Raw genomic sequence first — 107,105 nt, 5'->3', positions numbered from 1 at the left:
AGAAACTGAATAAAACCAGGCATGAATGAATAAAAATGAATCTACCAAGATGATTGATCATCTTGGTAAATTCATTTTCATTGATTCATTGCCTGGTTTTTATTCAGTGTATGTTCTGTCTTTGTAAGGTAAACTTCGAAAGGTTAGATTTTCGTTTTTTTTTTTTTTTTGTTTAGCACTGAGGACGACTTGGCGGAGGTCCTTGTCGAAATATTTGCTTATATTTTCATATTCATGGTTTCGCCACTGGCTGACAAAATCCTCGTTTTTTCACCCTTTTTTTATTTTATTTTTCATTTTGTTACTTTCTCTCCTCTCTGAGGTTCATTTTGGTGTTATGAAAATGAAAAACAGAATTTTCGAAACCTGTCCCATCTCAGTAAAACAAAAATGACACTCTAGTCCTTAGGAGCTTGGTCACACTACCGGCACAAGACAATCAAGCTAATAAATCTTTCTTTTGCAAGAAACCGACAATAATAAAAAAAAACCTACTATAATTGGAACATGTCTATTTTACTTGTACTTGTATCAGCGCCAGGCGTTTCCGCCTCACCCGGAAGCTGAACAAAGCTTCGGAATACTGGTCTTCCATGATGGTCAGTCTTGTTCCAACTCTTCGGCAAGCCTCAACCAGCATTTATCCCATCTTTGGTGGAATTTGCACAAGACTCGAGCTGACTCCAGATTTTGTTTAACTACAGTTCACAAGTTCTTTAACTGTCCTCCTTGTCTTCTGCACCTTATTGGTATTGGTTCAGCAAGGAGCATTTGTTTAGTAAAGCGATCGTCAGGGTAGCGCAATTCGGAACCAAGCCAGCGGATCCGGTACAGCTTGATGCTGCCAAAGATTTTGTCGACGTTGTAACAGCGTCGGCGGACACCATCGTTGAAAAGCTGATCTGAAAGTCGGAACCTGAACGTCACCAACGGTGGAAGAAGACCTCCAAAGTGTACCTTTGAGCTCCTTTGGTGGGCCAAAATTCAACAGTAGGCCTATAGAGAAGAAATGATAGTAAATATTTAGTGGTTCAACATTATGAAATTCTGGAGACTACTTTAGAAAATTCTGAAATATTTATCTCAAAATATATACATTCTTTGTATTTCAATAGCGTGACTCTTTTCTTCTCGCCGCTTGTTCACCGCTTGAGTTTAGATTAACAAAAGGGAAAGTCACTCTATTAGAAACACATAGCTTGGGCTATATATTTATCCATTAGGGGGGGGGGATAAAATAAACAGATACGATGTCTATTCCAGACCTGAATTAAAATCCAGAATTTTAAAGTATTTTCATAGGAAATGTTTTCATAAGAAGCGTTTTCAAGAGTTGAACCACTAAATATTTACCAGAATGCTCTTACTGTCAAATTATAAATGCTCATCTTTATTCTTAAGCTAATCTTACTACAAATTCCAGGATGCTTGCGGAGTTGAGTAAAGAGTGCGTGAGCTCTAGAAATTTTTCCGTTGACATTTTCATCACTTCCTCCATTTGAATCCACCACGGATCCCAGATAGACAAAGCTATTAATCTTTTCCATTGGAGTTGATAGTCTGTTTACTAATACCAATTTGTTTTGAGTAGGCTTACATACTAGCAGACCTAAAGAATTAGTGAGAAGCTCTTTTTTGGTGAAGATCACATAAGCGGATGACCCTTTCTTTAACGTCTATAAGAGCAACAATGCTTTCAATCTACATGAGCTGTACTGCGTTGTATTATGTAATTTCCCGCTCTTCGCTTTTTCCCATACGATGAAGAAAATTGTGCTGCACAATAATTGAGTCCTCACTGATATGAATTTTATTGTAATTTCAACACAAAAATCAGGTATTTCGTTTTTTACTCTTTTAATTTTAGATCCTTAATTTCAAACCATGCATACGAACACGAAATTATCAAGAAAAAGAATATATCGAAAGCTATTCCAACTCTTAAACTACTCAATACAACTATTTACATCTCCTAATATTTTCTGTTAGTCAGAAAAAATGAAGTAAATAGTTCCCCCAATGGTCTCTACAAATACAGTAAAAACAACATATTTTGTTTTGTTTTTTAAAGAATATTCGGAAATCATAAGCACGATTTTGCAAAATATTACACGTCTGAATTTTCATTCATGTTTGGCTACCATATATACCGGGTGCAAGCCTGAAGACTCTTTTATTTTCCAAATAATTTACATTTCACCTGAAGAACCTCCCCCCTTGATGGAATAAAGGGGGCTTGATGAATATAAAACTTCAGTTTCAATTCATTCTCTGTTTTGGGCCATAGTTCACACTAGCAATTTTTGATATTGTAGCTTGGCCCATCCAAGAAAACAAAACCCACATGCCTCTGGCATCCAAAGAAATGAGCTCTATTTAGTGACAGAAGGGGACGACAAGCAACACTTGGTTCTATTTAGCTATCTGTCGATATATTATAATAACTATGAATTTACCCAGTATATTAGCAAAAAAGATGAATCAAGCTTTTTGTTTTTTGTCGGGTTACTACTATTAACTGTAAATACAATTTTTTTTTCTCGTCTCATCCTAAATATAATTATATTAAAGAAGTCATAAAATTAAAAGCACATACCTATGCTATATAACAGACTAGTCTCTGAACAATATAAAATTACACTACCAAATAAATGGTGAATTAATAAATACCCGTAGAAACAGAAACGAACGGCAGCAAATATGGCAGTCCTTCAAAATACAGTTACAATGAGTTACAAAGAACTTAGAAGCTATTGAGATTCTAAAGCTGAACATTCCGTTAAACCGAACCCCACCATTTTTTGAAAAATATATACACTTAATTCATATAGATCTTAGGACTCACAGAGATTCAATAGTTGCATGACCAACGTTATTACACAAAGTCTTCAATTGAGAGTGTTAGTTTTTTTCGAAGTACAAGAAATCCTAGAAAAGAAGAAAAAAATAAGAACTGGGAATGAAACATTTTATGAAGGAAAAAAGATCAATTCACAATGAAAATATATTAAAGATGGGTAACATTTTTTAATTATACAGTGAAAGAAAAAAAAACTTTTTAACACAAAAACAATAATAAAAAGTTCGAACATTTCAGCTTCATGCTCGGAAGCCTTTATTGAAGGAACAAAAAGCAAAAAAGCCAGCCTAAACAAAATGTATAAAGGAAAACACAACAAAACACTACAAAAAAAACGAAAGGAAAGCTCAAATTTAGACTTTATAGTTTTTCTTTTTGAGATTTCATTTTTTTTTGTACGGCGTTTTGTTGTGTTTTTCTTCGTGCTCTGTTTAGGTCAAAATAAACTTGTGGGACTTAAAACGAACAAAATATTGTTTTAACATAAGAACGTGGTATTATGTCCAATCCAAAAAAAGCCTAGCGTGACATTCAAAATTTCTAAACTTTCAGCGCAATGAACACTTTCAAAGAAATTGAAAAAATGGTGAAAAAGTCCCAGACAAACGAAAAATGAACAATCAATGCAAAGAAACATACAATAGATATTAATGTAAATGAATAAATATATATTAAAACAAGTGACACATAAATTGAGTATGCAAATCAAGCTTGAAACAAACTAAAATCACTACAAACAAGAGTTTGGGTATCGCCTCCTTCTCTCACTGTAAAAGTCTAAAACCTACTGCGCCATTGGCACTTTACTGAAAAATAATTTTATGACAAATATTTTCTTTTGTGCTTAATATTGAAAATAAACATTAAAATTACAGTAACATTTTGAACTGATGAGCTTTCAGCAATTAATATCATTATACATCAAATATTCAGTTTAATTTATAAGTTCTTTCTTAAGTTGTTCAAAACGAATATAGTTTCACTACAAACAAGAGTTTGGATACTGGCCATGGGCGTAGGCAAGATATTGTCTAGTGGGGGGGGGGCAGTCGATAGTGTGATGGAGAGCCTTTTATCAACTGCTTTTCCAACCATCTGCTTTTTCCACCATCTCTAAGGTGTATTTGTAGGTCTTGGGGGGGCCGCTGCCCCCCAGCCCCCTCCCTATGCCCAAGATACTGCCCCCCTCCTTAACTGTAAATAAAAACCAAAAGCCTACTGCGTTCTTGGCGCTTAACTGAAAACGAAACATATTACAAATATTTCCTTTTCCAGTTCTTACAACATTGAAAATAAAAGTAAATTTACAGTAAAATAAATTCTTGAACTGGGGGATCTTTCAACAATTAATATCATTATATATCAATTATTCAATTTGATGTTGTTTATGCTTTCCAAGACTGTTCAAGACGCATATAGTTTTCAGTAAAGCGTCAATGACGCAGTAGGTTTTAGACTTTTACAGTGAGAGAAGGAGGCAACACCCAAACTCTTGTTTGTAATGATTTTTGTTTGTTTTAAGATTTATTCATTCATTTACATTAATATCTATTGTATGTTTGTTTGCATTGATTGTTTATTTAATTTCTGTTCATTTTAAGTTTCATTTATACTTCCATAACAAAATATTTTTTTTTTCATTTTAAGCTTGATCTTCATATTTAATCTAGGCATTACTCGCTTTAAGATCTATTTGTTCATATATATCATTACTTGTTGTATATTGTTTCCAACGATTATTTATTTAATTTCTGTTCGTTTTGGGTTTCATTTATTCTTTAATAGTAATTTCTGGTCGTTTTGAGTTTGTTAGTTTTTGATTTTAAAAAGTTTCAGGTTCTTATGGTATGAGGGGGGGGGGATGCTTACTGTCGGATTATTCTTGACTTCTAAAAACGGAGCTAGAACTTTCCATTTAAATCGAATGAGCCTTTTCCAAAGTCTATACAATTACCTCTTTGATAAAAACCTTATATATGAACAATATACATTTTGTATAACTTACAGATGAAACCCAAAACGAAGAGAAATTAAATAAACAATCATAGCACAAACATACAGCAAGTAATAATATAAATGAATAAACAGATCTTAACGCGAGTAATGCTTAGATTGAATATGAATATCAAGCTTAAAAAGAAAAAGAATATTTTCCTATTGAAGTATAAATAAAACTTAAAACGAACAGAAATTAAATAAACAATAAATGCAAACAAACCTACAATAGATATTAATGTAAATTAATAAATAAATCTTAAAACGAGTGAAACTTAAATTGAATATGCAAATCAAGATTGAAATGAACAAAAATCACCACAAACAAGAGTTTGGGTATGACCTCCTTCTCTCATTGTAAAAGTCTAAAACCTACTGCGTCATTGACGCTTTGCTGAAAAACAATTTTATGACAAATATTTTCTTTTGTACTTAATATTGAAAATAAACATTAAAATTATAGTAACATTTTGAACTGATGAACTTTCAGCAATTATTATCATTATACATCAAATATTCAGTTTAATTTATTAGCTCTTTTTAAAGTTATTAAAGAAGAAGGTAGTTTCCCTACACACAAGTGTTTGGATACGGTCTCCTTTCCTGACTGTAAATAGAAGCCAAAAGCCTACTCCTTCATTGGCGCCTAACTGAACATGGATTATGTTAAAACTAGTTTATTTTATAGTTATTACAGAATTTAAAATAAAAATACAATTACAGTGAAATAAATTCTGGAAATGATGGATCTTCCAACAATTAATATCATTATACATAAAATATTCAATTTAATGTTGTTTATACTTTCCAAGATTGTTCAAGACGCATATAGTTTTCAGTAAAGCGCCAATGACGCAGTAGGTTTTGGACTTTTACAGTGAGAGAAGGAGGTCATACCCAAACTCTTGTTTGTGGTGATTTTTGTTTGTGTCAAGCTTGATTTGCATATTCAATTTAAGTTTCACTCGTTTTAAGATTTATTTATTAATTTACATTAATATCTATTGTAGGTTTGTTTGCATTGATTGTTTATTTAATTTCTGTTCGCTTTAAGTTTCATTTATACTTCAATAGGAAAATATTCATTTTCGTTTTAAGCTTGATATTCATATTCAATCTAAGCATTACTCGCTTTAAGATCTATTTATTCATTTATATTATTACTTGTTGTATGTTTTTGCTCTGATTTTTTATTTAATTTCTGTTCATTTTGGGTTTCATTATTCTTTAATAGTAATTTCTGGTCGTTTTGAGTTTTAATTTTTAAATGAATTTGTATATTGTGATCTTAAGTTTAAAATGGTCTTTAATTTTATTTTAAAAACTTATTTTTTCGAAAAGTTTTTTTTTTAAATTAACTTTTGTTCGTTTTTGTTTGTAAAAAATTTGAAGCTTTTAAGAATTCTTTCTTTGAAAATCAAACTTTAAAAAAAAAAATTAAATTTCCATCAAAGTGTCAAAAATTACATCAAAGTAACAATATCAAAGTGAAAAAATGGGCTTGTGTCAGCCTCGGAGTTCCTATTATCTGATGTTTGAACTATTTTTAACAAAATTTCTATCTCAAAATTTTTATCGGATGGGTTTGGGGAAAAAGGGCGTAGGGGGACTAGACTAAGCTTCGGTCTCTTTTGACACTTTAAAAGTTAACCAGAACTTTCTATTTTCAATCAAATGAGCCCTCTCTGAATTTTATAAGAGTCTGCCTTCTATAAAAACCATATAAATCCCCAGAGTATAACTTACAACGCCTGTCCCTCGGCCCTGGGAGGTTGTGTCGACCCTGGAGTTTCAATATCTGATGTTTGAACTTTTTTTAACAAAATAGTCAACTAAAATTTTTATCGGATCGGTTTATCCATCCGATACACCCAAAGGCATGGAAGGCGGGAGAGGTTAGTTGCCCTCCGATCTTTTTCCCTCTGAGAAAATGATCTACAAGTTTTAGTTTCCATTCAAATGAACCCTCTCTGAAGTGTATACTAGTATACCTTCCATAAGAATCATTTATGCCCCCAGAGCAATACTTACAACGCCTGCCCCGGCCCTGGGGGGGGGATTGTGTCAACACGGGAGTTTTTCTTATCTGACCTTTGAACTATTTTTAACGAAATGATCATACGTAAAGCAGTTTTGTTATATGATCTTTGAACTATTTCGAACAAAATGGCTACCACAAAATTTTTATCAGATGTATTTGGGGGAAAAGGGCTTGGGGGGCCAGTTACCCTCTGATCACTTTTGACTCTTAAAAGGGGATAGATTTCAATATCCAATCGAATGAGCCCTCTCTGAAGGGCTCTATATATATATATATATATATATATATATATATATATATATATATATATATATATATATATATATATATATATATATATATATATATATATATATATATATATATATATATATATATATATATATATATATATATATATATATATATATATATATATATATGCAGAGTAAAATACGCAAAACGGCAAAATTTACCAACACAGTGATAATTTGTACATTTTATTTTTAGAAAACCAGTTGAAGTACTGACTATACCTATCACGCATGGCTACTCCGAAAACGTTCTTTGAATTGTGTCTTTTTCTGCACCGTTAGCAGTCGCATATTTTATATATTTGAATTTTTGCGAAAACCTGCCGTGATGTTTAAAAGCATTCGGTGATATTTTCCTAGTATGAACGGCAGAGGAACGACAAACTTTTGACTACCAGTGAAAAGCTAATTGCATTAGAAAATTTGCATAATTATATAAAAAGGACACGTGTTGAAAAACATACCAGGAAATTCAGCATGTTAATCACCAAACCCATCAATGAAGGTTTCAAGCTCCTAAATGTAAAGAGAATGGAATTTTACAAATTTTTTTTTCAGCGAAAGTCGGTCACAGTCTTCATTGGTTTCTTTTTTTTTTCTTCTTCTGAGGTGATTGACTGAACAAGTGATCACAGAGTATCGGAATAGGACTAATATGAAAGAAAATTTTAATCTACTACCCTTTAAGTTCTACGCAATACTAAGCCCTAGAAATAAAAAAAAGATGGATATGGTAGCTTGATAACACCTTCCCTGGGTATATTTTAGGCCCCAAATTTGTTACTGAAAGTTTCATTTGCCTAACTTAGCTTCTTTCCAAGATAGCAGGAAGCCCCTCAAGTAACAAAGAGGATGATACCAGAAAAGTGTCAATTTCTAACATTTTGTGGGGTGAAACTGAAATTTTGGCCCGACTACGGCCAGAATACTATCAGGCAATAATACTGAAATACTCTTTAGGTCTTAAAACATCAGAAAGATTATGTATATAGCCTGCCCTTTAAGATCATACAACACATAAATCCGAATTTTCGCCATTGTGTGAAAAAAAAACGAAAAAGAATCGGCCCAACTTGGGCCAAAATACTATCAAGCGGATATTATGATATAACCAGTCGATTAAGAAATGAAAACTTGTATACAGTCTACAATTTTCAGGGACCGTACTGCCACACAGTTACAAATCCGTCTCTGGATATAATAAAGAAAGAAAGGGTCTAAAGAAAGAGGCTTTGAATAGATTGGGATGGAGGAGAAGCGTGCATAAATGTGTTGGCCTCAGGTGGCTCGGTGGTGCGATGAGTTGTTGTCAGTAGTGGGAGTAGCATAATAGATACAACTATTGAGATTGTGATTAGGGAGACCTGCATTTGTAGTTTCCTTCCCATTCATTTCTGTCGATGTCTCAAATAGGTCTCCGTCCTGTAATTAGACACCTCCGAGTCTGCTCCTAGTTCTAGTTATTAGTATCCTAGTTATTATACCTCCAGTGGTTTTATAACAAATAAGGAAACACATTAGTTGTCCTCAATGTTAAATTCAGAATTTAACAGTTAGGAACTTGAGAATTTTCAGAGCCTACCGTTTCAAGTAACGCTGCTATGTCATGGAACCAAAACATCAGTATTTATAAACACCTGCCAACGGCAAGGACTTTAAAAATGTTGATTTTTTTATATACCAAGGTGTCTTGAAATAGAGAGGTCCTTAAATCTCAAGCTCCTACCTGGAATTTAATCTGGTGTCTCTTGAAAAGACAACTGTCTATTCAATGGATGTGCTGCAAGAACTAGTACCGAATAAAAACTTACCCTTTGAACACAAGGAATTCATGCAAATTATTTGTGTTCGAACTTGTTTGTTGAATTTTGAAAACCACACATAATTTCTAAGCAGGAAAATCGAAATCCTTATCCACATGAGAAAAGAAAAGCTCCAACATAACGGTTGACGCAATGAAGAATTGGCGCAAATTAATTCATAGTCAGCCGAACGCCACCGCCTCGTCTGGTGGCGGCGCGGCGACGGAGTTACGACACTTCGACGGCGGTCGACCGGGCGTCTCGTCAGTGGCGTTTGATGAATATGCTGGTGCGGCGCAGTGGTCTATCTGAAACCCTGTTTTATTAAGAAAGCGTCATTCCAATTCATTTCTCACCTTCCACCTTTTTAATTTTGTTCATTTTAGTTAATTAATAAAAAGGAATAGACCAGAAGTATACAAAGAAAATACTAGAGCTATTAAAAGAAAATTTCAAGATCCGGGAGTTGAGTCAATTCTATTTCAGAGATTCCATCGTCATCTTGCATTACTAAGAAAGATAAGGTGACTTTTATACACTCAACCCCTATTAAAAATTTTGCCTCTAATGGTGTTTGTCTTCCTTATATTTACCTAATGATTGCAATTTGGAGTTGAAGAAGGAGGGGCATTATCACTACCCCCAATTTTGTCCTCCCCCCCTTAGATTTTAAAAACACCTTTTTTTCAGTATGTTCATTGATTTTTTTTTCTGGTTATTCACTGAAATATTAAAAGGACAATAAAGTTGCCCTTGATTTTGAAAAGTACATTTTGTTCCCTCCTCCAAATTTTTTTGAATTGACGCCACTGCTAAGGCCCAGAATAGGCACCGAAGAACTGACTTGAGTTTTACCGAAAAGCTTGCTCCCTTGAAGTATCTTACATATGACCTTCTAACTATTAAGAATCTTGCTCTTTGTACTAATTATTGTTTATATAATTTAAAACATTTGGGATCTTTGTATATTTATTTAACACCTTTCAACACAAAAAAACAAAACATTTAATTTCAACTAATTCAGTTCACAGAAATTCACTCTTGAGATATGCTCCTGTCACTTCACTACGATGTAAAAAAAATTGATCTAATAGTTAGGATTAACATAGTCGAAACCCTCAAATTCATCACCGCTAAGCTGCTCTACCATACGATTTTCAGACTCACTAAAAGCCGTTAACTCTGGCTTCTCTTTTTTAAAGCTTTTTTCGAAGTTCTCTGCCTTTTTCTCATCACCAACTTTTGGCTTGAAAGGGGGTTTGGATTGTCTAGTTTCAATTTTTGACCAATATATATCTTGGAACAAAAGATTAGTTCTAATGTCATCTTTCCCTTTTGGCCCACAGCCAAGTCTTTTATTTAGATCTTTCGTGAGGAACCCTTCGCAAGCATCTTTGGCTTCTTTTGACACGAATATGGGAAAGGAGACACTTTGCCCAACGATTGCAGAAAAAAGTTCTAACCAAGTTTCACCCCCGAAAGGTAGTATCCCTGTAAGCATTTGGAATAGAATAACTCCATATGCCCACCAGTCGACCGACTTATCATACGGCTTTCGTAATATTATCTCTTGTGCAAGGAAATAAGGTGTACCGCAAAGTGTGTAGTTTTTTTTATCCCCTAGAATGCCAAGCTTACACATCACAAAATCTGCCACTTTTATGTGTCCGTCTTGATCGACCAGCACATTATCTAACTTCAGGTCTCGGTAGATGATTCCTATAGAATGAAGAAAGAACAGAGCTATAGCAATTTCAGCTGCATAAAAAGTCGCAACTTGCTCCTTGAATTTACCGCTCTGTGAAATCTGAAACGCAACATCTCCACCACTAACATATTCCATAATGAAATATAATCGATCATTAGTTTGAAAGCAGGAATATAGCTCGACTAGGAAATGGGATCTAGAAGAAAATGATAGGACATTTTTCTCTGCCATAGCGAATACAACTACATCATCTAAATCTACATCGTCCTTAATCTTCTTGTAGGTTTTCACTGCATAAAGCTCTTCAGTTCCTTTCCTTTCAGTTAAAAGAATTTTACCGAAGCCTCCTTTGCCAATGATCCGCAAAAAATTAAAATCATTAGAAAAATTACAAGAAGAAAAATCACAAAACAAGGTTTAAACTTTCCGATTTTCCTTTTCGATGGACCATTCCTTCCTGCCAGATCCACTTCATTCGTCAAGTTGTCGATGGTTGAACTCAATTTTTTCATTTGAAAATAAAAGCTAGATAAGATGCCATCTAAATCACGTTTTCCAATTTGACTTTGGTATCTTTTCAATATTTCCGAAAGTGAGTTTGTCTATCGCATAGAATCCATTATTTCCTTCCGTAATCTGAATTTTTTCTTCACTCCTGGGGATCTATAAAATATCGATAGCATTCTGGCAATTGTGGCAATCTCATTGTCTAGTTTTTTGAACGGATCAATCTGTTTATTACCAGTCTTGTTTTCAATTTTGGAAACAATGGCAACCATTTTTGTCCATCTGGCCTGAATTGTCATTTCTCAAGTGCACTTTTTTAGCATCAGGTCCCACCTTAGAAATTCCAATAGGTATAACGATATTCACCTTCTTCACCACTGCTCTCTTCTCTCCTACAGGACACCATACACCTTTTTCCTTCCCAAAACTCTCAATTTTGTTAAGAACTGCAGTTGGCATGATATATTGTTTGCTTTAAACTAACTTGTTATTTGCTTTGAATTCATTGTTAACTAATAAGAAATTCACTGGAAAAAATCATTTATATGCAAGAAGTAACGTCATATAAAGCCAGAATAGACAAGCTTGTGGTGACGTCATTCAACACCATTCTCAATTTTATCAGTCAAATTAGAAAATTCACTTGTGATGACGTCATGTAAAATCAATGGCTTCTCTATTCGGTATTAACAGTAAAAGAGAAAAATGCTAGCCGGTGTCATAGATGACGTCATCTAAGGGGGTTTGGGGTTAACGGTTTAAACCACTTCCCACCTCAAATATTTATTTGACTATTAATCTTGCGTTAAAAATGTAGGTGAAAAAAAAAATTCTGCTAAAAAACTAAAAAGTATTTCTCCAACTAGTAAATTGGTTGGACAAATGCCGGTAAAAAAAAAAATCGCCCCCCCCCCCACAGAAAATCCTCTAGACAATTCCAACCCCGCTGAAAATATCAAGGAAAATCCCCCCCCCCCAAAAAAAAATATCGGTATACTTCCCAATAAAAAATACTACACGTAAACAATGGGCAAATTACGTGCCTTATAGCTCTTTCCCCAGTGGCTTGGGGGGGTCATTTTATCCCAAAAGACATAGTTATTGGACCTCTCGACTATGCTCAACAAAATGGCAACTGCAAAATTTTGATTTGACAAATTTGGGGGGAAAGTGACGTGGGAGGGGGGCCACCTGTCCTCCAACCTTTTTGGTCACTCAAAAAGGGCACTAAAACTTCTGATTTTCATTCAAATTAGCCCTCTCCTGGTCTTCTAGAATCACTTTAGGGTATGGTTTTCTGATATGCTGAACGTGTCGTTGTGTTTTTCATTAGACTACGATACCTTTAGGGGACGTTTCCCCTCTTTTTCGAAAACTAGGCACATTTTCTCAGGTTCATAATTTTGATAGGTAACATTAAACTTAATGAACTTCATATATTTGGAATCAGCATAAAAATTTGATTCTTTTTATGTATCCGTTATTATCAACCCCCTACTCAGCCCCTCGCTCTTTACGCTAAAGTTTTTTATTGTTATAAAAACAAAGTTCTGAGACAGTCACACTTTAACGTAAAGAGCAAGGGGTTGAGGAGGGGACAGCCCCTTTCATATACAGGATATTTTCTGCTCGTTTTAAGTTTTAATATCGCTCCTTGCTTTCAGTTGAAAAAAAATTGTTTTTTCTTATTTAATTTCTGAACGTTTTTGAGTTAATGCAGCTTTTATTTTGGCTCACCGTACGTGAATAACTAAAACGAAATTTGCATATTAATTTTACTTTTTTTTCTAAATGGCCTTCTTGAAATTTTGTTCAGACGTAACTTACGAATTAACTTACGTAACGACGTTCTATATTCGTATATTTTTATTACGTATATTAGGGCTTTCGCCCCCTAGTCAATACCTCGCACTTTACTTTCAAGTTCAAATTTTGTTCGAATTGTTCGAATTTGTTCTTAATCACAAAAGGCCGTTAATTGGAATAAATAGCTCTGATGAAAGCACAGAAGAAAACTTTAGCGTATAGAGCGAGGTAATGAGTAGGGGGTGAACCCAATCATATACGTATTAGTTTCAGTTCGTTTTAAATTTTGATGTTGCTCCTTACTTTCAGTCGAAAAAATCGTTTTTTTTATTATTTAATTTCTGATCGTTATTTTAAATATTTCTGGGAAATTCGGCACCCCTTCAAAGCAATGTCCCTTCCCCCATGAAAACTCCATGGATGATCCTCCCACGTAACGCCCAACCTAACCCCACCCCCCAAATACCAAAAAAATCCCCCCTGAAAACCTCTGTATACTTCCCAATAACCAATACTATATGTAAACATTGGGCTAAGTTCATAACATGCAGACCTTCTCCCGGGGACTGTGGGGAATTAAGTCATCCTCAAAGACATATTTATTGTATTTTTCGATCATGCTGAACAAAATGGCTATCTCAAAATTTTGATTGGATGACTTTGGAAAAAAAATGAGCGTGGGAGGGGGCCTAGTTGCCCTCCATTTGTTTGGTCACTTTAAAAGGGCACTAGAACTTTTAACGTTCATTCTAATGAACCCTCCCGCGATATTCTAGGACCACTGGGTCGATACAATTACCCCTGAAAAAAATTAAATTAAACAAACAAATAAATGGGCATCCGTGATCTTTGTTCTGGCGAAAAATACAAAATTCCACATTTTTGCATATAGGAGTTTGAAACTTCTATCGTAGGGATCTCTGATACACTGAATCTGAGGGTACTGTTTTCAGTAAAGTTCTATGACTTTTAGAGGATGTTTCCCCCTTTTTTTCCAAAATAAGGCAAATTTTCTCAGGCGCGTAGCTTTTGATCGGTAAGACAAAACTTGATGAAGCTTATACATCTGAAATCAGCATAAAAATATGATTCTTTTGATGTATCAATTGGTATCAAAATTCCGTTTTTTACAGTTTCGTTTAATATTGAGCCGGGTCGCTCCTTACTTACAGTTTGAAAAGTCCCAGGAAAAAAGGGAGATACATCAGTGATACGTAGCATAAAATATGGTTTTCTCCGGTTTCCAAAGGCAAGAGGGGGTTGGAAACCAGTTATTGATCGATATCCATCGATGCAATTTTCATTTCAATTCTCCATCATTTTTGAGGGGTAATGCCGAAATGACACCAAAAAAGCAATTTTTGTGAAAAAAAATTACATTTTAGTTTAGAGCTATAAGTCGAGTTTATAGAAAGCACTGATATCTAAGCATTAGCTTTCAAATGAACCCGCAAACAGCTCACTTAGATCACTCAAGGCCCCGCAAGCACTGAGGGGGGCAGAGGCTACAATATGTTTTAACGGATTTTTCAAAGAGAGGGGCTGAAAACCTCCCATCGAGGGTTTTCAGACATGGGAACTTCAATGATATAATTTTAATCTTAATGTACCATTTTCAAGGGCTTCGGAGATCTTTCTGAAAAATCACACAAATTTGCTCTCGTCATTAGTTTTCACTTTTAAGTTTAACGTGGACGATAATTACCATTCCTAAATCCATGTGAAATAGGATTCTTTTAAAATTGAACATATGCTTAAAAATATATTTTTAAATTTCGCTTGCTATGGACTGTGGTTAGCTCCTTACCAGTTTGCAGTTAGTTACAGCCCTTGCCCTGAGGGCAGTGGGAGGTTTTGTCAACCCCCAAGGCATAATTATTTTAATTACTTCACCTTTTGACAATTTTTGACATAACGGCCGTCTCAAAGTTTTGATTGGCTGCAATTAGGGAAAAGAGGAGGTGAAGAGGGGGGGGGGGCTTGGTGCCCTCCAATTACATTTGACTCTTAAAAAAGGCACTAGAAATTATTATTTTCAATTTAATGAGTCCCTCCGAAGTTTAAAACATTACCCCATGCATATAAAGCACCCCTGGGGGGAAAACAATAAAAAAATATTGAAGGTATATAACATTGAAGGTAAAAAAATATTAAAGGTATTTTAATTTCTGATCGTTTGGGGTTTCATTTATTCTTTAACAGTAATTTCTGGGCTTTTTGAGTTTTAACTATTATAGGAATTAATTTCTGTGGGACCCGAGTTCAATATGGCTCTTTACTTTTCTTAGAAGACTTATTTTTATGCAAGTTTTTTTAATTTATAATAATAATAAAACACTGAAGCCTTTTGGCCTTTACTATAGACAATGTAATTGCATGCCTCTAATAAATCATACATGATTTATTCACACAACAATGAATGGATCGAAAAAATAGCTTCGAAATTGTTAGATAACAATTATATAACAAAAATTGCTATCTAATTTTTGAACAATTTTTAAAAAACTGGCTATTTCAAAATTTGTAGCGGAGGGGTTTTGGGAAAAAGGGCGTGGGGGGGCTAGTTGCCCTTAAATCCCTTGACTCTTAAAAAGTGAACTAGAACTTCCAATTTCCAATCATGTGGGCCCTCGCTGAAGTTAGTACAAACATCTCTTTCATAAGAACCGTACATGAATTTTGAGCTTAATTAAGAACGGCGTCTCGGGCCCTAGAAGTTTATACTGACACCGGAGATTTTTTTGCCGGACCTTAGAACTCTTTTTTTTAAACAAAATGTCTATTTCAAAATGTCCATCAAATCGGTTTGGAAAAACAAGGCATGGGGGGGGGGCTAGTTGCTCTCGAATCTCTTTTGACTATTAAAAAGTGAACTCGAAATATCAATTTCCAATCAAATGAGCCCTCTCTGAAGTTTATACGAGCATCCCTTTCATAAGAACCATATATACCCCAGGGCCCGAGACTTTTGAACAATTTTTAACTTAATTGCTGTCTCCAAATTTTTATCGGATGCATTCGGAAAAAGGGCCGTGAGGGGGGGGGGGCTAGTTGCCCTCTAATCTCTTTTGACTCTCAAAACTGAACTAGAACTTCCAGTCAAATGAGCACTCTCTCAAGTTTTTACAAGCATCCCTTCCATAAGAACTACATATTCCCCCAGGGCAAAACTTACAACGCCTGCCCTCGGGCCTTGAGGGGGGCGGGGGTGTCGACCCCAGAGTTTTCGTTATATGGTCTTTGAACTATTTAAAAAAAAAATGGCAATCTCAAAGTACTTATCCGATGGGTTTGAAAAAATGGGCATGGAGGGGGGGGCTAGGTGTCCCCCAATCTCTTTTAAATCTTAAAAAGTGAACTAGAACTTTCAATTTCCAATCAAATGAGCCCTCTTTGAAGTTTATACGAGCATCCCTTCCATAAGAACCTTATATGCCCCCAGGGCATATTTTACAACGCCTGACCCCGGGGGGTTGTGTCGACACCGGAGTTTTTGTTATATGATCTTTGAACTATTTTTAACAAAATAGCTATCTCAAAGTTTTTATAGGATGTAGTTGGGAAAAAAGGGCCGGGAGGGGGGGGGGGCTGGTTACCCTCCAGTATGTTCTGACGCTCAAAACGTGAACTACAACTTTCAATTTCCAATCAAATTAGCCCTCTCTAAAGTTTATACGAACATTCCTTCCACAGGAACCATATATGCCCCCAGGGTATAACTTATAACCCTTGCCCTGAAGACTGTGGGGGAAGTATCCTGCTCAAAGACATAATTTCCAGAACTTTCAACTACGTTGAACAAAATGGCTATCTAAAAAATTTGATTGGATGTGTTTGGGGAAATTGTGGGCGTGGAAGGGGTGTAAGTTGTTTTCCAATCACTCTCGACTATTAAAAAGGACACTAGCCATTTAAATTTCCAATCGAATGATCCCTTTTTGAAGTTTCTACGACAACGCTTTCTATAAAAACCTTATATGCCCCCAGGGCATAACGTACAGCCCTTGCCCTGCGGGCGGTGGGGGGGGGGGGGGTCATCCTCAAAGACCTTATCTCCGGAATTTTAAACTACTTTGAACAGAATGGCTATCTCAAAATTTTGATTGGATGTGTTTGGGGAAAAGGTGGGCGTTAGAGGGGGGTTAGCTGCCCTCCAATCACTTTCGACTATTAAAAAGGGTACTAGCCCTTTGAATTTCCAATCGAATGAGCTCTTTTTGAAGTTTCTACACCAAAGCTTTCTATAAAAAGCTATATGCCCCAAGGGCATAAACTGTACCTCTTGCGCCCACCTCTGTGGTGGGAGTTGCCTCCTCAAAACATAAATTCCATTTAGAAATCGATTATGTTGAGCCAAATAGCTTTACTAAGACTTCTATTATCAGGGATTGAAAACATGGGTGCCGTGAAAGGGGCTTTAGTTGCTTCCCATTCACTTTTGCCCCTTAAAAAGGCAATAGAACTCTCGATTTCAAATCGAATGAGCCCCCTTGGAAGTTTCTACGACGATCCTTTCCATATGAAGTGCCTCTGGGGAAAAATAATAATAAAACATTGGAGCCGTATGGCCTTTACTATAGGCAACGCTATAGCGTTGCCTATGATTGAAACTTTCCAGTAATTTTATTTTCCTTTCATTTTAATTAGGTTGTTGCCAATATTTGTTTTCTCCTACGCTATCTTTATTTGGCGTAATGTTTAGCATTGTAGGGAAACGTTTCCTTAAATCCTTAGAATCCAAGAGAAAGTCGTTTCCAGTAAAAAATGTGTTATAAAATTTTTTACATTCCTTGAAATAACAGTTTTAATCAGAATTCTAACCTTTTCAAATCTCAACAGTACTCCAACTATATTTTTATGCAATTTATCAAAACTGATTGATCGATAAAATACCAACAATATTCCTAAATGCAGCCTCTATGATATAAAATCACACTTATTAGATTTGATTTTTAAATACTTTGTTTTGAAAAAAAAACATCAGAAGCTGGCACTTGTTCGGAGGTAGATTATGATCCTTTTAGAAAATTCGTACATATTGTTATTTACAAAGACTGTAGAAAACAGAAAAAACAAGAGAAAAAAGGCATTGCCTTACAATTAGAAATGCCAGTCCAAGTAACGCTGCTTTCATTCTTACATCCAGATCCACTGGGAAAGTAACATTAAATTTATCAGCATCTGTGACTAATTCAGTGAGTAGCCCGCCCCATTTTTTCGAAATACATCCAACTTCTGTATCAGCACCAGCAATAATCTGTAGAAAGATATACTATTAATTGATAACAATCTTCATAACTTACAAATAACCGAGATAGGGAGAAGAAGAAAGAGCGAGAAGCGAAGAGAGATACAGGCAAGGCCATTCCTAGGGTTGGCGGTGCCTGGGGCAAAATTAATTATGGCACCTTCTCCTAACTAAAACATAAAAAAAGCCCTAGCCACTGCAACCAGGGCAACTTGCCCCCCTTCCGTTTGAACAGCCCTGGATACAGGGGAGAGAGTGGGGGGGGGGAAGGGTGGAGAGAGAGACATTCGAAATTGTTTCTCTTCCTTGTCTTTTTCACTGGCCTTAGACCTATATTATGCTCCATTTTTTTCTTGTCTTGGCTAATCAGTTCAGCTTTAGATCTATTCGTCCAGTGTACAGCAAAAATATAACCACTTCTGCTAACTTTTATTGATCTTTGGTTAAAAAACACAAGAATTGGTAAACCAAAAAACTGAGATTTTTTTACAAGAAAAATTAGTAAAAGACGAAAGATTAACTCACTAGGAGGAGAGGCCAGAGCTATGAAAATTGCTAGAGTTGATTTGAGTAGTTAAAATAAATCCTAGTAAAACCTTATCGTTTTTTTTAACAAGGTTTGAAAATAATAGGGATTTCAATGTTCAATGAAGTAAATATGGGCAAAATGATCAAATGAGGAAAAAACATTTTCAGTGAAACAAATCCATGTGCAACTTCAATGATATGACACTAAAACTACATCCGTAGAAAATAACATAAAGATTCAGTGGTAAGGCTTAAAAATAATGTAATTTAACTGAGTGGTCGATCAACTGCTTTAACAAAAGCCCCCCTCCCCCTCATTTAAATCTTCCAAGAAGCTTAATGACGAGACTCTCTGACTTAATCTAAATTTCAGCAATTTGATTTGACTCCTAGTTCAATATAAAAATCAGTATTTAATAATTACACAGTATTTTCAAAACCAAAATGCAACAGGAATTCAATAAGCAAAGGCAGTTTAGTTTAAATATGGCGACTGGTCATTGAGACCACCAGCTTTAACACAAGACTAAGAAAACAAAACATGTTTATTTAAGAGATTTTTTTGGAGAAAATTCCAGAATCCTTTTCTATAGAGTATACGCAGAACCCTCTGAAATGCTTGAGATTTTAGGCACAGTTCTTCCGGTGTTTTTAAAACATGTAAATTTATTAAGAAATTGATCTTTTTAAAGAGGCCCAATTTTACATGTCACATTATTGTCTTAACAACAACAAATTGTATAGTTTTTCGTTTTAACTACATATTGTATGACATATGAAAAAGCCTAAAGGAAGAAACTTTCAAATGTATGGACAGAGGTCCGCGCGAACGCAGTCCCCCAGTACCAAAAATTAAGCTGTTGAGTTACCCTTATTTGGGTAATCAAAACATCATTACTCCCCACAGTAATCAGAAACTAGCCCCCCCCCCGAGCCCAGAGGCAAGGGCTGTAAGTTATGTCCCGGTACATTATGGTTTTTATGGAACTGGTGGTCGTATAAATTTCGGATGGGGCTCATTTGATTGTAAAGCGAAGTGGCCGGCGTTTGCCCCCCCCGGAAAATATCCCCCCCCGCCGAAAATAACCCACCGGAAAAAAATATACCCCTCCCCCTGGAAAATAAGGCCTTCCAAATTTGAGAGTTTTATTTGAGTTTTATTTTTTTTTTATTTCTGTAGGGGGATGGACTTTTGGTACTTCTGTATTATTCGCCCCTCACTCAAGTATACGCTGTGTAAAATTCAAGAACACACCGGTTTTTAGTTTCTTCGTTACTTTAGAAATAAATTTGCGCTATAGATTTGCACAAGGGGGGGGGGGGGGAGATAAGCAGAGCGGGTCTGCATGCAAAACGTGCTTGGTACATTTATTCTGCATATTAGATAGATAGACAGATAAGTGTATTTTTAAGCCAAAACAGAAATTACAACAGATAGCCTAGTCAAACACAAAACGAGCAAAAAGTAAAAGGAGTCTTCTTCAGACCAGAAAATAATTTGTACTTTACTAAAAAAAAACGAGTATTGTCAGTTTGATAGTATAGTATTTTGAGAGTATTGTCTTTATTTGTTGAAGTCAAAAAAGTGAAAACATTTAAAATGTATTTTGTTTTCAGCGAAGTGCAGTTTACTTTCTGGTCTTGAGGAGGTGTAGCGACTGTTAGTCCTACACATGGTAGTTGTAGTTATTTTGAGTTTGAATAGGTTATTTATTGTTATTTCTATTCGTTTTCGGTTCAATTCATTTATTTATGGTGATTTATGGTAGTTTTACGCTTAGAAAATTATTTGAATTTATTAGTACTCATTTTTGGCTTGACGAGGCCATGGGCACCAGCAAGGGGGTCAGGGGGGCCATGGCCCCACCTGGAAATTTGGGACTATATAGTAATTAAAAAAGCAGAATAGGAAAAAACATGGAAAAAATGTTTGATGCCCATTGTTGGTTGGCTACCAAAAGGTTTTGACCGGTAATAAGGAATAATATAATTTCCAGTATATGACTGAGTGACCTCTAAGAAGTTTTCCACAATTTTTTTATATAGGATTTGTTTGGACCAAAAAAAAAAAAACAAAAAAAAAAAAAAAAAAAACAAATAAGTCAAAAATGAGTAGAAATAAATTCAAATAATTTTCCAAGCGTAAAACTACCACAAATCACCATAAATAAATGAATTGAACCCCAAACGAACAGAAATAACAATAAATAACCTATTCAAACTCAAAATAGCAACATTTAATATGAGTACGGCTGACAAGCCCCACACCTCCTCAAGACCAAAAAGTAATTTGCACTTTAAATGTTTTTACATTTTAAATGTTTTCACTTTTTTGACTTCAACAAATGAAGAAGTATTAAGATTATGGAGAATAGATATCAGAATATGTATATAAAACTGACAATATACGTTTTTTTTTTTTTTTTTTTTTTTTTTTTTTTTTTTTTTTTTTTTTAAGTAAAGTGCAAATTATTTTATGTTCTGAAGAAGACATGGGTGTTGTCAGCCATACTCCTTTTACTTTTGCTCGTTTTGAGTTTGACTGGGCTATCTATTATAATTTCTGTTTTGGCTTTACAATACACTTATATGTCTATCTATCTAATATTCAGAATAATTGTACCCAATACATTTTGAATGCAGACCCGCTATGCTTACCCCCCCCCCCCTCACCCAATGTGCAAATCTATAGCGCAAATTTATTTCTGAAGTAACGAATAAATTAAAAAAAACGGTGTGTTCTCGAATTTTACACAGCGTAAACTTGAGTGAGTGGCGCATAATACACAAGTGCGAAAATTCCATCCCACTAAGGAAATTAGAAAAATTAAACTCAAATAAAATTCTCAAATTTGGAAAGCCTTATTTTCCACGGAGGGTATTTTTTTTTTTTGGGGGGGGTATTTGCTGACCAAGGTGGAATCAATGTGGCCACCTGGAATGTTTTGACACTGAACCAACCCGGTTCAAAGCTTCTATTAGCCAGAGAACTAAAGAACTATAAAGTTACAATTGCTGGAATCACTGAAACACATCTATCTGGTGATGGTGAGGAATACATTGGTGTAGGGCGCACACTACTTTGGTCTGGTGGTCACCAGAAACGAACAGGCGTTGGCCTAGTATTGAACAGTACAGCATGCAAGGCTCTCCTGTCATTCACACCAGTTACACCCAGGATCCTCAGAGCAAGGGTCTATGATAAATATGGAAAAATAACCATAATCACCTGTTATGCCCCCACAAATGAAGCCCAGGAAGAAGATAAAGATGACTTCTATACCCTTTTAAACTCTGAGCTTTCGTCAGGACCTCCCCATGATTACCTTGTTTATCTAGCAGATATGAATGCTAGCATTGCAAATTAGTCTGGCCTGTGGGACTTCGTTCTTGGATCCATAACAGTAGATAGCCTAAACAACAGTGGAGAGCGAATGCGGAACTGCTATCTCGCCCAAAATCTAACCAATGCAAACACGTGGTTTCAGAGACCCAATATAGCTAGGTACACCTGGTATAGAAATGATGGATCAACGAAGAAGATGCTCGACTACATCATCATACCCCGGCGATGGCTGTCTTCTGTGCCGAATTGTCTCTCCTACCGAGGTGACGAATTTGGGAACACTGACCATCGTCTTGTTGGAGCGAAAATCAGGCTTCGCCCAAAGGCTACAAAAGCCAGCCAGACACCTCGGAAAATTGATACGTACTGTAACCAACAAGACATTGCTTTGGCTAAGCAGTATCAGATCGAAATATCCAACAGATTTGAGGTTCTTACGCAATGTGATGATAGTGAAGGTCTGTGGATGGTCTTCAAATAGAATGCTCTTGCAGCTGCAACTAGGGTTGCTGGAATGAAACAGCGTAAGAAAAAAGACTTGATCAGTAACGAGTCCCTCGCCATTATTGATTGCAGACGGGAAGCCCGCCTCCGCGGGGATATGACAGCGTATAAGCAATTAAATAAGGAGTGCAACATCATGCTGCACAAAGACCGTAAGACCTTTATTGACAAAAAAGCACGCGAGCTCCAAGAGGCCGCAAAAAAAAATGACATCGGAGCCACATATAAGATCCTCCGTGAGCTCTAATCAATACACTCAAACTACATCGTATCTCCGTAATGCCAGTGGCGAAAATATTTACGACAAATCACAGTGCCTTCGCCAGTGGGAGCAACACTTCAAGAAGCTACTGAACTCAGACCCACCTGACCAAATTGGCGACAAGATTACTGCTGCGGCTGAGAATGCTACACCTGCCCCCGATGGCACTGAATTTACAGCAGAAGAAATTAAAGCAGCAGCACAAAAGCTGAAGAACAACAGAGTGCCGGGAGTATGTGACCTGACATCAGAACTTCTTAAAAATGGTGAACCATCCAAGACCATCTGGCTCCCAATACTGTTTAATACTGTTTGGCGCTCTGAAATAATACCATCAGACTGGAAAACTGGCTTACTTGTGCCAGTCGACAAAACGAAAGGAAGTAAAGCAGAATGTAATAACTATCGTGGAATAACTCTGCTCTCGGTACCCGGCAAACTCTTTGCCATGCTGCTCCTCCAGCGCGCAAAAAAGTATCACCATCCGCTTAGTCACCACCAGCAAGCTGGATTAATGCTGGGTAGGCACACTACTGAGCAAATCCATACAATTAGACAGCTGATAGAGAAAACTCTAGAATATAAAAGGAAAGCATACATTGCCTTCGTCGATTTTCGATCTGCTTTCGACACTGTCGACAGACAGTCACTATGGTTGATCCTTCAATCTGCTGGTGTAGCTAAAAAATTGTCAATCTGTTCAAAGAACTATACAATAAGACCGAAACTGCTGATCTTGTAGATGGCCAGCTATCATCACATTTTCAAATTGGCAACTGTGTTTAGTACGGCTGCTCTGCTGCTCCGGAATTCTTAAATTGTTTCATGGACTATGTTTTTAACACAACACGGTTGGTGTATTTTTTTGGTATTAATATTGTTGAATAAGTGCTGTCACATGCCGACGTTGCTGGCAATGTTGTGTTGGTATGTAAAGATCTCGCTAATATCAAAACTGCCCTGGAAATACTAGCATCTATTGCAGGAAAACTTGGTTTAAATGTAAACTGGACCAAGACCAAAATATTGTCGGTGGACAAGATACCATGCAGCCCCCTGACAACTATAGAAGTATATGGCCAAGATGTTGAGAAAGTCAAGGAGTTCACTTACCTTGCTTCAATTGTTGGCTAAAACGGAAATCTAGATGCAGAGATATCAGCAAGGATTGCAAAGATGAACACCGTTTTCGACCACCTACTGGGAACAATGTTTCACAGACCCCAAATCAGCTATTTCACGAAAGCTTGTATCTACTCTGCCTTGGTAACAAGTGTTTTGTTGTACTTGTCAGAGATTTGGCTTTAGACGCAGTCACAGATGATGAGGGTAGATTCTGTCCAGAAAAAACACCTCTACAAAACTTAACACTCTAGGTGACTTAACAGGGTATAGAATATGAATATCCTCTTGTCATTTAAATTACCACCCCTGTCCGAACAGCTTGAGTCCTGCTCGCTGCGTTGGTACGGTCATCTACTTCGCCTACCCACTGAAACACCTGCCAGAGTTATATTTGACTTCGATCGAGCTGGAAACGCCCCAGAGGTAGACCACGTATGAGATAAGCGGATATCATACAAAATCGACTCACGGCGTGGGGCATTGACCCCAGTGAAGCTCTTACCCTGGCACAAAACAGGCCACTCCAGAGACGACTAACGGCGCTGACGTCTGGTTCCCTCTACGCTGGCGACGCTGCCGAGCAAGAGCTTTAAGTCAAGTAAGTCAAGTAATTCAAGTATTTCCCGGGGGGGGGGGGGTATTCGCCTAGAACCTTAAAGCGAAAGTTCTAGTGCCCTTTTTAAGAATGCAAAGTGAATGGAGGGCAACCAGCCCCCCCCCCACCCCCAAGATCATCATTCCCCAAACACGTGATCGAAATTTTAAGAGAGATATTTTGTTCTGAATTGTTGAAAAGTCCAGTAATTATGTCTTTAGGGATGCCAACCTCCCCATAATCCTCAGGGCAATGGCTGTAAGGTAGGCAATTCGTTCATTATTTACACGTAGTATATGCTATTGAGGAAGGGATGCATGTTAGAACTTCACTTTCCAAAAAGACGAAGAATTCAGGTGAGCCTTTCAGAGAATGTTGAGGGGAGTATTGCTGAACTAAATCAAAACATGTTATGTGTATACAGGTTTTCAAAAGGGCGGAACTCAGGAATTTTACGCTTGGAAATGATAAGGAAATGCAACTTTTAGGAAATGATAAGGGAGATGATCAAAAAGGTAATATTTGTATGCTACACTTACAACTACATCTACCACCACTACTGCTAATACCACATTACTACATTTAAAATATTGAGGGGAAATTGAACTAAATCATAAGACACTATGTGCATGCACATTGTCAAAATAGCTTATCTCAAGAATTAATTTGGGTTTTAAGTTGGAACTCTCAGAGAAGGCTTAAAGGGGAAGATCGTCTGACCAAAAGACAATTCGTGCACGCTACTACTAATACTACTATCACAGCTTCATTTACTATTACTACTACTTCTTTTGCAACTACTTGTAAGGCTAAGACCATTAAGATGAAAATTTCCAGAAGTATATGAATTTACAGGTTTTCAAAAGGACAGATCAGCAATGTCATAGCAATGGCAAATTATAATAAGTTGAAACTTTGCCATGGTTAATAAATGTGGCTTTAGATCTTCCATTCGTAAGATTTTAGACCATTTCAGAAAATTTTATTGAAGATAAAACTAATATTCTTTCACTTTTTTTTATTTTTTTTCGAAGTGCCAAAGGAGGGAAAAGTTCCATGTACGGTTTCATATTTTAGCGAACAGTTTTCTTTTTCTTACAGAAAATTTAAGTATTCCAAAATGATCTTGCTAGATATTTAATAATAATAATAAAAAAAATTTCTGGGTTCTTTTTCAAACTACCACAGAAGGGCTTGTAAATTTCAGTTTCATGTTTGTAAACTTTAGACTATATAAAAAGAAAGAATTTTCAACAAGCCGAGGCATGGGATTTTCAACGAACAAACAATCGACGATTTTCAACGAACAACAAAACCGGGAGTGCGGATTTGCCTATCATAGGCAGCGCAATAGCGCTGCCTAAGTAAAGAACGATGTTGGCACAATGTATTATTATTTTTTTGTTTTTCTTTTTCCATACCAGGGCCCTTCGAAGGGCTCATTCGATTGGAAATTGGAGTTTCTTGTGCCCTTTTTAATAGTCGAAAGTGATGGGAAGGCTGCTAAGACCCCTTCCACGCCCACCATTTCCCCAAACACATCCAATCAAAATTTTGAGATAGCCATTTTGTTCAGCGTAGCTGATTTCCAGATAGAAAATATGTTTTTGAGGTCACTCCCCCACAACCCTCAGGGCAAGAGTTTTAAGTTATGCCTTGGGGGCATAAAAGAACGATGTTAGCACAATGTATTATTTACTATTTTTTTCCTTTCAACCAGGGCACTTCGTATCAAACAAGTTGTCGTAGGAACTTCGATAATGGCTCATTCAATTAGAAATCGGAGTGGCTTGTGCCCTTTACAATAGTCGAAAGTGAGTGGACGGCAACTCACACCCCTTCCATGCCCACTATTTGCCCAAATATATCGAATTAAACTTTTGAGATGGCCATTTTGTTCAGCGCAGTTCATTTCCAGATAGAAATTATGTTTTTGAGGAGGACACTCCCCCACAACCCCCAGGGCAAGGGTTTTAAGTTATGCCTTGGGGGCATATAAGAACAATGTTAGCACAATGTATTATTTACTATTTTTTTCCTTTCAACCAGGGCACTTCGTATCGAAGAATTTGTAGAAACTTCGAAAAGGGCTCATTCAATTGGAAATTGGAGTGGCTTGTGCCCTTTTTAATAGTCGAAAGTGATTGGAAGTCAACTAAGAACATTTCCACGCCCACCATTTCCCGACACACATCCAATTAAAATTTCGAGATAGTCATTTTGTTCAGCGTAGTTGATCTCCTGTTAGAAATAGTGTTTTTGGGGAGGACACTCCCCCACAGCCTTCAGGGCAAGGGTTGTAAGTAATTTAAGGTTTTATAGAACGCGTTGTCGTAGAAACTTCAAAAATGACTCATTTGATTGGAAATTGAAATGGCTAGTGCCCATTTTAATAGTCGAAAGTGATTAGAAGGCAACTAACACCCCTTCCACGCCCACCATTTCCCCAAACACATCCAATCTAAATTCTGAGATAGCCATCTTGTTCTACGCAGTTTAAAGTTCAGGAAATTATACCTTTGAGCAGGACACTTCCCCCGAAGTCTTCAGGGCAAGGGTTATAAGTTATGCCCTGGGGGCATGTAAGTTTTTATTGAATTCTTTGTCGTAGAAACTTGAAAAAGGGCTTATTCCATTGGAAATTCAAAGGTCTAGTGCCCTTTTTAATAGTCGAAAGTGATTTGAGGGCAACTAACCCCCCTCTCACGCTCACCTTTTCCCCATCACATCCAATCAAAATATTTAGATAGCCACTTTGTTCAGCGTAGTTGATTTCCAGATAGAAATTATGTTTTTGAGGAGGACACTCCCCCACAGCCCTCAGGGCAAGGGTTGTAAGTTATGCCCTGGGGGCATATAAGGTTTTTATAGAACGCGTTGTCGTTCAAACTTCAAAAAGGGTTCATTCGATTGGAAATTAAAATATCTAGTGCCCTTTTTAATAGTCAAAACTTATTGGAAGGCAACTACCACCCCTTCCACGCCCATCATTTCCCCAAACAAATCCAATAAAAATTTTGAGATAGCCATTTTGTTCCACGCAGTTTAAATTTCAGGAAATTATACCTTTGATTAGTACACTCCCCCCACAGTCTTCAGGGCAAGGTTTATAAGTTATGCCCAGGGGGCATATAAGTTTTTATTGAAAGCTTTATATTCGATTGGAAATTCAAAGGGCTAGTGCCCTTTTTAATAGTCTCGAAAGTGATTTGAGTGCAATTAACCCCCCTCTCACGCCCTCCTTTTCCCCAAACACATCCAATCAAAATGTTTAGATATCCATTTTATTCAACGTAGTTGAAAGTTTCAGATATTAGGTCTTTAAGGATGACAACCCCTCCCCCCACAGCCCTCAGGGCACGGGTTGTTAGTTATGCCCTGGGGACATATAAGGTTTTTTATAGATAGAGTTATCATAAAAACTTCAAAAGGAGTTCATTCAATTGGAAATTGAGAGGGCTAGTACCCTTTTTAATAGTCGAAAGTGATTGGAGGGTAACGAACCCCCCTCTCATGCCGACCCTTCCCCCAAACACATCCAATCAAAATTTTCAGATAGCGCTTTTGTTCAACGTAGCAGAAAGTTCTGGAAATTAGGTCTTTGAGGATGACAACCCCCCCAGCCCTCAGGGCAAGAGTTGTAAGTTATGTTCTGGGGGCACATAAGGTTTTTATTATAAGGTTTAATATTTGCATGCTACCACTGCTATTACAATTACCACTAGTCCCAAGCGTCACGCCTATCATAGGCAGCGTATTCGCGCTGCCTAAGTTAAGAACGATGTTGGCACAATGTATTTTTATTTCATTTTTTTCATACCAGGGCACTTCGTATCGAAGGAGTTTTCGTAGAAACTTCGGAAAGGGCTAAATCGACGGGAAATTGGAATGGCGCGTGCCCTTTTTAATAGTCGTAAGCGATTGTAGGGCAATTAGCCCCCCCCCCTCACGCCCACCTTTTCCCCAAACACATCCAATCAAAATTTTGAGATATCCATTTTGTTCAGAGTAGCTAAAAGTTCTGGAAATTAGGTCTTTTAGGATGATAACCCCCCCCCCCCAGAGCCCTCAGTGCAAGGGTTGTAAGTTATGCCCTGGGGCATATAAGGCTTACATAGAAAGTTGTTGTAGAAATTTCAAAAAGGGCTCATTTGATTGGAAATTCAAATTGCCCTTTTTAATAGTCGAAAGTGAGTGGAGAGTAATCAACCGAATCAAAGTTTAGAGATAGCAATTTTTTTAACGTAGTTGAAAGTTCTGGAAATTATGTATTAAGGATAACAAACCCCCGAGAGCCCCCAGGGCAAAGGTTGTAAGTTATACCCTGGGGCATATAGGATTTTTTATAGATAGAGTTGTCGTAAAACTTCAAAAGGGGCTCATTCAATTGGAAATTGAGAGTGCTAGTGCCCTTTTTAATAGTCGAAAGTAATTTGTAACTAACCCCCCTCTCACGCCCATCATTCCTCCAAACACATCCAATCAAAATTTTCAGATAGCTATTTTGTTCAACGTAGTAGAAAGTTCTGGGAATTAGGTCTTTGAGCATGACACACCCCCCTTAGCCCCCAGGGCAAGAGTTGTATGTTTTGCCCTGGGGGAATATAAGTTCTGAAACGAAATTAACATGAGTAGGGCTCAAAACCCCTATGCCTTCCCAAGGTCAGAACATAATTTGCATTTTACTGAGAAAAAAAGTTTTCAAAACAGGGGTTTTGAGCCCTACTCATGTTAATTTCTGCTCGCTTTGAGTTTGACTCGGTTATTTATTGTAATATCTGTTCATTTTGGGTTTCATTTATTTATTCATGCTGATTTGTGGTAGTTTTACGCTTGGTAGATTATTTCATTTTATTTTTGCTCATTTTTGGTTTAATGGAGTTCTTTACTTTTCTTTGAAAAACTTATATTGTGGAAAAAGTTTTTAATTAATCTCTTCATAAAACACCTGCAAATTAACCTAAACAATACTAAAGGACAAGTGAATTACAAATGACAAGCTACAAGAAAAATAAAAGTGAATTTCTTTTCTGTTTCAAATTATTCGATTTTTAAGATGTTATAACCCGTTTCAGAGGAGCACTTTCAATGTGGGTAAGCTGAACTATCTGAAGTGAGTTCATTGATCTGAAATTCTAAGGTGCCCACAAAATGAAAGCTATTCATCTTGATACAATATACTTGCTGGCAAAAAAAGTTCCTCTCACAATTTTAGTGAGTGAGTTTAAAGATAGTTTAAACGCAACGCAGGAAAAAGTGATAATTTTGTATCATTTTTTTCTTATTTTCTAATTTTCATTGTTATCATATTTTCTTCGTTGAGTTATAGAACTATCAAAATTAACCTCGTCCTTTTCCCCCTATCTCCTCTTACCAGTCTTTTCTTACTCTTTACTATTGTTTACTTAAACTGTTATTATTTACTTAGATAAGTCAGAATTAAAATAAACCAAGTCTGTATTTCTCTATTTCTTCTTTTCAGTTATTTGCTGAATCTTTACTATTGTTTCTTTATCAAACTTGATAACAATACACCAAACAAATAAGAGAAGAAATCAAAAGAAGAAATTACTTTAAAGTCAACGTCATTTCCAAAAAAGCTTGTTGTTAATATGGAGCCTTTCACTTTGAATATCTTCTGTCCCGTTGAGTCATATACTGAAAACAAAGGAGTCAACATAGTCCATTCCTTTTGAACTGTTGCAATCAGGTTTCCAGGCGGTGAGAATACTTCCATTTCCTAAAAAAAGAAACAATTTTCTTCTTTACCACACTTGAAAAAAACATGACGTTACAGCAAAAGTCTGATTAAAATTATAAACGAGACACACAAATCAATTGACAAGAAAATTCTTCAATAACTGCCTTTCCTCTTTGAAAATTCTTGGATAAGAAAATACTATTCCAAGTTACTAGATACGAATCTCCATATATATATATATATATATATATATATATATATATATATATATATATATATATATATATATATATATATGAGGCATGTTTTTAAGTAAGTACCGTTGTGTGATTCCGCCGCCGCAGCGCTACGATGGGCGTTCTGCACATGCGCGCTGGTTACCTACAACTCTTGTCTTCGCACTGACGCAGTCTGATTCTTCATTGTATACGTTGTTTACTGAGTGTTTAAGATGCCTCCGACAATCGTGAATCCCGCCAATTGTGAGGTACGGGCTGTTATACGATTTCTTAGTGCTAAAGGCGTAAAACTGATCGATATTCATCGTGAGATCTGTGAAATTTACGGACAAAACATTATGAGTGACATGGGTGGCCTTCGTCACACCAGAATCAAAACAACAATCCATGGAATGGAGACATTCATCATCACCCAAAAAAGTGAAGTTTGAGCAAACAATTTCTGCCCGGAAAATCATGTGCACAGTAATTTGGGACAAAAAAGGAGTATTGCTAGTGGAGTTTCTGCCTCGTAATGAGACAATCAATGCAGCGTCTTATTGTGAGACATTGAACAATCTGCGTCGTGCAATCCAGAACAAAAGACGAGGCAAGTTGAGTAAGGGTATCGTTTTGCTGCATGACAAAGCCCGTCCACATGTGGCTAATCGGACCAAAGATCTCATCAAATCTTTTCAATGGGAAACTCTAGATCATCCACCATACAGCCCTGATCTGGTGCCCAGCGACTACCATTTTTTCCTGCACTTGAAGAAACGCCTGAGTGGTCAGCGTCTTCAAGACGATAACGAACTCAAAACAGTTGTGATACAAATCAGGCGGCAAAATTTAATAAGGAGGGTATTGAAAAATTGGCGCCACGTTATGACAAGTGCCTCAATATTCACATAAATTAATTAGAAAAGTAGATTAAGGTACAGGCTTTCATATAAAAATAAAATTATTGCAATATCTTTGCACGTCTTTTTTTAATTCCAAAACGGTACTTACTTAAAAAACATGCCTCGTATATATATATATATATATATATATATATATATATATATATATATATATATATATATATATATATATATATATATATATATATATATATATATATATATATATATATTATAAAGTCTCGTCAGTTCTAAACGCCTTTGATCTCTATTCAGAACTTCACTCTTTACTCCCTCCCATAGAATACCCACTTCCTCCGAATCTTTCCTCATAAGTCTTCAGTATAATTCGAGGGCAAACTGTTATTTGGTGGCCCCCTTTGGATTTATATTAAACCCAAATTTTTGGCCGCCTGTTATCCATAATAAAACAAACGAGACCTAACTATCTCAACCTTACTTCTATTAGGAACCTAGACAGTGGTAAAAAAATCGTACGGCTCCTTGTTGATCTACAACAGCTCAAACAGGTTACTTTTAGACAAAAACTATTTTTAGACAAATTCTCTGAAAACATATCGTACATTTTCCTCAACTTTTTGAATTTCCTGGTTTCGGAACTATGCATGACAATTGTCATTACCGTGGCTTCTAGCATTCTAATCTTATTGAGAGTTAATTATCCAAATTTTCCTAACTTTTTCCAACTGTTAAAAAAGATAACCTACCTTGAATCTATTATATCTTCAACGAAACAACCTTTTGTACTAGTAACGATAAATAGGCAAGTAAAGTCATCAACTTGGTCAATTTTCTCATCCCGTAGCATTCCAACCAACATTAAATCGTTCGCTACATAGTCAAATCCACTGCTTTGACTTAGATTTGAGCCACTTATCGTCTAAATGTTGACGTTCAAGTTTAATCACGCATCTTTTTAAAATACAAATTATTGCTTATTTCAAAGAAGAACAAATACCTTATTACGTTTACAATATACACAGGTGCGTCTGAACAGATTTCCCTTTATACTTTAAGGTCTTTTGATCAAAATTAAATGCACCTGAATAGGCCACATTAGTTCGTTTAAACATTAAGAGAAAAGGCACAAAAGGGGCATTGACTCAGTTTGGCCAGTTCGAACAGATAACAATGAATATTAATAAAAAAATAAGAACGTGCAAATTCAAAGAGAAAAATACTGAACAGGCCACATTTGTTCGTTTAAACATTAAGAGAAAAGGCACAAAAGGGGCTGTGACTCAGTTTGGCCAGTTCGAACAGATAACACTTAATATTAATAAAAAAATAAGAACGTGCAAATTCAAATAGAGAAAAATACTGAATAGGCCACATTTGTTCGTTTAAACATTAAGAGAAAAGGCACAAAAGGGGCGTTGACTCAGTTTGGCCAGTTAGAACAGATAACAATGAATATTAATAAAAAAATAAGAACGTGCAAATTCAAATAGAGAAAAATACTGAACAGGCCACATTTGTTCGTTTAAACATTAAGAGAAAAGGCACAAAAGGGGCGTTGACTCAGTTTGGCCAGTTCCAACAGATAACAATGAATATTAATAAAAAAATAAGAACGTGCAAATTCAAATAGAGAAAAATTCTGAATAGGCCACATTTGTTCGTTTAAACATTAAGAGAAAAGGCACAAAAGGGGAATTGACTCAGTTAGGCCAGTTCGAACAGATAACAATGAATATTAATAAAAAAATAAGAACGTACAAATTCAAATAGAGAAAAATTCTGAATAGGCCACATTTGTTCGTTTAAACATTAAGAGAAAAGGCACAAAAGGGCCATTCACTCAGTTTGGCCAGTTCTAACAGATAACAATGAATATTAATAAAAAAATAAGAACGTGCAAATTCAAATAGAGAAAAATACTGAATAGGCCACATTTGTTCGTTTAAACATTCAGAGAAAAGGCACAAAAGGGCCATTCACTCAGTTTGGCCAGTTCGAACAGATAACAATGAATATTAATAAAAAAATAAGAACGTGCAAATTCAAATAGAGAAAAATACTGAACAGGCCACATTTGTTCGTTTAAACATTAAGAGAAAAGGCACAAAAGGGGCGTTGACTCAGTTTGGCCAGTTCGAACAGATAACAATGAATATTAATAAAAAAATAAGAACGTGCAAATTCAAATAGAGAAAAATACTGAATAGGCCACAATTGTTCGTTTAAACATTAAGAGAAAAGGCACAAAAGGGGAGTTGACTCAGTTTGGCCAGTTCGAACAGATAACAATGAATATTAATAAAAAAATAAGAACGTGCAAATTCAAATAGAGAAAAATTCTGAACAGGCCACATTTGTTCGTTTAAACATTAAGAGAAAAGGCACAAAAGGGGAATTGACTCAGTTAGGCCAGTTCGAACAGATAACAATGAATATTAATAAAAAAATAAGAACGTACAAATTCAAATAGAGAAAAATTCTGAATAGGCCACATTTGTTCGTTTAAACATTAAGAGAAAAGGCACAAAAGGGCCATTCACTCAGTTTGGCCAGTTCGAACAGATAACAATGAATATTAATAAAAAAATAAGAACGTGCAAATTCAAATAGAGAAAAATACTGAATAGGCCACATTTGTTCGTTTAAACATTCAGAGAAAAGGCACAAAAGGGCCATTCACTCAGTTTGGCCAGTTCGAACAGATAACAATGAATATTAATAAAAAAATAAGAACGTGCAAATTCAAATAGAGAAAAATACTGAATAGGCCACATTTGTTCGTTTAAACATTAAGAGAAAAGGCACAAAAGGGGCGTTGACTCAGTTTGGCCAGTTCGAACAGATAACAATGAATATTAATAAAAAAATAAGAACGTGCAAACTCAAATAGAGAAAAATACTGAATAGGCCACATTTGTTCGTTTAAACATTAAGAGAAAAGGCACAAAAGGGGCGTTGACTCAGTTTGGCCAGTTCGAACAGATAACAATGAATATTAATAAAAAAATAAGAACGTGCAAATTCAAATAGAGAAAAATTCTGAACAGGCCACATTTGTTCGTTTAAACATTAAGAGAAAAGGCACAAAAGGGGAATTGACTCAGTTAGGCCAGTTCGAACAGATAACAATGAATATTAATAAAAAAATAAGAACGTACAAATTCAAATAGAGAAAAATTCTGAATAGGCCACATTTGTTCGTTTAAACATTAAGAGAAAAGGCACAAAAGGAGCATTGACTCAGTTTGGCCAGTTCGAACAGATAACAATGAATATTAATAAAAAAATAAGAACGTGCAAATCCAATAGAGAAAACCAAAAAAAACTAGCAATTTTGACAGCTTGATCTTCTTTACTTTGTTCATTACTGGCTCATATATGGTTAATATTGAGTCATTCATAAAAAATACTGGCTCATATTTGGTTAATATTGAGTCATTCATAAAAAATATTGGCTCATATATGGTTAATATTGAGTCATTCATAAAAAATACTGGCTCATATATGGTTAATATTGAGTCATTCATTGTCAATTTCTGTTGGAGAATTGGGACAGATGACCTTGTGAATGATATTGGTTAGAATTATTGTTGGGATCAGCAAATAGCGCGGCAGTCACAATTATTAGTAAGTAGGATGATTTAAGAGCTAGACAGATGTAACATTTTTCAAGCTTAAAAGGGCCTTATTTATTCAGAAAGAGTGTATATTACTCGGGCTTTTGAGCTAAGAATTTCGTCTCGGTTAACGCTCATTAGATCGTTTCCAGGCTGATTTACTTAAATTGAAGAGATTATCTCAAAATCTTGGAATGTTTTCAAAACAAGATTCTCGGAGCTAGTAAGTAGCTTACTTGATATGCTGCTTAATGGCTTTGCCAAGAAATTTTTTTTTTCGTTTTGTGTCTCTATTTTAGAAATTTGAAAAGAATAAGTTACTTTCTCTATGAAAAAGCCATCTTATCAATCGCCCGTTGTACGGTTGATATTAAGCACTTGGATATGAGTTCAAGGCCGTACCCAGGATTTTTTTTCGGAGGGGGTTTTACCCAGAGACTTTTTTTCGTGGGAGGGGGTTTACACGAAAAAACCTCAAAAAACGCATACAAAATTTTTTTGTACACATCTTTCTTACGTGTTTACGAGTCAAACAAACATTTCGGGAGGGTTCAAAACCCCTTAACCTCCCCTATGGATACGGCCTTGTATGAATTTACAATCTAAAACAAGAGGGTGTATATACCGCGTCCACTGTCAGCTAGATTTATAGTTCAATTTATAGAATAAAAAGCTGTGCAAACCTATTTAACAAAAGTTATTACAGGGCGATATTCTACCCGTTTCAACGAATTTTGTATGAAAAAGTGCTTAGGTCCTTTTGGGCATTTTTTTTCACCCGACTTCCAAAAAAGTTTATAAGTTTAGTAGCGAAATTAAATTTTCCTATCCACAAAAAAAACAACATTACTCATTAGAAAATAGTTTTAGTCAGTTCAAAAGCCTGAAATAAAACTATGACACTTGAACTTAAAAAAAAAACACTAATGGAAAAGGGACTACCTGCTGGCAACATGGAAAGTATAGAGAACCACAAGCTAGAGGTCGACTTAGGTGAATTATTTCCTGTCCAGAAGGGGCATTAATAGCCATTTCGAAAGGTCTGGATGAGCCAAATAACTGTCGTGAGCAGCAACCACTTTCCTCCTTTGAATTGAAAAGTAGCTCTCCATTTGAGCCAAAAATTTCGTATTTGTTTTGGGTCTCGTAGCTCAGCACAACTAAAATGAGCGTAACTGATAAAATAAGTTTGGGATTAAGTGACAAAAAACACAACTACAACTGACAAAACACACAGGATAAAATAAGTGTGGGATTAAGTGACAAAAAACACAGTACTTTTACATGATACAGAGAGTGATACTCAAATTTGTGGAATGAAATTTTTCGATGCCCACAAGAAACTAGTCCCGCTACCGCAGATCAAAAATGCCTGAATCAAAACAAAGTCGCGAAAGTTTGACTATTTGTCACAATCCTTCAAGAAAGATTGCTCAAACACAAGGGCCGTTGAATTTAAATAAGATGAATTTCTACAGAAACTTAAGACTTTAGCGTAAAGATCAAAAGTGAAGGGAAAGGCCGCCCCCCCCCCTAATAAACGGAATAACTTCTGTCCATTTTAACTTTTAATGTTGCCTGTTACTTTCAGCTGATGAAAAGTGTTTTTTTTTTAAATTAGTTGTCGTCCATAAACGACAATCTTATACATTATAATTCTAGGATTCACTTGATATATAAGATCTTAAGAAAAAGTAAAGGGTATGTTTTAAAAAAAAGTTTTGTCAAGTTTTGACAAAACTTGACAGTTTTGTCCAGAGACGCGGTGAACATTTGCAAAGCGTCCTAAAAAATCAGGTCTACTCTCATGGAAATACAGATCAAATTCCAGTCTAGACTTATTTATAGGACAAATATAAATACTGGACGTAGAGATATTAGAACTACAGTTTCCATATCAAGTAAGTAATATAAACATAATGACAAAGTCACCATTTGCTATGAAAACAAAATTTGTACACCCACATAAATTAAATCTAGATCCATATTAATATGGATATCTACACTTCCTTCTTTTCTTAAACCATTTTATAACACTTATAATCAAGCTATAAATCGAATCCACGAAATAGTCCAACAACTAAACCGTTACTCCATACTGAAAAACTTTATATTCTTATCAGTGCACATTTCACTTTTCTTCTGTTCACGGTGTTCTTCAAGATCTCTTAGATTTATTTCATCCTTTGAATTTGACCGGTGGGATTTTCAGCTTCGTAGCTCTCAGAATATTTAAATTGTGCTTACTCTAACAGCAAGACCTGTTTTCAATTCTTTACTTGCACGTCATATCATAAAGAATAAATATTCCTGATTCTGCTCGAGCATATCACTCCAGTGGACTATTCAAAAGACTTACAAAAACATTTTTGTTCCCTAAGAACTTTTTTTATATCAATTTTTATAAGTTCTTCTCTATTGTTATTACTAATTGCTTGAGTTCCATTGAACCCGGCTTAGCAATCAGATTTAATTCTTTTAAATAGCTGAAGTCATCCCTACTCTTTCTTCTCTCTTCCTCCCTGCCTCCCCTCTCTTTCTCCCCCCTCCCTTTTTTTATTGGTTGAGATTCAGTGCTTAAATAGTAAGTGTATGGTCTTAGCAGGCCATGGACCCCTTTTAGGGATCGGTGTCGTGTATTTGTTGAATGTCCTTTGTTGGCTTTTATTGTTGGAATCTCCTTACCTTAATACGAACTGCTTGTGGTCCCAGCCAATCTGGAAGATTTTCTGGAATCTTAAAATTTCTTTTCAACCCGAAGTACCATTGTGCTAACACCAAAAAAAAACAAAACTTCATACTGGGCAATGACACACATTTTTTTTTTTTTTACAAATCGGCATCTAGGATTTGAATTTCAGAGCAACTCGGACACTAAAATTAAATTTACCAATAAAATTTTCTTCTCGAAATAAACAAACTAAACAATTTATAAACTGTATTGTTACTTGTTACGTTAGAACATCAGGATTTTTTTTTCTAAAATAAGCATATAATTTATTTTCTTACCTTCCAACATTTCCTTTTTTTGAGCAATTTTCAACTCTGACATTGACGATAAAAAGGAAAGATTCATTGCTGAGGAGCCACTAGGGATTTGCCCCATGTTATGTCCTATAAGAAAAGATCAACAATGCATGTTTTAGCTATACCAATTTTAGCATCAAATTCACCCTCTCTTTCGGAAGACTCTACTATTTGCCAAGAGTATGGATTATCTTCCAAAACACCACCATGCAGCTTAAATAATTTCTTAGACCACACTGATTTACCATCTACGAAAAATTAAACGAGAAAAACGGGTTTTAATTTCCACAAAGCAGTAAAAAAACAAACAAAAAAAACCAACACTTTAATAAGAAAAAAATCCGAACATTTCGGCCCCACGTCAGGGAACCTTTCTCAACAAAAACAAAACGAAAAAAAAACGATAACTAAACACACAAAAAAAGAAGTAAGAACAAATCAAATTATAAATAAACTTCCAGTACTGATGTTACTATATAAGAATAAAACCAAAGCGAATGTCTATAGTGAAAACAATGGGTCACTCTCCTCCCAACATTAAGTGGATAAAATTTGTTTTACAATAGACATTGTTTTTACTATAGACATTCGTTTTGGTTTTATTCTTATGTAGTAACATCGGTAATGGAAGTTTATTTATAATGTGAGTTGTTCTTACTTATTTTTTTTTTAGAGCGTTTAGTTGTCATTTTTTGTTTTGTTTTTAAAAAACAACTGTTTTTTTCTCTTACTTAAACTTTTTTTATTTTCTTTTTCGTTGAGAAAGGCTCCTGAACGTGGGGCCAAATATTGGTTTTTTTTTTAAAATTAAAGTGTTGTTTGGTTTTTATTTTTGTTCACAGCTTTGTTGGAATTAAAACCCGTTTTTATCGCTTAATTTTCGTACTATATATGGTTCTTAGAAAAAAAAATGATGATGTTTTTTTAAAGCACAACAACCCTAGATTTTGACACAGAAACTCACTTTGGAGACATCACTTCGATCCGTCGGAGACACACTATAAGTTCACTACCCGACAATTTGCAGCTCAATTTCTCTAAGCCAGCAATCATATCTGAAAGTTTTCCGACAAACAAGGTAAAGGCGTAGGGAGGGGGCTTTGCACCCTACGATGCAAAAAAATCTATTACAATACAAATCATGGCTTTTCTGTTTTGACGGATTCCCCCCTTCTTTCCTCCAATCATGAAGTTCTGTATAGACACAGGGACAAGCAAACACCCACCCCAGACACGCAGGCACAGAGAGTGAGAGAGACAAAACACAGATTCAGACATAAAAACAAACAAAGACAGACACTGTGACAAGAAAACACCGACCCAGGCACACAGGCCCAGAGATAACAAAATAAACCTTAAACTTCAGGCTTAGAAAAACAGTCCTTTTATCTTTTTTTTCCATTTTTAAAGTATTTCAAAAAGCTGATGTTTTAATTAAAACACTGAAGCGGTGAGTAATTTACATTTGCTGAAAACGATAATCAGGTAAAATTCAACTATGGTCTTGCATTTTAATAAAAAATACTGAGGTTACAAAACACAAGGAGCATTACAATCTGTATTCTTCTAACTCGCCTTGAATACAAATGACTCCATTTTAATTGCTTTTGCCCACAGTTTATATAATTATCCAGTATGATCTTTCCCTATCTCACCCATTATAAAAACCCGGACCAAGGTGCGAGTGCTCCAGAGAACGTTTTTGCAGATAGAAACATAGGCGGCATCAGATCTTTTCACGGGTAGACAAGTCAGACTGCGATCTAATCGGAAACAAGTGGAAACCCGCTATTACGAATAATGCACTTTGTTGGGAACAATCGGAAACAGACTAACCCGCTAATGCAGAAAGAAGTGGGATGAGCTTTTTGTTCGCACCGAGAACGAAGACCAGAAATGATCTGCGATAAGCTTACTGGATAATTATATGAACTGTGCTTTTGCCATAGCATTTACGTAATAGTTTAGGCTTAGGTACAGATTGATGTGTCTTCCTCGTTTTTTTTCTTGGCCCAGCCTTAACTTATGTACCAGATGATCTTGTAAAAAAAGAGACGTCTCATTCGATCGCAAGTTCGAAGATCTATTGTCCTCATTGTACTGCAAAAAGGATCAAAGGATATTTGAACACTTCGCTTGGACCTTTTGAGCCTCAGTGGAATCATATGGCCCCACGCTAAAAATTCAACAGAAACAGTGGAATAAAAATGCTCCATAAACTCTATAACATACCTCCAAGGCAAAACGATACATCCATGGGCGCCCATACGGGGGGAAGGAGGGGCGCCAGCCCCCCTTGGCTGAATGACTGTCATATATTTGTATTAATTTAGTTTATTGTCCACAGAATAAGTTTTCAAAGAAAAGTAACGAGCTCTATTAAGCCAAAAATGGGCAGAAACAAAATCAAATAATCTTCCAAGCGTAGAACTACTATAAATCACTATCAACAATTAAATGAAACTCAAAACGAACAGAAATTACAATAAATAGCGGAGTCAAACTTTAAATGAGCAAAAATTAACATTACTAAAGATGACAAACCCCATGCCTTCTCAAGACCAGAACATAACTTAGGCTTTACTGAAAAAAAAGACCGTGGATTGCCAGTTTAATTTACCTTTACTGATATTTATTCCTTAAAATAAAAAATGGGCAAAAAAAAGTGATTAAAAAAAGTTTTTTACTTATTTAAGTAAAAAGAAGTGAAAACATTTAAACATATGTTGTTTTCAGTAAAGTGTAAATTATGTTCTGGTCTTGAGAAGGCATGGAGGTTATCAGCCCTACTAAGTTAACTATGGTTATCAGCCATAGTTTGGCATAATTGTGGGGGTTGGCTTGAGAGACGGGTTGATTGGCTTGAGATATCAGCCCTATTAAAGCTAATTTTTGCTCGTTTCGAGTTTGACTCGGCTATTTATTCGAATTTCGATTCATTTTGAGTTTCGTTTATTTATTGATAGTGATTTGTGGTAGTTTTACGCTTGGATGATTACGCGATTTCGTGTATGCCCAGTATTGGCTTAATAGAGTTCTTTACTTTTTTTGAAGAGCTTGTTTTGTGGAATTTTTTTTTAGATGAGTTTCAATTCATTTTTTATTGACAAAGTCATTTTCATGAACCAAAAAAATAATAGTTTATATCTTTTAAGTTTTTTTTTTTTTAAAAATCCATAGTTTGGCATAGTTGTAGAGGTTTGACATGCCCAATATCCCTAAAGATATATTTGATGGACTATTTTATTATGCTGAGCAAAATAGTTGTCTCAAAATTTTGACTTGATGTGTTTGGGAAATAAATTGGCTTGAGAGACGGTTTGATTGCCCTCCAATCTCTTTTTACTCTTAGAAAGGACCCTAGAAATTTTGAATCGAATTAGCTTCTTTAAATGTTTCAATGATATTTCTAGCTATTATAGAGTGGTGCTGCCACTATATTGCTTATATGCCTTTTTGGAAACATGCATGTATACAGTTTTTTCGTTTAATTGGAACGCCCCCTAAACGCTTCCTAGAAGTTTCACCTTAATACTCTAAGCGTCATTAGTTACAGTAGCTGTAGTTGTAGTACTAAAAGTATACACATAGTGCCTTCTGGCTAGTTCAAAATCCCCCACAACTTACTCTTAAAGATCTAACTTAATAATATAAATTGTTCTTGAGATATTGCTTGGTCACCTTTTCGAAAGTTCACATGCTCATAGTTTGTTTTGATTTAGCCCAACGTCCGCCTAAATATTTCTTAAATTTGATTACTAAAGACATTGTTAATTCTCTTTGGACTATTGGCTACAAAATGGCTGTCTCACAATTTTGATCGAATGTGTTTGGGAAAAAGAGGATATCAGGGAGAGGGGACGCTATTTTCTCCCTATCACGCTTGACTCTTAAAATGGAACTAAAAGTATGCATTTCCAATCAAATGAGCCTCCTCTAAAGTTCATCAGACCACCTCTTCATAAAAACCTTACACCCCCCCCCCCCGGGGACTAACTTAAAACCCTTATCCCCGTACTTTGGGCGGTTGTATCAACCCCAAAGGCCGTGTTATGAGATCTTTAGACTATTTTTGAACAAATGGCTATCTTAATTTCTATCGGATGCATTGGGGTAAATTATGATGGGGGGGGGGGGTATAGCTGCCCTCTGATAAATTGGACTCTTAAAAATGGCTCTTCAGCTTCCAATTTCCAATCCAATGAGCCCCCTCCGAAGTTTAAACGGCCATCGTTTCCAAAAAACCTTAAATACCCTCGGGGCACACCTTACAACCCTTGCCCTGAGGACTGTGAGTGGGTTCTCATCCTCAAAGACATAATTTCTGGACTTTTAAACTACGTCAAACAAAATAACTATCTCGAAATTCTGACTGGAAGTGTTTGGGGAAATGATGGGCGTGGGGGGGGGCGTTGCCCTGCCAATCACTTTGGACTATTTAAGAAGGCACTAGCCCTTTGAATTACCAACCGACTGAGCCTTTTTCGAAGTTTCTATGACAATAAATGGCCATCTTAAAAAGAGCACTATAACTTCTGATTACCAATTCAATGAGCCATTTTTGAAGTTTATACGACCACCATTTCTATAAAAACCTTATATGTCCCCCAGCATAACTTACAACCCTTGACCTGAGGGCTATACGGGGGGGGGAGATATCCTCAAAGACATAATTTCTGGACCTTTCAACTACACTGAACAAAATGGCTATCTCAAAAATTGTGATTGAATGTATTTGGGGAAATGATTGGTGTATGGGGGGGGGGGTGACCTCCAATCATTTTTGACTGTTAAAAGGCCAGTAGAACTTCTGATTACCAATCTATCGAGCTCCCTGTGAGGTTTATACGACCACCCTTTCTTTAAAAAACCTTATATTCCCACAGGGCATAACTTACAACCCTTGCTCTGAGTGTTGTGGGGGGGGGGTTGTCATTCTCAAAGTCATAATCTCCGGATCCTAATACTACACTGAACAAAATGGCTATCTCAAAATTTTGACTGGATGTATTTGGGGAAGTGATTGACGTGGGAGAGGGGGAGCTGGTTGCCCTCCATGAGCTCTTTTGACGTTCCTATGACATTTCTTTCTATAAGAAGTGCCCTGGTCTAAAAAAAAACAATATATTGTGGCCACATCGCTCTTTACTTAGGTAGCGCTATCGCGCTGCCTATGATATTTTGTCTTGAGATTTCAATTATACAGCACTGGAAGTGCCGATTGGACCAGGTAAGCCCCCCCCCCCCCACCTAAAACTCAGTCTATGGGCGCCCATGGATACATCCACGATGCATACTAGGGTGACAAATTTGGCAAAGACAATTTAAAAACAGAGGCTTTATACGAACATTTTAGCCTGGAAATAGATTCTTTACACCTTGTTGAAGTCAGAATCCTGCAAAAATTTCAAAATTAGTGAAAGTTAAGTGTCACAAGTAGATGCACAGACATGGGGATGAGTTGTGGCCATCTGGCCCACGTCTTAGGTTTTCATGACTTTTATGTGATTGACTAAAGAAATTTTTTTTCACAAAAACGTTTTCAGAACAAATAATGAGTGATGTTAAACCCCGAAAAGAGCATACAAGAAGTCATATAATAGCCCAAAGTAAAAACAGACACAAACTACTAAATGCCCTCGGGGCATACCTTACAACCCCTTGCCCTGAGGACTGTGAGTGGGTTCTCATCCTCAAAGACATAATTTCTGGACTTTTAAACTACGTCAAACAAAATGACTATCTCGAAATTTTTACTGGAAGTGTTTGGGGAAATGATGGGCGTGGGGGTGGGGTGGTTGCCCTGCCAATCACTTTCGATTATTAAAGAAGGCACTAGCCCTTTCAATTACCAACCGACTGAGCCCTTTTCGAAGTTTCTATGACAACAAATGGCCATCTTAAAAAGAACACTATAACTTCTGATCCAATGAGCCATTTTTGAAGTTTATGCGACGACCATTTCTATAAAAACCTTATGTGTCCCCCAGCATAACTTACAACCCCTGACCTGAGGGCTATATGGGGGGGGGGGGCGAGTTATCCTCAAAGACATAATTTCTGGACCTTTCAGCTACATTGAACAAAATGGCTATCTCAAAAATTATGATTGAATGTATTTGGGCAAATGATTGTTGATACTTCCGTTTATCATTCCGTCAACGGAATGATACTTCCGTTGAAATCAAAATCACGGAGGTATTAGATACCGTACCGTAATAATACTTCTGGGTGAACTCTGTCAAACGATTTCCAGCAACCTCTGCATACTGTTGCATCTTTAAGATATTTTTCCTTTTTTTGTACACTAGTAAACTAGCATTTAACGCATAATAACAACAGATTTGAAAAAAAGCCTGTCAAGGGATTTGTCAGGTTCGGTACATTAAGTATGTACATACCCATTTATCTTCCCTCCCATTATATCTATTACTTTTTTGGGGTAGACATTAATGTCCCTATGGATGGCTCACAGAACTATACCACCCTGCCTTTCCAATGGTGTTGAATTTCTCTAAATGCAGAACAGCTTATCTCTAGCGTAGCGGTGCTTCCAGGCAACGTCACAGACTAGCAAAAAGAAGAGAAATATTTGCGGAAAAGGTTCGCAATCCTAAAGAAAAAGACACAACGTAATACTTGTTACTTTTCTGTGACCAAAACTGAAACTGTTTACATCTCCAAATTTCAACCTCTTACTTCAAGTAGTTCGGTTGGGGAGATTTTGCCGTAATATTTACGATCAGAAGACTAAAGAAACGATCAGAAGATTCAAGTGAAGTTCAAAATGCTGTTTCAGCTCTGATGAGAAGAAGTTCAGTTAAGGAATAAACATAAAAGTTCAAGCAAGCTCAATAATCCAGATCAAGATCGTGATCCAAACTTATTCCACTTCTTTTTTTAAGTCATTTCAAGTAGAAGGGGAAGTATGGGGAAGCGAATTCTAATATTTCCACTGTTCTAGAGGGGCAATATTTATGCGTTTCCAAGCAAGACGTATAACAGTTCCAGGACATGTGTAGCTGACACAAACAGATAAGACCTCAACATACGAAACATTCCTTACCAAATATCGAAAACACAATGCTTGCACTTACTTTTCTGATAAATAATAGTTGAAGTTCTCCATAATCGCAATTCGATCGTTCTGAATCACTGGAGAAACACATGTAGTATTTGTGGTCACAAAATAAGATGCCTTGTCTGAAAACGTCTTCCCCATAGTCACAAAAGAGCTAGAAAGTTACCATCTTTGAGATGGTTCTAGGACCTCAATTTACATAAATCAGGTGACTTTTGCAGCCTAAAGGGATAGCTGTTACCTCCCACAAGGTATTATGACTTCAACAATTGCCTCCGATGTCTGGTGTAGCGATAAAAAAAATAGACCGACAGTTAATTGTGGTAATAAAGATTGACCGCGTCAAATATAATAAAGCTGTGGCGATTAAGATGCGCCAAATGTGGCAATGAAGTCTGGGGCCACAAATGTAGTACTATGATTAAAAGCGTTAAACCGATCGCGTCACTCGCTGAAAGTGAGAAAACAAAATGCGTAGCTATAGTAGGTTAGAAATTCTCCAACTATCAATTCGGGAGCGTAACCTCGCTTCCTCGGGTTATCGCCGTGTCGATTACCTCTAAGGTTATGTAGAAATCAGATTCCTGGGAGCGCTATCGATGGAGACCTATGAACTAAGTATCTGCCGTGCGATTAGATACAGATATATAAAATAAAACAAACACAATTAGAAAAGCAATAGTTTTATTGAGACTTACATTTAGGTGTACAACAGTGCTTCCCTTCAACTGACAACGACAAAGGCAAGGATAAAATTGGCTCTCAAAAATAATGATGATGGCAATAGAGACAATCCATAACTATTGAAACGAAAAACAGTTTTTTTCACTATATCACAAAAACACAGCTTCTGCGCTCTACTAGCCTTTTCACGATTGGCCCAAGTCCTGTGGAGGGGATCGCTACCTTGTACTTCTGTTTGAAAACTCACTTCATTATGCTCACTAATCGTCCAATAATTTGTTTTAAATATATCTGATGATTAAATGTTATAACTTAAGCTTCCTGAGAAACTTTGTCTCTAGCATTCTTTTATTACCAAATATCTTAGCGAAATTCAAAACCGAATAGCGTCATTCTTTGGCTGAGGCTAAAATGCAATTTCTCTTTTTGCTGATTAAGAACTTTTCTTTTTTTGAAACTAGATTTAAAATTAATTAAAGGAAGTCGGAATTATCTTTAGAAAGAAAAAGATTTAATTTTTTTGTATTTTGAATACATCACATTTTACCCACGGTACATATTACCCATCCCATTATTTAATGCTATCCCGTGATTAGGAGTTGCTTGCTCTTTGGTTATTGAAATATTCGCTATTTATTTACTATTGGTCCTACGTAATTTTAATTGACATTTTATTATTTTATACTTTTATATAAGCTTACTCAGGAGTGCTAAAAATTTTCTCTATTACTTTTCTTATTTTATTGTACATCCCTATCTAAAGTTCATCTACCGGACTGAGATTATCTACGGTTCTAGCCTAGCTACTATACTAAAGATTTTTTTTCTACATCTAACACTGATGACTTTTACATTTCCAACAAGGTTGAGGCTATTCTACTTTTACTATGAAGTTTTTTTGAAAATTCACCTTTTACAAGTTTTTATCCTTTGCTAACTACAGGATAATCGTGCTTCCTATCTACGCTAAATTAAATGAATAGTACGACAACGCTACACATAACTCTATCTGAACATCTAACGCTAAATATAAGAATATTTTAAAACACACAATATCTTGTTTATCATGTTCACTGGTAAAAATTAAAACACTTTCACTGGGGATGTTTGCTATGTAGTATTAATGATAGGACATTGGAATTTTTAAGTTATCGAAGTTATTAAAATGTAACATATGCAAATTCACACCTATTTCATCACCATTCATTTCTTTTAGCGTACTCACTCCTTCTGTTGTAAATTATGGCCCTTCACTCCTTTCGTCTTGGCAAAATTTTTAAAGCACTTACAATATAGTTTCTTCACAGAACAGTTCGAACATGATTATGTTCATCTTGCACGAAAAGCTTTCTCTAATTGACAAATGGGAAATGAAACTCCCAGGTACAGGCGAGTGAAAGTTTCTTATTAGAGTTCATTCTCACCTGCTGGTTTTTGGATAGTTCATAAGGTGCCTTATCATTAAGGGGTTGAACACTGGGACTGCGTTCATTTTCTTCTCAGCATATCATTTTTGGTATATTTTAAAGCACATAGAGAATATATTTCTCGTATAAAATTGCTCGTTTGTGCACTTAGAGATTACAGTTCTCCTATGAAATTGTTCGTTCCTGGCTTGCGTCTATTAACTTTTGCGGTGATTCCTTGGTTAATCACTGGGAAATCGGTTTTTGGATTTGGAATAGGTTGACATCAGACTTTAGTGGCTCCTTCAACATATTGTCTTTAACTTGTGGGAGGGGTATATTGTCACTGAGGGGTTAGTCAGTGGGGTTAATTTTGGTTTCTGTAATTCAATGGTTGGTTTCCAGTTCCATTTTTCAGAAATTATCTCGAAGCATTTATTGGATAACAGAGATATGAACTTTTCGCACTTGATGGAGGTTACAAGTTGAAATCCTACAGATTGTCAAAAGGGATTCGACGCGTGAATCTACTACACACAAAAGATTTTGGGTATCATCAAATATCATAACCATACAGTCGCATGGTGCACGGGTCCATAATGATCTTCAAGGGTGATATTTATGTACTTATATCTTGTACTGGTCGATGGGGTTCTCAGGATTTATGGGATTATATAGTCCAATAATGCACTGGATACTGAGATTCAAATATAGTGTTACCTGATACGCAATATGGTTCGTGGTCGAGGAAACAAAGATCAAAGGTAACTATAATTTTCGTAAAAGAAGCTGGGATGAAAATTGCCTAGAGTCTATGGTGAGTACTTTTCGTTGGTTGAGGTATGACGAAAATAGATGTTACTAGATTGTATATGCACTGGATTATGCATTGTAATGATTGTTTTCCAATATGTCCTTCCACTTCCTGTAATAAAAATAACGAGGCAGAATCACACGTCCTTTAAAACAAGTTGTCTTGATACATAATCTGCAATATTTAATGGTTACAATAAATGGTTAACATTATACTACAAGGCAATATCAAGCAAATGCCAATATTAATATGCATATATTGTTTTTAACAAAATGGCATTGTTATTTCGCTTATAAGAGATTACTTCTCTTAGCTTTAAGTAATGTCCCTTATTATTTTCCTTGGTATACTTTATTACACACAATTTAACTTAATCTTTCTCAACACTCATTTAATTCTATATTAGATTTAAAATAACCATTTAAATATAAGTTACTCTACATCATTAAGTTTGAGGTCTAATTTTGCAACATATTTCATGCCTGCATTGTTCACGCACGTCCGTGCTGTTTAAGAAACGCATTTTGCAGCGTCATTGCCACACGGTTTTACGTAAACGACACTTACAATGAGGGAACAAGACATAGCAAGGACGAGTGGAGATCTCTATAACCACTCGTTTTCTGATGTATTCCCTTTTTCTTGGCTTAGACGTTCTCATGGGGTTCCGGGTTTAACATCTGCAGTTCAGCTATTTCCCGGTTTCTTCCTTTGGGTTTTGCCTTCTTAATCTTGTGATTTTTCCGTAATTAAAAGTCAGTAAGGTTCTCATGGTCAGGGAAATCGCGAACACGAAACATACGGTCAGTAGTATGTTCCACCAAAAACTGGTTAAGAATAATCCGTATCTATTATCCACATACATTAATCTCTGGTCCTCATTTGTAAATAGGGGAATCTGGGAATCTAATGCTTCTTTTATTTTTGTAAGCCTTAACGTCCCTTTATTCTTTTATATTTTGGACCCTATCGAGGTTTTCATTTCCTCACTCTTTATATTGGGAATAGTGTACGACAGGTTAATTGCCTTAAAATTGATTATTTTAGGACTTATTACATTTGCGCTCTTGGTAATTAACGGCGTTCGAATAGTTGACTCTTTAGTTACAAGTCGACATCCTTGTTTTACGGTTATCGTACCCACATCTTGAAACAGTAATTCTTTCCTGTAACTTGGATTTATTCTTTCTGTATTATTATAAAAGGAAAAGTTCCAACAGTTTCTCTTGGAACAGAAAATAATTAAAGATCATTTCTAAGGTGTATGAATATTTCTCGTTTAGTACTTCCTATCGATGCTTGTTTCCGCTGGACTGGATACATCGTACTGGAATGGTACGGTTAGACTTTTTAATTAGAATTTGTTTTCAGGAACTGATATATGTTGAACAAAATTTTTCGACAGTATTTTTATAATTGTATGATTTTTACTCGTAAACTAAAAGTTTTTCAATTATTACTCCTTTATGACGCCTATCCATAAAAATCTTTTTTTTTGTATTTTTAAGGGTATTTTAATCTGTCTGGTTTCTTAACCGTTCTACCTGACTGTGTCGTTACTTTTTCTTCTGTTTGTTGCGGTTTTTTCTTTTTAGGTTTTGCTAGTGATATGAGATCAGATTTTTTGAATTGTTTTTTCTAAAACTCTTGCCCTTTTAATTTTGTTTCTTTCGCATGCGCAGCTGCTGAAGTCGGTTTTAACTTCCCTATTTCTTTAACTACCATATGGTCTGATTCGCCGCCAGACTCTTCTGAACTGGTTTCCGATGATTCCGCATTAGAACTTTTAGAGGTTGCACCTCACATTTTTGAGGTATCACCTCCCCTTTCTTCGTAAATTTCTACTCCTCTGGAAGTAGAAGGTTTATTCTCTAAGTCCTCGCTTGGAGTTTTCAACTCGGGAGATTTGAAAGACTCTTGAGAGCTTTGAGAGGAATCAAAAGTTTTTGCGGGGTTCCTCCACTGCTTAAATGCCATGTCTTCAGGGGGATGGGGCATTCTTTGCACTAGTGTTTCTCTCCATTAAGTCCACTGTTTAGGCTTGACCTTGGACACAGTTCTATCATGATATTGTCCTTGTTTGTCATCCTTGGGAGTTTTATTCTTAGGCGATATTCTTTGACTCTTTTTTATTGGGAAATTTATTAAATCCATAGCTTCTCGCTGATTTGTTTTAATTGAATCTTTGGGAGTTTTCTCTACAATAATACCCGAAGTTTCTACAGCTCTGTTCCTCCTGTAATGACAGGGGCCTCTCTATTGGTTTTGCAGGGGAAACCATATCGTCTGGAAATCTTTTGGGGGGACAAGGGGTCGAAATTCTATCTGGGAAAAATTGTGTTTTTGGAGATATCGTATAATCTAATACTCCCGTGCTCTCTGATGATGAACTTTTTGGATCTCTTGGTATTTTTATTCTTACTGGTATTAGGAGATTTCCTTTAGGAATAACTAGATTTTTCATAGCTAAGAATTCTTCAAAGTTTTCCTCAGTACTATCATTCTCAAAATAGTATTGCTTGAACTTGAAGGGTTTTAGCTCTGCCAATCTTGATTTAGGGGGCTCATTTTCTGCATCTGATGAATCAGCAGATGATGGATGCGGTACCCATGTTTCTGGAAATTTTGCTCTTTTTATTCGGCTAGCATGTACCTTGTAAGTTCCTCCCTTATCGGGGTTCTCCATTTTAAAAGTATAATCGTTATCGTACTTTTTGACTATTCTGTATGGTCCAGAATATATGTTGGAAAGTTTTTTGCCTTCCGTCTTTGCCTCGTTCTTTAGGTAGACGCAATCTCCTATCTTGAAGTCTATATTCCCTTTGATTTTGGATAGGTTTCTTAGCTCTTGACTTATTTTACATTTTTCCAACTCTTGTTTTACTATTTTATAAGTTTTCCTCATCCTATTTATGAATTCTTTTTTGTAATCCTCCAAGTTATTGTAATATTGCCGGGATTCAATAATCTCATCATACGGGATTCACAAATCACAACCAAAAAATAAATAAAAAGGGTTTTCGTTGGTTGTTTCTGAGTAAGCAGTATTGATTATGTTAGTTAAATAAGGTAAGAATTGATCCCAGTCATTCCTGTTGTCTTTTGTATGAATACCTAACACATTCGAAAATATTTATAACTATTTTCTATTTTACAATTAGCTTGTGAGTGATAAGGGGAAGTCACCAATTTCTCATGTTAAGAAAACTCATTGGCTTTTGTTACTTTTGAAACAAAATTGCTTCCGTTGTCACTTAAAATCTTATTTGGGATGCCAAATTTTAAAAATATTTTCGCTAACACCTTACTAGTAGCGTAAGCGCCTTGATTTTTTAATGCTTTTGCAAAAGTAAATCCGGAAAAGTGATCCATAACTGAAAGAATACAATTGTGGCCTCTGTTGGAAACAGGCAAGCCTCCACTGGTTCCATATAAATCAAATGAGACAATATCGAAGGGAAATCTCGCTACCGGGACTCTTCGCATTGGAGGATTAGGATAAGCTTGGGGTTTTTTCTTAAGTTACACGCTTCGTATGTACTTACAAATTCCTTAAGTTTTGTTACTGCCGACGGCACGTAAAAACATTGCTTTAATTTATGGAAAGTTTTCGTTACTCCTAAATGTCCACCTATATCTGAATGAAAATATTCGAAGGCAGGTATTATTAAGTTTTGGGGTAATACAGGTATTATTGAGGTTTGGTTTCTATTTGCCTCAGCAGTCACGATTCTGCATAGTTTTTCTTCATCGAGATCATAGTAAAAATTATCTATCTCTTTTCTAAGAGTTTTGAATTTATATGGTAACGCATCATCATTCACAAAATAATTAATAAGTGTAAACATTTCGTCAGTTTTTTGCTTTCTTTTTATATTTTCTAAAGACAAGGGACAATAGTTATCCTTATTTTCTTTTACTGTGTCTTTGTCTTTGTTTTTCTTACATTTATGTTTACTCTTAGTATTGATAGCCTTACCTTCATTTCCTCAGTTTCCGACGGCATAGTTTCTGGGTATCTACTCAAAAAGTCACAAGCTGCATTTTGTTTACCTTTTAAATATTCAAATTCGTAATCTAGATCTTGGATTTTCATAATCCATCTAGCTAGAATTCCCGTGGGGTTTTAAATGTGCGCAGGTACTGCAAGCTTTTATGGTCTGATCGTAGTATAAATTTTCTACCGATTAAATAGTGTCTAAATTTCTCAAAGTGGTGGATTATAGATAATAATTCTAAGTTTTTGGCAGAATAACTCTTTTCGCCTTTTGATAAAGTTCTACTCGAATAGCATATAACTTTTTCTATTTTTTTTGATTGGAAGGTCCTTGTAAAGGATCAGGGTTTCCTATGGGAACTATTTACGAAAAAATAGCACCAATGCCTTTTGAACTAGCATCGGTTGTGACCACAAATTGTCCGTTTTCAAAATCAGGCAGCGATAATATTGGTTCCGAAGTGAGTGCCTTTTTGAGACGGTCTAGGGAAGTTTGAGCTTCCTGGGACCAGGTAACATTTTGGGAGTTCCCTTTAGTTAACTCCGTGAGGGTTTTCGCAATTTGGGCGTAATTGCGCACAAGTTTTCTAAAGTAGCCAGTAAGACCTAAGATTACTTTTCGTTCTTTCACAGCTCTAGGGGCTTTGAGGTTTTCGGCATATTTTATTTCGTCGGGGTCTGAAGACATCTCCCTTTGCGTCAACACTGCACCTAAAAATTAATTTTTGGTTGAAACAGATTTACTTTTTCAGTATGGAATTTTAAGTTGCCCAGTCTGAATTTCCCGAACAACTTAGCTAATGTTGCTAAGTGTTGTTCAGCGTTTTCTTCCACGCATATGACATCATCTACGAAGTGAATGATATTTTTTAATCATCTTAACAGGTGTAATAAGGGTCTACATAGCGCGCTTGAACTTGTCTTAAGTCCAAAAGGTACTCTTAAGTATTCATATGAACCACTTTCGGCCTTAGAAAATTCAGTTTTGTAGACATGTTGTTCAGCTGTTTTCACCTTGTGGTAGCGTTTGATGAGGTTCAAAAAAGTAAATATTTTGCTTTTGCTAGATAACGAGTCAAGTATTTCACCTATTCTTGGTAAAGGAAATTTATAGCGAAGTGTTTGTTTGTTCAGGGCTCTATAATCTACAACAAGTCTAAGATCACAATTGTTTTTTGGTACCAAGACCACTGGTTCAGAATACGGACTTATACTGGGGCGTATAATTTCATTTTTTCTTATTCACGAGTCTTATTCCTTAACGAATCTTTTTTTTTATACAGGACATGATAAGGTTGTTGCTCTAAAACGTTATCAGTTGTGAGAAACTAAATTGAGTAGAAAGGTACAAGTCTGATATAAAATTAATATGTTTAACAAGAAAATTCAGAATTAAGATGAAATTCTTAATGTTTTTTCTTCAGTTAGAAGTCCATAATATGACCAATATTAAATTTGTTTAAGAATTGCAATTTGGTTAGAGGGTATTTGCTATTAGAGATTTTAATACTGTTTACAGGGTTTTTTTAGAATTCTTCCATTTAACTAGATAGTTTTCAGAGATAAATTGGATTTGAACTAAATACGTTCCCTTTTTTTACTGTGATTGTATCATTTTCGTAGCTATTAGTTACCCAAATAAAACTTTCTCCTTTGTTGCAAGATGTAATCTGTTCCTCGAATAACAGATTTTCAGGAATTTAATTTGACAGGATAGCAAACCATGTTTCAGATTTGCTATGTACTGGTTCAACCATCTGTGATATTTGAATTCATTGCATCGTTTTGGGAGGGATCTTTGTTTTCCGTATAATAAACCCATAATATTTTTCTTCGCTATTATTGTTTATTAGATTCCTACTGGCGGTATGGTGCCTCACTGCGGCATCTTGCGGGGTCGTATTGGGTTTTACTGGATTTTCCAAAAATTCCACTTTTTTCTGAATTTTGTTTAACTTTTACTGTCGCATATCTCCTATTTTTATTTTTGCAGATCCAATACACTTATTATTTAAATTTACTGCATTTCTGCAATATCTCTCAGAATAATTGAACAAATTTCTGATTATGCCATGTCCTCTTTGCGAGACATGAGGTTGAAAAGATTGCGACATTATACCGCCAGAAATTTTATTTATTGTTACGTTGTCTTCGTAACCTCTGTTACAATTTCTTAAGGTAGAACTTCCTTCTCCTACCTTAGCCGGGTAGACAAGCCTTTCGTTTTCTACGTCTTAATAGTACCTTATTAGACCTTAAAAAATTTGCGCCAATAAGGGCTTAATTCGAAAAGTTATTGCATATTATAAAATTTGTCGGAAAAATTATGTTATCCCGTTATGCTTTCACGTAAATGGAACCTCATGCATCCAATTTATGCCCTGTCAAGCTAGTTAAATTGGGATTATTAGGATTCCTTTGTCACCTAATATGCGGAGGCAACATAATAAATACGCATGAGTTTATAACACTATTTGTGTCACCAGAGTCAATCAAAGCTTTAAAGAAAACATTTGCTACAAAAAAAATCATTAAAAATAGGTAGCTTGTTATTAATATCACTACAAGACAGTACTACTATCGGTTTGGACCTATAGGGTATTCTAGGCGCCCTCTGGGTCCAATTTATTCTTCTGAGGGGCCTAACGCGTTACCCAGTGGATTTTTTTCATATGTCGGTGTCTGCAATAGAGATTCAGACATGTGAGATTCCGTAGGCATATCTAATTGATACATATTTGTCTGACTCCTCCATGTCTTATTACGGTAGTTTCGATTTCTTGCGTCAGTGCCGGCTGCTGGCCCTGACTGTAAATGCCGTCGGCTTGAAAAATTTTTATTTCCCGTCGGCCAATTAACTATTTGCCGTCGGCTTGAAAAATTTTCATTTCCCGTCGGCAAATTTTCGGGATTTCTATATACCATTCTCGCATTATATTGGCTTTGGCGAGTATTTGGGTTTTCAAATCGGTAATTAATTTGTCTATTGGGGGGAGGATTATACAAATTTGGTTGGTACGCGTTGCTAAGGTACTGATTGCCGCAATCTTCCCTGGCTATAGCCTAGTGTACAACTGATGCTAAAATTTTTTTTTCCGGACAAATGGTTGCCATAATTTTGTGTACTACCGACAGCAATACCTGGTGTGTAATTGGGGACATAACGGCACTCTCTCGCGATGTGCCCAGGTCGATAACAAATATAGCATCTTATTATTGTGGGGTTATTTTTATAACTAAATTGTTTGACGGGCTGAAAACGTACTGTTTTCTGCCAAGCGGTTTCTTGCGTTTTATTTCTTTGTGACACTGGGGAGTTATCCCTTGAAAAGAAGTTGGGAGACGCCTGATCGCCCTTGAAGGTCAGGTTGGCGTTTGATTCACCTAGGCTATTTATTTTTCTTTTACTGTGATTTGCCACCATAATATCAACTTCGATCAATCGCCCTACCTCCTGAACTGCAAGGTCCAACGTTTGAATATTTTTGGATATTACCATTCTATATAGTTTTGGGGGTAGCCCTTGCAAAAATGTATGTAGTATGACTTTTTCATATGGTTCTCCTGAACCTTCTCCGTATTTTGCTTCTACTGAAATCCGTCTATTATCAAGATATTCTCTTACGTTTTGTGAATGGTCAAAGCATACCATTCCGTGTTTTAATTTATTTGTGGAACTGGTTTCGATAAATCTATCTTTAAATGCCGTTAAGAATTTGTCCACCGTATTTATTGGCAAGCTAGTGTCATCACCTATAGTATGTTCAATTTGCTTTATGAAGGTTAAGGCCTGCCCTTTTAATCTTAATAGGAGCATGCCGACTAACGTTTCTAGCTCTGTTTTTGTTAATTCTACAAACTGGGCCAATTGGATATTAAATTCGTCGATATCTGTTTGTCCATCGTATTGTGGAAGATTTTGCTATCTCTACATTCTTCGCGACCAACTTTTGCGCCATTAATAGTTCGCTTAATTCTTCTGACATTTTTGGTTTTGAATTAACTAAAAATATTTTTTTTCCCTTAACCTATTTTGGGGAAGGCTATTATCTCCTATGAGATATTCTAAAGGGTTTTCCTGTATTAGCTTAGCCATTATAGGCCAATTACTTTTTCTTATATGTCTGTATCTCTCCAATGATTAAATTTAAATTACAAAGTTTATGGAATAACTAGTTCGCATTTTTTCCTCCAATTTTCGACCGTGCCATATGTAGCGATAAAAAAAATAGACCGACTGTTAATTGTGGTAATAAAGATTGACCACGTCAAATATAATATTATGATTTAAAGCTGTGGCGCTTAAGGTGCGCCAAATGTGGCAATGAAGTCTTGGGCCACAAATGTAGTACTATGATTATTGCGGTATACCGATCGCGCCACTCGCTGAAAGCGAGAAAACAAAATGCGTAGCTATAGTAGGTTAGAAATTCTCCAACTATCAATTCGGGAGCGTAACCTCGCTTCCTCAGGTTATCGCCATGGCGATTACAACTAATGTTATGTAGAAATCAGATTCCTGGGAGCGCTACCAATGGAGACCTACGAACTAATTACCTGCCATGCAATTAGATACAAAAACATAAAATAAAACTAACGCAATCAAAAAAGCAGTAGTTTTATTTAGACTTATATTTAGGTGTACAACATTGCTTCCATGCAACTGCAGCAACAAAGGCAAGGATAAAAGTGGCTTTCAAAAATAATTATGATGGCAACAAAGACAGTCCATAATTGAAACGAAAAACAGTTTTTTTCACTATATCACACAAATAGAGCTTCTGCGCTCTACTAGCTTTTTCACGATTGGCTCAAGTCCTTTGGAGGGGCCGCTACCTTGTACTTATGTTTGCAAACTCACTTCATTATGCTCACTAACCGTCAAATTATTTGTTTTAAATATATCTGATGATTAAACGTTATAACTTAAGCTTCCTGAGAAACTTTTTCTCTAGCATCCTTTTATTACCAAATATCTTAGCGAAATTCAAAACCGAATAGCGTCATTCTTTGGCTGAGGCTAAAATGCTACTTCTCTTTCTGCTAATTAAGAACTTTTCTTTTTTTGAAACTAGATTTAACCTTATTTAGAGGGAGTCGGAATTATCTTTAGAAAGAAAAAGATTTTATTTTTTTGTATTTTAAATATATCACATTTTACTCACGGTACATTGGCAATTCTTCTCGAACCTGCATTTTTCTCGCAGTGTCTAAATGATAGATAATGTTAACAGTTTTTTCCTTAATGGCAAAAATGAAGTTTTCTGTGATGACAAAACACTTCTTGTGGAATTATAATTGTTGGTGCCTTGTGCAACATTAAATCCTTCAAGGCTCTGGAGTTTCCGCTATTAAGGTTGTCCGACTAAGCACCGGTGGTTACCATGGCCAGCAATATTAGACAAAATAGAAAAGAAAACAGAATCTGAGACAAAAGCAGCGTCCTTAGAAGGAGAATAAGAGAGTCAACTAAAACAAGTCATCCGACTTAACTGAAACTTCAACTCTCCTTTCCCATATTAAGCGTGGGAGACATCGAGATTCCAGCAGCTCTGTAGCAGATGAAGTTTAGATGGTGCATTGAGTGTGGCCAGCTTATTTACAAAGCGGCCAATATCATTAGGAACCAACCAAAGAGACTATGCAGGGAAGAGAGCGCAGGTGTTTCGAATGAATTACACTCAGATGTGTTAGCAACGTCTCCAGTATCATAAAAGTTCTAAGATTACCTACTAATGCCACCGTCATAAATATCGACCTTGTTTCACTTTGGCGCAAAACCCAACTTAATGTTAATGTTCAAAGTCTCTCTTCAGTTTACACAGTCATAAACTAAAGTAATTAAAGGATTAAACTTGTTGCTTCTCCGCTTGTAGTAACACATTCAAAAACCCATTAAGCCTTGTTTTGCACACGCAAGCAAGAGGTTAATGTGCATTAAAATAAGAGGTTGCGCCATGGATTACACCGCATGACCCGTAGAACAATAGCTTAGTGATTGTCCAAAAAATAGGCACGGAGTCTAGTTTTTATGCTAATTTTTAAACGAATTACGAGTCAGACATAAAATTCAATGGAAAGGAAGGTCAAACAAAGCAGCAATGTTCCTCCGGATATGGCCCTTTTGTAAAGATTAAGAATTTGCATAACTGAGGTGTCGCAGATGAGTCCCAATTACCCTTGTGCCCAGCCTTGTCTATTACGTCATCAGGGTATTACGCCATCTATATTATTTCCAGAGTTTATGTGCCTGAGTTTGCTTGTTTGCTGTTAATGGTATAAAGCTATTGCAATATTTTGAGGTTGTTTTCATATTGGTTTTGTACCCTCTAATAGATAGATTTATAGTAAAGTTAAATTGAGAGATCTTCTTTAATTCCTAGAATAGGTCTTTTTCTCCGGGCATCTTCACCAGCGAAATCTTTTTTCTTAAGTTGACTGGGGCGCCATCTATGACCCTATTTCATATAGTTCCCATATCTTTAAGGCGCGGATTTTCTACTGGGAACAAGCAGAAGAGGGGAAGGAACCCCTCGCAAGCGCCGTATTGTACCCGCTAATATTCAGTTGCACAAAAATTGCGGGAAAAGGGTGAGGGGGTACTTACACTTCCCTTGTTCCTGGGTGATTTCAGCACCTGGACCTGGACTTTGATTATTGGATTGAGATTTGCCTGATGACGTGAAGGTGCGATGGCGACGCTTTTACGAAATGCTATGCTGAACTTTATGTATCGCTCGATGCAAACAGGAAACAAAATAGAGCAGATTGTTAAAAGAGCAGTGGAGTTTTTTTCTCACACGGACATACTAAACGCGAAAGAAAAGTTGATCTCTATCGGGAACGAACTGGGGTATGACTACGAATTCCGGAAAACTGCCAACGACAATGATAATATTGTTGAAATGGCGAAGATATTGTCCCAATGTGTCAAAGACAAGAAATTATTATCACAATTTGTCATTGTGGATCCCCAGGAAGTCCCCACATGTCCAGACGAAATCAGTGCTTGCATTCGGGTCAAAGTTAATGAAATGTGTCGCCGCGTAGATGCTGTATTAGACTCCATAGCTGGAAAAATCCAGCTAGCTACGGATAAGTTCTCCGATCAATTAAGTAGTGTCTGAACAGTGTGTTGCTATCTCTGACACTATGTCCCGAGCCCCTCCCTCTCTTAAACCATAAGTGACACAACAGAAGCCTCTGTACTCAGTGGTGGTTAAAAATATGCCATCTGATCTCAACTCACCGCAGGCTAGGCAAGAGTTCATTAGCAAGATGTGCCCAAGTGGGGTTGATTCAGACTCTCTTACTCTAAAGCGTAGCAGCAATGACTGGAAAATCCTTGTCAAGTCACGCGATTCAGCAACACCACTAGCTCAGGCCATGAGTAGTAAGCAAAATGACACACAAGTTAAAGTGCCTCAATTTGTTGGTATTGTAAAGCGGATTCTTAGTTTTCTTGATGAAAACGAGCTAAGCCGAATAGCTAGAGTCTTCGAATTATACTACCCGAGTCGTGCTGATCCGGACAATGCTATTCCCAATCCCCTTAAGATCTATCTTGAGCTATTCAGGGTTGAGGAGTTCCGTTTCCTGCCCCGGCACTGCTTTAAATGTCACAGTGTTGGTCATATCGCTACCAACTGCAACCAACAAGAAAAGTGCTCACACTATGGCGGCACTGATCATATGTCTCTCCAGATCATCATTATATTATACAGCCAGCACGCAAATCCGGCAACCACGGACGTCCTTCAGGAGGGCTTGCTATAATCTCCAATTCTGGTTCCCTCCCCCTGCCTGTCTCCAGTAAAGTGAACTTATTAAGTGTGGGGATTTCATTGTAGCCAATGTTTACTTGCCGACTAATTACAATACTATCGATTCGGAGCAAAAGTTCGCTATCGCTTGTAAGAGACTCGGAAACTCAATAAAGAAAGTACTAAGTGACGGCTTACTATTAATGATTTCGGAAGACTTTAACTATAATCCTGAAGACAGAAGCAAATCTCGTGCCCATGCGCTTTCAAGTTCACTTCCTAATAAATTTAATTGAGTCATAAAAAACAAACACCAATTTGTTATAAATGTATCTCAGGTTCTGTCTAACATCGATCGCGCTATTAGTTATAATGTTGAGCCACCTACCTTACAGGTAGGACTTGACGGAATGTACTCAGATCATCTGCCCCTTTCTGTCACTATTCCATGTACTGTGAATTCTTACACGCTGAAACCTAAACCGAAGCTCGTGAGTGACTGGAAGAACGTCTCCCGCCCTTTATTCCAACAAAAGTATGACGAAGTCCTCGGAAAAATGAAGGTTCCATTTCATCTGCTCCAGTGGATACTGACTTACCTGATAGTGAAATAAGACTACAATTCAACCTATAGTTTGCTGAAATATGCCACGTTTTAAAAATAGCTGAAAGCTCAGCTGTTCCGAGTGTTGAATTACGCCGTACATCTCCAGCAAAAGGATGGGCCCAAAACTCCGACTTGGTTAATTCAAAGGCTGTGGCCAAGTTTTGGCTGCAGATTTGGCATGAGTGTGACAGGCCTAAAAGTGGTGCAGTCAATCAAATTCATATTTTTACTAAGTGGAAATTTGCAAAACAACTGCGTAGACATCGTAGTGCTTTAAAACTTGAAACTGTGTCGAAAATCATGGATAATCCTAATCTGATTTGGAATCTGCGTGCAAAGCCTGCTGAGTACAATAATCCGATTTCCAGTGCGATTAGTGAGAAAGAATGGGTTGATTATTTTAATGCGGAATTTGCAGCCCCAGACGAGTCGAAAAAAACAACTTCTCTTGAGCAACTAAATCCCCTCCTTAACAAAGAGTTAAATTATTTCATTGTGAACAGTTGTCAAATCCAGGACTTGCGCAACAAATTAAACAAAAAATTGCCAGATGATGTCGATAAAACATGTGAACATCATCTATTGAATGGTAATCCCCTTTTATTTGAACATATTGCAATTGCTTACCAGATTATTATGACGCATGGTGTTGTACCATATTTATTTTGCTCAGGATCCATAACGCCTGTAATGAAACAAGGAAAACCCACAACAGGACCTTCTTCTTATAGACCGACAACTATATCCTCTGTTTTTTGCAGGCTTTTTGAATTGGTAATATTAAGTGGCATTATGAAGTGTTTGAAGGCCCCACCCCACCAGTTTGGGTTACTGTCAGGAATGGGATGCGCTCACGCATTACATGTCGCATCAACTGTTCCGTTAGATGCGCACATTTCTAGTGAATGGCTGGTTATTGGTGAATATGACGTACGCCACGCATTTTACTCGGGCATACATGCACAGACAATACTAGAATTACGGAGAGATGGTGTCGACCCAGCTATTGTTCTACCTCTTTATGATCTGTATCGCCAACTAAACGTGTGTTTACGCATTCCTAATGCAGAACCCACTAGGAAAATTCCTGTAAAAAAAGGTATTAAACAGGGTGCGATTTCTGCGCCAGAGTTGTCCAAAGTCACTACAAGCTGTATTTTAAGAGGAATAGATGTGACCATAGTTGGATTTTCGGATGACATATTGAATTTTTCTAGGCAAATAACATCCCTATAAAGTAATTTTAATATCCTGTCATCTCAGTATGGTGATATTGGCTTTAGATTTAATTTGTTAAAATCAGAAGCAGTGTTGTTTAACTTGAATAAATCTGTTCTACCTCACAATCAACTAGGATCTCAGTTTGTCGAGCCTGTGGAGTCACTAGTATACTTGGGACTGCCCATCGGGGACACATTGTCATCTACCCGCCCGCTAGTCATCACACATATAGAGCGTAAAATTAGAACTGCGTGTGGGGCCAATTTCTTCGAAGAGAAATCTTAATAGGTTTTCACTGGCTAGAATTTATAATGCTGTCGCGCTGCCACATATATTATATACAGCACCATTTTGGAAACTTCTGCATAAAGAAAATAAATTTAAAATCCGTAGAATTTTCTGTAGATATCTGAAGTTTCTGCTGCAAGTTCCACTGAGAACGAGTAATTCGTACCTGATCCGGCGATACGCAGTATCTGATCCATTTTCTGTAATTTATCGGTTGATTGACAAGTATTGTGCTAAGTTGGAGGGTAGCAGCCATCCTTGGCTACCTCTACTCTGGTCACTTTGATTGCTGTATGATGATGTATGTGTATTTGCTTTGTCTGTACTATTAAGTGCATGTTTTTTGTTTTCTCTTTTCTGCTGTTTTTTCCATCAATTTCTGTGTTTATGATGGGTGTAAAATAAATTCAATTCAATTCAATACACAAAGTACACCTCCTTCAAACCACAATTATTTCAGAACTACTAATGCTAAAGTTTTAGCATTAATTAATGATTAAAATTAAGCAATATCACATATCAACGACTAAATAAATAATGAAATACAGACGGAAGAGAAGCTTGGAAGACAGTGCAGTACCCACGACAGTAGAGGAGCTGGTCATCTTTTAAAAGGGATCTGAGAATAAATTTTATGACAACGTATGTGGTGATCGTCGAGATGGAGGTGGATTTGAGGGAAGGGATATGGCAATAAAATTCATGGACATTGAGAAGATATTGAAAGGAACGGGAGAGGGCTAGTTTTTAAACGGTGACTACTGCATACAAATACTATCGTTGCTACTATTAATCCATAATAAAATTGTCAATTAAATAGCAACAAAAATTAAACATTGAAGAATTGCTAATAGTTGAAAGAAAAGTAGAGCCCGATTATGTAACTTAAAAAAGCGGAATCAGCTCACTTAAAAAGTTAAACTTAAAACAGGCAGAAAATACCACAAATAAGGACAGAAGTAACCACAAAAGACACTGTCAGTTACTTTTGTGGTACCTTCATGAAGATATCTACAACTAGTATAAGTCAGTAATCATTATCATATATTTTATGTTAGTCTATTTTAGATTTATATATATTTTTTAATTTTAGTTTCTGACAGTTTTTTTTTACGCTGTAGGCACCTTGTTATATACGGGCGAAATTTTCGTTTGATTTTTTCTTCGTTTCTTATTGTTTTCATTTACTGTCCATAGTACTGTCCCCTTCGACTCGATATATCGCGGAACCATGTAGAAGATTTTAGTGCATTATGAAATTCCGACCAAAATTGTAAATATAATTAAAGCGCTATATCATGATATCATGTGCGCAGTACAGACAGAGGGTGGCCTAACGGAGTGGTTTTCTGTTCAGTCAGGTGCAAGGCAGGGCTGCATTCTATCACCATTACTGTTTGCCATAGTGATAGATTTTGTTCTCCGTGGATGCAGTTTTAGTGGCGGTATACAATTAAATCCACTGAGAGAACTCAATGATGGTGATTTTGCTGACGATGTTGCGCTTATTACCCACGACCCTGAAGATATGCAACGCAACATTAATGAACTCGGTTGTATGGCAAATGCTGTCGGACTCTCCATAAATGCTAACAAGACCAAATAAATGTCGAATGCAGTCATACCTGACTTAGCCGAAGGACTTTTGGTTAACAACGAGGAAATTGAGGAAGTGAGAGAGTTCAAGTATCTCGGCAGCAATCTTACGCAAGATGCCAATTCCGAAAGAGAAATACTGTGCCGAATAACATTGGCTGGGTCTGCTTTCAGCTACCTTAGAAATGTTTGGAGAAATAATAAATATTCCCAGAAGTTAAAGCTTAAAATTTATAATAGCAATGTGGTCTCTGTCCTTATGTACGGCTGCGAAACTTGGAGTATCACTGCTCAACTAGAACGACGACTCCAGGCATTCGACAATAATTGCCTAAGGTCTATCCTAAATATACATTGGACAGAAAGAATACGAAATGATGAAATATATCGTATGACAAATCATACCCCCATCCTTGATCTTATTAGAAAGCGGCGATGGATGTATTGGGGGCATATGGTGCGAATGGGGGAAGGAAGGCTGCCGCACGATGCATGGTGTTGGACACCCCCGGTCTCCGCAAATCAGGGAGACCGAAAATGACCCTTGGCAGGTCGCTAATGAAGGAGGCGAAGCTGGCGAGGTCCTCGTTGGAGGAGCTATGGTTGAAGGCTCAGGACAGGTCGTCGTGGCGAACCACTGTTGCTGCCTTATGCGCCCCCAGGCGTAGGAGGACCTAAGTCTAAGTAAGACTGTCCATAGACCCGTTAGACGTATTTATATTCATTTCTTTGTTGTTTTTTTTTTGTCATGGCTGGCCAGTTGAGCTTTAGATCTTTTACGCTCTTAACTTCTAGGAAATTCAATCCCTGGCAATAAATTTAGTTCTGCTATCTCATCGGCTTAGAATATCAATAAAATGTCAGAAACAGTAATTGGTATTACTTAAAGCATTAAATTTACTTTTCAGCAAAATACAATGCAAAATGGCCTCAAAAGGTTAATTTCTGGTAATTTGCTTTAAGTTTGACTTCCTCATTTATTGAGATTTCTGTAGGGCTACGTTTTGGGTTTGATATGTGTTTTAATAGTAATTTCTCTGTCCGTTTTAAGTCTGGTTGTTTATAGGGGTTCATTTCTCCTCGTTTTCAATTTTAAAATCACCCTTTACTTTTGGTTAAAAAACTTTGTTTTTATAATTCAATATTACATTCAAGGTTAAAATTCACGTGGTGTTTTAAAAGGCAAACAAGGCGACATTAATCTTTTTACAGAACAATAAGGCAAATACACGTAGTCAGGGGAGTATTCTCGTTTCACTACTAACACATTATAACTATGGTACACTTGTCTTAGATTTAAAAAATTTCAGCAACATTTTTTCACCTCCCCTCCTTAAACCCTTAATCATAAAGACTCATAATTTCAAAGGACAGAGTGAATAGGAGTGGATCCCCACCCCCTCTCCTTTCAAAATTATTTAAATATTCTGACACGATTTCTAACAATTTATCTCAGTTTTACACCTGTAAGCGCAAATAATTATTAATCAAAGCAAAATTTTGAAAAATGAGCCATAAGGACTTAGAAAAAAAAGTCTGAAACAAAAATAATATAGAATCAAAAGGTAAAATCATGTGCATATTATCCTTGAGCTACTTAATATGTTCTCAAATATATAACATTTCTGTTCACACATATAGGCTACATATATACACGTGTATCTTAAAGCCAATAAAGCTATATATATAAAAAAAAAGAAACTAAAACAATTAAAGAAAACATATCATATTTATGGGCCTCTAAACCTAGTAGCAGCTCATCATTACAGCTGTCTCCTCTTAAATTCGATAGTTCATTGCACATAAAAAGAAATTTCCGAATCCACCCATTAAATTACCACATAATAGATAAGTTTGCAGTGCATTTGGAAAATGAGAATCCCTTCAATCTTTTTACTAGCAGTCGATAGTTGACAAACTCCTGAAACCAAATTAAAATGTACTTAACTGCTATTTTAACCTAAAATAATATCGTTCATCAAATATTTCTATCGAAAATAAACTGGTTAAAGCACTTGTATCAATAGCTGGTTTTCTAGCCTAGTCTAAAGATTTCTAAAAAACGCACAATCACCTTCTGTAGACCCTTGACCATTATAATAATTATACATAATAAAAACTGTATGACATTTAGCATATTTGGATGCACTGCAAAATTTCAGTAATATCATACCAGAACTCACAACGGTCACAATCTTGTTAATGAACGTCATTTTTTTCAGTCATAAAAAAAAACTAAAAGAAAATATACTAATGTACTTGAATAGACATATTTACCTGGGTTATGCATTGGTTGATTCATAACTGGCTGAACAGGCGGATAATATCCATTAGGTGGTGCTGCATATGTAGGAGCATAAGCAATAGGACCTACAGAAGGATCAGCTGCACTGCCTGAATACACTGTTGGGGTATAAGTCGTTGCCATATAAGGATGTGGCATAGGCATTGGCTGGTAGCCAATTGTAATTTGCGGATTGGGTAATCCATTTTGAGAGATGAAACCCATCTGTTGGTAGTTATAGCTTTGGTTTTCTTGATAGGGCGGCGGAAAACTTTTATTCAACTCCATTTTGGCCGCTGACACTAAAATGTAATACAGCAGGTATACAAATTTTAATTATTAAATAAATCATGACAAGTAACCAATCCAATAAGTAAAGCTTAACTCTGAATATTCACCCTAATAGCAAACAAACACAAATACTGATGTGCCTTTACATTGCTCTTCTAAGGACACTCCTGAGGAAGAATCATTTATATACCGTAGCCAAAGTTCTGATCGAATATTCTTGGTAGTTAATTTTACTGACTTATAGAGTATAGAATATGATTTATTGGCTGAAATAGCACAAAAGCTAGCATAATCACATCAGAACAATTAAAGAGTTAAAAACAGATGTTAGGGGATAAACATAAAACAAAAAGTTAAATCAATTTTAAAATGGGAAACAAAAAAGGGGACAAAAGAGTTGTTGTACCTCATGGTCAACATTTAGGGACAAAAGTCAAGCTGGGTATTTGGAGCTCTACGAGCATTGAGTCTTGTATTAGGAAGGATAGGGGGATTTTCTTTAAAGAGGGGGGGGAGAAAACGTCGACGATAGTCAGAACTAAGGCACTTGTGACCAAAGTTCATGGTAAGGATTTGACGTCGTGATTCCAATGTAGTAAATTCTAGTCTAGCCAAACTTTCATCGTATGTAGTATAGGACGTCCCCAGTATAATCGTTATTGCTCTTTTTTTGAATTAAACAAAAAAAAAAAATTTTTTTAACTGAAAGTAAGGAGCGACATTAAAACTTAAAACAAACAGAAAGGGGTCCGTATACGAAAAGGGCTATCCCATCCACAACGCTTCAGTCTTTGCGCTAAAGTTTTTTATTGTTTAAAAAAATAGAGTTGTTAAAAAGTCAAACTTTGGCGTAAAGAGCATGACGTTGAGGACGAGACAGCCCCTTTCATATATAGAATAATTTCTGTTTGTTTTAAGCTTTAATGTCGCTATTTACTTTCATTTAAAAAAAACTGGTTTTTTTATTTAATTTTTGAACGTTTTTGAATAAATGCAGGTTTTGATCTTATCCCGTATATGAAAGGGGCTGTCCCCTCCTCAAGACCTCGCTCTTTACGCTAAAGTTTTCTATTGTTTGAAAAAATAGAGTTGTGGGAAAGTCAAACTTTAGCGTAAAGAGAGAGGTGTTGAGGACGAGGCAGCCTCTTTCATTGAAGTAATAATTTCTGTTTGTTTTAAGTTTAAACATTGTTCCTTAATATCTTTTATAAAAGTTTTTTTTTTTTGTTTAATTTATAAACATTTTTGTCTAAATTAAGATTTTTATCTTGGTTCACCTTACATGAATAATTAAAAAAAAATTTTAATATTAATTTAATTTTATTTGGTTAAATGGCTTTCTCGAAACTTGTTTAATTTATTTTACGAACGTTTTTATTAGTAATAAATATACATAACTTACGAATTAACTTACGTAACGAACTTCTATATTCATATATTTTTAATACGTATATTAGGGGGTTCACCCCCTAGTCAATGCCTTGCTCTTTACGCTAAAGTTCAAATTTTGTTCCCATTCTTTAAAAATGACCTCTTCATCACAAAGGTCATTAGTTAGAATAAATAGCTATTATGAAAGTACTAAAAAATCTTTGACTTAAATAGTGAGGTATTGACTAGGGGGTGAACCCAATCATATATGTAATATTTTCTGTTCGTTTAAAGTTTTGATGTTGCTGCTGTTGCAGTTGAAAAACTTGTTTTTTATATTTAATTTCTGATCTTTTTTAAATAATGCTGGGATGTCAAGCGTCCCCTTCATAACAATGTCCCTTCTCCCCTGGAAACTTCCTTCACGGAAATATCCTCCTACATAACCCCTGACCCCAGGCACGTACGCAGGAATTTGTTTCTGGGGGGGCCAATTTGTTTCGGGGGGGGGGGGGGCAAATCCTCCAAACCCATTATTCTGTGAGAAAAATCAGAAAATTATGGGAAAATGAAAAAAATCGTGCGATTTTGGGGGGCCCAGGCCTGGAGGCCCCCCCTTGCGTACGGCCCTGCCCGACCCCCCCCCCACTACCAGGAAAAATCTCCCCTGAAAACGGTTGTACTGTATACTTCCCAATAACGAATACTATATGTTAACATTGGGTAAAGTTCATAACTTTCAGCCCTCCTCCCGGTAACTTCGGGGGATTAAGTCATCCTAAAAGACATAGTCATAATATTTTCGAACATGCTGAACAAAATGGCTATCTAAAAATTTTGATCAGGTGACTTTGGGAAAACAATGAGCGTGGGAGGGGGCCGAGTTGCCCTCCATTTTTTGGTCACTTTAAAAGGGCACTAGAACTTTTAGTTTCCGTTCCAATGAGCCCTTCCAAGATATTCTAGGACCACTGGGTTGAAACAATCACCCCTGGAAAAAAAAACAAAAAAACACGCATCCGTGATCTTTGTTCTGGCAAAAAATGGAAAATTCAACATTTTTGTAGATACGACCTTGAAACCGTTACAGTATGGTTCTCTGATACGCTGATTATGATGGTATGATTTTCCTTCAGGTTCTATTGCTTTTAGGAGGTCTTTCCCCCTTTTTCGAAAATCAGCCAAATTTTCTCAGGCGCGTAGCTTTTGATAAGTAGGATCAAACTTGATGAAACTTCTATATTTGAAATCAGCATTAAAATCCGATTCTTTTGATGTATCTATTTGTATCAAAATACCGTTTTCTAGAGTTTCAGTTACCATTGACCCGGGTCCCAATAACCAATACTATATGTTAAACATTGGGTTAAGTTCATAACTTTCAGCCCTCCTTCTGGGGGCTTCGAGGGATTAAGTCATCCTAAAAGACATAGTTATAATATTTTCGACCATGCTGAACAAAATAGCAATCTCAAAATTTTGATCAGATGAATTTGGGAAAAAAATGAGCGTGGGAGGGGGCCTAGTTGCCCTCCATTTTTTGGTCACTTAAAAAGGGCACTAGAACTTTTAATTTCCGTTCCAATGAGCCCTCCCACGATATTCTAGGTCCACTGGGTCGATACGATCATCCCTGGGAAAAAGAAAAAAAACAAACAAAAAAACAAAAACAAACAAAAAACAACAAATAAACACGCATCCGTGATCTTCTGGCAAAAAATGGAAGATTCCACATTTTTGTAGATAGGAGCTTGAAACCTCTACAGTAAGGTTCTCTGATAGGCTGAATATGATGGTGCGGTTTTCATTAAGGTTCTATAACTTTTAGGGGGTCTTTCCCCTTTTTTCCGAAAATCTGCCAAATTTTCTCAGGCGCCTAACTTTTGATAGGTAAGATTAAATTTGATGAAACTTATATATTTGAAATTAGAATAAAAATCTGATTCTTTTGATGTATCTATTGATATCAAAATTTCGTTTTTTAGAGTTTCAGTTACTATTGAGCAGGGTCGATCCTTACTTACAGTTCGTTACAACGAACTGTTTGATACTTTCAATTTTAGAACATTGGTCTTTGGTCAACCCAGGAGGCCAGACAAGGCAAGCATATTCAAAATAGGGTCTTATATAAGAACAATAAATTATTTTAAGGTTCTGGATTGACATAGAGAACCGTTTGAGAAGGGAGACAGATTTAAGGAGAAAACTACCAGATTTAGATAAGTGGTAAGTGTGGAACCTCCATTTAAGGTCATTGTCCAACTGAACACCAAGCAGTTTAACCGTATTTAAATTTGGTATGCAAAGGTAATTATTGTTATGGGGTATATTTTTTAAAAAGGAGATAATTTCGGAGACCACACTGCCTTTCCATTACGATAAATAAAAGTTCAAATAGGGATAAAATCCTTTTAATGGACAGTGTTTGATAGAAATTCACAAAAATACCAGATTTTGGGTTAACTTGAGTTTAACATTGTTAAGATCATTCTTTAAATTGTTAATGAGTGAGTCAAGTGAAACGTCTGAAGTATTAGAGGTTTGACAAAGGTTAAGTAATGTCAAATAATCCGCAAATTTAAATGAGTTGCCAAAACTTGGTAAAACATTATTAAAAAAAATTAAAAATGCTAAAGGACCTAATCTAGTCCCTTGAGGTGCTCCACAGGAAATCGAGGAAAAACCTAATGAATCCCCGTTAGGAAAGACTACACATTGTTCACGGCCAGACGAAAAACTAGCTACCATACGACAAACAAAATCTCTGGCATCTAAAGCCCTTGCATTATCAATAACTGTCTGATGATCCGAGCTGTCGAACCAGAAAGGAACTTCCAACACCCTTAAGCCAAAATCCATTATATTTAAGACACTACAGATCCTTACCAGCTTCGGTGGTCACAAGATTCCAACACTTGGAATGTGTAACCTTACTTGTGCTTACTTGTGCTTATTATATAAGGATGCCCCAATACCAATCCTTGGGTTCAGCACCAGCAGGAAACTGAACTTGGTGAAACTAGTCCAATCACTTGAAAACTCAAAGTCACATGAGTCTGCTCGCTTTCAAGAAAAATTTAGTAATCTTTTCTAAGGTATCAGTCCCCTTAAAGGAAAGTGCCACAACACGTTAAGAGAAGGAGCTGAACTAAAAGCTATGCCAGCTAGACGAATCCCAATATCCCTTCAAGACAGCTTTAAGTAGGAACTTGATTGAATGGAGAATCTTGGGGTCCTAGAGAGTCTCCCACCCCACGGACTGGGTCAATGCTGTAGTCGTAGTTGAGTAGCCAAATAAAAGTCTCCAAAATTGCATTAACCCCGCAATTTGAACATGACCATCAAACACCCCCATCACCCAATGCCTACATTCGACGAGACAGTTTTGAAACCCCCCTGTGACAAAATTTCACGAAACTTGACGCCCGCCATGGATATTGGTCCCTTCAGCGTGACAATGAGTCATCCCAGCTAACAACGTTCAACACAACACATGGCCGATACAAATTTAAACGAATGCCCTTTGGATTGATCTCCGCGCAGGGCGAATTCCAGCGTGGATGACATCATAGTGGATGACATCATCATTTCCAGTCAGAAAGAAGAAGAACAGGATGATAACGTTCACGGTGCACTAATATGAGCCTGCTAGAAGCATGTCACGTTCAACCTGCAAAAATGTGTGCTCAAATGGTTTGGACACATAAAATCAAAACATGGCATCCATTCAGATCCACGAAAGGTTCAAACACTAAAAAAATGCGTGCCCAATCTAATAATGACAAACTACAAACCCTTTTGGGAATGATGAACTACCAAGCAAAATATGTATCAAAATTTTTGTTGCTAAACCAACCACTTCATGGACTGGCAAACCAACGGGAGTTCCAGTAGGAAACCCAGTATGAATCAGTGTTCATCCGCATCAAGGAATCGACTTGCAATTCACTTGCATTCTTTGATCCTGCGTCAGGAAACATCGAGCTCCAGGTCGATCCGGTAAAGTTTGGGCCTGGAGCCACCATTCTTCAGAATAAAAGGAATGCGTCATTTGCTTCCCAATTGCTTAACAGGACAGGACAAAACTATTCCCAAATAGAAAAGGATCTGTATGCCATTCTCTTTGTTTGCATGCACTATCATCAATATTTGTATGGCATTTATTCACAGTTGTGTCCAATCATAAACCTCTGCAAGTCGTCCTGAACCGCCTGATTTAAAAATCATCACCAAGGCTTCAGCAGATGCTACTAAAAATTCAACCATATGATTTCACAGTGGTATTTCGTCCTGGCAAAAACATTCCCATCGCTGACGCATTGTCCTGGTCCTACCTTCAAAAATAGGACAAAGAGACACAAATAGACATAAGAGTCATATGTACACTCTGTAATGGCGTTTCTTCCAGTAAGCACAGATACACTAAACAAATTGAAAAAAGGGACAGAAAGTGACCCTCAATTAATCCAGCTCACCCAAATCATCCAGAGGGGATGGCCTAAAGCTAAAATAAGTCTACCTTTAAATATACTCCTATTTTGGAATGTCTGGTCTGAATTGACAGTCATTGATCAGATCATACTGAAAGCCAATTATTTGATCATTCCTCTGAAATCTCATAAAGATATTCTTAAATGCATCCATGCATCACATCTAGGAATAGAAAAGACAAAGCAGCAAGCTTGCTCCATCATTTTCTGGCCAGGTGGAACGAAGGATATTGAACACTATATTAGACATTGCTATACTTGTACCAAATACCGAAATTCAAATAAAAGGAGGCCTTGTTACCCCATGACGTTCCCCACTTACCCTGGGAAAAGATAGGCAGTGATTTGTTCTATAAGAATGGAGAACAGTATCTTATAGCAGTCAACTATTACAGCTGTTTTATTGAGGTTCAGTGAGTTGGGTGCCATGCATACGCCTACCATATCATAGCATGTCTGAAGAGGCATTTTGCAAGACATAAAATCCCATGCATATATGTATTTGACAATAGCCTGAAAATCACATCAGAACTATTTCAGAAATTCGTAAAGGAATGGGAAATAGCACACAAGACATCATCACCAAAATTTCCTCAATCAAATGGTTTGGAAGAAAGATCAGTACAGGCAGTCAAACGATATCTTTGCCAAAACTGAGCTAGCAGGAGGGGATTATGATTTGGCCTTAATTGAATGCAGAAACACCACTATCAATGGATATACATCGCCAGCAAAGCTACTAATGAGCAGAAACCTGAGATCGATTGTTCCATGCACTGGGAAACTTCTCTCCTCACATACACTTCATCCTGGTAAATTCAGACAACATAGAAAGAAGCAAAAAACAAACCAAAAGAAATAGCATGATTGAATCTCAAAGAACCTAAATCCTCTAAAATTTGGACAAGCAGTTCAAGGCCAAATCCGTGGGAAAACTTAGGAATCTGGTGTAATTAGGAAAGCAGACACTAATCATACATAATTGAGACAAACGATGGGGGGACATATTGCCGGAATAGGTTGCACATAAAAGTTCTTCACCAGTTAAACAAACCACTTTCTGCAGGTCAACCTACAAGAACACTGCAAATTGAAACCCCTGTCAGCACACTTTTTGAAAATCTTGCATCATCATCAAACGCGTTGCTGTTGCAGTTCCCTCCAAAAATCCATACATAACTGCCATATTTCCACCCAAAACTCATGAATTAAGCTGCCCACAGCAAGTTGCCCACAATACCAGTCTAGCTTTCCACAGACCAATGCCTGTAATCAGCACGGTGGCCGGTGTTTACCCCCCCCCCCCGGCAATTACACCCCCGGAAAATACCCCCGTAGAAAATAAGGCTTTCCAAATTTGAGAATTTTATTTGAGTTTTAGATTTTTAATTTCCGTAGGGGGAAAGAGTTTGGTACTTGTGTGTTATGGGCAACTCACTCAAGTTTACGCTGTGTAAAACTCAAGAACAAAACCGGTTTCTTCGTTAGTTTTTTTTCAGCTTAGCCCGAGACAAGACAAAAAAAGTGACAACACATATGGGAAATATATAATTTGGCCTATATATTTATATATAAGGGGGAGGGGGTAATATATTTGGAAAGTTTGAAGTCAGAAAACAATTCTTACTTCATAATATGCAGAATAATTGTAACTACTTTACCCCCCCCTCCCCCCCCCCCAAATGCAAATATATAGCCCATTTTTTTTCTAATGTAACGAAGAAACCAGTTTGTTCTCGAGTTTTACACATCGTAATCTTGAGTCAGTGGCGTATAACACACAAGTATCAGAGTTTTTCATGGAGAGAGGACTTTAACGTAAAGAACGAGGTCTTGAGGAGGAGGCAACCCCTTTCATATATGTAATACTTTCACTTCGTTTTAAGGTTTGATGTTGATCCTCACTTTCAGTTAAAAAACTTGTTTTTTTTATTTAATTACGTACACATAGTGTTTGTTCATGGGAAACGTAAGTTTTTTAAAGAATTAATTAAAAAAACTTTTTCCACAAAATAAGTTTTTCAAAGAAATCTAAAGAACTCCATTAAACAAAAATGAGCAAAAATAAAATCAAATAATCTACCAAGCGTGAAACTACCACATATCAACATCGAGAAGTAAATGAAACCCAAAACGAACAGAAATTACAATAAATAAACGAGTCAAACTCAAAATGAGCAGAAATTAACATAAGTTGGGCTCAAAACCCCTATGCCTTCCCAAGGCCAGAACAAAATTTGCACTTTACTGAAAAAAATATAAATGCTTTTACTTTTATAAATTTAATAAATAAAATAATATTAAGATTTTGATTACTAAACATCAATATGTGTATATTAAACTGACAATGCACATTCATTTGTATTTTTTTCAGTAAAGAGCAAATTATGTTCTGGCCTGAAGACCCTTGCCCTGAAGACTGTGGGGGGAGTGTCCTGCTCAAAGGTATAATTTCCTGAACTTTAAACTGCGTGGAACAAAATGTCTATCTAAAAATTTTGATTGGATATGTTTGGGGAAATGGTGGGCGAAGAAGGGGCGTTAGTTACCGTCCAATCACTTTAGGCTATTAAAAAAAGCACTAGCGATTTCAATTTCCAATCGAATGAGCCCTTTTTGAAGTTTTTACGACGACGCGTTCAGTAAAAACCTTATATGCCCCCAGGGCATAACTTACAACCCTTGCCCTGAGGGCTGTGGGGGAGTGTCCTCCACAGAAGCATAATTTCTATCTGGAAATCCACAACACTTAACAAAATGACTATCTAAAAATTTTGATTGGATTGTGAAAAATTTAAAAATTTAAAAGATTGTGAAGACCTGTAAATAGATTTGTGCCTCTACTTCTATTTTTAAGTACAGAAAAATAATGGTATCCCTGTATCCATGTGATGCCTATGAAGTTACAATTACCTGCTATAAGTAGGTTCCCTGTGTAATTCATTGTTGCTTTATACATCATTGTTGCTATATTCCACTTGGTTTATCCCCCTCACAGACGTCAAACCATACACATACAAATATTTAAGTTAGTGGGGAAAAATAATGACCATATACTATAACAGGTCTTACATAATGTTAATATACCGTGCCTGCATTTTAAGGACTGTAGGTTAAATACAACACCATGGCTCAAAATCTTAACATGGGAATCTTCTAGCCTGTTAGTACAAGACTTGGGACAACTACTACTACTACTACTTACAACTCACCACAGCACCAAGCCGCCTGAGGCCAACACTGCTATGCATGCACCTCCTCCAGCTCAATCTATTCAAAGCCTCCCTCTTTACACCCTCCTAGGAAGTTCCCATTTCCTTTACATCTTTCTTTATAACATCTTCCCACCCCAAACGGGACAACCTGCTTTCTGTTTAGCCCTAGATGGTTGGCTGAAAAGGACAATCTTTGGCAATCTGTCATCCTTCATCTGCACAATGTGCCCTAGCCATCTCAACCTTCTTTCATTATAGTCCTAGAAAGCAGTATTGAACCACATTTTTTGTACAGCCTACTGTTTGAAATACAGTCAGTCAGCCAGGTACACAGAATAATCTGTAAGCAATTTCTCTGGAAAACATTTAGCAAATCTTCATCTGCTTTTTGGAGCACCCATGCTTCAGAACCATATTTGGCCACTGTCATCACTGTAGCTTCTAATATTCTGATCTTGGTTTGCAGACTTATCTTCCTATTCTTCCAAACTTTTTTTAACTGTGAAAAAACACCCTGAGCCTTGGCTATTCTACTTTTAACATCTTCACTGCTACCACAATCTTTACTAATAATACTACCAAGGTAAGTGAAGCTGCCCACCTGATCAATCTTTTTGTTAGCCAACTTCATCTTTTCACGTTCACTTATTCCTAGCCTTAGTGACTTCGTCTTCTTAATATTAATTTTCAAACCTATTCTAGCACCCTGAACTCGTAAAACCTCTAAAAGTTCATTTATTTTGCTCACACTTTCCTCTAGGATGTTAAAATCATCATCAAAATATTCTAAGTCCAGGAGAATTTTTCCTCCCCATTTTATTCCGTGGTCTCCCATTGCCTTTCCTGTACTCCCTTAAGATAAAGTCCATCAAAACAATCCATGTAAAGGGGGATAGAACACAACCCTGCTTAACTCCTGATTTAATACAAAACCAGCTGCTAACCTCATTTCCTACCTTAACCACAGCAGTGTTTTTCTTCTAGATAGCACTTATCCCTTTAAAGTATTTTTCTGGTATACCATATAAGGACAAGACCTTTGCTAAAGCTCTTCTATCAACAGAATTGAACGCTTGCTCATTATCTATAAAACTGAGGACTAAAGTTGTTGGACAACTAAGGCAATTCTCAATTATTAACCTATGAGTGAAAATTTGGTTTACACATCCTCTACCTTTTCTAAAACCACACTGTTCTTCTCTTAAAACTTAGTCTACAGCATCTCTCAGTCTAAAAAGTGTTGTATTACTAAGTAATTTGCTACCTACAGAGACCAGACTAATGCATCAATAATTACCACACTCACTCTTATCACCTTTCTTATAAAGTGGCTTAGTTAAGGTTTTCCCAAGATATTTAGGTACTTCTGTTTTTCCAAAAATTATATTCATAATCTTCAATAACTTATTTCTAGCTTCAGGGCCACCATATTTAAGAAACTCATTTACCACACTAGCAGCACCTGGAACCTTATTATTTTTTAATCCTTTTAGTACTGTTGCTAATTCTTCCTCACAAAACAAATCTTCCTTCACATCCAAAGTATCACAAACTTTTTCCTTTTCCTCTATATCTTTTCCTGCAACTCTCTCTCGGCTTAGTACAATCCTCAAAATATTTTGCCCATCTCTCTTTAACTCTTTCCTTATCACTAATTGTGGCCCTTTTCCTATCTTTAACTGGGACAAGTCTGGATTGACTTCTCCCTCTCAATTTATTAACATGCCAGTACAATATTTTACTATTATGCTGTATAGCTGCATCTTCCAGATCCTTGGTAATTTTATCCATGGCCTCCACTTCACACCTCCTTAGTTCATATTTTAATGCTTTGTCAGATTTCTTTAGTTTCCTTTTGTTTTCATATGACCAATCGCTCTGACAATTCTTGTACAAGTCCCTTCTCCTTCTGTTAAAAATTAACATTTTTCACTAATATTCTTAGCTGCAGTCCTAACTTTCTTCCCTAAGGCGCCTTTAGCAATTTCACAAATTATTTTTCTAAAATTATTCCAACCATCTTCCACATTGTCAAATTTTATACACTGAAGTTTAGTATTCAACTGTTCCTGGGAAGTTTCTCTCAAATTATCATCCTGGAGTCTACCAACATCATAACGTCCTCAGAGGTAGTTAACCTTCTGAAATTTCAGCTTCGAATGAAACCTAAACACTACAATGTAGTGATATGTACTTTTAACATCAATAAAAGCAATCCTGTATGTCCTAGTATCTTGGATTGATCCTGCCAGTCATTGGTTTAGTATAACATAATCAATAAGGTTTGCTGTCTTACCATCACATGAATACCATGTTAACTTATGAGCCATTTTATGACCAAACACCGTATTTGTTATAACTAGATTGTTTTACCTACAGAATTGCAAAAATCTGTATCCATTGCTGTTTTCTTTTCCTACACCAAATTTATCTAGGCTAGGATACCATATATCCCAATTTTTACCGGCCTGGGCGTTAAAATCTCCTTGTAAAAACATCACATTTCTACCTGGGACCAGGGGCGTTCTGAGGCTCATTTTCTTGAAGGGGGGGGGGCAATCTTCATAAATTTTTACCGAATCTACCTGATTTATGCCGATTTTTCTGCAGAAATCAAGAATTTTGCTAAATTTCGGCGGATTTTGCAAAATTTCTGCAGAAATTTTCGCTTTCGGCCAAAATTTTACCGAATGCCAAAAAGATAGGGGAAGGGGGGGGGGGGTGCCAGCCCCCCCCTAGGGACGCCCCTGCCTGGGATCCTGTATAATTGCTCCTGTAACTGTAAGTAAAGTTCATCTGAGTCACTAGTCTCTCTGTCAGTCGGTTCTACAGGGGCATATACTACTATAACTGATACCCTGAACTTTTTAGTCATAAAATGAGCAATTATTATTCTATTATGAATATCTTCCCAGCCTAGATAAGATTTAGCAGCTTCCTTATTCATCATGAGCCCTACTCCCTGTACCCCATCCTTCCTGCCTGAGTAAACAAATTCTATATCACCTAATTTCATGCTTCTTACCCCTGGGATACAAGTTTCTAAGTACAGTTCGAATCGTCTGAATTTGTCAATCAAAATGTCAATACGATAGTCATTTTTTAACGTCGTAACATTCCAAGTTGCAATTTTCACATTCTTTAAATCATTGAAATTATTTTGGCCTCAGGAAAAGCAATGATCCCGGTTACCAGTGCAGGATAGGGATCACATATCTTCTCAAGTCTACACCGAAGTGCCTAAGCAAGCTTAGAACCGGACAGCAAGAAGTTCTTGGGACCTCCAGTATGAATGGAGGCTTTGTGCAATCCTGGGCTCATCTTGGTCACAACATGGTTTTCAACCCTTGGCAATGCTCTTCTATCAACAAGAGTCAAAATCCTGCACAGACAATCTCAAGGCTATTAACTCCGAATCATTATATATTCATGCCTACTAACATTTTGCTACTATGGAGAGGCTGTCCATAGTATATAAATTAGTTAGGAAGAGGTTTTTCAGCCCGAAAACGCCCGTCAAAACAGACCAAGCCCAGAAGAATTGTCTATTAATCAGAATCCCGTGTGAATGCTTTGTCGTGTACTAGGCTATAATTTCCTCGAGGGACGCCACTCCTCAAGTGGGAATAGAGTTGACCGCTAGGTCCCCAGTCTTGCAGCTACCCCGAAAGGGTTGAGGCAGCCCTTTGCAGAGGCCGTTGTCCATAGATCCGGGTCTTACGCCCTGTCGCAGTTGTCCTCCTATAGAGGATCCTCCCGCGATGGTGTTCTGTATCACCATGCAATTTAAACAATTACTTCAGTCAAAGGGCCCATATAATAATTCTTAGAATACATCACAGATCACAAATCATTTAATATATTAGGAAGTTGATCAATACGTAAAAAGTTGTGATACTGCAAGAACTTTATTCAGTGATCATAGAAACCTAAGTCACTATCACTAGAATAGAAAGCTAAGTTAGAATATAACATCTTTCCTCCTTTCCAAAACTAGTGAGTGGGTACACAAATTATGCTTAACTGAACAAAAAAAGGATAAACTAATCAACTTTGATAACATCAAAACTACTTGAGAATATCTAAAATTTCTGTTTATATTCTCACTTCACTTTACTTATGGGAAGGTGCTAGCCTCACTTATTTTTTTTTTCATCAAGGAAGGAAAAGGGCATCTTTTACAAGGATTTATCTACAATGCCTTGACTTTAACTTGCAAGTAGTAACAAATTAAATTTTCTTTTATGATCTCACTTTGCTTGAAAGAAATCACTCTGCTCATTTTTCTATATGTTTCATTGTTTGTCTTTTTTTTTTTTTTTTTTTTTTTAGAGAAGAAGGCACCAGGTTCGCTTTTTTTCGCTATTAGACTCATCTGACTTTTGATACTTTGAGGTTAAGATTCTTTACAGGCTTTACATGACAACCTGAGTGGGTTGAGTGAAAAATGCTTTTCACTTTGGAGTGGACTGCAAGATTAGTGCTGGTTGGTTCTAGGCGTTTACCCCCAACCCGGCGATTATCTCTAGAAAAATACCCCCCCCCCCGCGAAAAATACCCCCGAAAAATATCCCCCAGAAATCCCCCCCCCCCCCGTGTAAAATAAGGCTTTCCAAATTTGAGAATTTTATTTGAGTTTTATTTTTCTAATTTCCGTAGGGGGAAGGAATTTTGGTACTTGTGTATTATGCGCCACTCCTCAAGTTTACGCTGTGTAAAAGTCGATAACACATCGTTTTTTTTTGTTAGTTTCTTTACTACTTTAGAAATAAATTTGGGCTATAGATTTGCACATTAAGGGGGTAAAGCATATTGTGTCTGTATGCAAAATGTGTTTGGTACAATTATTCTGCATATAAGATAGATAGATAAATAAGTGTATCTTAAAGACAAATATACGGCCGTGAACACAGTAAAATAACATAAATGAATATAGCGAATTGGGGGAGGGTTAACCCCCCGGAAAATGTCCCCCCCCCACACGAAAAATACCTTCCACGGAAAGTAACCCTCCGCGGAAAATACCCTCGCGGAAAATACCCTCCCCCCCTGTGGAAAATATGATTTCTAAATTTGAAACTGTTATTTAAATTTTTTTTTTTAGTTTCGTTGAAAAGTGCTAAGGAACGGGAAAAAGTGGAATTTACACATCAGAAGTATCTTAAAAAATTATAAAAAAAAAAAAAAAAATCACAAATCCATTTGTGTTGAAAAGACTTCCATATGAACTTCTGCAATTTTTGGCAGTAGTGGGTTTAATTTTGGCAGTAAGTGCCAAATTAAAAAAAAATTGATGAAGAAAAAAAAACTATTGGCAAACAATCATCAAAATTTAAGCTAAAACATATGGCATCAAAAAGTTTAAGAAGGTTTGGGTATCCTTCGAAAGTATAGTTAGCTTTGGGAACCAACAAATTCTAAATTGTTTAAGTTTTTACGGACGAAAGCGTTGTCAAATTCTACGAGTTTTTTTTTATCTTCCAAGTGTAAAACTACCACAAATCACCATTAAAAAATAACTGAAACCCAAAACTAACAGAAATTACAATAGATAGCCTAGTCAAACTCAAAATGAGCAAAAAGTAAAAGGAGTATGGATGACAACATCCATGTCTTCTTCAGACCAGAAAATAATTTGCACTTTACTTAAAAAAAATAATAACCGTGTATTGTCAGTTTGATATACATATTCTGATATCTATTCCTTATAGTCTTAATACTTTTTGATGATGTTTGTGTTTGAGGAAAAGGTGGGCGAGAGAGGGGGGCTAGTTGCCCTCAAATCACTTTTGACTATTAAAAAGGGCACTAGACCTTTGAATTTGCAATCGAATGAACCCTTTTTCAGGTTTTTACGATAAAGACTTCCATAAAAACTTATATGCCCCCAGGGCAAAACTTATAACCCTTGCTCTGAAGACTGTGAGGGGAGTGCCCTGCTCAAAGGTATAATTTCCTGAACTTTAGCTGCGTCGAACAAAATGGCTATTTCAAAATTTTGATTGGATGTGTTTGGGGAAATGGTGGGCGTGGAAGGGGCGTTAGTTGCCCTCCGATTAATTTCGATTATTAAAAAGGGCACAAGCGATTTCAATTTCTAATCGAATGAGCCCTTTTTGAAGTTTCTACGACAACGCTTTCTATAAAACCTTATATTTACCCCCCTGACAGAGGTGACAATCCTTGTCCTGAGGGCTCTGAGGGGGTAGTCATCCTCAAAAATCTAATTTCCGGAACTTGTAAACTACGTTGAACAAAATGGATATCTCAAAATTTGGATTGCATGGGTGTTGGGAAATGGTGGGTGTGAGAGGGGGGTTAATTGCCGTCCAATCACTTTGAATTAATAAAAAGGGCACTATCCCTTTGAATTTCCAATTGAATGAGACTTTTTTGAAGTTTCTATGACAACACCTTCTTTAAAAACCTAATATGCCCCCAGGACATAGCTTACAACCCTTGCCCCGAGGGTTGGGGGGGAGTGTCCTCCTCAAAAACGTATTTTCTATCTGGAAATCAACTACGCTGAACAAAATGCTATCTCAAAATTTTGATTGTATGTTTTTGGGGGAATGATGGACGTGGGGGGGGGGGGCTAGTTGCCCTCCAATCACTTTCGACTATCGAAAAGGGCACTAGCCCTTTTTGAATGAACTCCTTTTGAAGTTTCTACGACAACGCCTTCTATAAAAACCTTATATACCCCCAGGGCATAACTAAAAACCCTTGCCCCGGGGGTTGTAGGGGATTGTTCTGCTCAAAAACATATTTTCTATCTGGAAATCAACTACGCTGACCAAAATGGCTATCTCAAAATTTGGTTAGATGTGTTTGGGGGAATGACGGGCGCGGGGGGGGGCTAGTTAACCTCCAATCACTTTCGACTATTAAACGGGCACTAGCCCTTTGAATTTCCAATCGAATGAGCCTTTTTGAAGTTTCTACGACAACGCCTTCTATAAAAATCTTATATGCCTCCAGGGCATAACTTAAAAGCCTTGCCCCGAGGGTTGTGGGGGAGTGTCCTCCTCAAAAAGATATTTTCTATCTGGAAATCAACTACGCTGAACAAAATGGCTATATCAAAATTTTGATTGGATGTGTTTTGGGGAATGATTAGCGTGGGGGGGGGGGGCTATTTGCCCTCCAATCACTTTCGGCTATTAAAAAGGGCACTAGCCCTTTGAATTTCTAATCGAATGAGCCTTTTTTGAAGTTTCTACGACAACGCCTTCTATAAAAACCTTATATGCCCCCAGGGCGTAACTTAAAACCCTTGCCCCAGGGTTTTGGGAGAGTGTCCTGCTCAAAAAGATACTCATCAACAAAGATACTACGCTGAACAAAATGGCTATCTCGAAATTTTAATTGTATGCATTTGGGGGAATGATGGGCGTGGGGGGGGGGGGGATAGTTGCCCTCCAATCACTTTAGACTATTAAAAAGGGCACTAAACACTCCAATTTCCAATCGAATGAGCCCTTTTCGAAGTTTCTACGACAACTCCTTCGATATGAAGTGCCCGGGTATGAAAAAAAAAAACACACACATTGTGCCCACATCGTTCTTTACTTAGGCAGCGCTAGCGCGCTGCCTATGAAAGTAAAGATCCTCATTAAACCAAAAATGAGCAGAAATAAAGTAAAATAATCTTCAAAGTAGAAAACTATGGAGAATAATAGAAAAAAAGTAAAAAAGATATAAAATATTTTTATATGAAAAAGACTATGTCAATAAAAAATGAACGACAATTAATATAAAAAATTTTTTCCACAAAACAAGTTTGTCAAGGAATAGTAAACAGCCTTTTTCCACAAAAAAACTTTTTCCACAAAACAAGTTTGTCAAGGAATAGAAAGAGCCTCATTAAGCCAAAAATGAGTAGAAATAAATTCAAATAATTTTCCAAGCGTAAAACTACCACAAATCACCATAAATAAATGAATCGAACCCAAAACGAACAGAAATTAAAATAGATATCAGACTCAAACTCAAAACAGTGACAATTAGCATGAGTAGAGCTGACAACCCCCATACCTCCTCAAGACAAGAACATAATTTGCACTTTACTGAAACAAAATACATTTTAAATGATTTCCATTTTTTTGACTTTAACAAATGAAGAAGTATTAAGACCATAAGGAATAGGTATCAGAATATGTATATCAAACTGAAAATACGCGTTTTTTTTGTTTTTTTTTTTACAGTAAAGTCCAAATTATTTTATGTTCTGAAGAAGACATGGGTGTTGTCAGCCATACTCCTTTAAATTTTTGCTCGTTTTGAGTTTGACTAGGCTATCTATTATAATTTCTGTTAGTTTTGGGTTTTATTTATTTTTCAATGGTGATTTGTGGTAGTTTTACACTTGGAAGATAAAAAAAAACTCGTAGAATTTGACAACGCTTTTGTCCGTAAAAACTTAAACAATTTAGAATTTGTTGGTTCCCAAAGCCAACTATACTTTCAAAGGATAGCCAAACCTTCTTAAGCTTTTTGGTGCCTTATGTTTTAGCTTAATTTTGATGATTGTTCGCCAATAGTTTTTTTTTCTTCATCAATTTTTTTTTAATTTGGCACTTACTGCCAAAATTAAACCCACTACTGCCAAAAATTGCAGAAGTTCATATGGAAGTCTTTTCAACACAAATGGATTTGTGTTTTTTTTTTTCTACGTTTTTAAGATACTTCTGATGTGTAAATTCCTCTTTTTCCCGTTCCGTAGCACTTTTCAACGAAACTAAAAAAAAATTTAAATAACAGTTTCAAATTTAGAAATCATATTTTCCACAGGGGGGGAGGGTATTTTCCGCGAGTGTTTTTTCCAAGGAGGGTGTATTTTCCGCGGGGGGTTAATTTCCGGGGGAGGTATTTTTCGTGTGGGGGGGGGGACATTTTCCGGGGGGTTAACTCTCCCCCCATTCACTATATTCATTTATGTTATTTTACTGTGTTCACGGCCGTATATTTGTCTTTAAGATACACTTATTTATCTATCAGTAGTAACCTAGGTGCTGATTGAAAAGGGACATGAAAAGAGACAAGAAAAACCCTCTATATATTGAAAACGGACATGAAAAGGGACAAGAAAACCCTCTATATATTGAGAAGGGACATGAAAAGGGACAAGAAAAACCCTCTGTATATTGAAAAGGGACAAGGAAACCTACGCCTGAGGCAGCGGGTATGCGTTTAGGTTTTAAATGCATTGGACGGTTACCATGGTCATTTGCAAAGATGTATCGTTTCTATAGATGATATAGAAATTTGAAATATCATGAGGAATTTGCTTGAAGGTATATACTTTGCATACGCTCTCGTAGCAGACAGGTTGTGCATAATCTGTTCTGGTTCAAGTTTTTTCTGGCACAATTAACTGAATTTCTATTTCATGATAAACAAGTTTTTTTTAGGTTACATCCGTGTTGGAAAAACCGGTGGATCTTTTTAGTTTTCTTTACATTACATATTAGTAAGAGAATTGAATTCAAAGAGAATAGTTTTTATTTGCACGGATATTAGTAGAGGAAAAAAATGAGGGGTGCATTTACATTATTGGAGATTAATGATGGAGCTAACAACAGTGAGGTAATTACTTATTTAGTTTACGAGACTTGCGAATTTTTTTTTTTGCGAAAAGATATTTGCGAAAAGATATTTGCGTAGACGCTTACAACGGACATTTCTAGAAAGTATTAAATATATTAATTGAAAAGTCACGATAGAATGACATTATGACTTGACCTAGCTTTACCTCGCCGATGTGGTCTGTATAATACTTAATTAACGTTTTAAAAATATTGTAAATTTAAAAAGAAAGGTCTGAAAAGTGTTCTGAGGGGGGGGGGGTGCATAGCGGGGTGAGTTGCCCGAGGGTTCAGTTAAAGAGGAGACAGGAGCACGGAGGGATGTCGGTTATACACGGGTACAGTTACAAGGGGGGTACCCCTTTTTTTTTTTTAGTAAAACGGGCTCCCGGTTTTCAGAAAAGCTTCACTATAAATAATTCGAGTGTGTCTTTATGAACTTTCTGTGCGAGGCAGGGATAAATATTTATTTTAAATAATTATAGGAGGAATTGAGTTTTGTGGCTGGTGTGGAAAAATGGTACTTGTTAAATATTCGGGTAAACATTCGACTATAAATAAGGCTAGTGCGTCTTTCTGAACTTTCTGTTGGAGGCGGGGGTAAGTATTTAGTTTATATAGCTCTAGGAGGATTTGAGTTTTGTGGATGGTGTTGAAAAATGGTAAGTGTTGAATATTTGGGTAAACATACGGTTAAGAAACGCTTCACTATAAATAAGGCTAGTGTGTCTTTCTGAACTTTATTAGCGATGATTTTTTTTAGTTTTAGTTTAATTTATTCTTGGATTAATAGAGTGTTTTGGATGGTGTGGAAAAATGGTACTTGTTAAATATTCGGGTAAACATTCGACTATAAATAATGCTATTGAGTCTTTCTGAACTATCTGTTGGATTCGTGTGAAAGTATATAGTTTAAAAAATTCTATTATGAATTGAGTTTTGTGGATGGTGTTGAAAAATGGTACGTGTTGAATATTTGGGTAAACATACGGCTAAGAAACGCTTCACTATAAATAAGGCTATTGTGTATTTCTGAACTTTCTGTGCGAGGCAGGGATAACTATTTAGTTTAAATAATTATAGGAGGAATCGAGTATTGTTGCTTTTTTTTATAATTGGTCCTAGTTAAATAGTAGTTTAAAAATTCGACTATAAATCAGGCTATTGCGTCTTTCTGAACTTTCTCTTGGAGGCGGGGGTAAGTATTTAGTTTAAATAATTCTAGGAGGAATTGAGTTTTGTGGATGGTGTTGAAAAATGGTAAGTGTTGAATATTTGGGTAAACATACGGCTAAGAAACGCTTCACTATAAATAAGGCTATTGTGTCTTTCTGAACTTTCTGTGCGAGGCAGGGATAACTATTTAGTTTAAATAATTCTAGGAGGAATTGAGTTTTGTGGATGGTGTTGAAAAATGGTAAGTGTTGAATATTTGGGTAAACATACGACTATAAATAAGGCTATTGCGTCTTTCTGAACTTTCTGTTGGAGGCGGGGGTTAGTATTTAGTTTAAATAATTCTAGGAGGAATTGAGTTTTGTGGATGGTGTTGAAAAATGGTACGTGTTGAATATTTGGGTAAACATACGGCTAAGAAACGCTTCACTATAAATAAGGCTCGTGTATCTTTCTGAACTTTCTGTGCGAGGCAGTGATACCTATTTAGTTTAAATAATTCTAGGAGGAATTGAGATTTGTGGCTGGTGTGGGAAAATGGTACTTGTTAAATATTCGGGTAAACAGACGACTATAAATATGGCTATTGCGTCTTTCTGAACTTTTTCTTTGAGGCGGGGGTAAGTATTTAGTTTAAATAGTTCTAGGAGGAATTGAGTTTTGTGGATGGTGTTGAAAAATGTTAAGTGTTGAATATTTGGGTAAACATACGGTTAAGAAACGCTTCACTATAAATAAGGATATTGTGTCTTTATGAACTTTCTGTGCGAGGCAGGGATAACTATTTAGTTTAAATAATTCTTGGAGGAATTGAGTTTTGTTGATGGTGTTGAAAAATGGTACTTGTTAAATATTCGGGTAAACATTCGACTATAAATAAGGCTATTGCGTCTTTCTGAACTTTCTGTTGGAGGCGGGGGTAAGTATTTAGTTTAAATAATTCTAGGAGGACTTGAGTTTTGTGGATGGTGTTGAAAAATGGTACGTGTTGAATATTTGGGTAAACATACGGCTAAGAAACGCTTCACTATAAATAAGGCTATTGTGTCTTTCTGAACTTTCTGTGCGAGGCAGGGATAACTATTTAGTTTAAATAATTCTAGGTGGAATTGAGTTTTGTGGCTGGTGTGGAAAAATGGTACTTGTTAAATATTCGGGTAAACATTCGACTATAAATAAGGCTATTGCGTCTTTCTGAACTTTCTGTTGGAGGCGGGGGTAAGTATTTAGTTTAAATATTTCTAGGAGGAATTGAGTTTTGTGGGTGGTGTGGAAAAATGGTACTTGTTAAATATTCGGGTAAACATTCGACTATAAATAAGGCTATTGCGTCTTTCTGAACTTTCTGTTGGAGGCGGGGGTAAGTATTTAGTTTAAATAATTCTAGGAGGAATTGAGTTTTGTGGATGGTGTTGAAAAATGGTACGTGTTGAATATTTGGGTAAACATACGGCTAAGAAACGCTTCACTATAAATAAGGGTATTGTGTCTTTCTGAACTTTCTGTGCGAGGTAGGGATAACTATTTAGTTTAAATAATTCTAGGATGAATTGAGTTTTGTGTCTGGTGTGGAAAAATGGTACTTGTTAAATATTCGGGTGGTTTTTCTTTAATTGTTGGTCATTAAAAAAGAAAATTTTTTTTTAAATAAGTAGTTTTTGTATATTTTAAAATATATTTAAAGGGTTTGATAGACTCAGTTGACTAATTACGTGTGGTTTTCCTTTACTTGGTTGTCATTAAAAACGAAATTTTTGTGTTAAATAAGTAGTTTTTGTATCTTTTAAAAGAGCTTTACGGGGATTGAGAGACTCAGTTGCCTGATTCCGTGTGGTTTTTCTTTACTTGATGGTCATTAAAAACGTACTTTTTGTGTTAAATAAGTAGATTTTGTATATTTTAAAATAGCTTTACGGGGATTGAGAGACTCAGGTTCCGGATTCTGTGTGGTTTTTCTTTACTTGGTGGTCATTAAAAACTAAATTTTTGTGTTAAATAAGTAGTTTTTGTATCTTTTAAAAGAGCTTTACGGGTATTGAGAGACTCAGTTGCCGGATTCCGTGTGGTTTTTCTTTACTTGATGGTAATTAAAAAATAAATTTTTGTGTTAAATAAGTAGTTTTTTTATATTTTAAAAGAGCTTTAAGGGGATTGAGAGACTCAGTTGCCTGATTCCGTGTGGTTTTTCTTTACTTGGTGGTCATTAAAAACGAAATTTTTGTGTTAAATAATTAGTTTTTGTATCTTTTAAAATAGCTTTACGGGGATTGAGAGACTCAGTTTTACCTTGTCACAGTTACATTTTCATGATTTTGCAAAGTTCATTTTGAATTTCTTTAGTTGAAATGCAAGAGTTGGAATATTTCAGTAGTGTTTGGTTGTGTTTTACCTTGTCACAGTTACATTTTCTTTATTTTTCATAGTTCATTTTGAATTTCTTTCGTTGAAATGCAAGAGTTGGAATATTTCAGTATTGTTTGGTTGTGTTTTACCTTGTCACAATTACATTTTCTTGATTTTTCAAAGTTCATTTTGAATTTCTTTCGTTGAAATGCAAGAGTTGGAATATTTCAGTAATGTTTGATTGTGATTTACATTGATAACTTACATTTTATTGATTTTTCAAAGTTCATTTTGAATTTCTTTCCGTGAAATGCACGATTTGTACTATTTGAGTAGTGTTTGGTTGTGTTTTACCTTGTCACAGTTACATTTTATTGATTTTTAAAAGTTAATTTTGAATTTGTATAGTTGAAATGAAAGAGTTGGAATATTTCAGTAGTGTTTGGTTGTGGTTTACCTTGTCACAGTTACATTTTCTTGATGTTACATTTTCTTGATTTTTCAAAGTTCATTTTGAATTTCTTTCGTTGAAATGAAAGAGTTGGAATATTTAAGTAGTGTTTGGTTGTGGTTTACCTTGTCACAGTTACATTTTCTTGATTTTTTCAAAGTTCATTTTGAATTTATTTCGCTGAAATGCAAGAGTTTGAATAGTTCAGTAGTGTTTGGTTGTGATTTACCTTGTCACAGTTACATTTTCTTGATTTTTCAAAGTTCATTTTGAATTTCTTTCGATGAAATGCAAGAGTTTGAATAGTTCAGTTGTGTTTGGTTGTGGTTTACCTTGTCACAGCTACATTTTCTTGATTTTTCAAAGTTCATTTTGAATTTCTATCGTTGAAATGCAAGAGTTGGAATATTTCAGTAGTGTTTGGTTGTGGTTTACCTTGTCACAGCTACATTTTATTGATTTTTCAAAGTTCATTTTGAATTTCTTTCGCTGAAATGCAAGAGTTGGAATATTTCAGTAGTGTTTGGTTGTGGTTTACCTTGTCACAGTTACATTTTCTTGATTTTTCAAAGTTCATTTTGAATTTCTTTCGCTGAAATGCAAGAGATGGAATATTTCAGTGTCACAGTTACATTTTCTTGATTTTTCAAAGTTCATTTTGAATTTCTTTCGTTGAAATGCAAGAGTTGGAATATTTCAGTAGTGTTTGGTTGGGTTTTACCTTGTCACAGTTACATTTTCTTGATTTTTCAAAGTTCATTTTGAATTTCTTTCGTTGAAATGCAAGAGTTTGAATATTTCAGTTCTGTTTGGTTGTGATTTACATTGATAAAGTACATTTTCATGATTTTTAAAATTTAATTTTGAATTTATTTACTTGAAATGAAAGAGTTGGAATATTTCAGTAGTGGTTGGTTTTGTTTTACCTTGTCACAGTTACATTTTCTTGATTTTTAAAAGTTCATTTTGAATTTGTATCGGTGATATGAAAGATTTTGTATATTTCATTAGTGTTTTGTTTTTGGTTTACATTGTCACAGTTACATTTACTTGATTTTTCAAAGCTCATTTTGAATTTCTTTCGTTGAAATGCAAGAGTTGGAATATTTCAGTAGTGTTTGGTTATGTTTTACCTTGTCACAGTTACATTTTCTTGATTTTTCAAAGTTCATTTTGAATTTCTTTCGTTGAAATGCAAGAGTTGGAATATTTCAGTAGTGTTTGGTTGTGGTTTACCTTGTCACAGTTACATTTTCTTGATTTTTCAAAGTTCATTTTGAATTTCTTTCTTTAAAATGCAAGAGCTGGAATATTTCAGCAGTGGTTTGTTGTGGTTTGCCTTGTCACAGTTCAATTTTCTTGATTTTTAAAAGTTCATTTTGAATTTCTTTAGTTGAAATGCAAGAGTTGGACTATTTCAGTAGTGTTTGGTAGTGGTTTACCATGTCACAGTTATATTTTCTTGATTTTTCAAAGTTCATTTTGAATTTCTTTCCTTGAAATGCAAGAGTTGGAATATTTCAGTAGTGTTTGCTTGTGGTTTACCCTGTCACAGTTACATTTTCTTGATTTTTCAAAGTTCATTTTGAATCATTCAAGAAACGTGATTAAACACGTTTTTAAACTACATGCTATTTGCATGCCTTTCCTTGGCACCTTTCCAAACGAGCGGGATCCCCGCTGGTTCCTACACATTGCAAAAAAAAGTGAGCAGTACGAAAACTCCACATTTTCAACCAGACTGGTTTTTTAGACAACAAACCCACAGAGATGACACACACACACATAGAGACGAGACACGCACAGACACGACACACAAACCGAGTCATAGTGAGAGAGAGATATCCAAAAAGTTGGGTTGACCTAGGTTCACTTAGAGTGGCGCGCCACTCTAAGTGAACCTAGGTCAACCCAACTTTTGGATATCTCTCTCTCACTATGACTCTGTTTGTGTGTCGTGTCTGTGCCTGTCTCGTTTCTATGTGTGTGTGTCATCTCTGTGGGTGTGTTGTCTAAAAACCAGTCTGGTTGAAAATGTGGAGTTTTCGTACTGCTCACTTTTTGCAATGTGTAGGAACCAGCGGGGAATCCCCGCTTGTTTGGAAAGGTGTCAAGGAAAGGCATGCAAATAGCATGTAGTTTAAAAACGTGTTTAATCACGTTTCTTGAATGATTCAAAATGAACTTTGAAAAATCAAGAAAATGTAACTGTGAGAGGGTAAACAGCAAGCAAACACTACTGAAATATTCCAACTCTTGCATTTCAACGAAAGAAATTCAAAATCAACTTTGAAAATTCAACAAAATTTAACGGTGACAAGGAAAACCACAACCAAACACTACTGAAATATTCCAACTCTTGCATTTCAACGAAATAAATTCAAAATGAACTTTGAAAAATCAAGAAAATGGAACTGTGACAAGGTAAACCACAACCAAACACTGTTGAAATATTCCAGATCTTGCATTTTAATGAAAGAAATTCATAATAAACTTTGAAATATCTTGTATATTTAACTGTTACAATGTAAACCACAACAAAACACTACTGAAATATTCCAACTCTTGCATTTCAAGGAAAGAAATTCGAAATGAACTTTTAAAAATCATGAAAATGTAAATGTGACAAGGTAAGCCATGACCAAGAACAAATGAAATATTCCAACTCTTGCATTTCAACGAAAGAAATTAAAAATGAACATTGAAAAATAAAGAAAATGTAACTGTGACAATGTAAAACCCAACCAAAACACTACTGAAATATTCAAACTCGCATTTCAAATATACAAATTCAAAATTAACTTTGAATAATCAAGAAAATTTAACTGTGACAAGGTAAAACACAAACAAACACTACTGAAATAGTCCAACTCTTGCATTACAACGAAAGAAATTCAAAATGAACTTTTAAAAATCAATAAAAAGTCCTTGATCCAGGTAAATAACAAACAAACATTACTGAAATATTCCAACTCTTGCATTTCAACGAAAGAAATTCAAAATGAACTTTGAAAAATCAATAAAATGTAACTGTGACAATGTAGAACACAACCAAACACTACTGAAATATTCCAACTCTTGCATTTCAACGAAAGAAATTCAAAATGAACTTTGAAAAATCTATAAAATGTAACTGTGACACTGAACTATTCCAACTCTTGCATTTCATCGAAAGAAATTCAAAATGAACTTTGAAAAATCAAGAAAATGTAACTGTGACAAGGTAAACCACAACCAAACACAACTGAAATAATCCAACTCTTGCATTTCAGCGAAAGAAATTCAAAATGAACTTTGAAAAATAAAGAAAATGTAGCTGTGACAAGGTAAACCACAACCAAACACTACTGAAATATTCCAACTCTTGCATTTCAACGAAAGAAATTCAAAATGAACTTTGAAAAATCAAGAAAATGTAGCTTTGACAAGGTAAACCAGAACCAAACACTACTGAAATATTCCAACTCTTGCATTTCATCGAAAGAAATTCAAAATGAAATTTTAAAAATCAAGAAAATGTAACTGTGACAAGGTAAATCACAACCAAACAATACTGAACTATTCCAACACTTGCATTTCAGCGAAAGAAATTCAAAATGAACTTTGAAAAAATAAAGAAAATGTAACTGTGAGAAGGTAAACCACAACCAAACACTACTGAAATATTCCAACTCTTCCATTTCAACGAAATAAATTCAAAATGAACTTTGAAAAATCAAGAAAATTTAACATCAAGAAAATGTAACTGTGACAAGGTAAAACACAACCAAACACTACTGAAATATTCCAACTCTTGAATTTCAACGAAACAAATTCAAAATGAACTTTGAAAAATCAAGAAAATGTAACTGTGACAAGGTCACAGACAACCAAACACTACTGAAATATTCCAACTCTTGCATTTCAACTAAATAAATTAAAAATTAACTTTGAAAAATAAATAAAATGTAATTTATCAAGTTAAATCACAATCAACAAAAACTGAAATATTCCAACTCTTGCATTTCAACGAAACAAATTCAAAATGAACTTTGAAAAATCAAGAAAATGTAACTGTGACAAGGTAAACCACAACCAAACACTACTGTAATATTCCAACTCTTTCATTTCAACGAAAGAAATTCAAAATTAACTTTTAAAAATCAAGAAAATGTAACTGTGACAAGGTAAACCACAACAAAACACTACTGAAATATTCCAACTCTTGCATTTCAACGAAAGAAATTCAAAATGAACTTTGCAAAATCATGAAAATGTAACTGTGACAAGGTAAAACTGAGTCTCTCAATCCCCGTAAAGCTCTTTTAAAAGATACAAAAACTACTTATTTAACACAAAAATTTTGTTTTTAATGAGAATCAAGTAAAGAAAAACAACACGGAATTCGGAAACTGAGTCTCTCAATACCCTTAAAGCTCTTTTAAAAGATACAAAAACTACTAATTTAACACAAAAATTCAGTTTTTAATGACCATCAAGTAAAGAAAAACCACACGGAATCCGGCAACTGAGTCTCTCAATACCCGTAAAGCTCTTTTAAAAGATACAAAAACTACTTATTTAACACAAAAATTTAGTTTTTAATGACCATCAAGTAAAGTAAAACCACACAGAATCAGCTAACTTAGTCTCTCAATACCCGTAACGCTCTTTTAAAATATACAAAAACTACTTATTGAACACAAAAATTCCGTTTTTAATGACCAACAAGTAAAGAAAAACCACACGGAATCCGGCAACTGAGTCTCTCAATCCCCGTAAAGCTCTTTTAAAAGATACAAAAACTACTTATTTAACACAAAAATTTCGTTTTTAATGACCACCAAGTAAAGTAAAACCACACGTAATTAGGCAACTGAGTCTCTCAAACCCTGTAAAGCTCTTTTAAAAGATACAAAAACTAATTATTTAACACAAAAATTTCGTTTTTAATGACCATCAAGTAAAGAAAAACCACCCGAATATTTAACAAGTACCATTTTTCCACACCAGTCACAAAACTCAATTCCTCCTAGAATTATTTAAACTAAATAGTTATGCCTGCCTCGCAGAGAAAGTTCAGAAAGACACAATAGCCTTATTTAGAGTGAAGCGTTTATTAGCAGTATGTTTACACAAATATTCAACACGTACCATTTTTCAACACCATCCACAACACTCAATTCCTCCTAGAATTATTTAAAATACCGAAGTAAACTATACAAAAAAAGAAAGTAAATAAGTTATATAGATACTGTGAGTGATTATTAATAGGCAAATACGTTTTATATATGCCAATTTTAAAATAAACAAAAACACCAACTCTAAATCTGCTAATACAAGCAAATCAATAATTACCCCCGCCTCCCAGCGACCGAAAAGAAATACTCACACGGAATCTATCTAGTCTACTGTTCACAAGACGATTTATAAAGAATCATTTTTCCACACCAGCCACAAAACTCAATTCCTCATAGAATTATTAAAACTAAATAGTTATCCCTGCCTCGCACAGAAAGTTCAGAAAGACACAATAGCCTTATTTATAGTGAAGCGTGTCTTAGCCGTATGATTACCCAAATATTCAACACGTACCATTTTTCAACACCATCCACAAAACTCAATTCCTCCTAGAATTATTTAAACTAAATACTTACCCCCGCCTCCAACAGAAAGTTCAGAAAGACGCAATAGCCATATTTATAGTCGAATGGTTACCCGAATATTTAACAAGTACCATTTTTCCACACCATCCACAAAACTCACGTCCTCCTATAATTATTTAAAATAAATAGTTATCCCTGCCTCGCACAGAAAGTTCAGAAAGACACTATAGCCTTATTTATAGTGAAGCGTTTCTTAACCGTATGTTTACACAAATATTAAACTCTGACCATTTTTCTACACCATCCACAAAACTCAATTCCTCCTAGAACTATTTAAACTAAATACTTACCCCCGCCTCCAAGAAAAAGTTCAGAAAGACGCAATAGCCTTATTTATAGTCGAATGTTTACCCGAATATTTAACAAGTACCATTTTCCCACACCAGCCACAAAACTCAATTCCTCCTAGAATTATTTAAACTAAATAGCTATCCCTGCCTCGCACAGAAAGTTCAGAAAGACACAATAGCCTTATTTATAGTGAAGCGTTTCTTAGCCGTATGTTTACCCAAATATTCAACACGTACCATTTTTCAACACCATCCACAAAACTCAATTCCTCCTAGAATTATTTAAACTAAATACTTACCCCCGCCTCCAACAGAAAGTTCAGAAAGACGCAATAGCCATATTTATAGTCGAATGTTTACCCAAATATTCAACAAGTACCATTTTTCAACACCATCCATAAAACTCAATTCCTCCTAGAATTATTTAAACTAAATAGTTATCCCTGCCTCGCAGAGAAAGTTCAGAAAGACACAATAGCCTTATTTATAGTGAAGCGTTTCTTAACCGTATGTTTACCCAAATATTCAACACTTACCATTTTTCAACACCATCCACAAAACTCAATTCCTCCTAGAACTATTTAAACTAAATACTTACCCCCGCCTCCAACAGAAAGTTCAGAAAGACTCAATAGCCTTATTTATAGTCTAATGTTTACCCGAATATTTAACAAGTACCATTTTTCAACACCCGCCACATAACTCAATTCCTCCTAGAATTATTTAAACTAAATAGTTATCCCTGCCTCGCACAGAAAGTTCAGAAAGACACAATAGCCTTATTTATAGTGAAGCGTTTCTTATCCGTATGTTTACCCAAATATTCAACTCGTACCATTTTTCAACACCATCCACAAAACTCAATTCCTCCTAGAATTATTTAAACTAAATACTTACACCCGCCTCCAACAGAAAGTTCAGAAAGACGCAATAACCATATTTATAGTCGAATGTTTACCCGAATATTTAACAAGTACCATTTTTCCACACCAGCCACAAAACTCAATTCCTCCTAGAATTATTTAAACTAAATAGTTATCCCTGACTCGCACAGAAAGTTCAGAAAGACACAATAGACTTATTTATAGTGAAGCTTTTCTTAACCGTATTTTTACCAAAATATCCAACACTAACCATTTTTCAACACCATCCACAACACTCAATTCCCACTAGAGCTATTTAAACTAAATACTTAGCCCCGCCTCCAACAGACAGTTCAGAAAGACGCTCTAGCCTTCTGTATAGTCGACTGTTTACCCGAATATTTAACCAGTACCATTTTTCCACACCAGCCACAAAACTCTAGTCCTCCTAGAATTATTTAAACTAAATATTTATCCCTGCCTCGCAAATAAAGTTAATAAAGACACAAACGCCTTATTTATATTTAAGAGTTTATGAAAACAGGGAGCCCTTTTTACGAAAAAAAAAAAGGGATACCCCCCCGTGCAACTGAACCCCCCCTTGTAACTGAACCCGTGTATAACCGAAATCCCTCCGTGCAACTGTATCCTCGTTAACTGAACCCTCGTGCGACTCACCCCACTATGCAACCCACCCCCTCATAACACTTTTCAGCCATTTCTTTTTAAATTGACAATATTTTTCAAACGTTACTTACGTATTATACAGACCACATCGGCGAGGTAAAGCTAGGTCAAGTCACAATGTCATTCTATCGTTACTTTTCAATTAAGCTATTGAATACTTTCTAGCAATGCCCCTTTTAAGCGTCTACGAAAATATCTTTTCGCAAATATATTTTCGCAAAAAAAAAAATTCGCAAATCTCGAAAACTAAAGAAGTAATTACATCACTGTTGTTAGCTCAATCATTAATCGACAATAATGTAAATGCATCCATCATTTTTTTCCTCTACTAATATCATTGCAAATAAAAACTTTTCTATTTTAATTCAAGTCTCTTACTAATATGTAATGTAAAGAAAACTAAAAAGATACACCGGTTTTTCCAACACGGATGTAACCTAAAAAAAACTTGTTTATCATGAAATAGAAATTCAGTTAATTGTGCCAGAAAAAACTTGAAGTAGAACAGATTATGACCAACCTGTCTGGTACGAACGCGTACGCAAAGTATATACCTTCAAGCAAAGTCCTTATGATATTTCAAATTTCTATATCTTCTATAGAAACGGTACCTCTTTGCAAATGACCATGGTAACCCCAATTCGTTTAAAACCTAAACACATACCCGCTGCCTTATGCGTAGGTTTCCTTGTCCCCTTTCAATATACAGAGGGTTTTTCTTGTCCCTTTTCATGTCCCTTCTCAATATATAGAGGGTTTTCTTGTCCCTTTTCATGTCCGTTTTCAATATATAGAGGGTTTTTCTTGTCTCTTTTCATGTCCCTTTTCAATCAGCACCTAGGTTACTACTTCTATCTATCTTGTATGCAGAATAATTGTACCAAACATATTTTGCATGCAGACACAATATGCTTTACCCCCTTAATGTGCAAATCTATAGCCCAAATTTATTTCTAAAGTAGTAAAGAAACTAACAAATAAAAAAACGATGTGTTCTCGACTTTTACACAGCGTAAACTTGAGGAGTGGCGCATAATACACAAGTACCAAAATTCCTTCCCCCTACGGAAATTAGAAAAATAAAACTCAAATAAAATTCTCAAATTTGGAAAGCCTTATTTTACACGGGAGGGATTTTCTGGGGGTATTTACCGGGGGGATATTTTTCGGAGGGTATTTTCCGCGGGGGGGGGGGGTATTTTCCTAGAGATAATCGCCGGGTTGGGGGTAAACGCCTAGAACCAACCAGCACTAATCTTGCAGTCCACTCACAGACAAACAATGAAACATATAGAAAAATGAGCAGAGTGCTTTCTTTCAAGCAAAGTGAGATCATAAAAGAAAATTTAATTTGTTACTACTTGCAAGTTAAAGTCAAGGCATTGTAGATAAATCCTTGTAAAAGATGCCCTTTTCCTTCCTTGATGAAAAAAAAAAAATAAGCGAGGCTAGCACCTTTCCATAAGTAAAGTGAAGTGAGAATATAAACAGAAATTTTAGATATTCTCAAGTAGTTTTGATGTTACCAAAGTTGATTAGTTTATCCTTTTTTTTGTTCAGTTAAGCATAATTTGTGTACCCACTCACTAGTTTTGGAAAGGAGGAAAGATGTTATATTCTAACTTACCTTTCTATTCTAGTGATAGTGACTTAGGTTTCTATGATCACTGAATAAAGTTCTTGCAGTATCAAACAACTTTTTACGTGTTGATCAACTTCCTAATATATTAAATGATTTGTAATCTGTGATGTATTCTAAGAATTATTATATGGGCCCTTTGACTGAAGTAATTGTTTAAATTGCATGGTGATACAGAACACCATCGCGGGAGGATCCTCTATAGGAGGACAACTGCGACAGGGCGTAAGACCCAGATCTATGGACAACGGCCTCTGCAAAGGGCTGCCTCAACCCTTTCGGAGTAGCTGCAAGACTGGGGACCTTGCGGTCAACTCTATTCCCACTTGAGGAGTGGCGCCCCTTGAGGAAATTATAGCCTAGTAAACCACACAGCATTCGCACGGGATTCTGATTAATGGATAATTCTTCTGGGCTTGGTCTGTTTTGACGGGCGTTTTTGGGCTGACAAACATCTTCCTAGCTAATTTATCTACTATGGACAGCCTCCCCATAGTAGCAAAATATTAGTAGGCATGAATATATAATGATTCGGAGGTAATAGGCTTGAGATTATCTGTGCAAGATTTCGACTCTTGTTAATAGAAGCCAAGTGCTGAAAACCATGTTGTGACCAAGACGGATCCAGGATTGCACAAAGCCTCCATTCATACTGGAAGTCCCAGGGACTTCTTGCTGTCCGGTTCTAAGCCGGCTTGAGAGCTTCGGTGTAGACTTGAGAAAATGTGTGATCCCTATCCTGCACTGGAATCCGGGATCATTGCTTTTCCTGAGGCCAAAATAATTTCAATGGTTTAAAGAATATGAAAATTGGAACTTGGAATGTTACGACGTTAAACAATGACTATCGTATTGACATTTTGATTGACAAATTCAGACGATTCGAACTGCACTTAGAAACTTGTATCCCAGGGGTAAGAAGCATGAAATTAGGTGATATAGAATTTGTTTACTCAGGCAGGAAGGATGGGGTACAGGGAGTAGGGCTCATGATGAATAATGAAGCTGCTAAATCTTAAGGAAGGATGGGGCAGGGGCGTTCCTAGGGGGGGGGGGGACACCCCCCCCTCCCCCATCTTTTTGGCAATCGGTAAAATTTTGGCCGAAAGCGAAAATTTCTGCAGAAATTTTGCAAAATCCACCGAAATTTAGCAAAATTCTTGATTTCTGCAGAAAAATCGGCATAAATCAGGTAGATTCGGTAAAAATTTATGAAGATTGCCCCCCCCCCCCCATTCAATAAAATGAGCCTCAGGACGCCCCTGGTCCCAGGTAGAAATGTGATGTTTTTACAAGATTTTAACGCCCAGGTCGGTAAAAATTGGGATATATGGTATCCTAGCCTAGATAAATTTGGTGTAGGAAAAGAAAACAGCAATGGATACAGATTTTTGCAATTATGTAGGTAAAACAATCTAGTTATAACAAATACGGTGTTTGGTCATAAAATGGCTCATAAGTTAACATGGTATTCATGTGATGGTAAGACAGCAAACCTTATTGATTATGTTATACTAAACCAATGACTGGCAGGATCAATACAAGATATTAGGGTATATAGGAGTGCTTTTATTGATGTTAAAAGTAAATATCACCACATTGTAGTGTCTAGGGTTCATTTGAAGCTGAAATTTCAGAAGGTTAACTACCTCTCAGGAAGTTATGATGTTGGTAGACTCCAGGATGATAATTTGAGAGAAACTTCCCAGGAACAGTTGAATACTAAACTTCAGTGTTTAAAATTTGACAATGTGGAAGATGGTTGGAATAATTTTAGAAAAATAATTGGTGAAGTTTCTGAGGATGTCTTAGGGAAGAATCCTAGGACTACAGCTAAGAATATTAGTGAAAAAGCTCTATGTTTAATAAAAAGGAATAGGTGCTTGTACAAGAATTATCTGAGTGATTGTTCATATGAAAACAAAAGGAAACTAAAGAAATCTGACAAAGCATTAAAATATTAAAAAAGGAGGTGTGAAGTGGGGGCCATGGATAAAATTGCCAAGGATCTGGAAGATGCAGCTATACAGCATAATAGTAAAATATTGTACTGGCATGTTAATAAATTGAGAGGGAGAAGTCAATCCAGACTTGTCCCAGTTAAAGATAGGAACAGGGCCACAATTAGTGATAAGGAAAGAGTTAAAGAGAGATGGGCATAACATTTTGAGAATTTTTCTAAATCGAGATAGAGTTGCAGGAAAAGATATAGAGGAGAATGAAAAACTGTGTGATCCTTAGGATGTGAAGGAAGATTTATGTTGTTGAGGAAGAATTAGCAACAGTACTAAAAGGATTAAAAAATTAAAAGGTTCCAGGTGCTGCTAGTGTGGTAAATGAGTTTCTTAAATATGGTGGCCCTGAAGCTAGAAATAAGTTATTGAAGATTATGAATATAATTTTTGGAAAAACAGAAGTACCTAAATATCTTGGGAAAACCTTAACTAAGCCACATTATAAGAAAGGTGATAAGAGTGAGTGTGGTAATTATTGATGCATTAGTCTGGTCTCTGTAGGTAGCAAATTACTTAGTAATACAACACTTTTTAGACTGAGAGATGCTGTAGACTAAGTTTTAAGAGAAGAACAGTGTGGTTTTAGAAAAGGTAGAGGATGTGTAAACCAAATTTTCACTCATAGGTTAGTAATTGAGAAGTGCCTGAGTTGTCAAACACCTTTGGTCCTCAGTTTTATAGATTATGAACAAGCATTCAATTCTGTTGATAGAAGAGCTTTAGCAAAGGTTTTATCCTTGTATGGTATACCAGACAAATACATTAACGTGATTAGTGCTATGTACAAGAAAAACACTGCTGTGGTTAAGGTAGGAAATGAGGTTCGCAGCTGGTTTTGTATTAAATCAGGAGTTAAGCAAGGTTGTGTTCTATCCCGCTTTATATGGATTATTTTGATGGACTTTATCTTAAGGGAGTACAGGAAAGGCAATGGGAGACCACGGAATAAAATGGGGAGGAAAAATTCTCCTGGACTTAGAATATTTTGATGATGATTTTAACATCCTAGAGGAAAGTGTGAGCAAAATAAATGAACTTTTAGAGGTTTTACGAGTTCAGGGTGCTAGAATAGGTTTGAAAATTAATATTAAGAAGACGAAGTCACTAAGGCTAGGAATAAGTGAACGTGAAAAGGTGATGTTGGCTAACAAAAAGATTGATCAGGTGGGCACCTCCACTTACCTTGTTAATATTATTAGTAAAGATTGCGGTAACTGTGAAGACGTTAAACGTATATAAGCCAGGGCTCAGGGTAATTTTTCACAGTTAAAAAAAGTTTGAAAGAATATAGAAATAAGTCTGCAAACCAAGATCAGAATGTTATAAGCTATAGTGATGACAGTGGTCAAGTATGGTTCTGAAGCATGGGTGCTCCAAAAAGCAGAGGAAGATTTTCTAGATGTTTTCCAGAGAAACTGCTTACAGGTTGTTCTGGGCACCTGGCTGACTGACTGTATTTCAAACAGTAAGCTGTACAAAAAATGTGGTTCAATACTGCTTTCTAGGGCTATACTGAAAGAAAGATAGAGATGGCTAGGACACATTGTGCAGATGAAGGATGACATATTGCCAAAGATTGTCCTTTTTGACCAACAATCTAGGGCTAAACAGAAAGCAGGTTGTCCTCTTCTGGGGTGGGAGGATGTCATAAAGAAAGATTTAAAGGAAGTCGGAACTTCCTGGGAGGGTGTACAAAGGGAGGCTTTAAATAGATTGAGATGGAGGAGCAGTGTGCATAGCAGTGTTGGCCTCAGGCGGCTTGGTGCTGTGGTGAGTTGTAAGTAGTAGTAGTAGTAGTTCTCCCAAGTCTTGTACTAACAGGCTAGAAGATTCCCATGTTAAGATTTTGAGCCATGGTGTTGTATTTAACCTACAGTCCTTAAAATGCAGGCATGGTATATTAACATTATGTAAGACCTGTTATAGTATATGGTCATTATTTTTCCCCAGTAACTTAAATATTTGTATGTGTATGGTTTGACGTCTGTGAGGGGGGTAAACCAAGTGGAATATAGCAACAATGATGTATAAAGCAACAATGAATTACACAGGGAACCTACTTATAGCAGGTAACTGTAACTTCATAGGCATTACATGGATACAGGGATACCATTATTTTTCTGTACTTAAAAATAGAAGTAGAGGCACAAATCTATTTACAGGTCTTCACAATCTGAATCTCTATCAGATTGTTGATCAACCAACTAGAAATCAACTTTTCCTCAGACTGAATCTACTGGACCTAGTGTTTCTACAAGATAAAGACCAGCTAGAGAATATAAATTATCTACCTCCTCTAAGAAAGAGCAACAAATTAATCCTAGAAGCAAACCTTTCCTTTTGTAAAATAAAAAATGATTATACAAAGAAAACTTATGTAGATTATTGAGTGTTTAAAAAAGAGCTATAAGCTGTAGTCTAGTCTCTAATAGGCTACTTCCAGGGGACAGCAACCAACAATGGACTAACTTAAAAAATAAGTTAGATACGCTTCAGAAAAAGCAAACATTTGCAAAAGCTCTAAATAAACTAAGAAACTTAGTGCAAATTTTGTGTCCAAGCTAGCTGATGACAGTAAGAAAAGCTCAAAGAACTCCTGGAAGTATGCATCCAGTAAAGACCACAGCAGATGGTCAGTAAAATACTCTTTGTGGATGATGGCAGGGAGGTAAATAGCTTGAAGGATATTGCTGACCTTCTCAACAACCCATTTGCATCAGTTTTTACCAGTGAACCAGATGGTCCTCTCCCTCACAGCCCATCCTATGACAACCCTAAGTGGCTAAGCCAATACCACCTATTCAACTCTCACCTACAGTTGTCCATAAATGACTTGAAGTGCTAGAGATCAACAAGTTTGCTGGTCCTAATAACTTGTATCCAAGACTACTGAAGCAGCTTACCAAAGAAATTGCACTGCCACTGTATAATATATTCCAACTGTCACTTGACTCAAGAAAAGTACTCATAGACCAGAACCTGACCCATGTTACCCTGATATTCAAAAAAGGCAACTGCATTAAAGGGGAAAACTACAGATCTATCAGTCTTACTTCAGCAATGGCTTAAACACTTGAGCAAATTGCAAATGATTAAATTTTGGCACATCTTCTCACCAGCAATATTCTACCCCCTCACCAGCATGGCTTTCAGCCAGGGAAATTGTTTGAGACCAATTTCCTTGAGACATATAACATCACAAGAGATTACTGGTTCCACTGGATCTGGCTTAGGCCTTCAACAAGGTGACTCACACCTACCTCAGATTAAAACTTATGGCAGTAGATGGCCATATGGACATAGTTGATTGGGTCATGGACTTTCTGACAGGTCAGACTAAGCAGGTTCAACTCTTCTCAGCCAATGGTGAGAAGGTTTTCTCCAGAGCAGGTGATGTTGTAAGTGGACTTTCTCAAGGTACTGTTTTGGGTCCTACTATATTTTTCACATATATATATATATATACATTATATATATACATACATATATATATATATATATATATATATATATATATATATATATATATATATATATATATAAATATATATATATATATATATATATATATATATATATATATATATATATATATATATATATATATATATATTATATATATATATATATATATATATATATATCAATGATATGGTGAATGGAATAAAAAATAACATCACTTTCTATGCTGATGACTCCAAGCTGTTTAGACTTGCTAATCCACAAAGCCTGCAGTGTAACCTTCTCAACATTGAAACATAGGCACAATATTAGCTACTTGAGTTTAAGATATCAAAGTACAGTGTCCTTCACTTTGGTAACAATAACCCTCATTGCCAGTACAGCATGTTTGGTTCCAACTAAATACCAAACTCAGTACTTAAGACAAGTTCAAAAGAAAGAGATCTAGGAGTACTATTGGGAAAACAACTCAAGTTCTGTGGAAACTGGCAACAAGCAGTCTCAAGAGCAAATTCAAGCTTTGGTTTCAATGCACTATAACTAGCTGTTCCTGCAAAGTCTTTCTAAGACTCTTGAAGGCTATAGTCAGGTCTGTAAAAGTGCATAGCTGGCCTACATGAGATCCCTTACAACAAGAGACTCAAGCACCTGCAGCTGCCAACACTTGTTTTCAGACACTGCTATGGTGACATGATGCAGGCCTACAAGTATAATGCTCAACCAAAAAAAAACCCTCTTTACCACATATTCAAGCCAGCAACATACAAGAGGCCACTCACATAAGCTGTGAAAAACATGTGGTTAATACATGAATGCAGAAACATTTCTTCTCCAAGCTGCTGTCAACAATTGGAACAGTCTTCAATCTAGAACAGTGATTGAACCAACAGCTGCATATTTTAAATCCAGACTTGACAAGGAAGGGTAAGGGTAATCACAAGTCATAAAAATATGAGTGGGACTACCCATCCCATTCAATTACCACCTAATGCCAACCTCATCATAAGAGTGTCTTGCTGGGAGGCTGATGCTGAGTGTCACACCTAACCATCTCACATATGTCAGCTTTAAACCACTGAATAATGACCATCATATGCCATACCTATCTTATGGTCGCCATTACCAAGAGGGCTTAAATTGCATCTCGCCCTTGCAGTGTGTCACTGGGTCCTAACAAAGAGACAACATTTCACCATCCTCAACACAGAGCTCAACAGATCCAGTATGGACCCTAAATTTGCTTATCAGCCCAAATTAAGGTAGTAGACCACAGGGTAGTAGTTGAAATGGATAAAACAAAATTGGTAAAAGAAACTATAACAGAATACAGCTTATAGAAGGGCAGTAGCTTTTGAGGGGCATAGAGCAGGAAAGCAAACAACTTTTCTCAGTACTGGTGCCAGAGTACTCATCAGAGACACTTCTTGATCAGATAAAAGATTGGTTCCATCCCAGCACAACAATCATATCTGAGTGCTGGAGAGCTAGCCAGGTATGTTAATAATAATGGATATATACATCAGACTGTAAATCATTCAGTGAATTTTGCAGATCCAGCATTCAATGCTTGCACCCAAAACATTGAGCAAATGTGGCAAGATATACATTCAAGCATACCAAAATATGACAGAACAGATATTGGCAGGGTTCTATTGAAAGATAAATTATTGTGCACCACAGTGCCAAAACCTTGAAATTTAGCTTATGGTTTTAGTTTAATTTAGCTTATGTGTCAACATTTGTTGGCACATAAGACAATTTTGTCATCACATTCTTTACATCAGACTGACCCCAAAATCATATTCCAAGCAGTGCCCTATTTGGCTGTCCTCTGACAAAACCTAGTATCTACAAAAAATTCGAATTTTAGTTAAGAGTGGATCCCACCTAATTAGACGACAAGGAATCCAATGGTGCAAACGAAATTATTCTCTGATGCTTAGTTTCGTTGATATTACCTAGTATCTACACAGGAGCTCACCATTGTTTTTGTGTCATACCTATTATGTACATACTAGAAATAGACATTTGTGCTAAAATCTAGTATCTGACAAATTACTTTATCAGTTAAAACAATCAGCACCAGCATATAATGAGCATCATCACTTCATTGTTTAAATAAAGACAGTAAAAATGCATAGAGCAAAACAACAATTTTGTGTTTTTCTCAGAACTTACTCAGATGTAGATACTAGGTTTTATTGGAGGACAGCTGTATTATGGGTGAATTGGTTTATTGGTGTATTGAAATTCATGAAATGTATATTAAGAATGAAAACAATGGCACCATTGCATTCTAAATTTGATAATTATGGGGTAAATTTCTAGGTGGTACTATAATTTAGCTAGGATGAAAGTGAAAACATGATTTGATAGTTTTTTTTATGCTCTTTCATAATTCATATAAAATACCTTCATGGCCTCTTTAAGGGCTCAAGATGCAATTAGCCCCAGAAGCAATTACTGAATTATGAAAGAGCATAAAAAGGCATCAAATGACATTTTCACTTTCATACCACTGAGAATGGTCTTCATGGGCCATACCTACCGCGGCCACTGCTACCGAGTGGGCTTAAATTGCATCTCTCCAGCATACCTCTCCTATGGTGTGTCACTGGGCTCTAACACAGTGATGAATTTTTGCCATCATTTGACCCAGAGCACAACAGATCCAATATGGACCTTAATTTGCTCCAAAGTGCGAATTAAGGTAATTAAGGTAATCTTAGCTAAATTATAGCACCATCTAGAAATTTACTAATTCTTCAAGGGATTTTATGGGTGAAAAATAATTGAAAAACAAGGATGAAAATGGGAAAAAAACAAGAAAATATGATTAATTGATTCTTGGTGCAAAAATTCCATCATTTTTTGTTAGTTTTTTTTTGTATAGCCTAGGGCTTTATGACACTTTTAAGGGGTTTGGGGCTAGGAATGAATTGTCAAAAACATGAATAAAACTATAAAAACATGCGCAAAATTACTAATCTTAAAATGTGTCACTTTTTATTCTAGCCTGTCTCCTTCTAAAGAGGTCTAAATTTAACCTTTAGGCCTACCATGATCAGTTCTCCTAAACTGTTAGCCTAAAATCAATGAAGCAAAAATAATGTAAATACAAATTCCCATAAGGTAGGCTATATTAGGCTAGGCTAAACACACATCTTTAGGCCTAATTATTTTAATAGTTTTATAGATAGGGTAGTTAAAATTTTTATTTGTAGCTTCTGAAAAACCCCAAGGATAAATACCCCAGGGTCTCTTTTTGTAACAACACAAATAAGGCAAAGTTTAAGAGACATAAAAAGTTAAACCTAGGCTAGAATTCTATTTGCATGCTAGCCTAACTTTAATATTTTGTTGAGTTTTCTAATTTTATCGCGGCGTTTACTCGATCAAGATCGGCTTTCTTACCTCTTAAATCTTGAAAAAACAAGGCTTATTGATAACAAAGAAAGGAAGGAATTTCTAATGAGTCATCGCCTAACTTAAATTCAACTATTTTTTCGACTTAAAAGTAGCTTTAATTGACTAATACTATACGCCATCTTTTTATGGTTGATTTATATAAAATCTTATGCTGCGCGGCCAATGCTGGTTTCACAATACTACTTTATCGTTTTCATGAAGTGGCTTAGGCTACGAAGCCTAAGTAAATTGTTTTCACAATGAAATTTATCCTATTAAACTGACGCTTCCATAAGCTCTGTAACGTAAGCTTTTATATACATTATTTAACTCCCAAAAACACAGATGAAGGAACCTTCTATAT

The 107,105-nt window shown here is 36.1% G+C and overlaps 1 protein-coding gene and 1 pseudogene across 2 annotated transcripts; both read right to left on the bottom strand.

The window, feature by feature from the left end:
- Positions 1-1,777: 1,777 nt before the first annotated feature.
- LOC148944305 (phospholipid scramblase 3-like) lies at positions 1,778-106,859 on the bottom strand. Of its 2 annotated transcripts, XM_089099693.1 has the most exons (7): positions 106,748-106,859; positions 65,802-66,110; positions 38,050-38,154; positions 35,983-36,200; positions 30,193-30,360; positions 18,111-18,269; positions 1,780-2,928 (listed from the first exon to the last, which is right to left on the bottom strand). In XM_089099693.1, the coding sequence occupies exons 2-7, from the start codon at positions 66,094-66,096 to the stop codon at positions 2,902-2,904; spliced, it is 972 nt and encodes a 323-aa protein (XP_088955819.1). In that variant the 5' UTR covers positions 66,097-66,110; positions 106,748-106,859; the 3' UTR covers positions 1,780-2,901. The 2 variants fall into 2 exon arrangements, with proteins under 2 accessions (XP_088955820.1, XP_088955819.1); XM_089099694.1 differs by lacking the exon at positions 18,111-18,269 and having other exon boundaries at positions 1,778-2,928.
- LOC148944306 (protein kinase C, brain isozyme pseudogene) lies at positions 10,079-11,071 on the bottom strand (annotated as a pseudogene).
- Positions 106,860-107,105: the final 246 nt, after the last annotated feature.

This window comes from Artemia sp. Qi Xiang Cuo, chromosome 14 (assembly GCF_049724085.1).
Source record: "Artemia sp. Qi Xiang Cuo chromosome 14, ASM4972408v1, whole genome shotgun sequence".
Lineage (NCBI taxonomy): Eukaryota > Metazoa > Arthropoda > Branchiopoda > Anostraca > Artemiidae > Artemia > Artemia sp. Qi Xiang Cuo.
The sequence above is the reverse complement of the archived record's forward strand: the minus strand, read 5'-3'. Positions and strand labels throughout refer to the sequence as shown.

Bases quoted from the DNA above. Each gene is read 5' to 3' on its own strand.
- LOC148944305 (XM_089099693.1), bottom strand. From the start codon at position 66,096: ATGGAGTTGAATAAAAGTTTTCCGCCGCCCTATCAAGAAAACCAAAGC. The intron at 30,361-35,982 runs GTAGTCCCTTTT...TTCTTTTTTTAG, and splicing joins ACTTTCCATGTTGCCAGCAG to GAAATGGAAGTATTCTCACC. The intron at 18,270-30,192 runs GTAATTTCTTCT...ATCTTTCTACAG, and splicing joins GAAATGACGTTGACTTTAAA to ATTATTGCTGGTGCTGATAC.